We start from the raw sequence: 144,179 nt of genomic DNA, 5'->3' as shown, positions 1-144,179 counted from the left end.
TAAACTGGTTGACATTTGGGGAAAAGAGGCTCAAGAGTATGCCTGAGCTGGAAATAGCTCTGAAATTTACTTTTGGAACACGGTTTAGTTTATGGTTGATAGCCCTACACATTGTTTTGTCTTACTTGTGAGGGCAAGCATAGGCTTTCGACACATACAGACTTTTTAGTTGAACTTACTGACCCAGACTTTCCTTATTTTCCTTAGGTAGGGAAGGCCCACCGTAGCATAGGGCAAGTTAGGTCTTACGCCATCCTGACATTTTCTTTAATAAAACCTTTTGTTACACGTTGAATCTGTAGTTTGTGTCTGCCTCACGGGAGTCAGCTGTTACCATTGACCTACTTGACTCCAGCGTACTCACAACCTATTCGGATGGGTCAGCTGAACACTTGAATAAATTAATGGGCCATATAAAGAAAGAAATTGTGACCTGCGTGTCAATTCAGCTGTGGAGTTGGTAACATCTGAAGTGACTTAATTTACATTTGATGTACTTAGCTTTACCAATCAGGGAAGCTAAAAATATATTTACAACTTTGTGGGAATTATTTGTTTCAATTTGTACTTTATTGAATATTATTGAATTTACAAAATGAAAAGTGTGTGATGATGTATTGAGTTGGCTAGGGAAATCGTTTTGCAACAGGAGTGCATACGAGTTGAGCAGTTGGCAACAACTGGGTTGTGTTTGCTCCCATTTGTTTATGTTTAACATCTGAAGTAGTGCCAGTTCTATCCACCATGACGTCAACAGCACCAGTTTTTGTGCCAGCTTCCCGTCCTATGCACTCAGTTGATAATGCATTTCCTGCCTTCCTCTCTTTAGAGGATAGGCGTATACATTATTTGTCTCAATCTCTCCCGGCTGTTGGCCTCCCCAATTTGGGGGCGACAAGTGCTGTGGTAAGCTATCCAATTTATTTTAGTTGTCTAGATTAGGGAATTTGACTTCTGATACAGCAAATCACAGGTCCAATTGGCTGGGTCTCAGGAAGTGGATAGACTAATATATGTATACGTTGAACGGGCCTTTACTCTTAGAGGTCCATTCCCACTGAATCGGCAATACATATTGGCCCTATTCAGAGACGTTCCTAGTTTAAAACATTTTTCATCAAAGGATTTAGCTCGTGTTGAGTTTATGGATGACGTGGTGAAATTAGGTTTCTGTTCACAGTTGATTCAAAATATGGTCCTGCTAGAAGCGCTTCACCTGAGGAACATGAGCTATGTAATTTCAGATTTTGAAGAGGTCATTAAATCAACTATAACTAGAGAACTATTGCTAAGCAAGCACTTGCCTATTCCACAAGACCCGTTGGTAGTCAAAATAAAAACGGGGTTCTCACAGTGTGTAGATGACATCCCCAGCCAAACTTTGGAAAACTCGGTGTCTTATGACTGGGTTTTCATTTTAAACTCCTTGCACAATTAGGGGAATTCAAGACTCACTCATAATTGAAACCGGGTATAATGGTGGTGCTATGGAATATGCCTGTCTTTCACCATCATACAGCAAACTGCGATGTTTGATGAAAGTCTGACTTGATTTGTTTACAGGAAACACTGATGTTTGAAATCCCTGTATTAGAAGAATTTGCAATTGTTCATGAGCCTGCTATAAGGGGTGTTCGGGCTCAGCCATATGGCGGTTTGCTATGTGCTTGGCACCTGGCTCCTGGAACTTCATTGGAAAATGTGTCTTTTCGTAGAGCTGACCTACTGGGGGTTAGAATAGTTTGGTGGGATTACTCATCTTCTATTTGGAGAACGTGTATCGTATTGAATGTCTATTATAATCCCTCGTCAGCTGATTTTTTGTCTTTTTTTAGAGCAATATCAGATGTACTTGAGTTTTATACACCCACCACTGACACTGGGATAATCCTTTTGGGTGATTTCAACAGTGAATGATTGGATGAGCAATATTAAAATGCCGATGATGGCAGGGAGGTTTCTGTAGCATCTAGAGTTAGAGTAAGATCTGTTAGATCAATGCATGAAGCATGAAGAATGTGTATTCTAAATGGTAACCTATTGGACGATATACCGCCAAAATGTACTTGGTTTAGTGCTGTTGCCCAATCAACTATTGATTACGTATTTGTTTTGTGTGATATTGAGACTCAATGGTTAAGGTTGGAAGTTGCTGACCAAGAGGGTAGCAACCATTGTCAGGCAATCCTGACTCTAGCGTGGCTAATTCAATCAGAGCCCAAGGTTTTAGCTAATCCCTAAATTGAAATTAGCTCTAGAGGCCATGCAGTCTTATGGCATCCCTCAATGGCTATGAGGTTTAACTCCAAAATTGATTATTGTCTTAGAGAAGGCTGGTTTGCGATAGGTACTCCTGATGGTTTTGTGCCACTGCTTCCAAATCTGTTGAAGGGCTTTGTACCGGTCAAATCTTTAAAGATGGGGCTCACAAATCTATTACATCTTCATATGTTTGATAAACAGATGCAGTATAGAAAAAACTATTGAGGGGGGAGATTATAACAGCTCTTAATTTGGGCCGTGCAGGTCACCGAAAAGTTAAAAAAACCGAGACAATCTCATGTTAATTGGGTGAAAGGTCGAAGACATTTAAAGTAGCAAAGAGACGTAGAGGCAATGCTGAAATGTCTTTATTCTAGGGACGCCTCTCTATTTTGGTCACTATTAAAATCAACCACAAAACATAATTACCCGTAAGTGCAGCTGATAACTGGGGCACAATGGGTTCTGTACTTTACTAGTCTCTATGCGGAAGTCAAGGCATATCAAAATATGATTTCTGAAACACTAGATTCCTCTTGCGCAAACGATTCTTGGAACATTCTTGATGTGGATTTAAATGGAATTATTTGAGTGATTTCAAAGACAAAGCTCACAAATGCTCCAGGACCTGATACCTCTCCAATTTTACTTTGAAATCAGCTCCACTTTTGTGGGCAAATATTCTGCTAAGTTATATCAAAATATTTTTCGCTTTCATCAATTTCCACCATTACGGAAGGATGCTACTATAATATAAATGTTTAAGAAAGGTGAGAGGGCAGATCCTATTAATTACCGACCCATTTCACTTTTGGATGCGTCCTATAAAATATTCTCAACTTTTATTTTAAGGTCACTTAGCACTTGGGCTAGGCAATCCACGTCTTTTGTTTAGTACCAATCATGTTTTAGGAGTGGCACTAATACTTCACTGAATTGTTTTATAATACAACTTTTAGCCAAACAAGCGGCAGTGGCTAAAAGGTACCTTTACCTGGCATTCCTGCACATCAGTAAGGCATTCGACTGTGTCATTAGATTAGTAAAATGTGTATCCAGGGATGCCTAGAGGCCCTGCTATCGGTGCTGGAGGTACTTTATAAAGATACTAGGCTGAAAGTGACGTTAGATCAATCTGGTTCATTTTCTTATTGGATTCACAGTAAGCGAGGCCTACGCCAGGGCTGCCTTTTGGCCCTGTTTCTTTTTAACATGTGTATTTCTGAGTGTTGTCATTGTTTTACAGGAATTGGGTCCATCCCCCAGAACTGTGTTCTGTGATAATACATTATCTTCTGTATGGAGACGACTTGGTCTTATTTGATTATATGCAACCAACTTGGGCTGCAGCGATCCCTAAAGACGGTGAATGTTTATTTTCAGAATCTTCATCTGGATCTAAGTATCCCAAACTCAAAAATCTTAATTCTGAATAACTCAAAGGGAAAAGTGCAATTCGTACAATTTGAAAATATCTAATTAAAAATTGGAACTAGTAACCAGTTTTAAATATTTGGGGTTCCAATTTACTCCAAACTCTCGAAACGCGATTTAACTTTCACACTTAAAAGAGACGCCTTGACTGCTGTAGTTCAGATTTGTATGTTTGACAAAAATATGGATGTTTTTCATTAAGTCCGGTCATTAGAAAGTTTAATCAGAAGATTGTGCCCAGAGTTATTCATGGTATGGAGAAAAGGGATGAGGGAATAGAATGGTCTAAGTTTGAGTCCAGAGTATGGAAAAAGGTTCTGACATTACCATTGGGAACTCCATTGCCTGCAATATGGCATGAATTAGGTCTAATTTTCCTAAATGCGCCGATTGAATGGCAGAAGTTGCAGCTATTTTGACCCATTCTAATTCCACCCGAAAGCAAATTTTGTATTCATTTAAATCACTCATGTACAATTTTAAATGAATGAATGGAATCTCGTCTAAATGCTCTCACAGATGGGGACTTATCTGAGATCATTTTAGTACAGTCCCCATTGAGAGTGGAGAAAAAATATTTTTGAATATGACTGGATATATAACACACAAATGCTGACCGAGTATAAGCTCTCTGATAATTTTTTATACAATATTAAACCGCTAATATCCTGCAACCATATCTTAGGAAATGTATCTAGAAAAAGCAGCAAAGTTCTAATTAGGATAAAATCCAGCCTCTTCCCCACAAATGATGTGTTGGGTGCACGATTAAAGATTCCTAAGCAAGATCGTATATGCCGCTTTTGTACAGCACATAACGAGTCATTAAAACATTTATAGAATGCCCTGCCCTTTTAGATCTCTGCTTAGCTATTTTTAGGAATCACATGCTAAAAACAGGTACTCGACCTTGGTATTGGATGTGGTACTGTTTAAAATCAGAACCACCAGGTGATCTGTCTATCGCTGTAATGAAATTTGATTAACTGATTTTTTTATGAAACGTAGACATGGAGTGAGCTTTAGACATGCTGCATTTTACATTTTAAGATTGGCATATGCATTTGTCCTTTCATATGAATATTAACTTGAGTTTTTGACACAATTATTGTATTATACATGGATTGCTGCTAATTTTCCTGGTTTCTCACTGCTTCTCTTGTCCGTATCTTTTATTGTGTTTTCATTATTATTCCAATATTTATACTATAGTATTTTATTGCACATTTCTGTTTATTGTTTCTTATCTTATGCCATTGCCGTGTTTAATTGACTATTTCTAATCTCTAGTAATGTGTGAAAAGTTTCATTTAAGTCTGTTTTCTTTTGTTTGAAACTATAACACAATAAATATATAATTAAGACTGCTAATTTTGATGCATTCATCGATAGTGTTAGGTAATTCATATAGGCAAGTAACATGTCTTTCAATTTTTGCAAAGAATAGTGCGTCCTTGCAGGCGCGTTGCTATTCTCTGCAAAAGACAACACAGGAATGCCGAAAATTAACGACTCGGGGGATCTCAGCCCGTATGCTGCATAGATGACTAAGGAGGTACTTAGTGAATAAGCTGAATAAGGGGGGTGCTAGAACGCAGCCTTGGCAAACTACCCTCTTGATCAGTATAAAAACTGTCATCTTGCCATCTCTGGTGCTTCTTACCTCTAGGAATTCCCAGGGAAGGAAGTGTGGGCCTGAGTTTTGGAGTAGCTTAACGAAGCAAAGACCTCTGCTATATCCAGGAAAGCAACATACAGCTTTTATTTTCTCGCAAACATTGAGTCAGGTGCCACTAAATATAAATTAAGCACTTTCAGATCAGTGCCCACACCGACTAATTGCGTGGGTGAAAGGACATTATTATCTTTAACCCAACACTAAAGCCTATCAAGAACAATGTTCCCAAATATCGTGGAGAAGTTGTCTAACAGGACAATCGGCCTACAGCTGCTTGGGCTATCCTCATCCTCTCTTTTAAACATCACACTGATGGTTGGTTATTTCCAAGTAGCCTGGAAATGTGTCTATTGAATGTAATATTGAAGACTCTCATAAGTAAGGGAGCCCCCGATATCAACGTGTCACGCTTTATAAGGAGCTGAAGAAAGAGAATCGGTGTCATTGTATTTGACTAGTTTAGTGGACAGTAAGCCTCTCGGACCTCCAAAAAAGTAAAGAAAGGGGGACTCTTGATAGAATATATCTTGCTGAGGGAGTGTTTCACTCCCCATATAGAATGTGTTGGATAGGTGGGACCCTATATAGGCCATTTCGAAATGATGGTGCCATGTAGAACCGTGGAGATTAGGTTACACGTTAGGCATATGTTTGTAAAATGACCCAAGTGCCACATTTCCCAAAACACACAGGCATTAGGCTAATTTGCAGGTTGTTCCGTGCTTTGACTTGTAATTCTTTTTGCAGCATTTTATAACATCTTTTTATGCCTTTCTAAGCACAGAAACTGCTTGCAGTCCTTATGGAACCACGAGGGGAGTTTACCTAGCGCTCTGGATGGCTTGGAAGTAGAAAGTATGTTAGATATGTTGTTACACACAAGGCTCTCTCTAGATGCCACCGCCCAAGTAATAAGAATAATTAGCTGCTAGCTGTGAAACAATTAAATTGAAATACACCACATTTCGGTCCAGGCCAGAGAGCGGAAGGCACTCAGGGATGTGAGAGAAACGGCTTTGCGCTTGACGGTCTTTGCTTTAGAAGTGACCTTGATGCCCAGAGGTGACTTGCACCCTAACTTGGTGGCGATTCTACAGCCCTGGCCATTTGGTAGTAGCATTTGGTTGTAACTAGTTGTGCAACCTGAGTAGAGGGTGTATCTGGATGCCGAGAGTACATCACCATATAACTACACTAGATCAGGGGCCGGATTGATAATGCTTCAGTGTGTGCCCACCCACTGCACCCAGGCTGTGGTAGGTGCAAATCTTCTGCTCTGAAACTTATGCGAGTGATGAACCGACGTGCTTCCAGGCTGCGGTAGGAGCAAAACTGTGATCGAGTGGCGATGCCACACTATCACTGACAATAAGGAACGAGCTGAGCTGTTTGTTTAAGGGCATTGGGTCTCCTTTGAAGGGGACCAGGATTCCCCTGCTTCCTCCAAAGTGAGGTCTATTAAACGCTCCTTTAGGCTTTCGAAAGGGCACTCTGGGCGTGTTCTTGTTTGATTATGAACACAAAACACATGCACGGGCAAAAGAGATGTTCTCTTGTTATGAGTTAGTGTGACCAGATTATTTAAAAACAACGGGACGGGCCATGGACATCGAAGTAGGACGAGAGTAAATACACATACAACTTTAGTCCTACTTCTATGTCGCTGGCCCGTTGCGGGGTGCGGGGATGGAGTCTGCTAACAGGCACACTCCTCTCATTGGAGGAGAGCACCGGGGAGGGTAATGGGGAGGAAATGGGGGCGTGAATCACACAGGAAGAGTTGGCTGGACCCGATATTAGGATTTCGAAATCGGGTCCCGGCAAAAAAGGCGACCATAGGCGAAACCCCAGATGGGGTTCATCAAATAAAAAAAACTCCCGGGACCCCGGGACGTCAGGTGATTTCCCCGGACTGTCCCGGGAAAACCAGGACGTCTTGTCACCCTAGTGAAAGTGCACATTGCAATGCATAACTATGAAGTCAGAAGGCATGAAAGAAGGGGCCTCAAGGCAAATTGCAACTCTGGCCTGTCAAATGGCACAACGCGCCATTTGTGCAGGCAACACACGTTTGTCAATCTAGCCTCTGGATGAGAAAAATGGTGTTAGACACATTTATCCTCATTTTATGTAATAATCCCAAGACCATAATAAATGCCTCTATCTTAAGGAACCAAATGGAACCACATTGATGAGGCGCTTAAGGTCTAAACAGGCCTGGGGTTGCTTATGTGCTCATTCCCTGGGGATATGGCCTAGAAGTGTGTCCTAAACTGATGACATTGGTGGCAGGGCCAGGACTAATCTGCATATAGTTGGTTCCCTTCCGTAATGTTGGAGGCGTGTTAAAAAAATAATGATTTGGAAGGTTGCCCAAACCACTGCAGTTACTGACATTGATAATCATCATCCATCACCTTTTGGTTTTAGTTTAACTCCCTAGGGCCCTAATTCAGAGAAGCGTTTTATAATGGCAAAACCCCTTTGGAAAACGTTCGGTGAATCAGGGCCTTAATGTAAAAGGGTGTTCCCAGACGTGGCTCCATTTCTTGGTGTTCCTTAGTGAACTGACCCCTCTCTACGTCGATCTTTGATAAAAGAAGAGGATGCTTCATGTCACTTTTGTAAGGACCCAACAAAATTGGAAACATTGAAACGTTGAAGCATATATTGGTCTTTTGCAAAGCTTTGACTGCACAGCGCACTTTATTTTTTAACACCATTTTGGATGAAGTGTTTTTTATGGATGACGATTTGTTCTGCAAGTACTGCTTGGGTGGCTCCTCTACATCAATATGTATGGCAGTGATTGGTTTTTAAGAAGTTTGAATCTGTGTATAAAATGAAAGATATGTTATGAAATGTAATTCTGTTTTAGAAGTGATAGATGGGAAAATTGTATTGTACTTCAAATAATTTTGAAATGATGAACTAACGTTTTTAGGAATGTTTTGTATCTGAAGATTTTATGAAAGGTATTGAATATGTCGTGCCGATTTGCTTTTCTTCTTTTTTGTAAAGTTTGACGTTTCTTTAACCAAATACAAATAAAAATAAAAAAAAAGACACCTCTGGTGAGGCCCCATACGGCCCAAGCAAGTCTGAGTTTGCTAACTTGAGTTCCCTTGCAGTGAGGAATGGATTGCGCCAATTTGTCGATGGACCACAACCGGTTTGCACTAAAGGGTGCCATGCCGAATGTGACCGAATGGCAAAAAATAGCTTGTGCGAGGCTGTCCAGAGCAACACCACTGGTTAGGATGAATTCTGACCTCCCATACATTGCATTTTGTTTTTTAACTCCTTACTGGTGAAATGGTACTCCATGTTTTGGATCAATTTCTGCTTTGTCTTAGTGAACTAAGTGACACCTCACAGATGAGGCCCCAGAAGGCCAAAACAAGACTGGGTTTGCTTGATCCCTGGCATAGAGAAATGGATTGCCCCAACTGGTGGAAGGACCAAGACCGGTTGGCACTAAAGAATCCCGTTCTAAAAGACACAAAAGGGAAAAATAGCTCCACACGGTTTGTTCGGACCAACACCACTGGTTAGGATGAATTCAAACCTTCTTTCCATCGCTTTTTGGTACATATCTTGCAACATTGTCAGGAGCTTCTTCATAAGACGTCTTCCTCTTGACTGAGAATGTTGAAAAATGTACACAGCGTTTTTTCCCAGAAGTCCCAATTCCTATAGAAGATGCTGGTTGCAGGGAAAGGGACCCATCACCCATCCTACTGGGCCCAGTTTAAGGATCCTTCAAAGATCTTCAGCTTCTGTGAACAGACCAGACTCAATGTGCAGAGAGCTACATGCAGGGCCCACAGCTATCTCATCCATGCTTGTATCGATCTATATGCCAAGCATCATGGACAGAATTTCTGTACAGATTATCCGACATGAGAGAGTAATGGAGGATGGTAGAAAATAACATGTGAGAATGAGGGTGGCGAGTGAGATATTAGAAGGCTTGCGCTTGCTGAGGTGTCATGCTCTCTGTGTTTGGGGCCTAATGGCAGCAGTACCACACTATTACAGACTATTGGTAGTGTAAGACATACTCCAATACAATGACAAATGTTAGAGAACAGATTTTTTGATTTCTTTAACTAATTATAAACTGTTAACGGTTTAAATAGAAGCAATGGTAGCCTTTTCTCTTGACGACACTCTCTTGGAATAAACTCTCTTAAGCCATAGAACAAACTTATCCCAGAGGATCACTCTATTTATGAGTGCAGGGATTTGGACGAGTGAATTACCATTACCTCCCCGCCCATCTTCCTCGACCATGTCCTCACTCAACTGAGGCATTGTCCTGTCCCCAGTGGCAGGTACTCTGCTGCTAATTTCAGAATCCTCCTGAACGTCACTCAATTCAGATCATTTCCCCTCCTTCTCACCTGATTCATCTGAACTGTTCGGAAGATTCTGGCCTCCTTTCTTTCTTTGAGTGTTCCACTTTTTCTTGAAGAGTTATGGCCTCCCTCGAAGAGAAGCCACTATGCCTGCCTTCAGAAGAGAGGTCGGCTAGGGACCCCTTACCGAGGAAGCCAATAAAAGGAAAAAGCCGGTTGGCACAAAAAACCTCTTCCAATGATGTTGTCCTCTTGTAACGTGGAGATGTAAGGTTTAGGTCCAAGGCAAAGAATGCTGGAAGACACTCCAGTGTCATAAGCGAGGACCCCCTCACTAAGAGCAGAAAAGTCCACTGTAAGTAGAGAAAAGTGAGTGGAATGGTTCTTAAGGAACCACCTGGTAGAGATCGGTAGCTTCCAGTGATGCAAGAACCACAGAGTCGGATATCCCAGGACAAGCTCAGGTAGGAATACTGTACAAGACAGGAAGGGCAGGTAGCAGGAGTACCAATATGCTGGCTTAGCCACCCAGGAACCCTAATGATGTCCAGCAGCGAATCCGAGAAGGAATGAGAGGCAGGCCAGAGATGCAAGAACCGTAAGGTCCGAGAGAAAGGAGAGCGAACGGCTCGCGGGAAGACCAGAACCGACAGAAGCAGAGCTCAGAGGAGCCGCTGAAGAAAAGGAGCAGGAGCAGGTGCGGAGAAGCTACCCAGACAAAAGGAAGAGAAAGAGTGGCGAACTGCGAACAGGAATTTCCAGGGGAGAACTCACGGCAGGAATCAGGAGAAAGCAAGCTGCAGGGACAGCCAAGGAAAACAGCGTTGCAGCCCAAAAGAAACTGAGCGGTCTGAAAGTTTTCAACGCACAGGACTCTGGGTCCGGAGTGGGTAAGAGCAGCCTTGCGGCGGCCATGACAGCCAAAGACTAGACCGCTAGTGCCTGTTGCTGCGGAACGTGATGTGCTGATTCAATGGTGCCCGAATTTCCAAGGCTTCCACAAGCACCAGGATGGCAGGCGCGTGACAGTTAACATGTATAAAGAAAGACATAATTACTTGACTGTACTCCCCCCCCCCCCGGGCCACTCCTCTTCTATGAGAGGAGTGTAAATGAGGACCCGTGAATGTGGCTCTACCAGTACACCCTCCACTGGCAATATTCAATCCTCAGAGGGAAGAAGAGGTTGAGGGACTGGGACGAAGAAGAGTACTACTCAGAGTTACTAAGCTTACTGCATAATGGACAAAAGTGACAGGAATGTGTGTGTGTGTCCAGGAATCCGCACTGTTACTCTAAAATATTTAATGTGCATTGGCTGTGTGGCAGTCTGGCTCTGCGTGTCCCACCACCACTGATATAGCCAACTAAAATCTAATATTTGCAGAGTCTATAATGACGCACCAATCTTGCTTTCCAATAATTTAAACAGGAACATTTGTTCTAAGGTTGAAAGACATCCTCAAAAAGCTTGTATTCTTTCATCTGAGAAGCAATTTTGGAAAAGGAAATACTTTCTGTGTACCTGCTTTACGGACTAGCAAACAAATGATAAGGTTTGCATCTTAACTAGTCCCTGGGATGATTGGTCCCATGCTTGCAGGTAGATTAAAGCAAAAATTAGAACACACTGGCCAATACATGTTTTGTGACTATTGGGTTAAATGTAACACCTTAAACATACGCTTTGTAAAAACCGCCTTGTTTTCATCTGTGCTATTTGTATAGATTCTTTCTAGGTCCACAAACTTTGATTTATTCTAGTAGACATATTTTAAGATTTAATAATTTCTTCTCTCTAATATATTTTCCCGAAATTCCCTAAATTTGAAAAACAGTACTTGTCCTCTCAATGGAAATTGTATTGCCTTAATGTTGAGTGTTTTAAATTCTTTTTGTATTGAAGTCAATGGTTATTCATGAGAACCTTATTTTTCGTATGTTAATGAGTACAATAGTTTTATAGAAAAAATATCCAACATTCAATAATTTTTCAAAATTGTTTGAGGTGAAAGAATGACAAAGTCTTTGAGTACTCCTTTCAAACCTTTGATCAAATTGTCCTATTCAAATATGGGAAGCAAGCTTGCCGCATCATAGCAGACTCTGCAAATATTGTATAGCACGGAATACCAGAAAGTTATTTAGGCATTACCTCCTCCTCCACAATCTTCCTCGTCCGAGTCCTTCCTCTGTTGCGGATATAACCAGCAGTACCTGGAGCTCACCAGAAGGACACACTAGAGAGTGGCCAAGCTCTGCAGTGCAACAAGTCAATCAGGCATATCTTGCTACAAAGTGAAAAACACATTAAATCGTTGACATAAGAAAGGGCCAGAGACCCGGAAGTCGGATTAGTACATCTCACATGCACTTTGTAGTCATTAGCGTATCACGAGAGGCACACAACGCTCTTCAAACATTATCCTTTGCTACCCCTTAGGAGGGCACTTTCCCCATTACAGAATCTTTGCACTGGCATTATTAGCAGTGTGGTAAAGAATACGCCAGTGCAAAAGAAATACCTTCAATGCATTATTTGCTCCAGGTCAATGTTGTGCCAGTGCTAACTGCATGGTATTAGCATACAAGCAAATATTGTCATGGCGCAAAAATGCATTGAAAGACAACGTATTTGCAGTAGGGTATTTCTATGCCCTAATGATAATGCACTTTCACTGGTACAGAGGTTCTGTAATGAGGGTCCATGAGTGCTGAGTCAAGAACAATTTATTTTTCTTTGTATATTTCAGCAGCAACGTGCTTGTCTCTGAGGACGGGATGACACATTTCAGTAAGGACTGAGACGAGGAAGAGTTGGACTTTGAGTAATGAGGATGACCAGCAAGTAATCCAGTCATTCTCTACATTTCTCCTACTAAAACCTCCCATAGTCTTGGGTTGACACTGCCAGAAGAGACCTCTCTGAATGGTATGCACAATTGCTGCCAGCATGCTACTTTGGAGGTGGGAGGGGGTACATAGTGGGCTCTTGCCTTTGGGGTATTTCATTTGACCAAGGAACAGGTGTGGAATGGAAAACACAAACTGCAGCATTCAAAGCTCCAAAACTCTGCAGGTGGTTCTACGTTAATACAACAATTATTTGGGGTCCCCCCACTTCCCTCCCTTCCCCCTTCGCTATGATCCCTACCCTCAACGCCTTCCCAACCTGTTTATTCCCCCTAAAACTAAATTACTGCTACAAATTTCGTAAAGTACTTGAAAGTCATTTACTTGGTGAAAACAATGGGATACCCTGCAGTGATTCCGCTGAGATATGATATGTTAATAGGCTTTTCTCCTGTACCAAATCACCACAGCAATAGCTTTAAAATGCCTAGGCTTCTCCATGGAGAGGCATACAGTGTCCCCGCCAGAGGTATTCACACCTTAGTCTGCTAGAGGAAAAAAAATGAGAAACAGGAAGAAAAGAGCATGATAAAGTGGGAAATAGATGCCACAAACAAAGTGATGGGGGGGATACAGCAGGGGAAGAGTATTTTATGATAGCTTGGATGCATGCCTGTCCAGTTAGGTTAACCATAGTTCTTCCAAAGGGATGGACGGATATATCCTAAAGTGTTGTGATAATTGGGTTAAGTTTCGAGGGCAGATATGGAGAACTGCAAGTTAATACTCAAAGTAATGTTGGATGGATGAGGGCTGTGAGAGTGGGCACAGGAAATCCTGGAGGTTTAGTGGCTTATTTGGCCAGGCATTGTAATTTGCTGTATTCATTCTGGGGTTCCGAAGCCTGAACCAAGAAAGGTATAGTCAAAGACAGACCGTGTATAAAGGTGAATGTTGTTGCTAACAGACATGTAGGTAATGGAGTGGTCAAACGAGTACAGTAGAATTTAAAAAATCTGCCACTTTGATGCGAAAAGGTTATCATTAAGACTTTCCTCTGTGTCATGTCATGCTAGACTGTATTGTAGTTCATTGTCAGACTAAGGGGGGTGCTTTGTCTGGAAGCAGGCTTTCAAATTATGGTAATACACAGCCATCTATAGTGAGAAAACCTAACCTCAGTTCACATTGCATGCAGTGTTTTCAATCGCTGTCTTTCTGTATACAGTCTGACACCTTTCTGAGTGAAAACATGTTATGATGTATATATTTGGCTCAGAGGTGTTCAGACATTAAGCCTTTCACAACACCAGAGTATCGTTGTGAGCCTGTGTGTGTTGAAACTATTAACAAGGAAGTGGAGAACAAAATGATCCTCAATGTGTTCCCTAGGCCCCAAACAGCCAGGCTCCATGAGACAGGAAAGCTTGGAGGAGCTGCAGGCACTTTTAACAGACGGTGGGTTTTGACCTGTAGCTCTTCTGTAACAAAACCATAAACCGGACATCCTGTGAGTTCTTACGGCCTTCTAGGAATTTTGGGGGATGGTTTTAGTGAATTGGGAAGCAGGATTTTTCTTGGGCAGAGGCTAAGTACCAGCCTTGTCTACCCTTCTCAGCCTGGGCTGCAGTCATCATATCCTGTTAATAGAGGGCAGCATTGGGATCGCAGGTTCATACAGTGTGGTAAACCTTTGTGCCAGCATACATTTGCAGGTCTACTTTTGGAGTCATGGCCCTTTTCATGAACTGAGCACTGCTTCCATGGATTATTTCTTGATTTTGTGGAGTGCTACCTGCAACCTTATGGCTGCTTCAAAGCACTTGACAATCAACATTGAACTTAATGTGAAGCAACATAACAATACATTACATAATATAACCTGACATAACATGACCGAACCAGCTAGTATAACAAAACTGTCCCAAATAATGGGAAGGAGTATATAAATGAATAAATGCATTTTCCCCTGTGTGAATAATCAGCAAATCTCCCTTAAAAACAAAAAGAAAATCAAATGTGGTCACATGATTGCAATTGAGAAGTGACAATTAAAAAAGCTAAACCACAAGGACGCAGCAGTATTAGGTTTTGAGGCAAAGAGGGAGGAAGTGGAGGTCCAAACAGTGGTGTATAGGGTTGTGAGGAAGGGGACCCAGCTATATGCAAAAGTAAAGTGTACAAAAAATAATAATTTCAAGTTCGCATGCATTTATATTTGGGATCAAAGCACACCGATGCCAAGAAACCAACCTTTAAATGTCCCTGCAGCGTAAAAATGACATGGCATAGCATAGCATATAACACAGCATAGCCTACCAAACCTGAGGCAGAATAGCATTTCAAAGCAGGGCAGAGGACAGAAAAGATGGCATGGGCTACCACAGCACAGCCACAAAGAAGAAACAGGATATATCCTACCAAACAAATAATAATATATCCCAGCATAACAGCCACACGTTGCATGAGGGCCAGAGTGAGATATTTGCGTGGGTTATACACAAGGTTTAGAATTAAAGGCAGGAGGCCCCTGCCCATCACACCTTTCTTCAGCCCTGCAGCAAATTAACCCTTCATTTCACTGAGAGGTGTTATCTCCTGGCCACAGGAAGAAACATTTCTGCACTTTTTGACATCTGAGGCATGTCTCTTCATTTGGAAGAAGCAGCGGATTCCATTAAATGGAATTTTTAACTAGTTTTGACATTTTTTATAGTGCTGCCTTGCTTCCTTATATTTGCTTATAAAGTTGTTTGAGGCACTGTATGTTATTGAAAAGCCTCGGAAAGATAAAGACATTTATCAAAATGAAAACACACAGTTCAGAATTCTGCATCAGACAAAAGAGTCCTTAGTGCACCCCAGGGACTGTGCTCGAGTCGCAGGGCTCCGAGGGAACCCTGAGAAGGGCTGATACCCTTGACCAGCTGTCTGTGGTCCAGATACCCGGTTAGCCACAGGGATCCCTGCATGGAATAGAATGAAATATAATGTCATATTTTTTGTTGTGCATCTTTAATACTGCACCAAATGTTATGTTAGGTTAGAAGGCTATATTTCACCAAATGTAATGTTATGTTAGTAGGCTATCCTAGAAACAAAGGAAGGGAAGAATGTTGCGGGGGAAGAATGTGTTGTGGTCATTAGTTTGTGTTTCCAAGGCAGATTTGGAGAATTGTTAGTACACAATGTAATGTTGGATGCATGAGGGGCTCAAGCATGTGCTCCAGTAATCCTGCATGTTTGGTGCCCTTTTCGCCCGGGCATCTTTATGAGTTGTAGCCCGGATCAAACACCAAAAAGTAATTTGCATTGCGGTTTTTTGTGGACTACAGCATTTCAAACGAAAATAAGCCCACATCACTCTCATGAAACTCAAAGGATTCTGATAAAGGAAAAGTGTGTATTTCTTGCGTTAGGGTGAAGTTCTGATAACTTTGGAAAAGTAAACCCCGTGATCTAATCGCAGTCGTTTGGACCTCCTGTATGGGGGATACACAGGACTGCCTGTGTAGAAGCGAGTTGTGGCATTACAGTAGGCTAATTATGCAATAATGCTGCAATTTAATAGACCTGAGGGAAACGAAGGACTTTCATGAGGGCGAAGGCAAGTTACCACTGGGTAATTGCCGAAAAAAGGGTCATTATTGCTATTAGAACCTCCCATCCGAAGCAAGTAGAATGTTCCATTTAAACAAGGAAGACAATGGAGAAACATTGGACGGTTGAGAGAAGACTTGTATCAGTCATTATGACCGATTGTTTGCAATGCAACCGCCAACATGTCAATGCTGTAATTAAGCATGATAGATCTGTTCCGAGTGCCGTACCAGGCGTTATGGGCCCTGATGACTGATTTAAACACCAATGACCAGAAAGGGTGTTTAACACGTTTTTATACATGTTTTGTACACGTCCATAATACTCAGTAGGCCGGAGGGGGATAGGCGGATCGAGCTCCGATTTCTCCTGATAGATCAAGAATCCTAGAGAAGACAGCAGGTTTCTGACCCAGTTTATTGCTCCTTCAGAATCCATTTGCTCTGGGCCAGTATCAAGATATCGTCTAAGTAAACAATAATTCTGATACCCCTACTCCTGATGGCTTCTGCAACCGGCTTCATCACTTTCGTGAAAGCCCAGGGCGCTGAGGCTAGCCCGAAACGGAGACATGCAAAGAGCCAGCTTTGCTTCTTCCAAAAGAATCTGAGATAATCCCTGAATCCTTGCTCTATGGGGATGGTAAGGTAGGTGTCCTTCAAATCTAGCCTTGCTAACCAGTCTCCCTTGTGAAGTAAATCTCTCAGAAGATGGGTCCCTTCCATCTTGAAATGCCTGTAAACCAGCCACCCATTCAACTCTTCAAGTTTATCACCGGCCTTGACTTCCCTTTCCTGTGAACCAGGAACATATTGCTGTAAAACCTGACAATTTTGTCTGAACATTTCTCTATTGCCCCTTTTTCTGCTAGCGCACACAGCTCTCTCTCTCAAACTCCTCCTCTCTCGACATCCTCATCCTTTGTGGAAGCCTGGTCTGACGCGGTACACTCACAAACTCCAGCCTTAGCCCCACTACGGCTTGCAAAACCCAAGCATCGCCTGATATCGCACGCCACCTGTCTATACATAACGCTGTGCGCCCCCCAACTTTGGGGTAGCCCTCTCTTTGTACTCTTACCTCCGGCAGGACTCTGTTGTCTGAAATTTTCTCTGCCTCTTCTCCCACGAAAACTTCTCCCTCTGGCGGGGAAGAAGGCGTCGTGCTGCCTGCTCTCCCAGTACTGTGACTTGGGCCCTTGGGGTCGACTTGTAAATGAACGACCGGCCGCGCGACCCCTGTAGCGGCCGGTCCCAGCGAAAACTCGCCCCGGAAAGATCTTGCAAATGGAGGATTGCGCTTTCACTATCGCTGTGTATGTACCTACAAAACGGGACAAATCCTTAACAAACACCTCGACTAACAACAGCCCTTTAGCTGCCTGGTCTGCCTCATAATTGGTGAGGTCCCCTAACTTGCTGTCAATCTTCAGCAACAAGCTCCGTCACCTCTCTGCTGAAAGAGCACTGCTGGCGTTTCCTCGGAAACAGACCGCTCTCTATGCCCAGTTGGGAGCGTACCTGGGTCCACCAGCACTCCTGTGTCCCTTGCCCTCTTGACCAGTTCCATGATCTTGGCCAGGGGACCAGCCATATCCAATACCTTGTCATGGCAGGACCTCCAGGTGTGATCGACACCTCGTCTCGCATCCTTCGTCACCTTAGTCACAAAAGTGACCACCTTAGTGTCCAGCTCAGGTGTTTCCATTACCTTATTCGGAAGCTCAGGCCTCGGGCACTCAGCCCTCATGCGGAAGCGTACCTCCCTCTCCAGGGGTTTGCGAATCCTAGCGGCCATATACTGGCCCACCCTGGGGGAAGGGTTGTCTTATACTATCCGGGTTGAACATGTCATCTACATTTCCGCTTCCTCCGTGTCTTGGTACACTCTGCCCTCACTGTCCACCTTGTCCTTTTCTCCGAGACCCTCTTCGGCCTCTTCCTCCTCTTCCTGTGATGATTCTCTGCCTTCTTCGGCAGCCCCGGTATTTAGCACTGCTGAGGTAGGGGGTCCGAGGTTTGGCACGGCCGTCTTCCCCAAAAAGGCTGCTTTCAGCTTGTCAAATGGGTCGGCAACCTCCCGGGGCTTCGACTGAACCCCTGATGTGTGACCCGGGGGGGTAGAAGAGTGGGGGCTCTTGTCCACCCCCTTCTGTGCAGCCGCCCGCTTCTCCGGCGGACCTCGAGATGTGCCCTCTCCAGGGCCGAGCTCTCTCGCTTTTCGTTTAGGGACTGTAGTTGTGAGGAGGGATTCCAGCACCCCTAGATGCTCCTGGGTGGGTCTAATACCTTGAGATACTGCTACTGCCAGCGAATCTCCAAGGACCCTGTTGAAACTGAGGGACAAGTCCTTGTCCGCCTTCCATTCCTACTCACTGTATTCCGGATTAGAACTGGCTTCCTCATCACGGAGACCTGCTCTCTTATCTCACTCCTTTTGCCTTTTCTCTTTGTCTTTTTTTTATATTAGGTCCCTTTATCAAAATAGAACACTATCCTCTCTTTTTATTATTATTATTATAATTTTTATGTTTTTCGTGTGCCAATGCCTTGCAGAGGGCAGTCAGGATGAGAGCTCACTGCACAAACCCCAAAAACAATCCAAAAATCCTATAATTGGAGGCTCCGTGGACAACAGGGTTTACTAAACTCCTCCGGTGCCGAAATCGCTTTGAATAAGTGATCCGCGCATGCGCGATGACGCGCTGATCACGTGACCGCCCCCAAAACACGGGTGCTCTCCTCTAAGGCTTTCTCCGCTCCCGGACACTCAAATCTATGCGGGGGAGCCCCCGTCACCAAAGGCAAGCAAGGTGACTCGCGGCCCCGGTGCTCTCCTGCTTCTACAGATCTCCCTGTCTTCGCGCGGTGTCCCGAGCGGACAAATAAAGCCTAACAAACTAAAAGGTACACAACCCTACCGCCCCTTGGGGACACCAATAAACCGCACTACAATCTCGCTCACACCTTAATAGACACTCAACTTCACGTAACATTAGGGAACTCAAGAAACATGATTTATCTGCTCAGGAAGCAGCAAAGAAAGAGGAAGGAGTTTGGGACAGGAAGTGAGGCATGGACTGTGCCGACCTCGGATTGGTGCTGTGGTGGAGGTCAAGACTGCAAGGGCCTTAAAGGATTGTGGGGACTTGTAGTTCTAAGTGGATCTGGTCATGTGGACTGTTTTCTTTCTATTTTTGGCGTTGTGGTTTGCAAAAAGAGAAGAAGGTTGAATATTTGAAGTTCAGAGTTTCGAAATTTTGGCTGCTGTGGGAAGTGGCAATAAAAGATTTAAGGATAATGCTCGCCTCCGGTCTTGTCATAGAATGGAGAAACATTGGACTCTTGGGAGAAGACTTGTATCAGTCATTATAACTATCTATCTCTACATTGTTTGCAATGCAACCGCCAACATGTCAATGCTGTAATTAAGCTTGATAGATCTGTTCCGAGTGCCGTACCAGGCGTTATGGGCCCTGATGACTGATTTAAAGACCAATGACTAGCAAGGGTGTTTAACACGTTTTTATACACGTTTTGTACACATCCATAATACTCAATAGGCCGGAGTGGGGATGTCTATAAAGCTATTATGACCGCCGTCACTCTTTCACAAGAAAAAAGTCAAAAGGGTATAAATGCTAGATGGAAGCAATTCCTTGATATGCCTGTATAGCAGATAGTTTAGCACTCCTTGCTTCCAGGGGGTAATGTTTGGTATTCATGCTCCTGTTGATAGCGCAGATATCTGCCTGGGCCTTCATGGAGATTTGGCTGTTGAGTACTCCCTACATTGCTGCTATGCTTAGAATGTGGCGTTCTGAAAAATCAATTCATGTAGCCCAAGGATTGTTCAATGAGAATGCTTTATGAATGTCTCAATGGTTATAATTATATTCAATTCCAGTTGATAATCCTACTGTGAGGCCTTGAAGACCCCAGTTTTTCCACCTTAAAAGCTGTGTTGGGGAACAAAAACGATTCACTATATAACAAACAGTGACATAGGGTTTATTCAAAGTGTACTGTGTAATTATAACCCTTGATCGTTGCATAAACACCATTAACCAAATCATCCGGCCATGGAAACACTCGGACACAAGTAGGTTATCAGGCCAGGGATGCCACCAAACAGAGAACACTTTCCGAGCTCTGACCCTCATGTGAATTAAACTCCACCCAACAGCAACTAAAGCAGTCTTAGCATAAAATGAACCCATACTTGCATGGCAGGAGGCCACTGAAGAGCAGCAACAGACACCTTCTTACTCCTCAGCAATCAAATGGCATCAAATGAGATAGCCACAAGCACAAGGTTCTGCTGGGTGGAAACATCCCAGGCAACCCACCTCCCTCTGCCAGGCCTGTTTGATCAGATGCAGAGTTAATTATCAGGGCAAATAACAGTCACCTCCTCTGTACCTGGCTGCCTTGGAAATGGCCTGCCACCAAATGTGCCACTGGACAGACCTTATTCAAGAGGGCAATCAAAGCAGTAGTCACCTGCTCAGTTGCTCCCTGCTGGGCATCCATCTTGTCCCTTACATAAGATGATGGCGTCCAATGTTCTGAACAAAATAAATAGCCTATGGGTCTTAGGTGGGACAGACGGAGCTATGGCATAAAGTGGCCAGCCTGGTCAACCAAACTCATACAGTCACAAATCCAGACGAATGATTGTGAGGAATTCTACCATCTGCACGGTGGGTTTGCTCTCGCCTGGGCTTTTTTGACATTTTGATATGAAATTGAATGATGGTAGATCAACCTCCGGAAAATGTGTGGGGCTAATCCACACACATTTTCCTATGTTCACCGCACGACATACACATCGACCTGTGTACTCTGGGTGGACACAGCCTACAGGCAAAGTCCCTCTTGTCAAATCTAGTGGGGCTATATCAGTAGGTGTACACGATGCATCTCAAGAAGGAGGAGGGCCAAACTTTCCCTCTGCCATGGCCGGCCTGATTAACTAACAAAGACTCCATGGATCCTCCCTGCTCTTTTTTATGCGCCCTGCACCTGGTGGCAGCAATCAACATAATGAACACACTAATAGAGTGTACTTCAAACAGGCCCACATGGTGCCTGCTTCAGAGACTAACAAAGGAATCAGGAAACCCCAACAACTTTTCATATACACAGTGTCCTCTTGAAGCCAGCTCCCACCTATCAGTATCGATTGACAGTGAACTGTCATGTCTGGGACTGCATGTTTACAGTAGTCATAAGGTACAAGTGTGTGGTTTGCTGGAGCCAGAATGTCTGGTCTCACCACAGCTTCAAGGGAGACCTGCTTCTTTAATCAGGAACCACAGAGAGCTCAATTAACCAGAGAGACCCTTTGATCCACAACAGGAAGATGGGTGGGACATAGTATTACATGTTTTCACCCCTTTACCTTTTCTGTTGCAAAGCACTCTGGTTATGAGCTCACACATACAAGAGATTGTTGGTAGGGACACCAGGATTGGTCCATTAAGGTAGGCTTAGCCTACACTAATCACTGTGGTCCATTTGGCTTAAAAAAGGTCCGAGCCCCTCTTTCGGCAGATCATCTGAAGACTTTGCAAGGAGTAGCCAGAAGAACACATCATTGGACCCTGGCTGAAGGTACAGTCTGCTTTAGATCTTCTGAAAGTGAAGGAAAGCCAGAACCTCCAAAGAGGTAAGCAAGATCCCTCCACTAAACATCTCCCAGGGAACAGAGGTAGATCCCAAATCCAGAGGACCCTCCAGCAGCTCCATAACTGGTACCCAGCCTGCACACAGCATACCCTGCTAGGATCAACAGCAGGCTTTCTAGGTCGGAAGTGCCAGAGAGTCTCTGAACCTACAACCAAGGAAAAGGCAGCTGCCTGCAACACACTCCTCAGCTTGGGCCGTCCACCTTAAAGGACGACACAAGCCCATTGCAGAAGATGGGAGAAATGCCCTGACAAGCATCTACCGCCATCTGCCTTACAGGACAATTTTTCAAGCCAATCGAGTTCCTCGAGCTGCAACCAACTGCAATGCTGACCGTTGTCAAGCTGCAGTCGCTTAAAGACATCCAAGACCTCTCAACCAGAGCTTCAGAACCACTGACTAGCACTTAGACAACGATTCCTGACCCCAAGCCACTGTATAGGCCAGCCTGCAGGTGTTCATTGAGGTTTGCTCGCCGAACTGTCTTGCCGCCTGATACCTGCAGCTGACTCCTGTATTTAACACTGTCACAGAAGCCTGCAAAGGCACATTGCTCCCTTTGTGCTGAAGCCAAGTATTCTTGAACTGTTGCAATTATTTACTGTACCGACCACCCTCCTGTCAGTATCCAGAGTGCATCCCTTTTCCTTTGAACCCGTAGGTCCTTTAAGACGAGGTAGCACTATCTGGGATGGATGGGGATGCAGATCTTAATCATACATCAATAATCAAACTGACTCAGGAAGTTGGCAAAACTTGAGCTTTTTTATTAACAATTATCTAAAACAGGGAGTACAACGGACATCAATGGACGTTCCCTCGAGTCTTTCAACACATTAAATAAAAAACAGTTCTTTTATAACAAAAACTCATCATCACTGATGTCATACTATGTTGCAAAATAAGAAAACCTAAGCTAGATTGTGGTAGGCTTAAAGAAACATCTAAGTATACTTTCTTTCTTTCTTTGGGACTGGACTGGGATTGGGTCTCAAAGGTCAGGTGGACAGCTATGCCCACCCTTAGTGCAAACTATAGGGCTCCTCACTATGTGGCCCACTATGATTGGTTGGCACGCTTGTACACTTCTGGAATATTCCACTCGCTAGCAGCACATAAGCTGGTACCCCAGGTGCTGGAGGGTTGGACGTGGTCATGCGTCCCAACCCAATTAGCGCAACATCCATCCTCACTCCTACTGTCTGCCATTCAATTAGTCTTTTGAACTCGGCCTTGCAAGTATTACTGAGCCTGAGAATAGAAGGGAGTGTGAGCATGGCCTTATCTTCTGGTCTCGGTGCAGCTCGCCCCAAACCTATTCTCATCTTGACCATGCATGTGACAGGAAACCATGTTTTGAGATCCTTCTTCATATTTAATACTATTAAATGAATAAAACCTGGCACTTCTAATGTTTTTCCATTACAACTCAACAGAAGCTTGTCTCGCTCCTCACATTCATTGTATCTTCGCAAATAGATAACTAGGGTCTTAGCGGCCCCAACTCTTGACACTGGTCCAGACAACCCTTCTCAAATCTTCATTGGGCATCAGCTGTTTTCTAGTACTGTGCCACACTTTCAGCCCTTCTGTTCATGGGATCCCAATTTGCTAAAATGCGTCATGGAACATCCAGATTCCATACACACATATCAATATTGGCGACACCGCCATTCACTACGTATAGCCAGCCTCATGATTACTTAGTCTACATGCGTTTCAGCATCGGTACAGTTATAAAATGGCTTTGCATTTTCTTCAGTGCTCTCCACACGAGCAGTCTTCATTTTGCTCACAAAGTGTTGCTCAATTCTTCACTTCGCCATCAGATTCTAGGTCCATATACTTTCTTCTTCAGCATCTCCTCTGGGTGTGTCACTTCTGCTTCATGTGACGTCACCAGCCTTCTCTTTCATTCATCTTCAAACTTCTTCCAAGACTTCCCTTAGAAGACTGTCATTTTTCTGTGGGTACAGCATGTAAGTCTTACTTAATGGATACCTTGTTTCGAGGACTCTTCGCGGTATAGGGACCATTACTGGTGTTGTGCATGTTGCAATTTCTGGTTTCCAACATATAGGCAAAATGGGGGCAGGACTTCCCATAGAGGGACTTGGCCCCACCTCTGTACTCCCACCCTCGGTTGATTCATTGACCACTCTCCCATCAGTCTTCACATCTAGACGTCCTCATCTGAAAAGGTGCTTCTTTGGAGTCCATATCTTCATTACTCCTTTCAGAGATCCTGCTGATTTCACATGGTCATCAACACTCCAGGTCACAAGACTACATTATACATTCGGGCTGCAGTATATCCATCTTCCCACATACTTCTTTTGGTTCCCCTGGGTGCTAAGATACTGACCTTTATATAGTCTCTAATTTTTTTTCATCTGTCAGCTGTTTGGGTCCAATCCCTGACTCAATATCGATCATGATCTTCATTCCTACTGCTTTCTTTGTTGTCTTCTTGCACTGTGTGATTATTATTCTGATCACACAGAATCCAAACATGATCATCACCAACAATGCCCCAAGCAACATGAAGATATTTGCCATCCATTGTGGAACCCATGAAAAGATTGATGCAAACCAACTGTCATCTGCAATATCTTCTACTTCGTCTTCCATTTTGACATGTAAGTTCATCAGCATCGTTATGGCCTCTTTGAAGGTCCCATTCTCGTCATTGTGAGAAGGTATGAATGTGCAACATGATTCTCCGATTTTGGCACAAACACCTCCATCCATGGCTGTAATCATGTCCAAGGCATATCTATTCTGAAGAGTCATCAGTCTAATGGCTCTCAGCTCTTCTTTAATAGCGTTGAATCCCTTTATGGTAGTGTTGATTGCCTACAGGAGCTCTCATCTGGTAATCTGCAACCATTTGGCATTTGCCATTGTCTGGATCCCTGGCATGAAGATTGTCGCGAATACTGCTGGATGTAAAATCTGTGTTTATATGGAATAGCATCGAAAGCTTCTATCGATTTAGCTGAAAAGTTGTTCTCTCGCTTTGTTCGATTGAGAAATTCAACTGATCTCCTCTTTCGAAGGGATTGTGTCCTCCGACGTATTCCTTATCTTAGATATAAATCCTTCAGCTTTGCTGGCCTCGGAAAATTTTTTCGCCAGAGGGCGCTGCGCGTCGATGATCGCCGAGTCGATGACCCTCGACGGCCTCCGTGCCGACGTCGACGTCATCCTGCCTATAAAGGCCGCGCGCAGCGTCCGTTGCTCAGTTCCGTTTTTCCGCGCTTCGTTGTGCCTCGGAACACCGTTGCTCAGTTCTCGTCAAGATAACGTATATAATAACTACTATTTACCTCGATATCGATGGCATCCTCCTCCGACCCGACGACCCCTCGGTCCGGTTTCAAAAAGTGCCGAGACTGCGGGAAGAAAATGTCGTTGACGGACCCTCACAGGGTCTGTTTGTGGTGTCTGGGAATCACGCACCAGAGTTCGGAGTGTGAGGAATGCCTTTCCATGACGGCGAAAGCCTTGAAGGAGCGTAGGGGGAAGCTCGAGAGAGGTAGGTCAACTTTAACTTCCTCGAAAGCTTCTTCGGTAGAGTCGAGACGTTCGTCTCCTCACCATAAAAAACACTCTCGATCTAGATCACGAAGTGGCTCCCACCACTCGTCGACATCGAGACACTCGAAGAAGAGACGTAGGAGATCCCCTTCGTCATCTTCGTCGAGTTCTCCTGAGAGAGTTCATTGCCCCACAAAACGCAGCTCGCAAGCTGAGTGGGAGGAATTCAGGAAAAAGATGCTAAGCGTCTTCGAGAAAGCGGCCTCGTCCCCCTCGAAGACAGCTGAGGGTGATACCCCGGGTAAAAAACCCAAAAAATCTAAACGCCGCGAGTCGCAGTACCCGGCGGAAAAGTCAACCCGAAAGCGCCTCGAGCCATCGGGAGATAAAGCATCATCGACGCCATCGTCGAAAACTCCTTCGAAACAGAGGTCGGCGCCATCGACGCCGTTGTCGAAGGATTCATCGGCGCATCAGTCGATCGAGTCGACGCCGACGTCGACGCCGATATCGACGCCGGTGAAGGAAAGAACCACGGCTACTCCACAGCCAACGGTTAGACAAAAGACCTCCGACTCGACGCCGAGAACGTCGACGTCGTTCTCGAGCAAGACTCCGATCCTTTCGAGTTCTTCGAGGCCTAGTACACATTTCTCGACGCTTTTCACGGCGCCTTCGAGTACTTTCACGTCGGTGTCGACGACATCGACGTTTTCAAGGCCTGTGATGATGGCTCCTTCTGCATTGGAAATGGGGTTTATACCATTCCAAAAACCAATGTATCCCCCTTTAACCTCGATTTTTGAGGAAAGGGAGGATTCAGACCAAGATATTGATTTACAGAGGACCACATCACCAGAGCCAGAGACTTTCGCCTCTGAGGAAGGAAGATTAAAAAATCTTCAGGATGCACTTCAGGAAGCTAGTGGCTTGGACACTTCTCCTGAAGCAGAATTTATCAAACCAGACCCAGGAGAACATGCGGAGACTCCATATAGAGCTCTGATGTCTAGAATCATAGAATTTATGGGTTGGTCTGCACCTTCTCCTGCCTTTCAGCAGGATGATCTCACTGACATACTGGACAAGGGCCCACAGGAGGATCCTGTGGTTCCATTTCACTCTGCTCTACAGAGAAGGATTTTGACAAACTGGGAAACGCCAGAAATTATCCCGGCAGTAAATAAAAAACTGTCAACAAAATACAGGGTGGCTAGTTCTGACCCTGAATATTTGTCAAAACACCCTACTCCTGAGAGCTTGGTTGTACAGGCTGCAACCTCATCAGGCAGCACATCTGCATACCCCACTGCTCCGCAGGATAGGGATGACAAAAAATATGATGCCATGGCTAAGAAGGTTTTTTCTGCCTGTAGCATGGCGTTAAAGTCTATTAACGCGACCTGTACGCTCGCTAGGTTCAGCCACACCCTTTGGGAGTGCGCTTCATCAGCGGCTGACTGCCTCCAAGAAGGAGAGGAAAGGGACGCATTTTTAAACATCATCAGGGATGGTAAAGATGCGATGTGCGAGACCCTACAAACTGGCCTAGATTCTGCTGACAGTATCAGCAGGGCCATGGCGGCAAGTACCACAATCCGCAGGCATGCGTGGTTGAGGAAGTCTGGTTTTGCCTCTGACGTGCAGACCAGGCTTTTGAATATGCCCTTTGACGGTTCTACCCTCTTTGGAAAGAAGGCGGATGACAGTTTGGAGAAACTGCAAACGTCCAAGGCAGCAGCCAAGTCATTGGGAGCTGCTATCCGTCAGAATACCTTTCGTCCTTCGGGATCATCGTGGAGAGGACGATCCTTTCGTTACTATTCCTCATATGGAAGGGGCAGGGGACGACCGGCTCAAAGAGGCCAAGGAAGATTTACCCGTGGTGGACGGGGTAGGGGAAAGAAAGCCGCACCCGCAGGAGCAGGAGCCACTTTACCTTCGGCAACTGCATCAGCCGCTTCAAAACCACTCTGAGGTCTCCCCTCACAGAACACCAGTAGGGGGCAGGTTAACTCACCATCTGACGGAATGGCAGGCTATTACGTCAGATGCTTGGGCTCTGGAGACAGTAGCCCAAGGTTACTGCCTGCCCTTCCTACATATCCCTCAGAGTCATCCACCGGGGAACAACCCTTTGAAGCTTCCAGATCCGCTCCTCTTGCAGGAGGTTTTAGACCTGCTAGAGAAAGGTGCCATAGAACTGGTACCTGTAGCGGAAAGGAACAAGGGTTGGTACTCCCCCTACTTCATAATACCGAAGAAGGACGGAGGACTGAGACCCATCTTAGACTTACGGGAATTGAACAAATTCCTCCGAAAGGACAAGTTCAAGATGGTGACTCTCTCTCAGATCCTTCAGGCCCTCCAGCTTCAGGACTGGTTGGTATCTCTAGACCTCCAGGACGCTTATTTCCATGTGCCGATCCATCCCAGGCACAGGAGATACCTGAGGTTCGCAATTGGCAGCTCTCATTATCAATTTCGAGTTCTGCCATTTGGGCTAACCTCCGCCCCGAGGGTCTTTACCAAGCTAATGTCGGTTGTGGCTGCAAGTCTAAGGAGGGAAGGGATTCATGTCTACCCTTACCTAGACGATTGGTTGATCAGAGCTGTATCTTCGGAACAGGCTCAGAGACAACTAGATTATGTTTGCCACTTCCTTCACAAGCTGGGCTTCTCCCTCAATTTAAAGAAGTCACAGATGATACCATCACAGAGACTCCAATTCATTGGAGCAGTCCTGGACACTTCCCTGGGAAAAGCCTTGCCACCAGAGGTGAGGGCTCGAGATATTCTGCAGATGGTCATCAGATTTCAGAATGCCCAATATCTCCCAGCCTACGACTTTCTGAGGTTGCTAGGCCTCATGGCATCCTGCATATTCCTCGTGCCGGAGGCTCGCCTGAGAATGAGATCCCTCCAGTGGGCACTGAGAACTCAGTGGTCACAGTTCTCAGGAAGGATGACAGATCTCCTTCGGATCCCGGTCAAAGTAGCCCGAGACCTTCAGTGGTGGGCCTGTCGGGAGAACATCCTGAAAGGAGAAATGTTTTGGCAACCATGGCCGGAGATAACAGTAGTCACGGATGCCTCACTCACGGGGTGGGGAGCTCACGCCAACGACTTGACCATCAGCGGTCGTTGGTCTCCATCGGAGTCCAGACTACATATCAACCTGTTGGAGCTGAGAGCCATCAGACTAGCGCTGAAGGCTTTTCTGCCGTCTGTACGGGGAAGAAACGTCCTAATAATGACGGACAATACAGTGGCCATGCACTACCTCAACAAAAGAGGAGGCGTAGGCTCACTACCACTGTGCAGAGAGGCGATGCAGCTCTGGTTTTGGGCAATTCAGGAAGGAATCTCTCTATCGGCAATTCACCTAGCCGGAGAGAAGAACTTGACAGCGGACGCTCTGAGCAGGCAGAGCACAGTCTCTCACGAGTGGGAGATAGCTCAGGAAGTCCTTCAAGAGATCTTCGCCCTTTGGGGAACCCCTCAAGTGGATCTGTTCGCCACCAGTATCAACAGGAAGTGCGACAGATTTTGCTCAAGGGAATTTCCCCCGAGAGGAGCTCTAGGAGATGCGTTCGTAGTGGACTGGGAGTTCCCACTTCTGTACGCGTTCCCTCCGGTCCCTGTCATTCCTCAAATGATCAGGAGGTTGAGAAGGTTTCGGAAGACCATGATCCTAATTGCCCCGGATTGGGCCAGGAGAACGTGGTACCCGGACCTTCTAGACATGTCCATCTGCCCTCCAATTCGACTGCCATACAGAGAGGATCTTCTCTCGCAGAAGGAAGGTCAGGTTCTCCATCCAGCCATCAAGACCCTCAACCTTCACGCTTGGTGTCTGAAAGGTTGAGGTACAAGGATTGGGACCTTCCGGATGATGTTATGGAGGTGTTGCTTTCGGCCAGAAGGCCGGCAACTAAAACTCTATACCGCTGCCGTTGGAACAAATTTTGCAGCTGGTGCAGAGAAAAGAATATTGAACCCTTTTCTTGTGGTACACCTATGGTGTTGTCATTCTTACTTTACCTGGCTAATTCAGGCCTACAGGTTGGCACAATTAAGGGCTATCTCGCAGCGCTATCAATCTTTAAGCGCACTGCAGAGGAGCCTTCATACTTCAAAATTCCATTGGTAATACAATACCTAAAAGGATTAACTAATGTTTATCCCCCGAAACCTTTTCAAGTTCCCTTATGGGATTTAAACCTAATTTTAAACTTCCTAAAGGGTGCCCCTTTTGAACCACTACACTCTTGTTCATTGAAGCTTCTCACCCTCAAAACTGTTTTGCTAATAGCATTGACATCTGCTAGAAGGGTTAGCGAGTTGCAAGCCTTATCGTGTAAACCTCCACATACAATCTTTTACAAGGACAAAGTTGTTCTTCAGGTGAAGCCTAACTTCCTCCCGAAGGTAGTCTCGGAGTTTCACATCACTCAGAAGATTATATTACCTTCTTTCTACCCTCCTCCTCATCCGGGGAAGGAGGAAGAGAGACTGCACAGGCTGGACCCTAAGCGAGCCTTGAGCTTCTATATCAGCAGATTGGCTAAGATCAGACAAGCAGACCAACTCTTTGTAGGTTATGCAGGACATAAGTTGGGCCTTCCAATAACAAAACAAACCATCTCCAGATGGATTATTTTAGCCATTCTGGAATGCTACAAATTGGCAGGAAAGGAGCCTCCTCAAAATCTAAGGGCTCATTCTACCAGGGGTATCGCAACATCCTCAGCCCTTCAAAGAGGGGTGCCAATTCGAGATATATGTGCGGCTGCCACATGGTCGTCCGCACATACATTTACCAAATTCTATAGCCTGGATTCCTCCTCTAGTCAAGAAACTAGATTCGGCAAGGCTGTGTTACACTCTGTCCATTCTGGAAGGGTAACATAACTTTTATTACTCCCGCCTCCAGTCACAATACCACTGCTATGGGAGTCTATCTAAGATAAGGAATACGTCGGAGGACACAATCCCTTCGAAGAACTAGTTACTCTTACCTTGTAACGTTCTTTCGATGGGATGTTCCTCCGACGTATTCCTTATCGACCCTCCCATCCATCCCCGCAGTATGACTTCCTGTGGGTTTGCAGCCTATGCTCCTTCAAGGTGATTAGTCTAATCCAAAAACATTACTGGGGACTACAAAACGGAACTGAGCAACGGACGCTGCGCGCGGCCTTTATAGGCAGGATGACGTCGACGTCGGCACGGAGGCCGTCGAGGGTCATCGACTCGGCGATCATCGACGCGCAGCGCCCTCTGGCGAAAAAATTTTCCGAGGCCAGCAAAGCTGAAGGATTTATATCTAAGATAAGGAATACGTCGGAGGAACATCCCATCGAAAGAACGTTACAAGGTAAGAGTAACTAGTTCTTCTCAGGTGTGCATCTGCTTTTGGAAACTCTTCAATGTTCAGGTCACTCTTCGGAATCACCAACGCTGGAACATGTACAATCACTATAGAACACAGCCCTCCGCAGTCCTTGGGCAGATTTATGTAAGCTCTGGATCCACAGGCCCAGTAGTGGTCCATTATTACTACTGTTCCATCCTTCATTCCTGGTACATCGAAAATTCGGCTGCACTGCTGATTCTTTCCAACTCTTCTTGTGCTATTGTTTCTGAAGCATAGCTCTGCGTTGACTAGAGGCACTATCTGGAACGTGCCTCCTTTGTCATCGACCCATGTCTGCAGCTTCGCAAGCTTCAGCCAGAGAGGTTTACATCCCTTCTCCACATGATCTATAACTGGCTCCTAATGTCCTGTTACTGCCACTGCTCGGCATACAACTATGCCTTCCTCCCAACCATCTGGAGAAAAGTACTGTTTCCCTGATTTGCATCTGGCCTCTCTCCTTGCATCTTTGTATTTCTTCATCATTCTTTCCTTGATAATTGAGCTTCTTATTTATTTCCCATCGGATTCCTGTTCCCTTCATTCCAGGCATTTTGTATCTTATCACATTATCTCTGGTGTGTGGTCTCTCTCTTGCCCTTAAATCGTGCACATAATCATCTTCTTCTGGAGCTGTCCATTCAGTCACCCATACCAAGGATGCTTTTCGACCCTGGAACTGACCTCTCGCATGGCAGAGAGCAAGGTGTGTCAGGCAATGAGCTGTCTGGACTGCTATTTCTATAGCTATGAGTATCTTGGAGCTCCCCATAGCATAAGATAGGAGAGCACACACGGAGCAGCTCCCCTTAGAAGTTCTTTTTCCCACCTCTTTTATGTGCTAATACCACATGTTATTCCCCGAATGTGCTGTACTGTCTAGATAATTATTTAACTCATAATTATCTTTCCTTGTGCTTCTCTTGGGTCTCCCTTTTGCCAAGTGAGCTCGTACCTAATGATCGTGTAATATATCAGAAACAGACCATCCTACAAGGGGAATCATAGGAACACTTGTCAAAGAAATGGGTGACCTTACTCGTGTTACTGGTGTTGGGATAATCACATATGGCCTTGGCCTTTCAGTAATAGACAAATCGATGAGGGTCACTGGAGTGGGAAGAATCAAAGGGACTTCTATCTTGCTTGGGCCAATGAAGTAGATAGTATGGATCAGTAAAATCAGAAAAAACAATAATAAATGATGAGCAAGAATATATCATGCACGAATACACGAGACCCCACCATTTTCAATTCGCTATTCCTCGTTGAGTTTGCTCATTTTCCGGGACTGCATCATTCTCCAGCATTGAATCTTTCATGGATTCACATGCTGTGAATATTCCCCGTCGTCAGGCTGGGAACCTCGGTCATTTTTAAAATAGTGCTTTCCCCTGGAACACTTCAACACTTTAGTGCCCTATCAACGTCTTTTTGGGTGCTTTAGCCAGCACCAATAGGACGTAAGGTATAAATAGCCCACCCCTGCGCCTTCCCTTCAGATTTCAACCGTCTCCAAAGTGTTGAGATCATCTCATGTTCGTTCTGATTCTACACGTGTGGTGTGTTCTGGTTGTTTTTTCTCAATGTCTTCGGGAAAAGCTTTGTTTCGGCCCTGCGCAACTTGCGGGCTGAAGAAGGTGTATGAGGGGGACGGGCACATGGACTGCCTATATTGCCTCTACCCTCATCACTCCGTCGAATCCTGCGACATCTGTAAAGGATTCTCTTAGAAAACGCTTAAGGACCGCAATCGGCGGTTGGTGTGTTGGCTGAATGAGGGTACCTACCCTTCATCTGAGGTGGGATCGGTTCGTAGCCTGGCATCTGAGAGACCTGTTCAAACAGTTCCTTGCCGGTCGGTGTCAGCTGAACCACCGGCTAAGAAGTCTCAGCCTTCTGGTACGGAGAAGAGTGGTCGCGACTCTTCGGGCAAACACTTGCCGAAGGGGGCGCCATCGTCTTCCAAGCATGATCGTTCGGGCCAGTCCCGTGGGTCGGAGGGAAGGCCCGATAAAAACATCTTCATTGGTGGAAGACAAGAAGGACTATTCAAAACGCTCCTCTTCAGGAGACCATCGTAGGTCATCCTCCAGTAGAGAGTCATTGAAGCATCGAACAAGTGGGAAAAAACAAGCGGGATCGCCTGAAAAAATGATGGCACAGGTGGCGGTTCCAGCTACGTCATCGTCGACGGGAGTTCCGTCGTCAATGGTTTCGCTGCCAGCTACAGTGCCTGCCTCCACGATTGTGTCTTTGGTTCCGTCGGCTGCTATTGAAAAAGGCCCGAGGTTCTCGTCGTCGACTGACAACTTGTTGCTAACAGATGGGGCGTGGCAGCCTTCTGCTTCTGACGCCCTTCTGCCTGACACTCTTTTACAGCATGAGGCGGCCCTTTCAGTTTCATCGGTGGAGGATAAACGGGAGCCGTGGTGAATCCGACGGGCCTCGGCTTGCAGTGTGTTGGCCCTTCGACGTCGATGGGAGTGGGGTCTGGTCCATCCAGTTACCCTCTGGTGAACCCGTAGGTGATGCTGTCGCTCCAGGTCCTGTCTACACTACAGTCCTTGTTGGGTCAACCAGATTCAAGATTGCCTCTTCTAAGTGTGGCCCCGGTCGCCCCTATCATCGACGCGGCAGGTGTCCCTCTGCTTTCCACGGATGCTGCTGAGTTGCCGACACCTCGGGCCAATGAGCGAAGAATGCCCTTGTTCCTATCCTGAAGAGTGTGAGCTGCCGGACTCTGATTCGGACTGTGTGTCTAGGGACACTATGTCTAATGTCTCTTCGTCGCTACCGAGAGATCCGACATGGGATTCAGATGTGGAAATGGAAACGCCTCGTAGTCCAGCACAACCGTCTCCTCCTGATGATGTGGGGGCATTCCATGCCATGATGGCAAAGGCTTGTATTGAATTTGATATTTGGAAAGTTATTCCTACAGCTGGGTCCCTAGCAATAATTTTATTAGCCCTGTGTTAAAGAACCTCCTACAGTGCCGATATCAGCCCTAGTAGGTGCTGATGTGCCGACTACAAATGGGGTGTGGAGGTCCTGGCCCTTTCCTCTCTCACTACTTTCCTGATTTCTAAAAATAAGTGCACACCTTTTGGGGGTCGGTATATCTGTTCAATGTTGCCACCTCCACTCTGTGTGTCTTATCACAAAGAAATTCAAAGACCATAGGTCAAAGAATGATTAAAAAAAAGCTAGTTCTCTCTTTGCCTCGTAAGGGGATAGAGGTAAGTAGCTATGATAATTCTCTTTTATGCGAGCCCTTTCATCTGTGTATGTAGGGTATCAGAGTCTGGGTTATCAAGCCAGTACTGCTAAATAAATGGTCAACCAGTTTCAGCGGGATTCTTTAGTGGCTGCTTTCTTCAGGGCGAATACTTGTAACTAAGGTATTCTCTATGCGGTCTTCAAATCTTCGCAGGTTATAAGGATATTTTCTGGTATCCAATGGGCTTGTTGATTCAATCTCTAAGACCTAAAAGGTAAGACAAGAAAGACAAGGTGGAACTAACATCAGTCTTATAGTGCTTCCATAGTGGGATGTTTATCCGTAGAGTCTGGAGAAAGATTACAAATTACCTGTGCTCTATACAGGATAGTCTGATTTCTTCCTTTTGGTGAGCGGAACTTGAGTTCAGCTGGAGATCTTTCTTGTTGGGATCTGAAAGTAAGTGGGTAATAGATACTAGTGTCTTGTTCTTTTTTCACCCTCAGTCATTATTCCCCTAAGGGAGTACATGCAGAACAGACTGTCACACAATGAATCCAATACATTGATTCACCTGTTTTATTTGCTCCGTCTCTTTAAGGGGAAATGCAGGATCAAGTTCACTGTCATAAGGGTTATGCTCCTTGGAGTTCGTTCCTGTAATTTAAACAATAGGATCATTTAGATGATTGTGTATGTGTGTCTGCGATTTCAGGTACACATATATATGGAGGGCCACTGTGATCTTTGGCTGTCCATAGTCAGACTGCTTAGATGTATGTGTAGTCATTTAGCCATCCTTATGTGACTTCTTAATTATTGGTCTCTTGATGGCGCTTCCGCCATTTCCGGGAGTTGACTTAATGCCTGGTAGTTGGTAACTAGTTAAAAAATAGTTCAAAGCCTTTGTGCTACACGAGTACCCAGAATAAATAATGCGCCCCACGTCAGCAGAGAGAGCGTTGCATACGCTGGATGTGAAAAGAGCATTGAAATTTTACCTGAGTCGTACTCAGGAGTTCAGACTTTCTGAACAGCTGTTTGTGGCTTATGGATCCTTGGTCAAGGGATGGGCAATATCCAAGCAGGGACTGGCTCGCTGGGTGTCATTGGCTATCTCACTCTGCCGCACTAAGACGGGAAAGCCTCTGGAGAGAAGTCCCAAGGCACACTCGACGAGGTCTACGGCTTCTTCAGCAGCATTATGGTCAGGGATTCCGCTGGTGGACATTTGCCAGGCGGCCTCCTGGTTGGTGCCGCATACCTTTACTCAACATTACTGTCTAGAACAGCAGCAGGGTGCGCATCTACAAGTGACACATGCAGTCCTGCAACGCCTGTTTCAATAAGGTAAGCCCCGCAGCTTCGGGGTATCTATTTGAACGTTATCACTGCTGGTTTTTCTGGTCTCATGTATGTAATTCTGTGATGTATTGGTTTGCATTGCACACCTCCATGCATGATTGATACTGCTATGTAATCTATTCACAGCATGTGAATCCATGAAAGATCCAATGCTGGAGAAGGGATTAGTTTCTTACCTGTAACTCCATTTCTCTAGCGTTGGTATCTTTCATGGATTCACATGCGCCCGCCAGCTGCCCCTACATGCAAACCTGGTTAGGGTTGCCTCTACTTTGGAGGTTAAAATCTGAAGGGAAGCCGCGGGTATGGGGCTATTTATACCTTACGTTCTATTGGTTGTGGCTAAAGCACCCAAAAAGACATTGATAGGACACTAAAGTGTTGAAGTTTTCCACGGGAAAACGCAATTTTAAAAATGACCGAGGTTCCCAGCCTGACGACGGGGAATATTCACAGCATGAATCCATGAAAGATACCAACGCTGGAGAAATGTAGTTACAGGTAAGAAACTACTCCCTTTTCGACAGTCCACATTGTGCCTGTGTACTACTTTAAGGAAGGAAAAAAGCTTTTTAATCAGGCAACCTCGTAAAATGCTCAGGTAGCTGCCGGATCTACTCAATTATCTCCATAAGTAACCTCCTAATTGCAGCGCCATTTTTTAGGATCTAGTAAAAACACACGTTTATTAGTATTATGCCAAATAAGAGCAGGATAGGCTTGGAGTATGTATGTATGATATGATATGAAATAATATTTTATTTATATGGCGCCTATACACAATGTGTTTCAAAGCGCTTCAAGGCAATGGAGGGAACAAGGGAAAATAAAATGACATTCTTACAGGCCTTGAACAATAAGAATGTGAAATTAACTGTCGTCCTCGGCCTGGCGACATTTCAGATAGTGCAAGAGCTAAGACATAAATAAGGAAGCGAGGGGGAGAGTGGGAAGGAAATGGAAACAGACAGCCGACTACCATACTAGGCTTGACGACATTTTTGGGAGAGCCGGAGATTAACAAAAGGTGAGGTGCAGAAAGGGAGGGGAGGAACAAAACAAGCGACTAAGGTACTAGACTTGACGACATTTCAGATAGTGCTGGAGGTTGGGGAGAAAACCTGTAAGGGAGGGGGAGGAGACAAACAAGGTTGCTATCATACTAGGTCAAGGACAATTCTGATAGAGTAAGCGCATAGAAGAAAGTAAGTAAGAGGAGGATATAGGAAAAGGGAGAGCAGGCGAGAACAGCTGTTCCGATAGCACAGCGAGTAGAGCGCTCACTTTGACATCTGTGCAGATCTTGCTGATGCAGGTTCGAATCCCGGCAGGGCCAAACTCAGCCTTTCCTCCTTCCGAGGTCGATAAATGAGCACCACACACTGTGGCTAATAATAAGCAGCGCTCAGTTACCTGAGGGTTCGTAGCGCTATATAAATGCTAAATTATTATTATTATTATTATAACAGAGAGAGAACAGTGAAAAAGTGGAGAAGCAAGAGGGGAGAGTGAATACAATTGCAGAAGTCAGTAGTAACACATAATGTTGTGAGAGAACAGCAAATACAAACCAGGATTCAAGATGAAAATGGAAACAGCATGATTCAGGGCCACCAGGAGTACAAGATGCAGGTGAAGTCCAGCATTAGAGTTGAGAGAGCGTGACACAACGTAAGTCAATGAAGTCCATAAAAGTCAAATCCACGCATTGGCAAAAGGAGTTGATGGTGAACCAGAATGTATCAGGCCAGACTTCTGCAAGATGTAGGGGGCAGGGAGGAGAAGCAGGGTAGAAGAATCAAGAAAAACAGGCAACTCCTCTATGCGAGAAGGGGGGGCACAACGGAATATCGTGGGGATGGCTGGGAGGGACAGAGGGAGTAAACTCATGTTGGTGCATGCTTACCTGCTGTCTGGGCAGGGGTTCAGACCCTGGGTCCTTCTGGTATGAACAGGTCCAAACAGGAATTGCCCATTTCTTCACCTGCGCTTTGCTTCAGAAGCCCAGGCAAGAGGCGCCCTTGATCTAAGAGTTAAGAGCAAAAAGAAGAGGCAGGGCTATGAAGGTGGGGAGGGCTTAGGCCAGGTGACCTAGATCCACTTGCACCTGATCCCCATCTGCAAATGAAAAGAGGCTGGAGGGCTGCTTAAGAAGGGGAAAAAGAGCAGCAGCCAGGAAGGCACCAGGTGGGTAGGGCTAAGGCCAAAATAGCGGCAACCAAGAAGGCATCAGCTGGGTGGGGCTAAGGCCAAAAGAGCAGCAACCAGGAAGGTACCAGGTGGGCGGGGCTAAGGCCAAAATAGAGGCAACCAGGAAGGCATTAGGTGGGCGGGCCTTAGGCCAGGTGACCTAGATCCACTTACACCTGCTCCCCATCTGCAAATGAAAAGAGGCTGGAGGGCTGCTTAAGAAGGGGAAAAAGAGCAGCAGCCAGGAAGGCACCAGGTGGGTAGGGCTAAGGCCAAAAGAGCGGCAACCAAGAAGGCATCTGCTGGGTGGGGCTAAGGCCAAAATAGCAGCAACCAGGAAGGCATCAGATGGGCAGGGCTAAGGCCTTAAAGAGCGGCAACCAGGAAGGCACCAGGTGGGCGTGGCTAAGGCCAAAAGAGAGGCAACCACGAAGGCATCAGGTGGGCAGGGCTTAGGTTAAGTGACCTAGATCCACTTGCACCTGCTCCCCATCTGCAAAGGAAAAGAGGCTGGAGGGCTGCTTAAGTAGGGAAAAAGAGCAGCAACCAGGAAGGCACCAGGTGGGCGGGGCTAAGGCCAAAAGAATGGCAACTAGGAAGTCATCAGGTGGGCGGGGCTATGGCCAAAGGAGCGGCAACCAGGAAGGCACCAGGTGTATACAAAGATAGCAAGAAGTAGTCTATGGGCATTGACATCTGACAGAACCATGGGGCTTATCCAAAGAGAAACTCAGTGAGGAAGGAATCTGGAAACTGTTTGCACTTCCAGTCATCAAACTCAATTCTAGATTTGGCATTTTTAGCACATCAACACTTTTTATGGTCCAATTCAAAGATTCCTGCGGCTCAAGAACTTTTGTTTTTCACTCCTGCTAAAATATCTATAAAGAGTGTCTGGGGTGAGCCACAGTCCAAATGCACAATTGCATTTATTTAATCAGCAATGTTAGCGTCCTTCTTCCTCTTCATCAATCGAGTCTGTATGTGCGGAACTTCTTCTTGTCTTGCTTCTGAATCAATGGTTGGGGTGCATCGGTCTCACCAGCATACGGTTTGACATCGCCCAGGTGTATCCAAGTGTGTCTTTCTTGCATTTTAACTGCTGAGGGAGATAAAGTGTCCACTAAAACGTGGCTCGTGCCACTTCCTTGTGAAGTTGTGCACTAGGATTGGATCTCCAATAAATATTTTAGGTTATTTTCCTCAGTCCATTCTATTTCCTTATTCACTCGTGCTTTGTTCAGAGCCTGCAAAAAGGGTCTTGGTTATGAACTATAATCAAATACCAATGCTTTAACATAGTTGCACAATCCCAGAAACTGCTGCGTTTGTTTTATCGTGTGTGGTTTTGCCAGTGGCAGCTGCTGTGATAGGGCGGCCAGGCGCCGCCCCCCCAGAAAAAAGAGAGAAGCTAAAAGAGATTCAATCAGAGAACTTCTCTGATTGAATCTCTTTTAGCTTCTTCTAGTGCTGCATTTCCTTTGCCATCAGCGCGGGGACGCTATGGCAAGGAAACAATAGTGTGTAGGCCGGCCCGGCTTTCACAGCGGGGCACGTCCTAATGTAGTATATTTTTTCTATATTAGAGTGTCTGGCGCGCATAGCTCCACGCACTCTATGTAGCCCCTTTAATTAGAAACCTGGCAGGGCGCTTCAGGGGTGGCCCCGCCAGTATAGAATGTGTGCAAACAGCGCACTTATTCGGATTCCCTCCCCTCCCCTGCCATGGATACAGTAATGTCATTGGCTGGCAAACAGTCAATGACATTACTGTATCTATGACTGGCAGCGCAGGGTGTGTACGTGCGCCTGCGCCCCCTTCACACGTCTGTGTTTCTCTTTCTTTTTCAGGAGTATGAGTTACGACGTCGAGTGAACGACACGACTCGAGTGCTGCTGCACACCAGCCCAGGCCCCAGCGTTACCGCGGTAAGTAGCACCCTATCCCCATACAAACATGGCCCATGTTAATTGTTTAACTACTTTCTTCTCTGTTTGGGCCCCAGTCCCCGGGCCCAAACTATGTGGTCCACCACGTCCCAGGCCCAGTCAACACTGAACGACGTCGTTCAGTGTTGCTGCCGAGCTGACTACCACCAAGGCTCGCTGGCCTGGGCCTACTTTGTTTTACCCCCGGTCTGTGCCGTGGCCCAAGGACCTTGCCTTGGGCCACGCTGGACCGGTACGCAAGGCCCAGGGCAGGCAGGCGTGCGCTGCTGCTGGCCGCGGCCCGCGACCACTCCCGCATCATGCTAATTGTGCCGTTTTATATTTTCACCATTTTTCCAAAAAAAATTTAAGTTAAGGAGCACAGTCAAATAGGGTGCATCCACTTTGCTAGTTCTTCCCCCACAGTGTCAGACGAGAGGCACCTGTGTTCCTCGGCTCGATGTCACCCAAATGAATACATTTTTCAGGACTGGAGAGCCTAGAGTTAATGTTAAATGGAAGGAGAGCAGGAGTCACTGCCAGGTGCATGACCCATCATTTGAATAGATAGACCTGTCTTTTGGGAGGACAAGGACTCCAGACCCAGAGGTTGAATGAGGTCATCCTCCCCACGATGCTACTTTGAGGTTTGATAGTTCTGGAAAGCTTTCAGGCAGTGATCGAAGTGAGCAGGAACGGTCGGGAGCAGTGTGCTACTTTTATTTTTTTCTGTTTACCATTCCTCTACTTTTTATGACCATATTCACCATTATCTATAGAGGATGAGTCCATTCAGGTCCTTGTGCAAGTGTAAAGTTGTAGTAGGAGCCTTAGTTACTAGTCACTTATAGTATTGCAATGCGCCAGCCGCAATACCTTCTTACATGTTGCACCATGCTTCCGCCTACCCCTCTACCCTGCCAAAACCACAGTGCCACTACCTTTTTCGGTACACTTCTACCACTGCTTTTGGGATGGTTGTAGAGCATTCCAGAGTTGGAGAAACCTTTGAGATCCATGCCCCCAGGGTTAGCACATTTTGTTTGGGTGATGGTGAAGGCTGAAACTGAGATTTCTTATGCTGGTGTATTGGGAGCATTTCCAGATGGCTTTGGGCAAAGACATGGGGCCTGGTTTACAAAAAAAACACTTTTGAATGGGAATCTCCCATTGAAAAGGATTTGTAAAACAGGCCCATAGTGTTTTGAATGTCATCCTCATAGCACAGGGAGTGGAATAATGGGAGGGTTTAGTGCCAGGCGCGTGCACTGGGGCGCATCAAATCACAGCTGCCAAGGGTGCACGGCTTGAATGTGTCAACTCAAAACGACAACAGCCACCAGACCGCAATCTTCACACATGCCATCTGTGCGAGGGGAAGCACCCTAAGGAGTGAATGCTAAAATGACAGCCCCTGGAGGCCTCAGATGATCCTCGGAACTGTCATTGCCCTCTTGCAAAGGACACTTAAAATTACACAGGCGGCACTGTTTATGTAATGCAGCCCCCCATCCCTCGCCCTATATCTGCAGTAGGGTCCAGAGCCCACCGAAGCATCTCGCCGACTAGTGCGACGTTCCTCTGGGTCATCCTGACGAGAAGGGTGCATTTACTCTGTCAGGAACTTCTTATGAGTCAGCCTTGTGGAAGATTCTGGAAGCATAACAAAGATAAGGACAGAACCGAATTTTCAGTGTATCCCCCCCCCCCAAAGCGTTTTTTTCTCCAAAGGGGCTGTCGGTCGATTTGGCAATTTCCGAGTACAGGGGAAAGACACAGGGGTGGGTACAGGTACCTGGTGCAGAATTGTGAATATTAGGCCTTCTGCAGTAGGCCTTGCCTTATATCCGTGGCAACGGAAGATATATGGAGGAGGTGGGAGTCCCTGTGCAGTTGTTGCTCGGAGAAGAAGACCTCGGCTACCAAAGAACGCATAGTATTTCAGGGCGATCGCTTACATTTTTTGTTCCAATTTTCATGTCTAGATAAAATGGCATTTCTTTCTCACTAGAAAAGAAGGTAGAGATGTTGGGAAAGTATTTCACGTATGGACCATCAAGAATAAATTGTTCTTTAAAGTGTCCTCCAATGCCATAAGCTCCGCTGCCAGCTCTAATACTAGCTAGCAGCGCTATGCATACGACTTTCACACTATGCATACAATGCTGACAGGTCACGTACAAACCTGCCGACATGCATACAGCTCCAGTGACACTGCTCCTACAATTCCAAAATGATGCATATGGTTATACACAGAACTCAGACTCTAGGCAAACAATGTCGATATTATGCATGCAATTCTGACATAATACATGCAACAGTGGTACCATGCAGACATCTCTCTGTTTCTATGCATTCAGCTTCGACAACAAACATACAAACCTAAGTGCCAAGAGAGGTGCCCGTGTCCAGTGGCGCAACAGCCATTGAGCAGATTGGGCTTTACCCCCGGCCCCAACCCTCACCAAAAGTATCGGTTTTGCTCACTCGACCTGGCTGAGGCTGACCTACAGTACAGAGCCGTGTCAGGACAGGATAGAAGTAGAACAAGACATTAAACGCTGCTGCGGCTGCGCAGTTAACATAGGCCTGGCAATTACTAATGTTCACTTCATTGTGAGCAACCCCATTAGTCGGGCATACATTTTTGGGCAATTGAAATCATGGTGTGGGGTGTTAGAGCTTGCATGTCAGGGGAGTGATTGGCCCGGTCGGAGGGGGGATGAGACAGCTCATTCTCACAGCAGTCCATACGCGTGTTGTATCAGACTTGAAAGAGAGAGTTAACTCTGCTTCTATATTAAAGCTGCACCACCAGAATAGTTTCATTAGAATATGTAAAGAGATTTGCCCTACCGTATAGTCTCTGAAGTTTGCCCCTACCAATGGTGAAGTGAGCAGAAGCGGTTGGGGGCTGTGGTCCTATACTTTAAAAATCATATACCTTTTTTTAAACGTTTTACGATTTTTTTGTTTTCAAATAAAAGTGTAGGAAGACGTTGAAACTTGCACTTTCAGTGCACTGCACTGAACGTTTCCCTAAACAGCAGGCACATGTGGTTTGGAGTTTGTATTTTGCGCAGGAGGGGGTGGGGTGGCGATGGGGTTTGTGGTGAGCAGGGGCAGGCTAGCTGGGAACATAGTTCCACTAATTCATTTTGTACACTTCGACCACTGGTCCCTACATTTTGTCTAGTTTCATCCCAGTGCATGCATTATGGAGTACATCACTTAATCACAAAATCATTCCCTCCGATGTATACATCTTCATTGGCAGTGCTTTAAATTGGCCTGTCCTACGCCACCCTGATATCTGGAGTGATAGAAGTATCCATCTACTTAACAGGTGCTTGATGCTGTCATTCAAGGGTCATGAAAAACGCTGATTTCCCAACCCTGCGCTTTACTACCCCTTCACCCTACTTAGCTGACTGCCCTTTCTGCTGTTTACCATCTGGTTGATACTTTGCCTCCTGGGCTGTGCAATGTTGCACCTACTTGCATCCATTGATCTGACTTTTGCACCGCTTTCCTTGATTTCCCCCCTTCTCTGCCTTCTGTCCTCCACGTTCTTTGTTACCCCTTTGCCCCTCTTCACTCTGATCTACAACCAGTTCTCTGACTTGCCGTTTCTCCTTCTTGCTTATCTGCACCCCTGGTATTTAACTGTCAGTCTGTGCTTCTTCTTCTTGCTGTTTACCCACCTTCCCCTTTGACCTCGGCTCACTGCCTTGTGTTGTGCTTGATCTGTCTACCTTCACCCCTTCATCCCTTGTTGTGGCCAGGCACAGCTGTAGCACAGCTACACTTGCCAGATACTTGCCAGGCACAGTGCCACTTGCCAGGCACAGCTGTAGCAGAATTAACTACCCGTTCTTGTAGAAGCAGAAACATGGTGCAAGTTCCTGGGCATCAGGATCTAATAGCAGTGCCTGGCAGAAGCTTACACCGTATGCACAAGGCCAAAATGTTGGCTTTGTCAATGCTTGTGTTTGAACAGGATCTCAGTGGCTTTGCCAATGCTGTTTTTAACAGGACTTTAATGCTGTTTTTGACAGGACTCCAGCGAAGGACACACAGAGTGCTTATAAATTGGGTGCCTGAAGGGCTGCAGCAAATTAATTTTGTAATGTGAGCTCCGCAAAGCGTACTTTTAAAGCCCCAGAACGAAAACATTACAAAAATGTATATATTGCAGCGTTATACAGCTGATGACTGGCACATGGTGGTAGTTGCTGGTACTTTCTTTACACATCGTACTAATGATTATTCTGGTGCAGCTTCAATGTTACAAGCAGTTAACTCTCTCTCCTTCATGTGTGAAAACCATTTTAATACTGCTCTGAGCCTATGTTGCCCTTTCTCAGATCAGTCTCTCGCTTTCTCTTTACAGACAATCAGCAACACCTTACATGAACAAATCTAACCAGTTCAGGGCAATTGTGCAACTAAAAACATCGGACTTCAACCTCCACAGTGCACCTTCCGGGATTTGGATTTCCCATACCCTGCGAAGGAGTTCATTGCAGTGACCACAGAACGAGGTGAGCTAGCATGAGTCTTTTGTAGGGTTTGGTGCTCAGGGCACTCTAACTCTGTTTGTGTTCATCTGTAGTAAAGAAGTCACACAGCTATCTTGTGTAAATGTCTTTTGAAAAGAAGCCCATGTTTGTGGGGATCAATGAGGTGGGGGAAAATCTGATGAACAGTACAGACTAAAGAATGGCATCTATGACTAGCTGAGAGGGTGGCATGTGAAAATGGAAAGTCATACATAGAATGCAAAAAGGCCTGCTTATGGTTCAATGGAAGCAAACCTGTCCATTTGGAAACTGTTTTTCGAAGGATAGGATTGGGTGGTGGTTCCCACTTACCTCATGATGTCCTGGTATCTTCCAGTTGAATGGTATACAGTAATTTGTTTTACTGCTGTAAAATCCCACAGTCTTTCAAACATCAGAATACTTTCTTTCTAATCTTCACCATTGCTCCCACAGTGCTTGGGAGGGGTTGGGGTTGTGTCATGCAGTCAGAAAAATCTCCCCACATTCTAAACAATGTTTTTTTAGAACAGTATTAATAGAACAAACTTACCTCATTTCTTCCATAAGTACTCATTTGCCAAACAAGCTGCAATGCGTACTGTTTGGCTGGTGTCACATTTGCTAATGGGCATGTGTGTTAAAGGATGCATAGATAACATCGGCAATTATACTCAACTGTACTGGTCGATGATAAGTACAGCAGAGTTGTGTATAATTGCAGACGCTATCTGTGTCTAGTACTGACTAATTATACTTATGTGTTATTGAAGAGCATACCTTACAATGACTACATGATCCCATCTACATATACATTTACATAATCATTCTACTTATTAACAGGGCTCACTGTTGCCGAAAATGAATTCAGTGGACCAATTACTCTAAAAAACATTTTCCGGACTCGCACAGAGTGAAAAACTGGAGGTGAAAAGACTAGGGCCTCATCAGCCAGATGTAAAAATTGAACAGTCCGCAAAAGATAGGGGAAAGGCTTACACACGCACATTTTCCATGGTGTGGTATGAAAAGAAGACATGGCTCACTGGTAGCATTGCTAAGCGGTCTTTGTTCTGCTTCCCTTGCCTGCTGTTTGGAGGTGAAATGGCCTGGACAAAAATAGGAGTCACTGATTTAAAGCATTTGTCAGAAAAAAGCAAGAGACATGAATCGTGCAAATCTCATATTGAGAATATATTACAGCTGCGCATGTTGGGAAGTGTAAATATTGCAAATTGCAACACAGTTGGATGATGCCTATCGCCGGAGCGTGATGAGGCATAATGAGGATGTGGATAAAAACCGATACATCTTGTCAAAGTTAATAGACTGTGTGCGTTTTTGTGGTGCGTTTGAATTGGCTTTACGTGGCCATGATGAGACTGAATACTCTTTAAATCCTGGTGTATTTAGAGGCCTGGTGGATTTTGTATCCAGCATAGACAGTGCAATGGAACTACACTTAAAAAATGCAACAGTATTCAAGGGCACTTCAAAAACAATTCAGAATGAACTGCTGGACTGCATGCTCACGATCACCAGATAAATCATTGTAGAGCTGTTAAAATGCACAGATTATGTGGCTATTCAGGCAGACGATACAACTGATATTTCCACTAAGACTCAGTCTGTGCTAGTCTATCGCTACATTGATGAACGATACAGAATTGTTGAAAGGTTTTATGGATTCTCTCATCTGAAAGACTCTAGTGCGCAGACCATTGCTACTGCATAAGGGAGAAATTTGACAAAGTATTCCCTGAAGATTGGCACAAAAAAAAGTAATTGCGCAAACATATGATGGTGCGAGTGTAATGAGGGGGGTGTTTGGTGGAGTCCAAAAGAAAGTAGCTGAAGTGTATCCAAATGCACATTATGTACATTGTTATGCACACCAGCTTAACCTCACCGTTGAACAGGCTGTTTCAAAAATCTCAGAAGCTCGAGTTTTCTTTTGTGATATCTTTGGCTTCTGTACATTTTTTTCTCGTTCTCCAAAAAGAACTGCAGTTCTAGATGAGGCATCAGATCAAAGACTTCCAAAACCATCTCACACTCACTGAAGCTACCATATTTGGGTAGTGGAAGCCATATATCAGCACAGGGAAGCACTCCGTACATGCTTTGAGACCATTATTGAAAGACAGACTGATTTTGAGGGGGTTACTGTGCATGAGGCCCAGGGATTCATTCGAACTCTGAAAGAGCAGGAGTTCCTTTTCTTCCTTTTTTGTTCAATGACATAATGCCCCATGTTGACATTCTATATAACCAGCTTCAGAAGCGAGACATTGACTCTGTGTATGTGCAGAAAGCTACTGCAACTTTTATCAAGTGCATTGGCAGAGTATGTGAAAGCACTGACAATCTGGAAGCTAAACTTCCATCAGAGGCAACTTTTTCAGGTCGCAATGTAAATATGAACACTTTGAATCGTTTGGCTAAAGAAGTATGTGATATTATAATTACACAAGCCCAAGAACGCTTTGCATTTACTAACCACTTGGAGGGGGCCAAATTGTTGCAGAGTGACCTATTTCAAACACATGGACAATCTTTTCCCAATGATGCACTGAATGCAACTGTCCAAGCGTACCCCATGTTAAACAAGGAAAGTCTGCGCACTGAGCTTTCAATTGTTTATGAGAGACCAGAATTCTGTAGTTCAAGTGGGGCAATTTCTTTATTAAAAGAGTTTGTTGAAAACAATCTCGAAGAAGCATTTAGTGAGACAATGCAGTTATTAAAAATTCTGATTACTACACCCATGACAACAGCTGAGTGTGAGCGCTGTTTCTCCACCCTGAAGCGAATTAAAACATTCTTGAGAAACACAATGACTGAGGATCGTCTGAATGCTTTGGACATGCTGTCCATGGAAAAATAACTAATTCAAGAGATCCCTGACTTCAATAAACGGACTATTGATAAATTTGCCTCTCTAAAAAATAGACGTGCACAATTTGTGTACAAACTTTCAAAATGATTGACCAGTGAATGTTCTGTTACAAACAAGCTATTTGCAGTTATTTTGTGGGTTACCTTGAATTATTTGTTTCAATGGCCTTATGTATGTTAGGATTTTGTGTAAGGTTGCAGTGATCTATTTGACAGGACAGTGAGAAATGTGAAGTATGTTTTGATGTTATGGTTGTTGGTTGATAATAAAGCACTCAACATAATAAACTTAGTAAACTATTTCTGTTGCGTTTTTCTCCATGTAATATGTATGTGCTATTTCTGAGACCTGTGCATGCCACGTGTTGCAACTTTGAGAAACTGAAGCAATGGGAACTCAGCGAGGCAGACAGCCATTAAAGGTAGGACAAATGTTGCATTAATTAAGTGGTTAAAAACTAACATAATATTTTAACTTAGTTTCCCCCTTTCAGAAAATGCCTAAAATCCCACCTTAGTAAGAGGATGAGTGCATGTGAATGCCAGTAACAGCATGAAAAACATATGTTTCCATCATTACTGACTATATAATGAATTTCTTTATGCATACACTTGAAAAAAAAAAACTTGAGCAGGCTAGCTTCCCAATACAAAAAAGAAATTATTTAGCCAAACAAAAGTCTTATAGTACGCGAATCTCACAAGCTAAATCTAACACTAGAGAGCTTTTCACAATACTCAATGAGATTGAATCCCGGATCCAAGTGCCCGACTCGTGCATCAAAGATAAAAACTGGTGCACAGGCATACAAAATGCCCTAGCGAACAAAATCTCCTCCATTAAGACTAAGATAAGCATCAAAAAAGAATCTCTGCTCTCCTCCACTAAGCCAAGCAACGTCACCCATAAAAAGGTTCACCCGACTCAATCACCCCCCCCAGCGCACAACCCCCCTTTTAATTTCCATAAAGTATCTACCAAAGAGGTAGAAAATACTATTCTCACCCTCAAACCTTCAAACTGTCACGGAGACCTATGCCCTGCGCAACTGATCAAGGATGCAGCCCGTGATCTCGCACCATTTATTACCAAACTAATAAATGCGTCTTTCACATCAGGCACAGTACCTAATAATCTAAAACAGTCCTGGCTCCTCCCTCTGCTTTAAAACCGAACCTAGACCCATCCACTCCAACTAACTATCGCCCCATTACCACAGTTCTGTTCCTTCTTAAAATTCTCGACAAAATAGCATACCAACAGATCCAAAACTGCCCTGAGCACTTCCATCTCCTAGGCGTCAGACAATCGGGCTTCAGGCCACAGCATGGAACCGAAACTGCACTTATAGATCTCAAGGCACAGATAGACGAATTGAGAGACCAGGGTAAGACAGCACTATTCCTACTCCTTGATCTCTCGGCGGCCTTCGATCTGGTCGACCATGAGATCTTGTGCAACCACCTACAAATAGCTGCCCACTTCTCTCAAGAAGCAACCAACTGGATCCAATCCTTCCTTAACAACCGTACAATGAGAGTCTTCTCACTGTCAGCATCAGCCGACCCTACACCTATCACTTGCGGCGTGCCTCAAGGATCTTGCGTCTCCCCTACACTTTATAATATCTTCACGAAGCCCCTTTTCGATGATCTAGATGACCTGGGTATCACCTACACTAACTATGCCGATGATACCCAGATCCTCATCCCGTTGTCGGGGGATTATGACAAGGATTTGGCCTTCGTTAATAGAGTGTACCTCATCATCCAGGCATGGATGGCCTCACACGGTCTATGCCTGAATGATGACAAGACGGAACTCCTTATTCTAGGATCTACACACTACCTCAACAAGCTGGACCACAAATATTCAGCGTTCATAATTGACGATAACAAGATCAAGGTAGCTAAGGAGGTTAAAACCCTCGGGTTTTATCTAGATTCCACCCTTACCTTCAACAAACAAGTGAATGCAATGGCCTCCGCCACCTCTTACACTTGCAAACTCATTAGGGCAGCCAAACCCTTTCTTTCCCCCACCAACTGTACCACCTTGGCCAGGGCGCTGATCCTGTCCAAGTTGGACTATTGCAACGCTCTATATGTAGGCTGTAATAAATAAATCTCAAACAAAATCCAAATCCTCCAAAATAATTCCCTCAGAGCGGCCCTTAGTATCCCGAAGAAAGCCCATATCTCTGATTCCAGAAGATCGGTCAACTGGCTATCCACCAAGGACAAGATATTCCTCAAATCGGTGTCTCTTATTCATAAATGCCTCCACAAGCAGCCCCTCAATACCTCATCTCCAGATTCACTAGACCCACCCTCTCTCGCCCCTCGAGAACGGCCAACTCCAACCTTCTTCTTGTGCCCAGGTTCAAACGTACAATGTCAGGAGGCAACAGCTTTCCAGTAAAAGCAGCGCAATTCTGGAACTCCCTTCCTCCTACCTGCAGGGAGGACCTACCCTACCACCAGTTCAGAGCCAGGACTACCCACTGGCTTAAAACTCTTGACTCATAACGACCTTTCTAATGCCCAAATGCGTCACATGGCTCCTTACCTCATTGCATGTAAATATATATATAGCATTGCCTATAGTGTATATGGTATACCCTTCCTACTCTGCGTGATACGTCCGGCACTGTAACCGCAGCTAGAATTCACCCTACTGTATGTATGTAACTAAGTTTTGCAACCCTCTTGCTGCCTCTGCGCCTGGCTACCCCCGGGTTAGGTGCGCATTATAAATAAAATACAAATACAAAAGATCGAGGGAGACTCACAGTACCCATGGGGCAAACTAATACTCTTCTCTCTTTTCTGATCCAATATGTAATACTCATCTTGAATACTACTTCATCTGATGGATCATCTCTGAACATGTCATCATCTGTGACATCAGTCAGTCTATACCCTTCCCCAATGGCGATCACTTTTCTCCATGGCCTGTCCGCATCATTCATGCCTTCAAGCATGGCCAGTTCCCCTCACACTATGGCTGCCTCTAACTCTAGGGGAATAGTCTGTCCCCCCTCTTCGTCCATGGGTATCTGAGGCCTGAACAAAAACTCAACAGGTATTCTCATAATCTTTCCCACTAAGCCGGGTAGCCATGTCAATAAGATGCATACCCCATAAAGAAAGACTTGTGGCTCTAATGGCATTCCTCACAGAGCTATCTGCCCTGTAAACGCCAATATAAATTTGCCCACATTCCTATAGTGTATCCCTGGAGTAGAACACACTATGACATCATCGGTAAAAGAAATTGGTGCTCATTACGAGGCTCGCGCTCCTGTAATGAAGGGTGCTGGTACGGGACCGGCACCGTTCATTACGGGATGCGCAATTACGAGGTTTCCTCGCAGGACCCGGAACAGACGTCTGGTCAAACCAGATGTCCTTTCCGGGTCCCACAAGGGGACCAAGGAGATAATAACGGGCCCGTTATTCACAGGCCCGTTATTAGCTCCATCCCCATTCCCATTGAGCCCTATGAGGGCTCAAATGGGAATGGGGAATGGTTCTGTGCATGAGGAATTACCGGGTACTCCAGGGTCGGAATGACCCAGTAATTCCTCATTCACAGAACCCGGTATTGAAGCCCGGTATGGAGGCAACCATGGCGCTAATAGCACCATGGCTGCCTCCATACTCGTAATGAGGCCCATTGTCATATTAAGCTGCGTCATTAAATGTCGGCCTAGAATATTAACTGGTGTCTACCATGAATACAATAATGGAACAGACATGTCACATTCTCCTATGGAGACTGGTAATCCATTAATAAAAGGATCTCTTCTTGTAGCTCCAGTGAAAACTTGCGCAATCATGGCTTTTCCCGACATTGGATATTTGCCCTCTCGTATACACGAACGAGTAGCCCCAGTGTCTACTAAAAAAGAAAAAGATTTGCCTCCTATGGTCACATCAACCCTTGGTTCCTCTTGGGGGTCTGGTGTCACCAATAGTACTGAACACATCAAGTCGGCCTGTGAGCTGTCCTATTGTTGATACATACTTATCCTGGTACCTGTGAAAGGACTTCCTCCCACCACAGTGATACCCCCTACTCTAGGTGTCCATAACTGTCTCGTGTTTGCATTCTGCTGTATCTGCATGGGTGCCTGCTGTGACTGCCCTTGCAGCGGATTCAATGGTGCTTGCAGTGGTTGCAATGCCTGTTGCATTTGCGGCACTTGTGCTTGATACACTGTCTGAACTTGGGTGAACCCATCCCTAGCGTGTGAGCTATATTCTGGAGGATGAGCTGTCCCCCCTCTTGAGAATTGCCCATTCTGTACATACCCTTGGCTCCCACATGTTCCCACAATGTGCCCTGTCATTCCAACATACAGTAGGGAATCTTCTGACTAGCCCCCTTTTCATTAAACCCTCCTTGCACATTTTGATTGTCATTCTGCATGTTCTGAAACCCTCCTTGGTTATTTTAAAAACCACCTCTTCCTCTGTAACCCATTTCTCTGCCTCGCAGCTTAAACCGATTCCCTCCTTGGTCCATATGATGGTGATTATTTGCCTGTGATGCACCAACTGCTTGCTGCATTCCCAATCCTTCTTCACTCTTCCGTACCACCCCTTCCATGGTGTACTTCGACATTTTCTTCTGAACTAACTTAGCTTCCTCAAGTTTTCGAGCATCTTTCTTCTGCTTATTTTTCTCTTGTAACGGCCGACAGTGATGCGCTATAATCAACTGTATCTCTCCCCATGGCTTCGCGTCCATTCCCACAAATTTCTTGAGTTGTCTCTGCACTTGCTCCAGTAATCCCTGAAACAAAATGTGGTAAAATCCTGTCACCGATTTTGCCCCACAGCTCCCTCGTTTCCAAAGGTGACCGTTCCTGAATACTTTTAATATAAGCAAGCAGATCTTTGTCATCTTTCATTTTATGTGCCATAATTGCACCCATATCTGTACCCTGTGTGCTCTCCAATTATTAAATGACGCTCCATCATCAGCTGTGTTTTGTGCTGTGACACTTGAGTAACCTGCTCTCGTCCAAATGTCATGAGCTCTTTCCCAAAGAATGGCTGCTCAGAGACCCTATTGTCCCCTATCGCTCGAGTATTTCCTCCTGTCATCTTCTCTAGCTCATAAACACATTTTACCACCCCTGCCGTTAAGCTGGGAAGTTTACATCTTAAATGATCCTTATCTATCTGTGGCCAGGGGATATACTGCGGTCTGGCCCCTCCTTTATCCAATAAAGGCAACTGCGTTAACCCAAATCTGGTGGCAAGTCTCCCTTCTCGCTATGCGATCGTCCTTTGGATCGCTCTGGATATGCCATGGGATCTGACATCATGTCCTTAGGCTGCTCTAGATCAGACCATCTCACTTCCTTGTCTGTCTGCAGACATCCCTGCTCCCCACAAAAGGTTTCCCTGTCTTTAATTGGCATATCTAGTCCCCAACTAGTATGGCTTTCGTCCCCATCACCCTTATTTAAAGTCAGCCTGTCTAAGGACAAAGCTCTATGCTCGAGACTGACCGGGCTTCCCTCTTTGCCTCGTGACTGGGTGATTATAGACCGATCCTCTTTTCCTTTGCTTCCAGATTCACCTCTTGCTCTCATCTCCTGATAAGCTTTATTGATCCTATCTCTGATGCTCCCTATCTCAAAGTGCTCATCTAGGTTTACCCTAGATGGTCTTGATGTTGCTCCCTATAACGGGAGAAACTCCTCTATGTCGCACCATGATATTGCTGGACTTGGTTCCATCAGCTCTTTCTGAATGCGATCGATATCGTGTTCTCTTTGTCTCTTTTTTCGATCGATTTCTTCTTCTAATAACGTTCGCTTTATTTCTCATTTAACTCCTTCCTCTTTCCTTCTTCTCTCTTTTTTCTGGCCTATCATTGTTCTTTGATTGCTCTCTGTCTGTTGTTATAATTCCTTTGCTCCTCTGTCCTTTCTTCCTTTCTCTACTGATCTTCCTGATACATCTGCTCTCGTTTCCCCCTGCTCTTTCTTTTGTGCCCATCTTCTCTCAATCGTTTCTCTCATTCTCTTTCTTTTCTATCCTGTTCGTCTTGATCTTCCCTTTGCCTTACTTACTTGATACATTTCCCATCAAGTTTGAGCAATATCTGTCCACCCATCCATTTGTTTTGTACGAGCGTTACCTCGTCGGCTTTATCCTTTTCTCCTTTCTATCTCTTAATCTCTCATTCTATATCTGCTGATATATTTGGTTGTTCGCTTTTATCCTCCTTGTCTTGTGAGACGTTAAAGATCTCCTCCTTTCCTTTAGTCTTTTCTGGTCTATCCTCACTGCGGAGCAAGGTCATGTGAAACTCACTGCTGAAGGAAGAACGGACAAACTCCTGAATTGGTCTCACCGTGACCATTGGGTACTATACCATTTTTATGGTATAGTACCCAAATTATATGGAACAAATGTTGAATATTTTTAAAACACAATTCTATAGCTTCTACGTCCTCTATGGATTCCTTGGGAAGGAAACTAGAGAACTTAGTCCAGTAGTAGCCTGATAAACAGCATGCATGCGTGAAAAACAATGTAGGGTTGAACAACAACAACACACAGAAAACAAGTCACACGACAGTATTTCAGCCAAAGGGTCAGCTAAATGAGCTTAATTTGGGTACTATACCATGAAAATGTATAAATGTTGAGGTATCTTATGTTGTAGCAAACCAAGTGTATCTGAAACACTTACTGCAAACAAATTAAAATCTTAACTGCAGTGTACAGAATTCTCCTGTCAAAATTTGTCAGGAACTTATATGTATGATACTGTGTCCACCACGTCACGGTGAGACCAATTCAGGAGTTTGTCCGTTCTTCCTTCAGCAGTGAGTTTCACATAACCTTGCTCACTTTTGTTCTATATATAATGCTACCTACCTGGGTAGAGCAAGGCATCAACCAGGTGCCCTTTTGATTATCTATTCTCACTGCTGTAAGCAGGTGGTTCATGTATTTGATTACTATATCCTGTTGCTGCTTTCAATTCCCTTAATGGGTACAATCCTTCATCGTTTGTACTATCGCCATTTACTTCGGGCAAGGTAAGGGGAGCAGAAGGCTCAGCACCTTCCCCCCTACACTCATTAAGCATCCAATCCTCAGGATGCAGATCCTCACGCTTCTCCTAGTACATTTTCCAAAGCTCTAAACTAGCTAACCTCTTTTCCAATTTCTTCCCTGTGTACGCAGCATGCAAGTATGTGGTCATGTGTTGCAAAACCGCCTTTGACACTGATCCCCCTTGTGGCCATGGCATGAACATCTTGTCTGCTGTGCCCTTGACCCACTCCGCACTATACTGTTTGAGCTTGGGTGCGTGTTTTGGCAGTGTCTTGTACAGGTGCATCAGTGGAGTACCCCCCCATTGTGACAAGTCTCTATTGTCTGTCAATACTTACCGTTAGTTACACAAATACGTTTCAGAAATACAACAAATATGAGCGCTCTCCAACACTCGCGGCTCAAAGCCTCTACTTCTCAATTATTTCAATCTACCTGTCCAGTCAGCACCGACAATGTCTAAAAGATAGATAACAACTTTTTTCTCTTCCTTAACCTCACTGTTTTACTCTTGTCACTCGTCAACACCTCTTTTCAATTACAAAATACACAAACAGACAAACTAGTCGACTCTTCACAAAAACACCATGGTGCTCCTTTTCTCCTAGCCCCTAAAATACCCTGATTGGAGTTTGAGTCATTCCCTCTCATACACCTGTTTGTGTGCCGCCTAATTATACCCTTGGGATTTCGACATTACTCCTTCTAGACCTGCCTTGAGGTAGGAAACGGGGCTCTACAGAACGCTCTTCGTTCATACACTAAACCAACCCACCGTTACTTTTCTTCATTACCACAATTCCATCCCCTTTATTTTGCCAGTCCCCTCAATCTAATCACCATTCGTTTTTCAGCTCAAGATTCTCGGTATCAACCCCTCCTCCAATCGGCCACCGTCGCGTTTAGTCCGCTCAGCGCCTGTGGAAACCAGGATGGATTTCGTGAAAGAGGGACCCATCCCACCTGTATCGTTTTTCTTGCAATACTTCTATATTGGCCGCTCTCCACAGGAAACCTTGCGATCCTCCAGCTAAATGGCAGAGGGTGTCAGACTATCCGAAAAACACTAAAGAGCTACTAACCGACGGGCCGGAACCATCCTCTGCTACCAACTGAACCTGCAGGTCCTTTAAGACGAGGTAACGCTATCTGGGATGGATGGGGATGCAGATCTTACTTGTACATCAATAATCAGACCTACTCAGGAGGTTGGCAAAACTTAAGCTGTTTTATTAACAATTATCTAAAAGAGGGAGCACAACGGACATCCAACGGACATTCACTCGAGTCTCTCAACACATTTCATGAAAAACAGTTCTTTTATAACAAAACCTCGTCATCACTGACATCATACTACGTGGCAAAATAAGAAAACCTAAGCTGGATTGTGGTTGGCTTATAGGAACATCTAAGTATACTTTCTATGGGGGACTGGACTGGGATTGGGCCTCTAAGGTCAGGGGGACAGCTATGCCCACCCCTAGTGCAAGTAATCTTCTGCATCATAAAAATACACAACATTTCATTGGCTTTCAAACTATAGGGCTCCTCACTATGGGGCCCTCTATGATTGGTTGGCACGCTGGTACCCTTCTGGAATATTCCACTGGCTAGCAGCATGCAAGCTGGTGCCCCAGGTGCTGGAAGGTTGGACTTGGGCATGAATCTCCACCCAATTAGCCCAACATCATCATCACTCCTTTTGTCTGCCATTCAATTACTCTTTTGAGCTTGGCCTTGCAAGTATTACTGCACCTGAGAATAGAAGGGAGTGTGGCCGGGCAAATTTGGATGCACGCCACAGCGACTGAGAAGAGATTGCCGCTGGCGGAGACAAGCGGAGGACTAGGACCTTTTTCTGCATGGAGCAACAGGCCCCAGCTAGAGTCATAGCAACACAGAGTAACTCCAGCGTATGACAATCCACGCCTCTATTTGAGACGGAGTGATTCACTTCATCTCGAGCCGAGAACAATGCCCAGATCCGATGAACACTCTGCCACCTTCTCCTAGGACCAGATATACATGTCCAGGATTGGGGGACGGAGATGCCACCTTGTCCGCTACCGTGGACTACTGATGTAGGAAAGCCCATCTTTGAAGAAATGTAGGTCCTGCAGAAGATGACCCTAATTACCTCAGTCATCGAAACCGGTCGACTTTTAGATCATGAGTTCTTCTCATGAAAATGATGATGTTTCCTTCATTTAGGTTGAACACGCCAGACCAACTACTACCCCTAGATAGGCAGTAGCCCTCTAGGTTTGCCCTAACTTTGTGGGCTATATGTTTTAACAGTCCAGAACAAGGTTTGATGTGTGATAGGCCACTACCCAGTTGGTGATTAAACATACACAGAAATTCCAGGTAACAGGAGCCTATCGTTACATACAGCAGAGATAGGATTTAATGGTTACTGTCGTATTTATACTTAATTCTGGTCTTTTTATTGAATGTAAGTGATATATGCGTTTATATATGCTATGATGAGGAAGAGTCCTCTCACTATCCCTATCAGATAGGCAGCACACCACACCTAGGGAGAACTTTGCTCTTCCGATTAGGCACTGTCTACATGTGTTTTGTGAACTTGATAGGAGCATTGTCTTGTTTTATATAATTTCTCCTAAGTCTGTTTTGTTGTGCTATAACGTTGTGTCTGTAACGACAGGAAGGTAATAGGAAAGAATACGACTACCAGTCGAGCCCAAGGTTTTTTGCATCATCTGCAAACAGCTGTATCCAGAAACATGTATAGATAAAACAAAGTCAGCTTGCTTTGCTTCAAGCCCATGCTTTTCGAGATGGGAAACACGGTTTTGCTGTCTGCCAATAGTTTCTGCTAATTTCAATTTTGCCCCATTCAGCTGTGATATTCTAATAATACTTCATCAATGTAGCCTGTCCAAGAGACATATTGACTACCCCATTGAAAACTGCTTTGTAAATCAGGCCCTTATACGTTAATAGGCTACTGTCCATGGAAGCCATCTCTGTTGCTCACCACGAATCTGGTCCCATATGCATGACATTTGATTTTATAGGATTATACATTATCTATTTATTTATAATGCGCCGGGGAGCCTGCAAGCATCAGGGTGCACATGCACACAAAGACAATAAAAGATAGACGGCACAGTGTGAGGGCGACAGGGCGATCATGGAGTTCTTGGATTTACTACTTGAAGAGTGTAGTCTTGAGTTTTTTCCTGAAACTCGGCAGGTTGTTCTCTCGTCTCAGTTCGCAGGGAAGGGAATTCCACAGATGGGCGGCCCGGACAGGAAAAGAGTGACCAAGATCCTTTTCTTTTTAAATTATGGGCATTAGACCATAGCCAGGTCGGAGGAGCGGAGGCGTCTTCCGGGAGTGTAAGGGGTCATAGCAGATTTGAGATAAGAAGGCGCCTTCCCAAAGAGGCAGCAGTGTACGATGGTACAGGTATTGAATTTAATGCGATCCTGAATGGCCAGCCAATGTAGGTCTTTCCGATGTTTTCTGATGTGTTCCTTCCATTGATTTTTTTTATCATTCGAACCGCATCATTTTAGATTTGCTGACATCTTTTTAGACTGGTGTTATTAGCCCCACGAAGCTGTGCATTACAGTAGTCCAGCCTAAATAAGTGGCACAACCAATGGTGGCAGCATTCTTTTCAGTCAGAAAAGGTCTCAGATTTCTGAGAAGTCGGAGATGGTAGTTGCTGTTTCTATAAACCAGATTGGTGTGCTCATCAGAGTTGAGTGATGCTTCCAAAGTGATGCCCAGAGTTTTGATTTTATGTTGGGCTGCAATGTTGATGTTATTGATGGTGAAATTGGCATATTTCGCAATAAGCTTACCCCTAGCCTGGGAAGAACCGAAGAAGCAGTTCCATCTTCCCTCTATTAATACACATCCAGGGTAATACATAATCCTCTCTCTGCCAAATCATCCCCTGCATGCCGGGGTGACCCCTAAGTGTGACATCAGGACCACACCACAAGCCTACAGAAATAGTGCCTGTCTGCAATTTCCCAGGTGAGGCACGTTAGATGGGACTGCTTACAGAGTTTTTGTAAGTGAGCTGGTTTATTCAGAAAACCTGAGAGGTGCCACCACATACCTCTTTATGACGCCTCTAAATGAGGGGAGTCGAGATGCCTGCACCCTATTGTATCCATACCTTGGATGTACCATGTGGTTATTATGTAGTTCAAGAAGCAGACCTAGGGTGCCTTGAGCAGTCCCATCCACTTCAGTGTTATCCACAATCTTGCACTGTTGTCATAGTCGAAAGCCGATGGGCACACTAGAACATGTCGGATACAGTGAGAACTTGGAACCAGTTTGCAGAGGTTGATGCCAATGTCTGATGTTGAGAAGTGATCTGTCTAGGACTGGGCTGAGCTGGGATTATGAAGACCATCAGTCAGTTTATTTTCCAAGGTTCCATTCGAGGCCACTCTCCAAAAATCTTGTGATTCGTTAGATAGGGCCGCCATGTGCAAACCCTTCCATATTTGATTGTCCATATCATTTTTCATCTGCTACAGAGTCTTATTATATTCCAATCTAGCACTTCTGATATAGTCTGTGCCGGAAGGAATTTCCATTACAATATTTAAAAGATTATTTTTCTCAAACAACTTTTTAGCTGAGGCCTCTAACCATGATGTTCAACGAAAAAAAAGCATTTACATCCCTATTGAAGTGTAATTACTTTTTGTAGTTGGTTTGTGATGTAACAATGGCTTCTTCTCTAGGCACCATACAGCGTGGACATCAACGGTGTGAGCCGAAATCCAGATGTCATCAAAGCGTATTTGAAGGGATGACTTGCTTTCCAGATTCTTCTCTTCTGAGCTTTTTCTCTCTGACAATTCCTGGTCATTAGATGATAAGGAGACCTTCATGCTAGTATTTGTCTTTAGTGCACTGCAGAGATTATAAACGGAGAGAAGGAATCAGTCTTCATGTCATCGCTTGTTGTAAGCCATACATTGAGCTACAGAATGCATTTGTATCAAACTAGTTATAATATATGTCTGCTACACATTTCAAGCCGCACGCACAGATTCTATATGTGTTCCACATCTACGCAATAGGGCGATCTATCTCATCACAGTGAGGAACAGGCTACGGGTTAAAGCGGATGATGGTGTCAGCATGTATTATAAGAAGTAAAATATCCTCTAACATACACTGAAAAGTGTACTGCAAGTCCCCTCTGAGTCCTGAGACCTTATGGTGGAGCCCAGCTGTCTATCTTATATGATCCACTATTGTGACATCACAACTCGTCTACAATAAATTACATCACTACCTAACTGTAGTAACGTATTGCAGTTGTGCTGTTTTTCAAAATGCTTGCTACCACAGCCAGCACAGTTTCCAACACCTGTGTTGGTGCTCCACTGCCAGAGAAAAGACCCACTGCCAATCCCTAAACAGCCTGATCCATAGAACATCATGTTTGGGCAATGGCCCCACATTGACACCTGTTTCCTGCACTGTGTGGTGGGCTGGGAGGTTCACAGACTAGCTTAGAGGGAAATAGAGTGGGCTTGGGACTTAGGGTAGTGAGGCAACGCTGCCCAAATGTTTGGGGAGACATGACATCTGAAGGAAAGGGGCCCCTGCCAAACGAGGGGGACAAGATGGTGTGTCATGAAGAATGGGGGGACAAACACCCTTGTCCCTCCCCTAAAATTACACTTATGACTAAAAGCCCCAGAAGTCGGAATGCTGGTGTCAGCTGCCACCTTCCATGGTGCCTACAAGACCGAACTACACCCAAGATCATTGCATGAGCTTCAAAATTCGATGAGAAAGCAGCAGCATTCAATTCCCCTCGGTGAGAGGAGCCAGAGTTCCCATGGAGAGATTCATCCAGCCAAATAAGTAGGGGGCATAACGGAGCAATGCAGAGCCCCGTAGCCCAGCAAGCTAAGCTCTAGTTGCATTCTGTGCCATTGTTCTTCCACTGCCGTGTGGTTGCAGTTAGGGCATTTTCTCTACCTATTTCTCCTCTCCTGGCACAAGTTGCCACAATTGTCATGCTGTATTAGAAAAATAAAAAACACCATGCATAACAACTCAAGACTGAACTGTCATTAACTTTCAACAATTAGCAAGAGTACCAAATACTGGACCACCATAACTGCCAGCACCCTCACCAAACAAGGTTTTGTCACCCCACCAAGTACTGCTTAAGGGTGAGGTGCAGTGGAATGGAAATGAGGTGCATAAAGCAGTTGCAGCCTTAGAGGAAAGCTGCACTGGTTGCCCACACGATACATGTATCTGTGTATTTAAGGAATGAGTGTTTGCATAGTGTGAAGATGAGAAACTACAATGCCTCCAGATCTATATGCTGCCTGATACATGGTGTGAACAGAGTGCCTGGGAGTGAGGAAATGAAAGTTGAAGTGCAGTTGCCATTGTTATATGGAAGCAACTAATAGAAGACGCCATACCTTTTCTGTCCTTTTCTGGCTCTATCAATAACAAACCTTCTTTAACTTCCACAGGCCCTCCTTCTACCCACTACATATCCAACAATTAACTCTACCCCTCCTCTAGGCTCCCCTCCCCTCTTTGAGTCATTGCGTTTTGGGGATCATAGTGGACACAGCAGTTCTTGTGCACGTAGACTAAAGCACATGAGACAAGTTTTAGCCACGTTTTTTGCCTTCTTTTGGTGTATTTGTGAGGTGGAGCGGGGGCACGATTAAAACAACAGGCCCTGTAATGACCCATCACTGATGTGGATGCTAGGAGTCTATCCTGTATTTGCGCCTGGGAGCTCATTCCTAGCACTAAAGCATGCACAGGGGCTGGCCAGCACATCATTGTCTCTAGTGACCAGCTCCCCAGAAATATACCAGTTGCCTTTATCATGACTATAGAACACTCACTCGGACTAAGATTGACTTTGGATACACCGTCTAACTCTGTCTACACTGCCAGGAGCTAATGCCACTAGTGCAGCCTTTCTTGCTCCGTTCGGTATGTATTAATGCATATGCTGAGAATGCTGTGGCTCTCTGCCATTGAGTCAATTAATTCATTTCTAACACAACTGTGTGCTGCCAAAGTAATTTCCTGCAATTGATCTATTACGACTTGTGCAGCCTCTGCTGATAGGTATGAAGAGCGGAGTAGCTGAATGCCTCTGTAGGAAGTCCAGTCCCCATTTTGCCTATATGTTGGAAACCGGAAATTGCGACATGTGCAACACCAGTAATGATGCCTATACCACGAAGATCCTTTGCGACGGGGATTTCCATTGAGAAAACCTTATCTGATTTATCGCCGTAGAGATGATAATCTCTTGAAGGAGATCCCCGAAAGAAGTATGAAGATGAATGAAAGAGATGATTGGTGAAGTCTCAAGAAGCAAGTGTGACACACTGAGGAGAGAGATCGAAGAAGGCAATGCATAGACTGTATAGAATCTGATGACGAAGTAAAGAATCGAGAAGACTTTCATATGTGAAACGAATATTCCACGTGTGAAGGGCACTGTAGAAAATGCAAGCCATTTTATAACTGTACAGATGCTGTATTGCAAGTAGACTTAGTAATAATGAAGGCTGGCTATACGTATTGAGTAGACTGCAGGCGGTGCCGCCATTATATAGAATCTGGCTATTCAATGTCACAATTTTAGTAAGCTCAAACCCGTGGAGAAAGGAGGATTTGCCGTGTGGCCGAATTTTTGATGTACCAGCAAGAAGGATGGAACAGTATTTCTAATGAACCACTACTGGGCCTGTGGATCCAGAGCCTACATGAGGCTGCCCAAGGATTTGGGAAGGAAGTGCTCTGTAGTGCTTATTTATGTTCCTGCATTGGTGATTCCAAAAAGTGACCTGAACATTGGAGAGTTTCCAAAAGCCGATGATCATTTGAGAAACAGAAGATCATTGGGATTTATCAACCGAACAAAGAGGGAGAATGAGGAAATAAGGGCTCCAGGCAGCAGTGATGAAGAAACAGTAATTTATTTCATTACAGCGACAGCGGCCTATGAGAGCCTAGTGCCAACATGGCTCTCTCCCTGCAGTCTCTACTGTCTCTCATCCACATTCTTAGAATAACATTCTTAGAACTTAATGAGCTCATAGTGCAGCTCAATGTTTAACTAGGATCTGGTAATACATTTTTATGAACTTGTTTTAACTTAAACTTACATCATAACACATCTCATCCCTTATGTGCATACAGCTGTTTACTCCACATAATAATCCTTAAACCAGCCGGGTTTCTTCTTGACTCTATTTGAATTTGTCTCTGCTGCAGACCTTAAATTGTTGTCATCCTTGGAGCACTTATCTATGACACTAGAGTCTCTGATACTGTTATTAGCAAACTCACCATTGTCATGTTCACCATTGTCATGTTTATCATGTGCATTGTCCTTCATGCATTCTGGACATTTCACAATTCTGGACATTGACCAACACTCCCCCCCTTCTACAATTACTACATTGTTTCTTACCGCAGATATTTTCTTGGGACCAATGTATTTGCTTTCAACATATTTGGGAGTGAATCTAGGGTTCTTTATGAGAATACAGTCTCCCACTTTCCAGGTATTACTTTTGACACTCTTGTCCTCATCAAATCTTTCTTTGTACACATCCTGTGCTTCTTTGATGAGAGTCATAATTCTCTCGCGATCAATGTTGGAACTCTTTGCTAAGTCCATCCACCCTGGACATAGCTTTGTTCCAAGTTGTCTCCCTTTCAATGACATGAACGGAGATACATTTGTAACTGAGTGTGGTGTGGTACAGTAGTTCCATATCATTTCTCTTACTACACCAAACCATCTTAGATTAGAAGCCATGGCCAATTGCAAACCACCCTTTATGAACCTATTGGCTCTCTCAACGAGGCCGTTGGCCCTTGGATGATATAAAGCAGTTCTAGTGTGGTTGATGCAAAATTTCTTCAAGAAAGTTAACATCCTTTCAGAACAGAATTGTACTCCGTTATCAGTGATTAATTCTGCCGGGAAACCCTCCCTGTAAAACACTTCCTCGAAGAATAACACCATCTCTGCAGTGGTTGCCTCACGCAAAGCCTTCCATTCAATCCATTTGGAATGGTAGTCTACTAACACAACAATGTATTTATACCCATTGTCATGGTTTTGTAATGGTCCCATCAAATCAACTGCAACTTTTTGCCATGGTGCACTCGGTACTTTGACAGGATTTATTGGTACTTCTCTAACCATCTTGGTCTTGTCACTCTTACCACACTCTCTACAACCCCTAACACACTTCTCTGCATCGCTGTCAATCCCGGGCCACCAGAAATATTGCCGCAAATATCTCTTTGTTCCTCCCATGCCCAGGTGACCTTGATGTGCTATATTCACTAAATGAGATCTGACTCCACTGGGGGGTATTATCCTATTTCCTTTTCTAAGTTTACATCCGCCCTCAGACATACTTAACTCGTCCTTCGCACCAAAATATCTGTCAAACTCTTTTCCCACAATATTCTTGTGAGGCCATCCTTCTCTGGTCCAAATCATAACTTGATTCAATATTAAATCCTCCTCACCAGCTCTTATCCACATCTCTTTATCAATGGCATCATGCTTAATTTCTGCAATGCTCACATCTTGAAATTCAGGTGCTCCCTCCAATTCACCATCACACACAGGTAATCTGGATAAACAATCTGGTACCACATTCTCCCTCCAGGGAATGTAACAGACCTTGAAATTATAACCCAAGAGTTCTACCATCCACCTCGAAACTCTTGGAGACCCTTTGGCCCACTCAGAACCGTTCATCAATTGAACCAAAGGCTTGTGATCTGATCTGACAATAAAAGGTCGACCCCATAGAAAGAACTTGAAGTGCGTGACTGCCCAAAATACTGCTAGTGCCTCTCTTTCAATGACCGAGTAATTTTTTTCTGCTCCTCTAAGTGGCCTGGATGCAAATGCAATTGTGTATTCAGTTTTACCTGAGTCAAACTGAGTCAAAACTGCTCCTAAGCCAAGGGTACTAGCATCAACTGAAAGCAACGTTTTCCTGCCAAACATGAATCCACTTAAGGATGGGGCCTTGACTATATAATCTTTGATTTGCAAGAATGCTTCCTGGCACTCTTTGGACCATGTGTACTTCACATTCTTTTTTAGTAACTCCCTCAATGGAGATGAGATGGATGCAAAGCCATTCACAAATGTATGGTAATATTCCGCTGGTCCCATGAAAGAACGTAGTTGGTCCTTGTCTTGGGGCTGAGGAGTATTACTAATGCTTTCTATGAGTGACTTTTTGGGAGAAATACCTTCTTTCGAAACTTTGTGTCCCAGATACTCCACTTCCTCAACACTTATTTTACATTTGCTTCTTTGGACCGTTAACCCAGCCTCTTTCAGTCTGAATAGTACTGCCCTAAGTACTCTGTCATGCTCATTACTTGCAAAAATCAGAATATCATCTTGAAACACCTTAACATTTTCCAACCCTTTTAACACTTCCTCCATCACCTTTTGCAACACAGATGCGGCCGAGGCCAACCCAAATGGCATGCGATTGTATTTATAAGTGCCTTCAGGTGTGATAAAGGCAGTGAGATGTTGCGATTCTCGGGAAAGGGGAACTTGGTGATAGGCAGCAGAGAGATCAATGACAGAGAACAATTTGGGTTCGCCAAGAGTGGAGAGTGTCTCGGAAATGTTGGGTAGGAGATGTCTCTCCACCAGAATATTGTGATTAAGACTGCGCAAATCTACACACACTCTTAATTTACCATTATTTTGGCCACTAAAACAATGGGGGACAATCACTCTGTGGCCTCAACAGGTTCAATGACACCCTTATCTACTAAGTTATTGAGTTCACTGCGTAGTTGCGCTCTCATGTTTAACGGCACATGTCTCACTTTATGAACAATAGGCTGAGATTCTTTCTTTAGTCTAATATGGTGTTCGAAGTTCTTGAGTCTGCCCAGACCTTCGGTGAAGACCTCTGGGAACTCTCTTGACCACATATCATCAATCTCGGCAATGGTGACAGGCTTAGTGGCGCTAGCTTGCACCCTGACTCTCAACTTCCTTTGTTCCTCCCAACCTAAAAGGGAGGCTCCCTTTCTTGCAACCAAAATGTCAGCTATGCATTCTCCACCTCTGTATTGCACACTTGCAGTAAACTGTCCCAGCATCTCAATAGGGGATTCCGCATAGCCGCAGGGCCGAATTCTTGGTGGATCCAGCATTGATTCATCTTTTTTTAGAACATCTTTAAATGTCTCTTTAGAAATGATGGTCCATGGGGAACATGTGTCAACTTTCATGAGTATTTCTTGACCATCAATTACAAAAACATCTGTTGGACCTTTGCTGTCTCCTCCTCCAATGGTCGAAATCTCGAAGACATGTCTGGGGTTGTCTTGCGAGGAGTACACCTCCTGTATGTTGTAAGCTGAGTGAGCACCTTCTTCTTGGTTGTCTCTGGTTTCTAAGAGATTTATTGATGACCTCTTGCATACATTAGCGAAATGTCCTCTGGTCCTACACTTGAAACATTCAGCATTCCTTGCTGGGCACGAAGGGTAATTCGGACCATGCTTGACACTGCCACATCTGGTACACTTCGCACCCCATGTTCCTTTCCTGCTTGTATTGACATTAAGTCTCTTCCTGTGATCAACTGCGCACACATCTTGGGTACTCTGTTTGTCAGAATTCAGTTCTTTGACATATTGTGAGGTTTGTTCTATGCTTCTGGCTAGGTCCACTGCTTCATCCAACTTCATGTCTTTTGCCAACAATTTCTCCTGTATCCTAATATTATTTGTGCACCTCACTAACTGATCTCTAATTAACGAGTCAGATAGATGTTCGAATTCACAGGAGTGGCTTAATGTTCTCAATGAGGCTATATACGATTCCACGGATTCTGAGGACTCCTGCGTACGCTGAAAGAACTTGTGCCTCTCGAATGTAACATTTTTCTTAGGCTCAAAATGATCCTTGAGTTGTTTAATCACAAGGGCATATTCATCTGTGTCCTCCGCTTCACCAGCTTGTGCACTGCCTAACCCATCAAACACTGCACGGCCTTCCACACCAAGATTGTGAAGTAATAATGCCTTTTTGCGAGTTGAGCTGAATCTCTCTCCTCCAATTGCCACCAGGTAGTTTTCAAACATGTCTTTCCATCTGTCCCACCTAACTTGGGGGCGTCCAGGTTCATTCAAAAAAGACATTGGCGGAGGTATTGAAGCTGCCATGTCTTAAGCGTTAAAAAGGTGGTAAAGAGTGGGCTTGCAGGATGCAACCAATAGACTCTGGATCAGTTCAAGTATGCCCAGTGGATGCACAGACTGAGCAGTGACAGTGCTGTGTTATGCAGACAAAGGGATCAGTCTTGTATGAGTACAATCCCTTGTGTATGATGTCACAATCCTCCTTACATCAGTCTGAATTGGAACATGATGGCTGCTCATCCACAGAATGGATACATGTCATAATGGCTGGCTCCTGAAACTTGCCAGAACTGCATGGGCAGGTTGCTCAGCAATGATAATGTCAATGCTAGGGATCCTTGAAAGTAAACACTGTTGCTTTGAGACAGAGTCAATACATTAATGGGGAAGGCAAGATTACCCCCCAGGGGACGCGCCTGCTGACCTGTTGTTCCGCTCCTCCTGACCTTCCTGCAGCGTCCGCTGTCGCACGAGAGTGTGGAATAATGCAGGCCGCGCTATGACGAGACTTCAAAGGAGTAGGGAGACACTGCTGAGAGCCATCCTCATCGCCAATGAGGAAATAAGGGCTACAGGCAGCAGTGATGAAGAAACAGTAATTTATTTCATTACAGCGACAGCGGCCTATGAGAGCCGAGTGCCAACATGGCTCTCTCCCTGCAGTCTCTACTGTCTGTCATCCACATTCTTAGAATAACCTTCTTAGAACTTAATGAGCTCAGAGTGCAGCTCAATGTTTAACTAGGATCTGGTAATACATTTTTATGAACTTGTTTTAACTTACACTTACATCATAACAGAGAATTACTTTTCAGCTAAGTCAATAGAAGCCTTTGATTCTATTCTGAATGAGCACAGATTGTTCAATCAGATTTCAGCAATATTCACGTCTATCTTTATGCCAGGAATTCAGACAATGGCGAACGCAAAGTGGTTGCCAATCACTTGCAGGGAGCTCCTTCAGATGATCACCACTACTATAAAGGGATTCAATGTGATCAAGGAAGAATTAAGGACCATAAGACTGATGACCCTCCAGGATAGATATGTCCTGGACACGATCACAGCAATGGATGGAGGTATTTGTGCCAAAATCGGAGAATCATGTTGCACGTTCATACCTTCTCACAATGACGAGAATGGGACCTTGACAGAGGCCATAACGTTGCTGATGAACTTACACAAAAAGATGGAAGATGAGACAGAGGACATTACAGTTGACATGTTAATCCACTGTATATTTAAATGTAATATAAGCGGTTGTAGTGCTAATTTAGGTAAGAATTCACCAACAGCTCACCTTGGCAATCGATGACTCCAACTGGGAGAATCAAAGCAGCAGTGAAGATTTCCCAGTGACAGCCCTGGCCACTCAGCCCAGGGTAATGTGGCCCAGGAGAGCGGGCAGGACTCCCAGGGAAACCCTCAATGGGAAGAAAACCCTGGACGAAATCCCAGCTCGTGCAGATCAGGCTAATGGTGGAAGGTTGGACGTCTCTGACAGGAACCCCTGGGAATCACACAAGACACCTTGTCTGCAGGAATGAGAAGGGAAGAAATAGGGAGCAGGTTAGAGGAGAGCCCAAAGAAGGGAAAGGAAAGGAGAGAACAATGGAAATCCTCTCACCCGAAAAGGACTGAGGGAAGGGGACGAGAGTTCGGATCTGGAACCTGGCTGAGTAGAAAAGCTTTGGGAGAGTCTGGAAGGATAACAGGAGATGAGGACCAGGTAGAAATACCCAAGGGAATCCTAGAGGAAGGGAACTTACTCAGATGGGGAACTGGCCGGAGACAAATAAGATTGATCCGCAGAGCTGACTGAGAACGAAACCAGTGAAAGCTGAGGGAAGGATCTGAAGAGAGAAAGTAACACAGGGTAAGTCGGGACCACAAACACAGAGGGAAATGAGAGCATGGAGAGAGAGGATTCAGAAGCGAACTCACGGAGTGTCAAAGGCAGAAGTGACGCGAAGCACTGGCCGCTTAGTTTCCGGATAAAGGATCACGTGATCGGTCGTCCGCACGTCAAGGGAGCGTGCAACTACTAGACCGCTGCCAGCCGGTCAGGGAGAATCACCAGCTTCCAAATCAAAGCGCCGCACAAGCGGGTCCGTGCCCATAAAGACCACTTGCGGCGATGTGTAACATGACAGCTGGTTCGCGTCTATCTTCTCATGGGTTCCACAATGGATGGTGAACATCTTTAAGTTCCTAGCAGCAGTACTGGTGATGGTGATGTTTGGATTCTGTGTGATCAGGATAATAATCACACAGTGTAAGAGGACAGCAAAAAGGGCAGTAGGAATGAAGATCATGATCAATGACGAATCAGGGTTTGGAACCAAGGAGCTGACGAATGAAGAAAACAGAAAATATATAGAGGCCAGCATTTTGGCACCTGAGGGAATGAAGTTCTTGCATCCAAGAAATCACAGGAAGTACGTGGGACGATGGATTTATTGTAATCTGAATGGACAATGCAGCCACATTACCTGGAGTGTTGATGAACATGTAAAATCAGCGGGATCCCTGAAGAGAGTAGTGAAGATTTGGACCCCGAAGAGACACTTCTTCAAAGGAAGATATCAACATGTGAAGACTGGTGAAGGAGTGGTCAATGAATCAACCAGAGGGGGGAGTGTAGAGGAGCAGCTGAATGCCTCTGCAAGAAGTCCCACCCCCATGATGCCTATACCTTGAAGAACCTTTGACACGAGGTATCCATTGAGAAAACCTTATCTGATGTATCACAGTAGATATGACAATCTCTTAAAGGAGATCCCTGAAGAAGTATGAAGATGAATGAAAGACAAGATTAGTGACATCGAAAGAAGCAGGCGTGACGCACTGAGGAGAGAGATCGAAGAAGAGAATGCATAGACAGTATAGAATCTGATGACGAAATAAAGAATCGAGAAGACTTTCATATGCAAAATGAAGATTGCTTGTGTGAAGATCACTGCAGAAAATGCAAGCCGTTTTATAACTGCACAGATGATGTAACGCAAGTAGACTATGTAATCATGAAGGCTGGCTATCCGTAGTGAGTAAACTGCAGGCCGTGCCGCCATTATATAGAATCTGGATATTTGATGTCACAATTTTAGTAAGCTCAAACCAGTGGAGAAAGGAGGAAATGATAACTATGCATGTGTCGTAGCAAAGAAGTAAGCTGAAGCCCGAAGGTAGCCCTAGAGAGGCTGTCTAGCCTGTTGTCAAAGGATGAAGCAGCAAAAACTGGTTATAAGTCCTTGAAGAACAGTGAATGTGAGATGTCGAGATGTTAAGTTGCAAAGCGAGAACGCCATGAATGCCAAATTTCTTTATTCAGACAATTTAATGCTATAACATGGCCCAATTCACAGTCTCCTGTCACGTGAGTCCAGGATGGAAATAGAAGTGGGCATGCAGACCAGAACTTTGATAAGCATACGGTCACACTCCCATATATTCCCAGAGAAGAGAAGCTACTACAAGGCCAAGTTCAAAGACAAATTGAATGGCAGACGGCGTGAGCGATGAGAGATGTTGGGCTAATTGGGTAGAGAGGCACAGTCAAGTCCACCCAATGGCACCTGGTGTACCAACTCACTTGCTGCTAGTGAGATGAATATTCCAGAAGGGTACAAGCATGCCAACCAATTGTAGAGGGCCATATAGCGAAGGGTCTTATAATTTGAGAGCCAATGAGATGCTGTGTACTTTATTACTGATGAAGATGACTTGCACTAGGTTAGGGCATATGTTGTCCACCTCATTATAGAGACCCAATCACAATCCAATCCCTTATAGAAAGTATACTTAGATGTTCCCATTGAACCTACCACAATCCCATGTAGGTTTTCTTAGTTTGTCACGTAGTATGATGTCACATATGACAAATGTTTGCTATAAAAGTATGATTTTTAATGAAATGCTTCGTGGCTATGCTGTGTGAAGTAAGACCCATTGACCTGTTGACTCTAGAGTTTGGGACGATTGAGCACCTTCCACCATTTAGCTGGAAGACCGCAGGTTTCCTGTGGAAAGAGGCCGAAGTGAAAACTTGAAAATTGAGACGGTGGGCAGGGTCCCTCTTTGACAAAATCCCTACCTGGTTTCCACGGGCACTTTGCGGACTGAAGGCGAAACTGGTCGATTGGAGGGGGAGCCGATACCGAAGGCCTCGAGCTGAACAAGCGAATGATGAGTAGACTAAGGGGAATGGCAAACTGAGGGGATGGGATTGTGGTAATCTAGAAAGTAACAGGAAAGTAATGAGAAAGTAATCAAAGTAACGAGAGATTCTTTTTTGTTACGAGAGAGAGAGAGAGAGAGAGATAGAAGAAAATCCAGAAACTCTTAACCCAAAGGGGTTCTAGAAGAGATTATCTCATACTCTGATCAGAGTAAAATAGGCTACGTACAGGACAGGTCTGTATAAGGAGATAATCTACACTCTGTAATCAGGGTATTATTAGGGGCAGGATAATGAGGGTGATCACCGTGATTTAATGTGAAGAGTCGACTAGTCTGTCTGTTTGTGTATTTATGTCAAACTAAGGTGTCGAAGAGCGACATATGTAAAGGAATTGAAAGAGAAAGTTGAGGAGTCATATTGTCTACCTATTGAAACTATCGGTACCGACTCAGAAGTAGATTGAGATTGTTGAAAGATCGAGGTTTTGAGCAGCAAGTGTTGGAGCTTGCTCATATTTGTTGTTTTCATAAAAGTATTGTTTGTAAATGCTGCTAAGTATTAACAGTCATTTGAGACTCATCAAAATGGGAGATATTACCCCTCTGATGCATTTATGTAAGAAATTACCAAAGCAAATGCCCAAGCTCAAACAGTACAGTTCAGAATGGGTAAAGGGCATGGCAGATAAAATGTTCATGCCAAGGCCACAAGGGGGATTGCTGTCAAAAGCGGTATTGCAACCCATGACCACATACTTGCATGCTGCGTACACAGGGAAAAATTGGAGAAAAAGCTAGCTATTTTAGAGCTTTGGAAAATGTACCAGGAAGAGAGCGAGGATCCGCCATCTGAGGAGTGGATGCTTAACCAGTGCAGGGAGGAAGGTGTTCAGCCTTCTGCTCCCCTTGCCTCGCCTGAAGTAAACGGCGATAATACAGAAGACGTAGGATTGTATCCATTAAAGGAACTGAAAGCAGCAACGGGGTATAGTAATCCGATATACGAACAGCCTGCATATAGCAGTGACGATAGTCCAGAGGCGACCAAGAGAAAGGAGGAGATCTTTAAGATCTTGCAAAACAAGAAGGAGAGAAGTGAGTGATCGAATACATTGACAGACACAGAGCAAGAGATTAAAAGATGGAAAGGAGAGAAGGATAAAGCTGACGAGGTAACGCTCGTACAGAACAAATGGATAGGAGGGCAGATATTACTCAAGCTAGATGGGAAAAGCATTGATGAAGTCAGGCAAGGGAAGATCAAGACGAACAGGATAGAAAAGGCAGGTAATGAGAAAAGAGATTGATAGAGGATTAGCACAAAAGAAAGAGTGGGCAGAACAGATGTATCAGGAGGAGCACCAAAAGACGGAAGAAAGGGCAGAGGAGCAAAGAAATTATGATAATAGGCAGAGAGCAATTGAAGAACGGGATAGGCAAGAAAGGAAAAGAGAAGAGGAGGAAGCGCAGAAATTAAGGGACAAAAGAATACAGAGACGAAAAGAAGAAGAAAGAGCATGGGCAAGGAGAGAGGAGATAAGACAAGAAGAGGAAAGGGTTAGATGGGAAGCGTAAAATCCAAGAGAGTTAGACAAAGAGATAGAAAAAAAAAGGAGACAACAGTCGTGTGACATTGACTGCATTCAAAAGGAGTTAATGGAACCAAGTCAGTAATACAATGGGGCAGTATAGAAGAGTTTGTCCCAGTACAGGGAGCAACATCAGGGCCGTCTAGAGTAACCTTAGAAGAAGACTTTGATATAGGAAGCATCGGAGATAGGATCGATAAAGCCTACCAAGACTTAAGAGAAGGTAGCAAATTGGGAAGCAGAGGGAAGGGCGATCAAACATTGGTCTCCCAATCACAAAGCAAAGAAAGTAATCCATTCAGCCTCGAGCTTTATCATTAAGCAGACTGGCCTTAGATATGGATTAAGGGGACGGGAGTCACACTAGTTGGGGACTAGATATGTCAGACGAAGGGTCAGAATCCTTCCTTCGACAAGAGGGAGGAGGTGCATGCGCCCCCGAGGGAAGCCTGTTGGCAGACAAGGAAGTAAGATGGTCTGATCTAGAGCAACCTAAGGATAGGACACCAGATCCTATAGCATATCCAGAGCATTCCAAAGGACGATCGCATAGAGAGAATGGAGAATCACCGCCGTATGTGAACAGGTTAAGATCATTGCCAGGAAGAAGGCAATCGGGAACCATTGTCCCCACTATGGACAGGCAGGCAATCGGAGCTGATTGCGGGTTAGGATTTACACAGTTTCCCTTATTGGCAATAGGAGGAGTAAGACCACAGTATAGTGCATGGCCGCAGATGGATAAGGATAATTTAGGGTGCAAACTCCCCAGTTTAATGGTGGGTGCACGAAAATGGATTTATGAATTAGACAAAATTACAGGACGATAAACCTTGTCAATAAGGGACATTAAGGGACTGCTAGCAGCCATTCTTGGGGAAAGAGCTGATGACATTTGGAAGAGAGCAGGCTATTCAAGTGTCATGGCACAGAACACGGAGCATGATGGAGTGTCGTTTAATAATTGTAGAGCAGATGTCTCTAGAGCTCAGGGTGCAGTATCCTGACACATCAGACATGGGTACAATCATGACACATAAGATGAAAGAAGACGAGGATCCGCTTGCTTACATTCAGGGCATTCAGGAATGGTGGATCCTTGAAACTCGCGAACCATGGGGATAAACGGTGGCAGTATTTTACCACATTTTATGTCAGGGATTGCCTGAGCAGGTTCAGAGCAACTTAAGAAGCAAGTGGGAATGGAAGTGAAGCCATGGGCCGAAATACAATTGACTATAGTGCACCACTGTCGGCTGTTACAGGAGAAAAATAAGAAGAAAGACGATGCTAGGAAACTTGAAGGAGCTAAGTTAGTTCAGACGAAATTGTCAAAATATTCCATAGAAGGGGCGGTATTGATGAACAGAGAAGGATTGGGAGTGCAGCAAGCAGTGGGTACATCGCAGGTGAATAATTAGCGCCTAATGGACCAAGGAAGAAATGGGTTTGTACCACGAGGTAGAGGCATGGGCTACAGAGGAAGGAGTGGATTCCAAAATAACCAAGGTGGGTTTCAGAACGCACAAATTGGAAATCAGAATATGCAAAGGGGTTTAACCAAGGTAGACTAGTCAGAAGGGCTCCTCCTATATGTTGGACATGTGGGATGACAGGGCACATTGCATGCATATGCGGAAGCCAAGGATGTGTACAGAATGGCCAATTCTCAAGAGGGGGGACAGCTTATCCTCCAGCATATAGCTCAAAAGCTAGGAAGGTTTCGCCCAAGATCAGGCGGTGTATCAGGCACAACTGCCGCAAATGCAGTAGGCACTCTAGCCACAGCAAGCGCCATTGAATCCACTGCAAGGACAGTCACAGCATGCACCCATGCAGATACCGCAGAATGCAAACACAGGACAATTATTGACACCCAGGATACTCGGTGTCTAGGTGTCACTGTGGTGGAGGGAATCCTTTCACAGGTACAGGGGTATGCATGTATCCACAATAGGACAGCTCACAGGGCAACTTGATGTGTTCAGTACTATCAGTGACACCAGACCCCCAGAAACCAAGGGTTGATATGACGATAGAAGGAAAATCTTTTTCGTTTTTAGTAGGTACTGGTGCGACTCGTTCATGTATACGATAGGGGAAATATCCACCGTCGGGAATTACCATAAATGTTCAGGGATTCTCTGGAGCTACAAGCCAATTTCCTTTTATTGATGAATTGCCAGTCTCTATAGGAGAGTGTGACATGTCTGTTCCGTTGTTGAATTCAGGGCTATCACCAGTTAATATTTTGGGAAGAGATTTAATGACAAAGCTTAACATTACGATTTCTTTTACTGACAAAGGTATAGTGTGTTCCACTCCTGATATGATATGATATGATATGGCATTTATAACGCGCCTTTACACAAGTGTTTCAAGGCACGATTCATCTAATGTATCCTGAGATACATTATATGAATGTGGACTAATTGATATTGGCATTTACAGGGCAAATGGTTCTGCGAGGTGTGCCAATGAAACCAGAAGTTTTTCTTTATGGGGTGAGCATTTTTTTTAATATGGCTACCTGGCTTAGTGGGAAGGACTGTGAGAATACCTGATGAATTTTTATTTAGACCACAGATACCTTTGGACGAAGAGGCGGCACAGACTATTCACCTAGAATCAGATGCAGCTTTAGTAAGAGGGTAAATAGCAATGCTCGAAGGAACAGATGACGAGGGTAGACCGTGGAGAACAGTGATTGCTATTGGGGAAGGGTGCAGATTGACTGACACCACTGACAATGACATGTTTAGAGATGACCCATCAGAGGATAAAGTAGTGTTCTTTATGAGCATTACATATTGGAATAGAATAGAGAAAAGCAGATCCCACTGCGAATGGCGATAATGCGGCAGCGTCCAGCATTTTTTGATGAAGACTTGGAAAAAGTATCAAGCGCTTTATTGACTACAGGCCCTTATGACGTAGGCCTATTGAAGGAGGTACACGAGGTTAAGATAAAACTGAAGCCAGAACCGATTTTACCTCGAGCAAGACAGTACCCAATGTCTCGAGAGGCAGATGAGGGTATTTTTAAGACTATTTCAGCACTGATGGAACAAGGTATCCGTCAGGATCATTGTGCAACACTTCGGTGTAACATGTGAAAAAAATCAAAGAGAGGGTCAAGGAGATTCATACAGGACATGAGACTGATTAACCTGATTGTAGAGACAGAGTTTCCTTTATTTCCTAATCCTGTGACAATACTATGCAGTATCCCACTAGAAGCACGATATTTCAGGGTGATCGATTTGAAAAAAAAAAAATTCTCAATCCCATTGCACAAGGACTCACAAGACTTGACTTCATTTACGTTCTGCCAAATCCGACTGAAACACACTTGTTTGCCTCAAGGGTACTATGAGTCTGCATCGATCTTTAACAGAGTCCTACAGATGGACCTAGGCAATATTGATTTGAAGAGCGTTGTGATACAGTACGTAGATGATATTTTGATTTGTAGCATGACAGAAGATGAGTGCAGGCAAGAATTGATTCAGTTAATGACTATCCTAGTAGACAAAGAGAAGTTACAGTACTGCCAAGAAGAGGTGTTGTACATAGGCCAGTTGATCTCACATGAGGGAAAAAGGGTAACGCCTGAGAGAGCTGAGGCGATCATGAAAACTGCAAAACCGCACACGATAAAGCAGATGCAACCGTTTTTGGGACTATGTAATTATGTTAGAGCAAGACCCCTTTTGCAGGCTCTAAAGAAAGCACAGGTGGACAAAGGGAAAATAGAATGGACTGAGGAAATGGAGGGAGGATTTTAAGAGTTATGAAAGGACACTTCCCTTGCGAACAGTCATTGGCAGCAGTCGCGTTCGCAATTGAGAAATCTACAAGTATTATAATGAGTTGTTCTATGACCTTTTTGTGGAGCATGTTTTGTTTGCCATTTTAGAGAAATTCAAAGGTACATTGACATCTCAGAGAGCTTCTGTATATGAAGTGATAATATCAAATCCAGCGATCAAAATTGTCAGGTGTGAAATAGTGAACCTTGCCACATTTGTAGCTGAGCATGTGGCAGTGGGTGAGCATGTGCATGACTGTGCAGATTACACAGAGTTTTATGATGACATACCGTGTGTAAAGGAAAAAAAACTGTCTGGGTGGGAGATTCTCTTTATTAATGGTTCTTCGAAAATTGATCAAAGAAGTGGAGAAAGGCATTCTGGTGCAGCTGTAGTGAGGCATAGAGCAAATGGTGAATTTGAGATTGTACCAAGTGCAAGACTACTGTCTCACTTTTCGGCACAAGCAGTAGAATTGGCAGCACTTATTGTCGTGCTCAGAAATCATGCAGGGCAGGAAGTGATGGTGTATAGTGACTCCGCCTACGTGACGTCAACCGTACACGCAGGGCTAGCACATTGGAAACAGAGGGGCTACCTCCGAGCGGACGGCACTCCAGTGCAGCACGCATTTTTGTTGGACAGACTTTTTAAGGCACTACAACTCCCAAGAGCCATAGCGATAGTTAAATGCGCAGCGCATACTAAGCGAACTGCCTTTATCTCTTGTGGAAATCAAGCCGCAGACGCAGAAGCCAAAAGGTTTGCGTATTCATCAGGTACTTTAAATTTTGACAATCCAGTTGTTAAGGAGAATGTAGTCAGGATTATGGTAGTGAACGAAGGATTTAATCATTTACTGAGAACACAATTAATGGAGAGTCAAGGCAGTGCACCACAGGAAGAGCTGGAAGTATGGAAGTGAAGGAGGTGTTCTTTATCTCCCACAGAGGCATTATGGAAACAGTACAGCACTGGAAAGCCGGTGATGCCAGTAGCATTGTTAAAGGCGGCGCTTGAACAGCTGCACTACCCAGCGCATGTAACTTGGGAAAGTCTTGCTACAACAATTGCAGAAGACTGGTTTGTGCCAAATTCTTTAGAACACATTGCAGTTTATGTAGTAAACTGCATTGTATGTCAAATGTTTACCACTGGGCATACACTGCAAATGATTGGATGAGTAATTCCTCGACCGAATGGTCAATTTTATCATTTACATATTGATTATGTTGATATGCTGCAAGTATGTAATGGCTACAGGTATCTGATAATGGTGGTGTGTCCCTTCTCCAGGTGGATTGAAGCAGGTCCTTGAACACACTGCCACTTGCGCAGCAAGGTATTTAGTATGAGAAGTCTTTCCAAGATGGGGAGTGTGTGAGGTGCTGAGATCTGATAATGGGCCACATTTTGTTAATGAAGTATTTGAACAAATAGGATTATTGTTGAGCATTAAGCACAAGTTTTCTTCTACTTATCACCTGCAACTGTGAGAGACTCAATGACTTTTTAAAGCGAGGATCGCCAGGCTTAAGTTAACACTGAAGAAAGGATGGCTATGTTGCCTACCCTTAGCTTTATATGCCCTTAGGAATCAGCCTGGTTCGGACCACCACCTCACACCCCATGAGCTAGTGACATGGAGGCGAATGAGAATGCCTTTAACTCCTCCATTGAGGAGTAGAAGTGATGCCCAGAAAACTGCAGAATTGTTAGGAAATTAGCTACATTCATATTTGACATGTATGACAGCTAGTATCTCTGTCATTTCAGATCAACTCACGCGCTAGGGGAGTCGGTCTCAGAACACAGATGAAAACCATTCAGCAGCCAGATCTTCAGAACTATTATCAGCACCGAAACTGTTTGCTGGTGACACTGTACTGATTAGAAACTTCACTGGGAAGTGGAATGAGCCGAGATTCATTGGACCATATGTGGTGGAGGGTGTTACTCCCTCAGCAGTGAAGGTTCAACGCAGACAGCGTGGATTCGCCTCAACAACGTAAAGCTGGTGAGATGAGACTGTTACACCCCCAACAATTGATCCAGAAGCAAGACAAGAAGAAGAATTCCAGCATGTGAAGACTCTATCGATGAGAAGGAAGAAGGACGATAAGGCAAAGGCGTGATAAATGCAAGTTTGCATTTGGACTGTGGCTCTCCCTGGACACTCCTTATAGATATTAAAGCAGGCATGCAAACTAGTTACTTGTGCCACAGGAATCTTTGAAAATGAACTTTAGAAAGTTGTTAATACATTACTAATATGCCTCAACTGGATTTTGAGTTTGGATTCGATTATTGGTAACGCAAGCATTACCCCAATTCCTTTTTTACTGAATACTTGTTCAATTGAGTTTATGGTTCTCCCCGAAAGTGAAGTGCATTGTGTAGTACTTGCTGTCTTTGCATTTATTCTTCGAGCTTATCCTGCTCTTGTTAGAAGGGATGTGGACATCCACACATTTCTACAAGATCCTAAGAATGGCCCTGTAATAAGGAGGTTGCTTATAGCAATAGTAGAGGAGTTACTGCAAGTACCAAATATACTACAATTGCCGGAGTAGTGTTTTTCCTTCCTTAAATTGAAGTATAGTACAAGAGGAATGTTGAAAATGGTATGGTTTCAGAAAATGAGTGAGCGCGAGATACACTAGAATGGCACAAGTGGTGGGGATTAATATGTTGGTTTGCCATATACATATGCACTATTATGCTTTGTGCCTTTTGTTCCTTCTGATTTATTATTTTATTGATACAAAGAAGGCAGAAGTCCCTTTGATTCTCCCCACTCCAGTATCCTGTGGAGATTTGCCTATTACTGTGAAGCCAATACCTTTTGTGTTGTCCCCCCAACAGCAGAGCTGCTTTAGAGTGATTTCCATGAGTTGCTGACAAATTGAGAGGGAGATACAGGATAAGTACAGAGGAAGACGATAATGCGATAAACACATATTTAGACAGCACAGCACATTTCGGTAATAACATGTGTTATCAGCACATGAAAAAGGTTGGAGAGAGAACTTCCAAGGAAAGTTGCTATATTTGTTCTCTCATACCTTATGCGATGGGAACCTCTACGATATTCATAGCTACAGACGTAGCAGTGCAAAAAAGCTCATTGCCTGACACATCTCGCACTCTGCCAAACGAGAGGACAGTTGCAGGGTCGAACAGCATCCTTGGTATCAGTGACTGAAAAGACCTCTCCAAGAGAAGATTTGAAGACAAGAGAGAAGGCAGAAACACTGAATCTAGTGATAAGATATGAACAGCCTGGAATAAGCAAAACAGGAATCAGAAGAGAAGAAAACAAGATGCCGAATTGTCAAGGTAAGAATCAAGAAGGGATACAGAGATGTAAGGAAAGAGGCCAACTGCAAATTAAAGGAACAGTGCTGACTACAGAAGGATGGGCTGAAGGCCTGATTGTCTGCAAGGCACCAGCACTAACTGGGCAACCGGAATCAATTGTGTGGCATGCAGAGAATGAATGCAAGCATCATTGGCGGAAAATTGCAAAGTTTCTGACATGGGTCGATGATAAAGGAGGTCTGTTGCATATAGCACCTCCAGCAAATGCATAACTTTGTTTTAGAAACAATGGCACTAGGAAAGTTGGAGTAAATCATCAGTGTGGCTGAATTTTTGATGTACCAGCAAGAAGGATGGAACAGTAGTTCTAATGAACCACTACTGGGCCTGTGGATCCAGAGCCTACATGAGGCTGCCCAAGGATTTGGGAAGGATGTGCTCTGTAGTGCTTATTTATGTTCCTGCATTGGTGATTCCAAAAAGTGACCTGAACATTGGAGAGTTTCCAAAAGCCGATGATCATTTGAGAAACAGAAGATCATTGGGATTTATCAACCGAACAAAGAGGGAGAATTACTTTTCAGCTAAGTCAATAGAAGCCTTTGATTCTATTCTGAATGAGCACAGATTGTTCAATCAGATTTCAACAATATTCACGACTATCTTTATGCCTGGAATTCAGACAATGGCGAACGCAAAGTGGTTGCCAATCACTTGCTGGGAGCTCCTTCAGATGATCACCACTACTATAAAGGGATTCAATGTGATCAAGGAAGAATTAAGGACCATAAGACTGATGACCCTCCACGATAGATATGTCCTGGACACGATCACAGCAATGGATGGAGGTGTTTGTGCCAAAATCGGAGAATCATGTTGCACGTTCATACCTTCTCACAATGACGAGAATGGGACCTTGAAAGAGGCCATAACGTTGCTGATGACCTTACACAAAAAGATGGAAGATGAGACAGAGGACATTACAGATGACATGTTAATCCACTGTATATTTAAATGTAATATAAGCGGTTGTAGTGCTAATTTAGGTAAGAATTCACCAACAGCTCACCTTGGCAATCGATGACTCCAACTGGGAGAATCAAAGCAGCAGTGAAGATTTCCCAGTGACAGCCCTGGCCACTCAGCCCAGGGTAATGTGACCCAGGAGAGCGGGCAGGACTCCCAGGGAAACCCTCAATGGGAAGAAAACCCTGGACGAAATCCCAGCTCGTGCAGATCAGGCTAATGCTGGAAGGTTGGACGTCTCTGACAGGAACCCCCGGGAATCACACAAGACACCTTGTCTGCAGGAATGAGAAGGGAAGAAATAGGGAGCAGGTTAGAGGAGAGCCCAAACAAGGGAAAGGAAAGGAGAGAACAATGGAAATCCTCTCACCCGAAAAGGACTGAGGGAAGGGGACGAGAGTTCGGATCTGGAACCTGGCTGAGTAGAAAAGCTTTGGGAGAGTCTGGAAGGATAACAGGAGATGAGGACCAGGTAGAAATACCCAAGGGAATCCTAGAGGAAGGGAACTTACTCAGATGGGGAACTGGCCGGAACGGGAGACAAATAAGATTGATCCGCGAAGCTGACTGAGAACGAAACCAGTGAAAGCTGAGGGAAGGATCTGAAGAGAGAAAGTAACACAGGGTAAGTCGGGACCACAAACACAGAGGGAAATGAGAGCATGGAGAGAGAGGATTCAGAAGTGAACTCACGGAGCGTCAAAGGCAGAAGCGACGAAAAGCACTGACCGCTTCGTTTCCGGATAAAGGATCACGTGATCGGTCGTCCGCACATCAAGGGAGCGTGCAACTACTAGTCCGCTGCCAGCCGGTCGGGGAGAATCACCAGCTTCCAACTTGGAGATGTTAGGAATCAAAGCGCCGCACAAGCGGGTCCGTGCCCATAAAGACCACTTGCGGCAATGTGTAACAGTATGCCCCCTCCTCCGGGAGGGCTCCCCTGGTTTACCCGGATGAAGCAGGAAAAAACGCCGCACAAGACAGGGTGCGTGAACCCCAGAAGCTGGCTCCCAAGTTCTTTCAGCAGGAGATTAACCCTTCGAGTCAATCAGAAACTGCAATCGACCACGATGGAATCGTGAGTCACAGATAGCAGCTACCTCAAATTCAGGACCACTGTCAGTGAGAATCAGAGGCGGTAGAGAATCTCCATCGCGATGAAAACGATCCCGCACCACTGGCTTAATCTGAGACAGGTGGAAAACCGGGTGAATCCGAGACCAGGAAGCAGGTAAGGCAAGTCGGACAGTGGCAGTCCCAATCTTGGAGAGTACTAGAAGGGGACCAAAGTACCTGGGAGATAGCTTAGACGAGACCAAATGACGAGGAAGAAATCTGGAAGCCAACCAGACCGAATCCCCGATGGTCAGTTCCTTAAAGTCTCGACGACGAAGATCAGCGTACTTCTTCGCTCCATCCTGAGCTTTCTGTAACGACTGCTTAGCCAGTCTCTGTCCCTCATGGATATCTGCAATCAGAGAATCCACACCCGGACAGCCAGAATCGGAGGGAGACACATTCAGAGCAAAGGAAGGGTGATAACCATAGGTACAAAAGAAGGGAGTGGGCTGAAGAGCAGAATGCAAAGAATTGTTGTACGCAAATTCTGCAAATGGGAGCAGTTCCACCCAATTGTCTTGAGCCGCAGAAATAAAGCACCGTAAGTATCCCTCGAGGGTTTGGTTCAATCGCTCAGTTTGACCGTTCGTCTGGGGATGGTATCCAGAAGAGAGGGCATGTTTAATACCCAGAATGCGACAAACCTGTTGCCAAAAGAGAGCGGTGTACTGGGGACCTCTGTCCCGCACAATAGTGTCTGGTAGACCATGGCGAGAAAACACCTCAGAGAGAAAAATTTTGGACATGGAAGGAGCATTGGGTAATCTTCGCAAAGGAGTAAAGTGTGCTAACTTGGTGAAATAATCGATTGTTACCATGATAGTAGTCATATTCGCTGATGGCGGTAGATCAGATACGAAATCAGTGGAAATGATCTGCCAAGGACGGTCTGGTATGGGCATTCTTGCTAATAACCCTAACGGTGGTGAGCGAGGAGACTTGGCAAGAGCGCAGATCTTACAGGCGGCAACATAGTCCCGGACGTCAGATCTCATGGAAGGCCACCAGAAATGGTGTTGGATGAGTTCCAATGTGGGAAGTACACCCCTATGTCCTGCAGCTCGTGAGTCATGACAGATTTTTAACACCTCCAGTTGTAAAGAAGGAACGGGAATCAAAATTTAAGTATCATGAAAGTAGTATTCTGTTTCCTTGGAGAGATGATAAGTAGATGCCAGGTCTTCACAGAAAGTTTTATTAAGAGTGGTGGCTGTTCGTACCTCTTGCAGGAAATCAGTAAGTACTGCAATGAACCGGGCATTGGGAAACATCTTTTCTGGGCAAAAAGAAGAAGTTGGAGAATCCTTACGGGATAAAGCATCTGCTCTTAAATTATGTCTGCCAGGCCAGTAAATAAATTCTATCCGAAAAGGTAAGAAGAAGTAAGCCCAACGTGCTTGTCTGCTATTTGTGATGTAAGCATTTTGAAGAACCTTGAGATTTTGGTGATCTGTACGCACAAAGACAGGAAAGGGGGAACCCAAAAGCAAATGTCTCCATTCCTCGAAGGCGCGTTTGATAGCCATCAGTTTCTTCTCGAGTACAGAATAATTTATCTCAGCCGAAGTAAATGTCTTGGATAAGTATGCCACCGGTCTTTCTTCACCTTGTTCTGATGACTGTAACAACACAGCTCCTAAAGCATTCTGAGAAGGGTCTGTCTCGACAATGAATTGTTTGGATTGGTCAGGGTTGATCAAAATGGTTGAGGAAGTAAACATTTCCTTCAAAATATCGAATGCCTTCTGAGCTGATTCATTCCAAACAAATGAGACCCCTTTCTTGAGAACTCGAGTCAAGGGAAGTATGATTTCTGAGAAGGAAGGAATAAATTTACGATAAAAATTTGCGAACCCCAAAAACCTCTGTATGTCCTTTATCCCTGATGGAATAGGCCAATCCACAACTGTGGATATCTTTTTGGGGTCCATGGAAATACCCTGGGAAGATAGGACAAAGCCTAGATAGGTAACTTGTTTCTGATGGAATTCACACTTGGATGCTTTACAGTAGAGATGGTTGGATTGCAGGCGTTCTAGCACGGTGTTAACATGATGAATATGCTCTTCTTGGTTGTTGGAGTAAACAAGGATATCGTCGAGATAGATGATTACGAACCGGAACAATATGTCAGCAAATAGATGGTCCATGAATCTCTGAAATATTGCAGGAGCATTCACTAAGCCAAATGGCATTATGTGATATTCATAATGTCCAAAGGGAGTCCGGAATACAGTCTTCCATTCGTCTCCAGGTCCAATACGAATAAGATGGTATGCACCACAAAGATCCAACTTGGTATACCAAGAAGCCCCTTGAACAGCTTCAACAATGTCCGTGATGAGAGGCATGGGATATTTGTCAGTGATGGTTATTTTGTTGAGACCACGATAATCAATACAGGGACGGAGCTCACCTGAGTCCTTTTTGGGGATAAAGAGGAGCGTGCAACTACTAGACCGCTGCCAGCCGGTCGGGGAGAATCACCAGCTTCCAACTTGGAGATGTTAGGAATCAAAGCGCTGCACAAGTAGGTCCGTGCCCATAAAGACCACTTGTGGCGATGTGTAACATGACAGCTGGTTCGCGTCTATCTTCTCATGGATTCCACAATGGATGGTGAACATCTTTAAGTTCCTAGCAGCAGTACTGGTGATGGTGATGTTTGGATTCTGTGTGATCAGGATAATAATCACACAGTGTAAGAAGACAGCAAAAATGGCAGTAGGAATGAAGATCATGATCAATGACGAATCAGGGTTTGGGACCAAGGAGCTGACGAATGAAGAAAACAGAAAATATATAGAGGCCAGCATTTTAGCACCTGAGGGAATGAAGTTCTTGCATCCAAGAAATCACAGGAAGTACGTGGGACGATGGATTTATTGTAATCTGAATGGACAATGCAGCCACATTACCTGGAGTGTTGATGAACATGTAAAATCAGCAGGATCCCTGAAGAGAGTAGTGAAGATTTGGACCCCGAAGAGACACTTCTTCAAAGGAAGATATCAACATGTGAAGACTGGTGAAGGAGTGGTCAATGAATCAACCAGAGGGGGGAGTGTAGAGGATCAGCTGAATGCCTCTGCAAGAAGTCCCACCCCCATGATGCCTATACCTTGAAGAACCTTTGACACGAGGTATCCATTGAGAAAACCTTATCTGATGTATCACCGTAAAGATGACAATCTCTTAAAGGAGATCCCTGAAGAAGTATGAAGATGAATGAAAGAGAAGATTAGTGACAACGAAAGAAGCAAGCGTGACGCACTGAGGAGAGAGATCGAAGAAGAGAATGCATAGACAGTATAGAATCTGATGACGAAGTAAAGAATCGAGAAGACTTTCATATGCAAAATGAAGATTGCTTGTGTGAAGATCACTGCAGAAAATGCAAGCCGTTTTATAACTGCACAGATGATGTAACGCAAGTAGACTATGTAATCATGAAGGCTGGCTATCCGTAGTGGGTAAACTGCAGGCCGTGCCGCCATTATATAGATTCTGGATATTTGATGTCACAATTTTAGTAAGCTCAAACCTGTGGAGAAAGGAGGAAATGATAACTATGCATGTGTCGTAGCAAAGAACTAAGCTGAAGACGGAAGGTAGACCTAGAGAGGCTGTCTAGCCTGTTGTCAAAGGATGAAGCAGCAAAAACTGGTTTTCAGTCCTTGAAGAACAGTGAATGTGAGATGTCGAGATGTTAAGTTGCAAAGCGAGAACGCCATGAATGCCAAGTTTCTTTATTCAGACAATTTAATGCTATAACATGGCCCAATTCACAATCGCCTGTCACGTGAGTCCAGGATGGAAATAGAAGTGGGCATGCAGACCAGAACTTTGATAAGCATATGGTCACACTCCCATATTTTCCCAGAGAAGAGAAGCTACTACAAGGCCAAGTTCAAAGACAAATTGAATGGCAGACGGCGTGAGCGATGAGAGATGTTGGGCTAATTGGGTAGGGAGGCACAGTCAAGTTCACCCAATGGCACCTGGTGTACCAACTTACTTGCTGCTAGTGAGATGAATATTCCAGAAGGGTACAAGCATGCCAACCAATTGTAGAGGGCCATATAGCGAAGGGCCTTATAATTTGAGAGCCAATGAGATGCTGTGTACTTTATTACTGATGAAGATGACTTGCACTAGGTTAGGGCATATGTTGTCCACCTCATTATAGAGACCCAATCACAATCCAATCCCTTTTAGAAAGTATACAATTCCATATAGGTTTTCTTAGTTTGCCATGTAGTATGATGTCACATATGGCGAATGTTTGCTATTAAAATATGATTTTTTTATTAAATCCTTTGAGAATATGCTTTGTGACATCCGTTGATGTCCGTTGTAACTAACTTGAAATTAAAACAGTATTTCTAGACACTTCGACAACTTCCTGTGTCAGTCTTATCATTTGGTGTAAGAGTTATTCTGCATCTCCTTCCATTGTACGATGTGTTACCTCAATTAAAAGGGCCATAAGGGTTCAGGTGTTTTCCTGCAACCTACCTACTATGACCAACTCAGCCTTCTGCTGCAAATGTAATATCCTGCATCTTACCTATTATGACTCACTCGGTCTTGTGCATATCCTGCATCTTACCTATGACTAACTCAGCCTTGTGCTATGAATGTAATATCCTGCATCCTACCTATTTCGACCAACTCAGCCTTGTGCTCTGAATGGAATATGTTCTGTTATGTTATGTTATGTTACTTTGCATTTATATAGCGCCTTATGTACAATTGGTATGATCTCAAGGCGCTGGTAGGTTGAACACCCTCGGGAACCGTAGTTCAAGTCAGTAGAGAGAGAGAGAGAGTCATAAGGTGCGTGTGAGCACCGGATATGTGTGCAGCTGGTGTGGCAATCGTATGATAGCTGCTTCTTAGCGATAAGTGTGGGGGTTGAGAGATCAGGAGTATGTGTTCGTTCTGGCAGGGTGATAATACGAGACTGATTCTGGCCGCGTTAGGCCTGTGGAGAACGCCTGGGCTGGCGCATGTGCAGCCAGTTGTGTTTATTTAGGATGGTGGGAAGTATGTGGCAGGTGTTGGAATGAGAAAAGCTATACCAAATGTGTCCTAGTATTGCTGTGTTCTAGTTGAGTGGTAGTGTATAGAAGAGAGTAAGCGTGGTGATGTGATATGGTGGTTTTCAGTAGGTGCTTGAGATCGAGCGCACATCTGAACCATTTATTCTATCCGTTTTATTCACCCAGTCTGTTCAATCGGCTTTGTCTGTTCACACATTTCGCCTGGTACTTTATTTGGTTTATTAGTCATTCCATTCATTCTATCATTCGATCGTTCATCTACATAAACTGTTCAGCCATCTCCATCCGGTTCTGCCCACTCTATCCATTCTGCCCATTCTATCTATTCTTTCCACTCCATCCGTTCCGCCATCTCGATTTGATCGTTCCATTCCATTTACTCATCTGTACATACATTCCATCGATTCCATCCATTCCATCTGCTCCATCCACTCCATCTGTCCCATCCACTCCATCCGTTCCATCCACTCCATCCGTTCCATAAACTCGATTAGTTCCATGCACTGCATATGTCCCATGCATTCCATCCGCCCCATGCTCTTAATCCCTCACCTACACTCCATCGGTTCTATGAACTCATCATTTCCATGTACTTTATACGTTTCATGCATTCCATCCATTCCATGATCTCCCTCCATTTTATGCACTCCATCAGTTCTATCTGTAACATCTATTCCATCCGTTCAATCCACTCCATCTGTTCTATCCACTCCATTTGTTCCTATCATTCCATGCGCACTATCCATTCTATGCACTCTATCTGTTCCATGCACTCTATCCGTTCCATGCACTCTATCCGTTCCATGCACTTTATTGGTAGCATGCATTTTATCCGTTCCATGCACTCGATCTGTTCCATGCACTCGATCTTTTCCATGCACTAGATCCTTTCCATGGACTCCATCCGTTCCATGGACTCCATCCGGACTCATCTCTTCCATGCACTCTATCAGTTTCATGTACTCCATCTGATGGAGTTCCACCCATTTCATCCACTCCACACACTTCATCCGCTCCACACACGTCATCCGCTCCAGACATGTCATCCGCTCCACACACGTCATCTGCTCCACACACATCATCCGCTCCACACACATCAGTTCCACACACGTCATCTGTTCCACACACTTCATGCGCTCCACACCCTACATCCGCTCCACACACTTCATCCGCTCCATACTCATCATTCGCTCCACACTCTTCATCCGTTCCACACTCTTCGTCCGCTCCACACTCATCTTCCGCTCCACACTCATCATCTGCTCCACACTCATCATCCTGAAACACACCTACTATGAATCAGGCAGCCTGTGTTGCGAATTTAATTTCTTGCTTATGTCTATCTGCATGCGTGAAGCAGCCCCCCGCACCATGAGGTGAGGCTGTGCCAGAATATATATGCTTACCTATTGTGATTTTACATTTAATGCACTTTCTGTAATTAGCGCCTAGATGCCTCAGGGCTTTGTGCGCTGAAATTAATGCAAAATAAATAAAAAATAAATAAAAGGTGGCCTGCTAATTTCCCAAAATCGTGTCTCTCTGTGCTTTAGTAGTAAGCACATGCTGTCACACTCCTTTAGAGTAGAACCTACATGCCTTCAGAAGGTAACCAGTGATATAGTCAACCAAAAAAACAGAGATTAAAAAATCAACGAGTAAAAAACATCAATTTTGGTTAATAAAGAGGGTACAAAATATTTAACAGAGGAATGAAGGTCGAAATGAAGGTCTGAGCGTTGAATTACAGGTGGACGTTTTGGTTGTAAAAAAAAAGTATAATTAGATTTTAATTAAAAATAGTATAAATGGGAGGAGAAAATAGAGGGTTCATGGGTAGAAGAGGTCCCGGAGGTACAGGGTTATCCCTCCGTAAAATGTATTGATAAGGCAAGTGCAGGTACACATTCATTTAGGTGCTGCTGAGCAGCTGATTTCTAAATGACCCTCGCACTGCTAAGTGGTGGGACGTTGCAGGGAAGCTGAAGTGACAGGACAGCCGTGTTCAGCAGCTATAACCTTTCCAATCTCCACTGAACAAATGCAAAGATGTATGCCTGGATTTTGAAATTGTGTGCAAGAAACACGCTGAGCTTAGTTTTCCAGTGCGATTATTAAGAGTGCAAAGTGATGGTGATAGTCTGTGTCCTTCGAATTCATTTCATTCATATCCGCTGAGAAAAGGAAAGGGAGCGGCACAATATTCAGCAGCGTTTTGTGTGCTCTATTCATGTGGCTTACAGAAGGGGAAGCCAGAGAACCAGAAGGTAGAGCATATTCAAGCCAAGCCAGGCATCACGGCGGTACTGACACAATGTCTGCATCTATACAGTCTCTATGTGTCCGAGGGGTGGGCACTCAAAGCACGTAGATTGAGCAGGGGCACAACATCACAACATTGATGGTGATTTTGACCCAAAACCTTCTACGTAGTTGTCCTCCAGTTAGCCAAGTTGCTTTCTGCATTGCACGTTGTCCTGCAGTTAGTCAGGCTGCGTTCTGCATTGTCCTCCAGTTAGTCAGGTTGCTTTCTGCATTGCACGTTGTCCTGCAGTTAGTCCGGTTGCTTTCTGCATTGTCCTCCAGTTAGTCAGGTTGCTTTCTGCATTGCACGTTGTCCTGCAGTTAGTCCGGTTGCTTTCTGCATTGTCCTCCAGTTAGTCAGGTTGCTTTCTGCATTGCACGTTGTCCTGCAGTTAGTCCGGTTGCTTTCTGCATTGTCCTCCAGTTAACCAAGTTGCTTTCTGCATTGCACGTTGTCCTGCAGTTAGTCAGGCTGCGTTCTGCATTGTCCTCCAGTTAGTCAGGTTGCTTTCTGCATTGCACGTTGTCCTGCAGTTAGTCCGGTTGCTTTCTGCATTGTCCTCCAGTTAGTCAGGTTGCTTTCTGCATTGCACATTGTCCTGCAGTTAGTCAGGTTGCTTTCTGCATTGCACTTCTGGGATCCCGGTTGCTTCAGGCAGTGCTTTAAATTGAAAAAAAGAGTCTTCTGGGTCGAGAGCTTTAAGGCTGACAGCTTTTCAAACATCAAGTGGGACATAGTTATTTGCTGTTTGTCCTGGCAACATGTGTTAGCGATATAAAATGCAGCGTTTGCATGTATTTGACAATAGATGCGTATGGTATGTACATGGTTTCATTTTTTAATAAGTATTGCATGAACATGGTTTAATTTTTTGTAAATATTAATTTAGCATTTATATCACGCTACAAACCCTCAGATATCTGAGCGCTGCTTATTATTACCCACGGTTTGTGGTGCTCATTTATCAATCTCAGAAGGATGAGTTTTGCTCTGCCAGGATTCGAACCTGCATCAGCAGGCTCTACAAGGATGTCAAAGCAAGTGCTCTACTCGCTGTGCTATGGGACTAGCTAATTACTATGTACATTACTTAAAGTCAACATATGTGGGTGCCAAACGACTTACTTTGCTGAGCCAAAACATGCCAGGGCCTATTAGTCCCTGCGCCCTTTCAGCTGTGTCCAGCTGGGCATGCCAGCATGGGCCTGAACCCAAACAGTGGCGCCGAAACATCTAGCGCCAGAACAGTCATGGCAAAATGTCCTGCTTCAAGATATTAGGCTCGATGAAAAATGTAACTCGTTACTTTTTGAAACGTTATTTCAATTTCGTTATATATCTTTTCGATGTTATTCCATTTTTTTATGAACACACCATAATATTGATGATACTAGATTATCCTGTGTTTCATTCTACAAAAGCTTGTAATCTAAACGTGGTCGTGAGCACTTTGATGGCTTGCTGTAAAATGGACCTTTGGAAATGAGTGCACAAGTTCAGGGTACATGAGGATGAATGATGTCACCTTTGGATGTGTTTGAGGCTGTCAGTAAATGAAAGGGAGTGTGTTCCCCTTATGTGTTGTGTTAATGCATGTTCAAGTTCCCATGCCAGAAGCTCGGCCACTAAACCACATGATGCACTGTTCGTAGAAGGTTGTAATGCCTCTTATTCTGATTCTGCCCGGCAGGAAATATTACCATGCAGATCACTGGGTTTAAAATATGCCTGTCTTTTATTTTTTATTCTTTGCCAGCAAAGTTCTATAAAAGCATCTTCCCTACAGTTATTTTGAGTGTTGATTACTCGTTTTCTGATGGGCAAGTACTCACTTACCCGGGACAAGCACTCACTGTGATTATGGAAGGCAAGCTGAATGAACTTTTGCTATTTCCCTTTAAGATATGTTTACTTTCGGTGATGTCACTTCCCATTTCGTGTTAATGCCCCCCCCAATTGTTTGTATGATTTTTGCCCTAGTGGCAGTGTAATTAATCACATCCCCAAGCTGAAATGTTCCCCAAACGTTGATAGGGGGGTCTCAAGATTGGTACTAGAGACAGCGACAGCAGATCTCCATGTCATGGAGAAAAAGCAGGAGAGCCCATTAAGCTTGACTCTCCTGCGACCAGGCCATCCTCTGACACCACTTGAGTGGAGCGAGGGCAAAGGGAAGGCTTTGCACCTTGAGTGGGAATGCTACCAGATAACCCTGGGGTGTCTTGGAATCGCCGCCGCAAATCAAGGTTAATAGAGGGGCTGCTACCTACCTTACAAAAAAGAGCTGCACCATCCACTAGTGCCCTACCCTGCAACATCAATAGTTGCATAGTGGGCGTGCTGGTCCTCACACCTGTTTATCTTCCCTTTCAAGCCAATGCCCACTTAATGAAGCTCTCTAATTCTGTGTAAATGCGTGATTGCTCTTGCCTGCTTTCATCTGCACTCAAAGGCAATACCTTGTTTCTCTGACCTTCCTGATTATCGCTGAGTACGGTTTGGAACCAAAATAACCCTTTTTTTATTACTATCCTATGATTGAAAAAGTGACGGTGTTGTGATCTTTACAGAGGCACACTCGGGTGAGTAACCTGCTCTGTCGTAGCCTAGCTCTGGAACTCACCACTAGGACCTTCCAAGGTGTGCCTTCACTGGATATGAGGAAGGAGTGTCCACCAGACCAAGGGCCCCTGTTACTGGAGAGGGAATCCCAGAATTTAGCAAGACGATGCCTGGAGTGAGGCTTCTGATGGCACAGGTGCAACGCGGCGAGTGAAGACTGGCTCATCCGTGCCGGTTTCTGGCTGTAACTCTTAATCCTCCCCAAAGCCTTGATCCTCCAAAGATGGTGTAGGAGGCTCGTCATCTTCCTCCACACCGTCTGCTGCTTTAGGCTACACCTTAGCGGCATATCCTCGCTTATCAGTGGGAAGGGAAAATTCCATCATGCCTGATGTCCCCAGCACTTCTACCTAATATATACATTGGTTAAGAGCAATGTGGAAAGTGTTGCAAACAATGGAATATAGGGCGTGTTACAGAAGAATACCGCTCAGCATTCCTCCATCTGGCACATCATTTTCCAGCTGACAGAAATAAATGGGCCACGGTTGTGAACCTTGTGGCATCTCCACGCTATGGCAGTTGCCACAGTCTGAGGGAGACGCCAGAAACGCCTACTAAATAAGGAGCTGTTCCAGGCAGGTGTTAACTTTGAAGTACTCTCTTCCAGCTCTTTTGGAATTATAATGCTAGTTTCCGTAACAGAACTGCTGAGCAGAGTGCCATGGGGGTTTTGAGCTGAGCAACCTCTTGCAAATGCCCCAGCCCCACTGGATGGCGACAGAGAAAGTCTCTGCCAGTTTGGATTTCCCAGCAGTAAAGACTGGGTAGCCTTTGCCAACCATCACGTAATGGGAGGTGGTAAACATGGCTACTGGCTGGTATAACTCCATCAGGCGGTAATCCTGATTATCTTCTGTAAGATAATATGGGTCAATGGCCCCTGGGCTCCTTTGCAGAGAAACACGTTTTCAACCCTTGCAATATCTTCTCCGAATTAACCTCTGTGGTAACATGCTGTAAATGGTGAAAGTGTCACCGCTCTGTCCCTCTTTAAGCTCAGTTTTGCAGGTGGCATCTAGAGATTGTCAACTAATTTTATGATGAAGAAACCACCTGTCTCTCTTATCCCAAACCACTGAAGCAACCGTCCCATTCCTTTGGAGGGGTAAAGTCCCTCCTCGTCCCACCCACCTCTACTCTGCTTATTTTACAACCCACCATCCTCAAAGTACAGAGCAGGAAGGTAGCTGACACAACGCACACATTCTTGGTGGTCTTCTATTTGCAATGCCTTAATGATCTTTTAAACATTTTGTATAATTTGCCTTCAAACCTCCCATCTTTCTTTCTGCAGGAACGTTTAAGTCTTGCCACGGCACTACAGCACACAGATCTTAATAAGCGAAATAAGACAACATGGAAAAGCAACATCCATTGTAGTTGATAGCGGGAAGTATATACTGCCACTGACCATCTAGCACAGAATGGTCCCCCCAGAGCCAGCCCCCTGGAAGAATGTGTGCATTGGTCTGATCTTTTGCTTTGGCCCATTGAAGCTGAACATAGCTTGTCCGGCTTTACAGCCGATATAACAGACAGTCTGCTTACTGATTGAGCCTGAGGTCCATTCTGGGATGACAGTGCTGCTTGGCTTTGCACCTAGGAGACTTGGTTCTACGAAGGTTTGATGCAATTCTGTCAAATTTTGTTTCTGCCCAGTTTGCCAATTTTGTTTACCACAAACAGTGGGCGGAGGAGGGGGTTCATACCCCCTCTTACTCCACCCCATTATATACCTTACCCCAACATACCGCATATCTGTTTGTGGTTAAAAAAGAATGCAGCAAAACCGAATTCGGCAAAGTTGCCATTTGGCAAAACAGAGCTAGACCAGAGTCGTAGATGGGTGTACAAGATGGTTATTTTCTGATCTAAAGTCTCCTTGTATGAAAACTGTCAAGAGAGAGGAAGACGCCTTGCATTTCTCACAAGACTTAGATCCAGGTGGCTCTTTGTACTCCCTAATACTTATGTGACAGACTCAACCATGATCCCAGAGGTAAGGGTGCGTTGTTGAACCACAGCCTGAAATGGCTGCACAAGGGAGTCAGTTTGCCCTGTTGGAATACATTCACATTTCCGCTTACACCTAGAATTTAGAACGAGTACAAATTTATTTATCCTGCAAACTCTAGCTATTCAATTCAGAATTATGTCTAAATAAATTAAGATTCTATGGCATAGAACTTCACAATTTGATCAGCATTTTCAGTCATGTGGCAATATGCTAATTTCTCAGAATATTCTGGCAAAGGGTTTGACATTTCTGTCAAAGAATAGACCACTGAAAAGTAAGGCTGGATATTCATACACATAGCAATGGGGAATATTCCCATGGCAACTTGAATTTTCAATCAAAATGTGTACTTTTGTTCAGAGTGGCGCCAGGGGCTACTCATTGGCTCCGTCTACGAAGGCAAACAGTGGACTTGTCACTATTATACTGGTGAAAGTCACAGAATAGCTACTTAATGCTCTAGATTAAAGCGGAACATGTGTGCTATTTATACTGGACAGACATTGTAAATGCCATACACCACAAACTGCTGCTCAGCCACCTCAAGACGTTTGTGGGCAACTGAGAGACAGTCATAACATAGTTTGCATCTTTTTTTTTTTTACATAGCCCCAGATCCCAAATCAATCTGGGGTCCACAATTTCCAGAACCACCTGTTGGATACCCCAGGGGTCAGCTCTTTCTCTGACCATCTTCTGTATGAAAATGGCTCCTCTGCCAGGCCTGCTTGAAATCTGCAACAGTATTGAGAGCATGTGCAGCAGTCGCACCCACTTTCATTATCAGACTTAGTGATCATCGAGGCAGTGAGCCGGGTATCACATTATCTTCTCTGCAACTGTAAATTCAGTGGAGTACAATCTTGTATCAAATATTATTGGCTCATTTTTGGAAGGCCCTGAAGAAGCTCTCGCCGGGGAAAGCTTTTATTTTGCGCCAAGTGCGAAACACGTGTTGGCTATGTGGAGAGAATCTAAACATTTGGGTTACAATGAGAGAACGTAAACCATTGAGTGTAAATCAAAACTATGTTTGTTTATGGAAAGACGTCCTGAGTAATTAGGTATGAGCTATCGGCTTCCGTAAACCATAATTTTTATGCAGATACATTCAGTACATTATGATTTATTTATTTATTTATTATATTTATTAAGCACACAAAATCCAAGGGCATTGTGGCGCTGACAGCACGGATTAGTGCTTATTTATTTATTTATTTTATTTTTTTTACATTTGTTTCCCCATCTATTTATTTTTGATTGGCACACTAATTTCATTTGTATGTGTTGTTTATTTTGGTGCTGCTAATACCGAAAATTACTTCACACATCAAGTGTAATGAGGAAGAAATATTGATATTAATTATTTTGTATTTATGGTTTCTTTATTCCTTTGTGTTTTTTCAGGTAAAACAGTTACTTATCAGTGCATTGGTTTGCCTAAGAGCGGAATTATTTACACTGTTGAGTATTAGAACAGGTGCAATGCAATTAGCACCCCAATAGCTGCATAGACAGTTCTTGTAATTTAGAATCACAAGTGCGGGTTATTTTGGAGCACCTGTCTTTTTTTTTTAGTGATCATCACTCAGTGGAAAATAATTGCCTGAAACATAACCAGCACTGAATGCAGCTGATTAAGTCCAGCTATAACAGCCCGGAAACTAAGATCCTGCTCACGTGCCCATTGCTACCTCTGCACCATCACCATTCATCTGATCTGGCTCCCGGGGTTCACCCACAGTTCCAGAAACAGAGTTTGCCACTTGGGCCGGGCTATTTGACTAATCCCTCCCATACACTTCCCCAGTGAAGGCAAACCCCAAGTACGGTTTTACCACCTACGTCTTTCCACAGGTGCTCCCCCGCTCCTGCAGCTTCCTCATACACTGATTCGGTCTTTGCAGTGGTGACATCCCACCTGCCAGCATCTTTAGAAGGATCCTAATTATGTCTCAGCTAAAACAACAACTATTATATATACTTGACACACATTACAGCAAGAGAAGTAGGACACGTCTTCCTCCTGAGATACCTCATGACTTATCCAAGACGTGGGACCCTCTTCCTTGAGTTTCAGAAAGGTCTGGGGACTTGGCTGCGTTGCCCAAAGCCCCTGCTATGCCCTTCCTACAAATCTAGCCCTTTATGCTGACACTGCTCATGTCTCAAATGTAACTCCGCCACCCTCCACAAAGCGGCACATGCTAAGACTTCATGCATTCGTCCACAAGAAGGCTTTGCTAACAAGGCGATTGACATGAAGATGAGGCTTCAAGCCCTGGGGTAATTACACCTGGCCAATGAGCACCTCTGCTAATCTGCTCTCGCAGTCTCCTTTGCGTATCACTCTCTGTAATCGCTCTGAGGCACTCAAGAGGTGCCATGCAGTGCAATACCAAAATCAAAAACTTAAATACAAATATTCTCTTCTTCCCCGGGGGATGCAACAAACTGTTGCAATGATCTCTTAGTTGGTTTGGTTTCAGTATGATGTGTGACTGAACGGAGAAGGAAATTTGACTGGTCCAAATGCTACTTTTCAAGGGAAAATCATAATTACACAGTAGCATTCTCGACACCACAAGCAATACATGGAATATAAATATATCATATTGAAAGAAATGACAAAAAATGCCCATTGTTTAAAATCAATTAGCAGCCCTTTGTTCCCTATTCATTTTAATTGTGTGGCCACCTTTGACGTAGTGATCAGTTTCTCTACTGCAAGGGTGCGCAGCAGAATAGTTCCGGAGGGAAGGCCCAAGGAGTATATTGAGTACTTCTTTAAAGATCACACTTCACAGGCCAGGGTAAGCATTTTTATGTGACAAAATATGTTGACTTTGGAGGCCCACACAGGTCTGCTTGCTCTCCCCTTCCATGATGAACATACACTTCTAGCGAGGATTATTAGGACACTTCTGCTGGGCGTCCCATCTAGACAGTGGATCCGCAGCTGGCGGAATAAGAGTTAGCAGAACTCCATCTTGTATTTTTTAAACACACTCTTGCTTTGATTCTGCAAAGCAAATTGACCCTCAGTGGGACACACCGGTAGTCGTGCAAATTAAAACCCTTGCTCCTTAAAACATGCTTTTTAACTGGCTATACAACATTGACTCAGCCCTTTCCATGACCTCAGGAGGCAAACATATGCAAGTGAGTTTTTATGAAGACTTACCATTTAGGGAACTGATCTCCCAAGTTGGAGAAACCTGTGCAATGTGCAATGACCTGTGAAATGATTACCCGCAGAACAGCAAGAACATTACAAAAATGATCATGAACAAAGGCCATCATCCTATTGATGTTTGATTGTGCGACCTCCCTGTGCGTTGACTTCTCTGGCTATCCATCGTGCAGAGGTGAACAACCTCTACTGTCTCAGAGACGATTTTAAGGTGTTTTTAATCCGGCACATACTGCCTATTGGGGAAAGGCCAAGCCTAGGATAATGGCGTCTGCCCCATACCGAAGACAACCCCCTACTCAGATGACACAAGCCCAGTCTGATCAGTGCCGTCAAAGTCAAAAGCGACACAAAAGGAGGCTGAATACTGATGACTTTGATTGCCCAGTTCTGGAATAAACTACCGGCGGCCTTCTGGAAAATGGTGAACCTTTAACCGTTGGAAAACCCCTCAACCCCATGCTGTTTATCAGGCCCCATGTACAAAGCTGCAATTTACGTAAGCAATAAGCCTGCTATGGAACTCCTTCACTCCACGTTTGCGCCATCTTCAAGCCTGGGCATGGGCTCTGAAACACCCTCTGGGGTACATGTACCAAGAGTTATAACATAACATGCCATAACATACTTCTGAACTGGATGCACAGAAAGCTTCATAAGGTGTATTATCACTTTATGTAGGAAACAGGTAACCAGAAGAATGTTCATCCCCGCCCCAAATAGTTCCCTCCCAAGCCCAGGTGAAAGGAAGCAAAAAACAAATTCCAGGTTTCAGCCATTTTTTTTATTCAAATTGTTCATATAAAAAATGAGGCCTACCTACATTCTAACAATAAATACCTACATTTCAAATTATAACATTTATAAATAAAATAATTTACACTGAGGGTGGAGAAAAAACGCTCTTATAAATACCAACAGTCAGGAATCAATATTGGCATGGCTGGAAAGCACCAATCCTTAATCCGTCGAAGATTCGACAGCAAAAATCGCTTCATTTTTGTACTGGGTGAGCAAAGTTGTTGCTATGAACACAGTGCATTTTCAGTCCAGGGACAGAAGAGAAGTCAACACAGTCCTGTTTCTGCACACATTCTGCGATTTGTGTATCCCTCTACTGCGAGGAGTTTTCGTGATAGTCTCTTAAATTGCATTAGGACACGGCCCTGTTCGAGAGAGAATTTAGAAAAAAAACATTCACTTGTTGAATATACTTTGGTCGCTCTCTGACAAGCACTGGCCATTGGTGTTTTCATTTGGGGGATGAGGGTCAATTGAAGAAGCATCACATTTCTGGTAAAATGTATACATGTCTCCTCTCAAGTCAGAAGAATTGCAGTGCCCAGGGAGTCATCTAGAAATCCATGAGAAGCATCTTCCGCCGCCATCTTGAACAGACTCGAGTTGAAGCCAGGCGATTGGGGTGCAGCTGGTGGCGTGCAGGGCTCGGTGAGAAAAAAATCGATTCTGGATTACAGTCATTGTTTGGACGATACCTGCGAACAATCGCTCCACCCATGAACTCAAATGCGAAGAGCGGGAACATCAACATATCCTTAATAAGGGGGTGCAAGGGAGCGATAAAGTGAAGGTGCGCAGTTCCCACAAACACCAGTCTCCAATTTGGAAACCGAAGGAAGAAATGTGGTGGAGATAAATGACTGCACCTCTTAAGAACACTCCCCACAACCAACCCACACAAAAAAAACATTATTTTATACATTTCAATAAATTATTATAAATAACAATATAAAAAATATCATGAAACATCACACAGCCAGGCAGCCATCTTGGGGAGTTTCTCTTGTAACAGTCATGTTCGGCTTCAGGGGCAGACACCCCGATGCTGCTGGCGTGTTTTTCTCCCTTTAGTGCCGAGATTCCGGGTGCAAAGGCCAGGGGGCTGGGATCGGTGAGGGGAATTCGGGGAGGAGGGCGGGCAAGAGGAAAACATGCTAAATGAAGGCACTTGACAGGAGAGGTGCAGGGTACAGCTAGTGGAGGCAGACTGAGAGCTTGACGAGGGGATGTAGGGGGGGGGGCCGAGGTAGACAGAGAAAGATATTAGCAAAGAAGAGAGAAATCGTGAGCCAGCGAGTTGACAGGCAGGTCGGCATGTAGATTGGCCGTCAGGTAGAGACACAGGCACCGCCACATACAAATGGCTAGCAGCTAACAGTTTTGAAGACAGACACCTATGTTGAGAGCGACAGCTGGTTGTTGTAGAAAGTCCGCTTCACACTAGGTTGAGAATTAGTGAGAATAATGAGGTGAGAATCCTCAAAGGGAATCAACTCTTTAGTTCAGTCGACTATAAGATATGTGGTTGACATTTTTACCAAATCACTGATTTTGTATAATTGTTGAGGATTTTTATGAAAAATATACTTATTTTAAACATTTTACATTGGTCATAGTATAATGAAGTAACGTCCTGTACAGCTTTTTTACTTTTTGGTTTTTATTTGGATTTCTACCTGTGTATGGTTTGATAATTAAGGCAAATCACACAAAAATAGTGAGATGAGGGGAAGCGTATTGGGAATCCCTGACATAATTACCGGGAAAATAAAGTCCCTGCAACAGCCCAGAACAATCTGAGACTTGGCCAGCAAGTCAGAGAATTCTCAGGTTCAACCGCACTCGCCTTATAAAAGCAACAAGATAGGGGACTTGCCAAACAGGAACTCTACTAGTCTTTACACGTGTCAATAGTTCCACAAATTACCGCTAGAGGGAGATGTTACCTTTGTAAAGTCTTCACAGAGTCCTATTACAGGGAGGAGAGCAGCGAAAGGCAAAGAACTCGAAAGCATGAGAGGGAGCAGAGGGTCAGAGTGACAGAGATAGGGACGGTAGAATATGAGTAGAAAAATATGTGGTAATGGAAGTATGAGGAAGACAAAGAGATCAGAAAAAAGATAAAGATGTGGATTTACTTTATACTGTCCAGGCTGTCCTCCTGTTTAAGCAGTCAGACATTTTGTTTTGGCACTTTATATCACTCCAGGTCTCTCCCCAGAACAAAAAAAATGGAAGATAACACAATTCCTATTAATCCCCGTTCCTCAAACTAACAGAGGAACTCTTTGCACACCAGAACACTCAGCACCATGGGGTTCAACTTCATAGGAAATAATTAAAAAAAACAATAAATAAATAAATATTAACAGAATGTATAGAATCGCTACATTTCTCTCGCGCACTAATTATATATCTATACAAAAAAATGGAGTGTTGGATCCCCCGCATCGTCTCCCCTAAGTCAACCCTAATAAGGGTTATGTGCGAGGGACGGAAGGGGGGGAACCGATGGAAGACACTTGGCTTTGCTGAAGGGTCGCACAGGTTTCCCAGAGGTCAAGAGGAGTGGTGGCGAAGGTCTAGTTCTCACATCCTGGCCTGTACCACCACCAAAACGCGAGACGCCCAGTCCAAGAAGAGGTGGAAATTGTGAAAGAGGGCGTGGCCGGTCTGGACCACCGACCATTGAGTGACAGAAGTTGGCATCTGTGGCAGCGCCGGGTCACTGGGCCGCTGCAAGTTCAGCTTTGTCATCTGAAAGCGACAGACAAAAAGGCACCCGGGTTAGAAGCGTACGTGGTAGGGCCCAGATTGTGAAAACTGAAATAACAACAAACGTTTTGAATACATGGGCATGCTCTTCGCATGCGCATTGCAAATTCTCCCAATTCCTTCCGATGTGCTTAATATTGAAATACAAGAAGAAGTCAGAGTTCATATACTGTAAAATAACTGGGCAAAATCTGCCATTTTGTTAATGCACTACGTGTTTCATGGTGAGGGGTTGAGTCACACCACTGCTCACTATGCTACACCCGCCAGAAGGTGTACCTCCTGTGGGCATTCACCCCCTGACAGCGATGCCAATCGACACTGCTGGTCAGATAGCTCAGGGGGTTGAGCGCTCCCTACTGCGATCTATGTGTGATCTGCTGGTCGCAGGTTCGAATCCCGGCAAGTCCAACTCAGCCTTTCATCCTTCTGAGGTCAAGAAATAAGTCCTAACTTCGGTTGGGATGATACGTGAGTGTAAATATGTTATCTGTAAAGTGCTTTCACTTAATGCGCTATATAAGTAACATATTATATATACTTATGTATTGCTCTCCTAAGGTTGCCCATAAGTCTGATTGTTATATTTCTTTTGGGATATTGATATTATTTCAACATTTTTATTTTTTTTATTTTGTGACATTTTACATGATCCCTCTGGTTGAAACTTCCTTTATATCACAAAGAGCTTGATTAGCCTACCTGCCAAGTTTTCCAGTTTCATGCATGACACCTCATGCCAGTCCTGTTTTTTTGCTTCCAATTGCATGCTGGAACTTGTAGTTTAGTTTTCCCTATTGCAAGGGTGTGCCTACAAGTCCCATCATACAGAGCAGCAAAAACGCAGGTCTGGAACTAAGATTCTGCATGGGACCGGGAAACCTGGCAGCTATGGGTTAGTGAGTGGTACATGTTATACCTCCCACCGTTTCTGAATTGAATCTCTTTTCTCAAGCACAGATCAGGTCCCACAAAGCTTTGGAGCAAAAGCACAAACAAGGAACAGAGCAAAAACAACTGCCACTTGGTTAGTGGATGCCATGGGTCAAAAGCAGCTTTTTTAGGAAACTGTCCCCTTGACTTTTTGTTGACACTCTGATGGATGAAGCAGGAAGATTGGAGGCCCAGTAAGAGATCCCATTGGCACATTTCCAGTGCTCTCTCACCATAACAGATAGGTGTAGTGAGAAACTGGCCAAAAGGCATAATTTCCTCACTTTTTATACGCGTAAAATGAACTAGGAGGTTCACCAAAAACTCATTGAGAAATTCACAAAAAATTGAGTGGGAAATTCACTAAAATGGACTGGGAAATGCACCAAAAATTGACTAGGAATTTCACTAAAAATGGATTGGCAAAATAAGTAAACTGTACGTGTATCACAATTTTTTTTTCAGCACATAAATATTCGGTATCCTCCTGCCAAAGCAGAGGCCCATGGGATGCACAAGAATGTGAAGGGATCACGGTGGACAAGCGAGCCGCGGCACAAAGCACGGATCATCAGTGCAACTCAACTAGACAGCCACTCACAAAGTGCTCCAGCCTAGACAGCCACTCACCAAGTGCTCCACCCTAGACAGCCACTCGCCAGGTGCTCCACCCTAGACAACCACTCGCCAAGTACTCCATCCTAGACAGCCACTCGCCAAGTGCTCCACCCTAGACAGCCACTCGCCAGGTGCTCCACTCTAGACAGCCACTCGCCAGGTGCTCCACCCTAGACAGCCACTCGCCAGGTGCTCCATCCTAGACAGCCACTCACCAAGTGCTCCATCCTAGACAGCCACTCGCCAGATGCTCCATCCTAGACAGCCATTCACTAAGTGCTCCACCCTAGACAGCCACTCACCAGGTGCTCCACCCTAGACAGCCACTCGCCAGGGGCTCCACCCTAGACAGCCACTCACAAGTGCTCCAACCTAGACAGCCACTCACCAGGTGCTCCATTCTAGACAGCCACTCACCAGGTGCTCAACCCCAGACAGCCACTCACCAAGTGCTCCATCCTTTTGTTGAGCTTCTCAATGCCGTTGTGAATGGTGCCAAACTCGTGGTCCAGGGGCCGCACAATGTGGGCCGCCTTGCGAAGCCAGTCAAAGTGCCTCTGGTAGATGTGCAGGTCCACGCTGAGCTTGGCAAGTCCACTGGCCACCTGCGAGACAAGAAAAGAAAGAAGAAGAATGAAATGGGGTGCAGGGGAACATATTCCAACATTCTTCAGTGTGCCATAGTTGCATCAAACAGGGCCATCATTTGAGTCAGCAGGAAAACGTTGGCTCCGCCAGTATCCCTCTACACAATGGGAATGGGTTGTACTTTCTACATGTTTGCTGATGGCACCCGGCACCTCTCCCATTTATATAGAGAGTGGGGGGCAACTTCTTCTCAGCTTCATTCGTGAATGTCCGCCCTCTCTTTCTGAATGAGCTGGAAACCTTTAATGATTAGCTCCGGTAAGTCAGAGGTTACTGTTGTTCCCTCCCTGGATCCCCCTTTTCTGGGTCGTCTGCCTCAGCTCCAACCTTTTAGCTGTTCTTTTGGTCAAAAACCTCAGCTTTACATTTGATGTCGCCCTCTCCTTTCTCCCTCGGATCCCACAAACCTCCTTGACATGCTGGTAAGACCTACAGCTTATGCATCAGATTCCCCTCGTCCTATCTGCGTGTGCCCCATCACTCTGGGGCATTCTCCCTGAGGACTGCGGCCTAGTGGCGCAATATAAGAACTAAATAGATAGATAGATGGATAGACAGATAGATGGATGGATAGATAGATAGATAGATAGATAGATAGATAGATAGATAGATAGATAGATAGATAGATAGATAGATAGATGCAGCTGTCCTTCCTACCACACTTTTAGGCACCAAAGTTATAGGCATCTGACAAAGAATTCTTATTATGGCGAATCCAATTCAACAAATATAGATTCATCTACAAATATATACTATCATTATATATGCATATATTACATATATGTCAATACAATTGTTATATTCATCTACCTGTACACATATTTACATGCATGAATCCATGTTGCAAAACACAAGAATCATAAGTGTTATAAGGTAGCCAGTGAGACAACTGAACATCAACTAAGGCGCCTGTGATGCTGACTGGGCAATACTGAGCCGGCAGCCATCAACGATGTAATGCTCCTTGAATGGGACCCCAGCTAGGAATCGTCTCAGCTTCCGCTTGTGATGTCATGTGCCCTGTATGTGACCTAGAGTCCCCTGTGTCATGTTTCTTGAACTGAATGTGACCCGAGTTCCCTTTCTGACGTCACATACAACTAACAGAAGTGTCATCCATCCCTAAATTCCCACTGTGGGGGGCACCTGGCTAGAGCGTCATGTTCTGTCCTGTGTCCGTTCTTCTGACCCTGGCTTCCGCCGGTGACCCCGAAGATGTGACTGTGGCTCAGGCTGCCCGAGGGACTTTGACACTGCTGTTTCCCGTGAAATGTTAGCACTACTGAGCGCTTCCTAAGGGAACTCAAACTGCGGGGTGGCCCAGCCTGTACCTTGTCAGAAGCAGGTGTAAGCTAATGTTTAACCACTATCTGTAAGACCTGTATTCCCGACCCCACGTTTGCAATACGTGTGCCGCCGGTAGAGATGCCGGATCTATAGCACTGCGAATGTACGATCAGGACTGACCCCAAGCTGGCAGTATGGGTTGCTCACCCAGTACTGAATATCTTGGTTTGGTGGTGGAAAGTAGAGGCGGCTGAGGGTGCTGATTGCAGACTACTTCCAAACAGCATGCGCCTAAACTACGAAAAAGAACAATATTGGTGCACGTTCCCCTCTGCTGGTACGCGCCACCAAAAAGGAACGACCCATGCATTGGGAGAAGCCATGCTGATAAGATTTGATGAAGAGCAAATCTCAGTAAAGGCAGAGCAGAGGGAAAGAAGCCTAATTTTAGTATTATTCACTTGAGCCTGTTTTCCACTCGGAGCCTTGAATTCTACGTTCCCTCACCGCAGTCAACTGTACGAGTCCTTCTTTGCCTATAAGCTCTGCTGCTCACTCCAAGAAGAGGGGCGACGGGTTGCCTTGGAGTACAATGGTAGAGTTGGCCAGGATTTGGGGACCTTACTAGACGCCCCACTACCCGCTTCCTCCAGAGCATAAGAGGAGATCATGAGCAGGGCATAGGAGGTTACATTTACCCGGTGATGTTGTGGGTTGTTACTATTCCCTCAATACATTGAGAACTTTGTTTACATACAAACAGTCACAATCTCACGGAGAAAACTGGTTCCCCCGCTCCTTACCTGTATGTTTGCTAGGTCCACAGCATTCATGGACAGAGTGGGCAGAGTTTCGAGTTTGTGCTCTCCTTCGGCGGGGTATTTGGCTTTCTGAAAGAGAGTGAGCAAACTTGGTTATCAACCGCTGCTAACTTCATCTTCTGTAAGCAATGCTTTAGTCGTAGCCTGGCGCCATTTTGTGGACTGAAAGCACTTTTTTCTTTTCACAGCCAACCCAGCCTCTACTTTTTCCAGTAAGGCGTCCCCCAATGCCAGCCACTATAGGAAAACATTCTCTACCAACCCACCCCTATCTAACCATGCTTGAAATATCCCTGCCATTCCAGTTCTGGCATCCCATTCTCAGCTACTCAGCGACACAAGCAAACAATTAATGAAAATTATACTAAAACAATTTCTCGATTGATACATTGCAATCGCTGACCAAATGTATTATCATTGGCAGCCTTGTCTATTCATAAATTGAAAGAAGCCCTGAAAGGCCGTTGCTTCCAAAAAGTATAGTAGGGCTGATGTGGCAACAGTCACGTGTCAGATTGGGTCCAGCTTTTGGAAATGTTCCTGATTTACTCATAGAGCTGTGCCTCCGTTTATTGACAATGTACTATCTGGGTGCACAGTTCCCAATGTATGTACTTGCCTCTGACATGGGTCAGACTGCTCTTGGCAAGTTCCAATGCAGTGGCTGGGTCATCTCAGCACTTCATTTTTCTGAGGTCACTATTGAGAACTATTAAAGTGTGTGATCATAACACCTGCCGTTAGATTGCTCAGAAGTGGGTGGAACCTGGCATGAAGCACTATAGGATAACAAAAAGTATTGTCATTGTTGCAGAGCCTTTCTAAGTCCCATGACCACATACGCTCTCTATATGTAATATAGAATGCAACAACGCAAAGAGGACCAGCAGACTCCAGGATTCTGCTCAGGTCCCTGCCTGACCCAAGACCACAGGTCCAGGTGTCGATGACGTAATGAACCCAACTTCCCACCTCTCCCGGTGCGCACTGCCGAACACTTACAAAGTGGTGGTAGAGCTTCTTGGTGTCAACCAACAGCAGATTGGTCATCTTCCGAATACTGTCCAACTCGGCACGAGGTTCCACAGGTTTTGGTTTCAAGAGGGGGGCTGCCTGCAGTCCTTCCCAAAGACTCAGCAGTGCCAAGATCAGCTGACACCCAATGTCTAGAGAAAAGGAGGTGACAGATGTGTCAGTAAGGAGGAGGCAAGATGCTCTTTAGGTAACAAGAATAAACGTAATACTTTGGCCGACTGACATCACGCTTGGGCCACCCATGCATTTGCACACCCACTTCCATGGCTGACATTATTCCCACTAAGCTAAGCACTTCGCCTTTTTATTTTTGGACAGAGGAAATAAATCCCACAAAAAAGAAAATTAACTTTTTTAAAAAAAAACACTTTATTTTATTTTTGGTGTTTGTTGAGCATGAACATAGCAGTGGGAAAAAAACAGAGCCCTGTCCATCGATAAGGGCCACAGGGCTACTTTTAAAGCCTGCAGAACACAGGATTATTGCTATTAGCATCCCCGAGACAAACCCTTGAGGTGCTAATAATAGCAATATATAATAAATATCCAGCCGCGGCTGGGGGGAGTCAGGTCGCCATGGAAATGGAAGACAGGGCTCCAGTCGGACCCCTCTTCCATTTCATTGCCCGACCAGGAAGCCAAGCTGATGGAGCGGACCGAGTGACTGGGCAGAGGAGCCCATTAAAGGGAAGTTGGTGGAGTGAAGGGGGGTGCTGAGCGGCTGGATTTTGGGGTGGAGGCAGGGGAGGAGGGAAAACAGTAGTGCCGTTGGAGGGCAGGTGCGCAGAGCAATCGGGTCGCTCCGAACCCAGGCATGCATCGGTAGATTCTGCCAGGGTTCGGAGAAACCTGGCCGGCTCCCGTCGCTGAAGGTGCTAATAGATGTTTATTTTATTTTTTATTTTAAAGTGTTTTTATTGGCATTTCTTAAAATGACATTGAATCTTTAGTGCCTTTTATCGCCTCGTCTATTCTTACAATTTAGTTTGAAACAAAACAAAAACAAAGTGCAAACAACAAATCAAACAACAAATCAGTTACAGTGGTCTCCTTGCACCTTTTGACTCGTCAGGTAGCATCATAACAGATGTTAGGGTTGGGGTAGTTGTAACAACTAGCGGTTCCTTGCATCAGGGCGCCTAGGCTGACATGTTTCTCTTATTCAACATTCTCGGGTAGAGGGTGCTAATGTTACAGGAAGAAAAATGTCTTACAACATAGCATTTATTATCGGCATACAAAATAGTGTACACAGGGTATCAGGAGGCATACTGGGCCTGGTGAATTTGACGGGGGTTTATACCTTACGGAATGTAAACAAGGTGCTCCTGGAAGTGGGGGAGGGAAGGTCTTGGTGTCTTTTCTGAAATGCTTGAGTTTGGGAGCGATTAAGTCGTCGACCGTAGATCCAGAATTCGTGTTCACTAGTTCCTTCTTTTTTTGCATTTCTGCAGCTAAGCATAGTGCTAGCTCTAATCCAGCCGTTTCACAGGGTGCTAACCTCTTAGCGTTGCTACAGTGCTTCATTTACCAGCCACAAAGGAACAAAAGTTGGAGTCCTCTCCTTGTGATTTCAGTAGGAGATGTGGCCATTGTAGTGCCTAGTCGTCGTTCTTAAGAGAGCAGTGGTATAAATCAGAGACGGCGATGAAGAGGGTAAAGCAGATGTAACTGCATTTTAAGCAGGTGGTGGTAGATAAGAAGGGGGTTATTTCACTTTTCTAGGAATTATAGAATGTTTGCACCTGGGGAGTCCTCTGAGAAGCAAAGCAGATGCTTCTGTAAATGAAATCGTTTCTGGAACTATAATTATATCTTGTTATTTATATAGCGCCTGCATTAAAAACACTTTACATGGAACAATGTTATATAAAATGTGTTCTACCCAGTCGAAATTTGTATTAATTTTATCGACCTCGGAAGGATGAAAGGCTGAGTCAACTTTGCGTGGCTTTGGACCTGCGACTTGCAGATCACACACAGACCTCAGCAGCGAGCAATCAACCCGTTGAGTTATTTTACCAGCGAATTGTTAGAGAGTATTTTGTCTGCCCTCAGCCCATCCCATTTCATGGGCTCTGGTGCTGCAGTGAATACTTTTCAGGAGGAGCGGAATGCACAAAGTACACCTTCCTGTTGAATAGTCACATCCCAGCTTTACAGACGCCATCTCCATGCCATTTGCAGAGTTCTGCTAAACAGAATGGGTGCATGGTTTTAAAATACTGTGATAGTGAGCCATTTCCACTTTTTCCATAAGCATGACATCTGCATGGTGGCCAGCTGCTGTCTGGAAGACACTAAAGTAATCGCTTTATGACGGGATAAGAAGAACTGGACAACTTTCTGAACTTTTGGAAATGTTATGTGAAGTCAGTTGGGCAACTGACATATGGGTAATGCTTCCTGTTAGAAAACAGTGGCTGACGGAACTTTGTAGTAGTCCGAGTTCAGCGTATACACACTCTGCAAATAACCTAGAAGATGCAATGGCCTACATTTGAATTCCTAGCCCTATCATTGACAGCTGGACCAGAGATGGAATAGTGCTTTGGCAGCTCGTTCTATTTCCCCCAAAGGGTGAGAGGGCTGTGAGGCTGGCAAGCACGCTCGGACTGGCCCATAGTGCAATTGGGCCATGTTTGAAGTGCCAGCCCATGCTTTTATTATGGGCTCGATTTTGGGGGGAAGAATGAACCACTTTTTTGGCCAAAGAGGTCCTTTTTCAGAAGTTACTGCAGTTTAATCAATGTAACTAAGCAAATATGTTTTCAGATGTATTATTTGCAACATATTTTACAAAAACACCTCCTGAAGCAGTCTGTTCCGGATAGCAATGAATTGCAATGCGATTGTGGGCCACTTTTTCATTGGTGCCTGGACAGATATTATGCTCCAGTACGTCCCTCTGGTAAGTCAGATGTAGATTCAGTCAAGCGTCTGGTTTATCTGAGACTTGACTGATTCTCCCCAGTCCTACTGGCTTAGAGGTATGGACATCATTTAGGGTTCGCCTGGGGTCACAACTGCGACCCCTGTCGTCTCCTTTGCTACCCCTAAACATAAAAAATAAATAAAAATGATTTCTTTTTTTTTAGATTGAGGCTCATGGGCTTTGGCCAGCAGCGTGATACTCTGTTTCTGGAGTGGCTGGTTTTCTGATAGCTACAGCCGGTAAAATAGCTCAGTGGGTAGCGTGCTGGCTGCTGCAATGTGTGTGTGATCTGCAGGTGGCAGGCTCGACTCCCAGCAAGGTCAACTCAGCCTTTCATCCTGCTGAGTTTGATAAATGAGTACCAATACAGGTTGGGTGACATTATATGTATATTTGTTCTATATGAAGCGCTTAAGCATAAGTGCTATATAATAACACACCACTATCGTTTGGCCTTGGACGTCTGCTTGCATTCAAAGTGATTTGGTAATATGGGCCTACACGCACTGATATTAACGATACATATGGTGATCCATTCCTGTATGAAATGTATATCACTTTACAGTGATATCGTAACCATATTTTTCGTACTGTACTTTGAAACAATGCTATGTGATGCCACTTCCTGTTTTGTCGAGGGGTAAAAGGTTGTGTTCCATCGCTTCCTGTGATGTCACTTTGGGGTGGGTACAAATGACATCACTTCCTGTGATGTCAGAGGTCAAGGGTCATTTGGTGTCACTTCCGCTACCCCTGGCCTTTTGGTGAAATGACATCCCTGCTTAAAGGTACCATCCTCCCACTAAGTCAGACAATACTCTTCGTCCCCAAAAGAGGTATTTGAATGCAAAGAAATCTGACATTGCCCCAGCCCAACCTGCGTTTCAAAGACGTCAGTCAGCCTGTTCACCTCTGAACCGAATACAGGCTTTCCTTAACGGTGCAGGACCACAGTTTTTTATGTCTGCCCCCCCGCCCACAGAAAATAGCAAGAGATGACACTAAGATGTGCTCCAAAATTCCCAGTCTCCCTTATTACCTTCGCAAAAAGAAGTGTTTGGGCAGCTCTTAATGTGAAAGAATGTTGTCAAGGAATGAAACGAGACTACTGTTTTCTCCTGCGCAGGTCCGCGCGTAGTCCCCGTTTTCTGCAGCCACTGGATCATTGTCGGATAAGTTCAGCTCAGGTTCATGTTCATGTCTGAGTCTCACAGCCCCTCCCCCATTCCTAGCCGGAGCCGAGCTGGTCCCTGCCAGGACATGGCGGGGTTCCCACAAGCGTGCTCGCGGAACGGAAATCACACGGTCCAGCCTGTGCAAGGCCCGCGCTTTTTGCACAGTAACTAGCACACTGCGAGTGGGGAGGGCTTACTTCACTTTGTCCGCGTGGCTCCATTCTTCCCCTCTGCCCTCCCCCACCCCACCCTCCTCTGACACTTCTTCCAGGCAGCAAAACGCAACAAGGCTTGGCAGGGAGACAGAAAAGGGCAGCAGTATTTTTGTTTTTTTCGCAGGGAAATGAGCCAGGAATAAAACCGATTATTGCCACAAAACGATTAAACATAGCTTCTCGGGAATCCCGCCACGTACCTAGAACTTTGTCAGTGGCCCAAGAATTCTACTGCAGGCCATGGTTCAGGGTCCTCTTTATTGTTATTTTGTGAAAGGCTCAGAATTGGCAAGTGGGACTGGTACTACATTGCCCAGTTGGATGTGTCTTGTCCGTTGCCACACGTGACCCATTCCTCCAGCCCTCTCTTTTTAGTCTACACCACGTGGCGATCTGAGACCTGTAGTTTTGCTTTCCCAGTAAAGTATGTGACACCGAATCACCATCTTGCCAATGCTACTTTACAGTAAGGCTGGCCTGTGTGAGTGTCGCATGAGGCCACTAGGTAGATGGGTAACCCGAGGGTTATAGCTTCAGAATGTGGCAGGGCCGGTTCAAACTGCACATCCTCAGGAAAGCGATCAAATGAGTAACATAGAGAAACACACCTAATTTAATTGTTAAGAGACACATAGTGTCTGTTTCTATGAAATGGTCAATGTAATAGACCATGTCTAATACTACAGCCTCTTAGATCCAGGAAGTGGTCATTATCGAAGGATAATGACCCGCCACCAAGTTATAGGCGAGGTGAAGCCGAGGGTCCTAAATCGGGAAAGGGCCATTATCCTAAGCGATAATGATAACTCCCGCGGTCCATAAGGCTATTAGCCGTTGTAGTAGCAATCCATGTTTTGGAGTTTTGATGGTGAAATTAAAAATTACTTACAGTAATTAAGAGTGAGTAAAGTCAATAGAAAGAGTTAGTAAATGAATTGTGGTTTTATTTTGTGGTATTTAAATAACATGGTTGTCTTCATAATTGAAACATTTTAATTGCAACTTGGATAACCTGGAACAGGTTTAAAATTAGCATGAATCAGATGTCATGTACGAGGTTTCTCTATAAGGAAGGAAAGCATTTTCCAATGTTTTAGCTTTCTCTTTTGTGTGCTAAATAGCATGTTGCAGCAACAAAAGGTCCTCCCATGGAGGGATAGATTTTTTGAAAAAAATCTTGCCTGGAAATTGTATTATTGTTTCCCTGTCTGCTTCTGAAGACCGAATGTTCAGAATGCAGTCAATACCAATAGTTATTGACTGCACTCCAAACATTCTGATTGGCTGAGAGATCAATAACCATCCATGTACTAATAATGTGTCCCAGTTTAGTCTGCAAGGCAAGCTGGACAAAATGGTGAGGTAAATAAACGACATCGCTAGGCCTCACATTTCTACAGAGTTGGAAGCAACTCAACCACCCAGAGATCTCACCCTGCAACACACACATCAGCACCCCTGTATTAATGATTACTCCAACTTTGCTCTCTTCCTTCTACGGCACAAACCCCTGCATCCCACTTTCTGAGGCCCCAAAGTGACAAGAGTCCATGCCAACACCGACAGGCTCGCCATCTAGGCCCCCAAAATATAATGTCTTGGTGAATCGCAACGGTGCTCTTCGTCACGTGGAACACGTTGTAAAAAGTTGCATTTTCTGAGGTTTGCAGTTGGTCGTGTGCTCCAGCAGCACCTGAGATACGGGAAGTGCTGGGTGAGCTGTCACACTCACAGAAACAAAAATACACATTGTATCACAGAGCAGGCGGCTTCCTGCAAAGCCTTGGAACCGGTTGTCCCTTTGGTGACCATCAGATGTTGCCATTTTGCAGTAAAGCATGCCTCGCAGAATGAGTTAGGGATTCTGGGTGGGGATTTTTGTGGGCGCACCGTCAATTCCTAACGCGTGTTCTTCTGACAGAAAGTTTTTAAATGGGGGGCATACTAGATGGCCGAAAATGTAGAGAGATGACATATTGCTCTGTGGGATAAGTGAAGTGGTTGGAGGTGACAATGAGGGGAGTCGAGTGGCGAACGGTATAGAAGTAACATATGCCTTCTGCACAAGATATTCTAATTGCAGTGAGTGTGCTTTTTAGACTAAGACTTGTGGGAGGAAAAGTCTGTTGTGGAAATTTTCTGGTAGTCAGTGTGCACTGCAGGAGCAAGTCGTGTGGGGTGCAATGTGCACTTAATAGAGCAGAGGTCAGCAATCTTTGGCTCTCACGATGTTTCGAACTACAACTCTCACCAGCCCTCGCCAGTAAAGTCAATGGTGTGGGATCATGGGAGTCATAGTCCAAAACTTTAGAAAATCACAGGTTGTGGACACTGTCCAGAGGGCAGTTTGTTGAAAAAAGTATAGTGGAAGTCGTGTGGGATGCAGTGTGCACAGCACTTAAGAGAGTGCACTTTGTCTGTGGAAGTCTTATGGGAGTCAATGTGCCCTGCAGGTGGAAGCCGTTATGCAGTGTGCACTTAATAGATTGGGGTTTGTTGGAGGAATTCTTGTGGGAATCAGTGTGCTCTCTAGGAGGAAGTTATGTGAGATGTTGTGTCAACGTAATAGTTTAGAATGTGAAGGAAGTCAGTAGGAGTGAGTGTAGTTTGTTGAAGGAACCCTTGTGGAGCTTCAGGGTGCTCTGCAGGTTAAAGTCGTGTGGCGTGCAGTGTGCACTTATTAAGTAAGGGTATGCAACAGTTGGCTCTCCAAATATTTTCACTACGACTTTCAGCAGCCTTCGCCGGTCTAATCAATGGAGATGGATCATGGGCGTCGGAGTCCAAAATAACTGGAAAATTGTTAGGTTGTAGACCCCTAGATAGATTGTAGTTTTTTTAAGGAAGTCTTGTGGGAGTAAGTGTGCTCTGAAGGTGAAAGTTGTGGTTTTTGCAGTGTGCACTTAGTAGAGTGTAGTTTTTTCGAGAAAGACTTGTCTGAGTCAGTGTGCTCTGCGGGAGGGGGCTATGTGGGATGCTCTGCACACTTAATAGAGTGTGGAGGAATTCTTGTGTGAGCTAGTATGCTCTGCAGCAGGAAGTCTTGTGTGCACTTAATAGATTGTAGATTGTTAGAGGAAGTTTAGTGGGAGTCACGGTGCTTTGCAGGTGGAAGTTGATGGAGCGCAGTGTGCACTTAATAGAGTGTGGTTAGTTGGAGGAACTCTTGTGGGAGTCCGTGTGCTCTGCAGGAGGAGGTCGTGTGAGATGCTGTGTGCACTTTACATAGTGTAGTTTGTCGGAGGAAGTCTTGTGGGAGTCAGTATATTCTGCAGGAGGAAGTCTTGTGGGATGCTGTGTGCACTTTACAGAGTGTAGTTTGTCGGAGGAAGTATTGTGGGAGTCAGTATATTCTGCAGGAGGAAGTCTTGTGGGATGCTGTGTGCACTTTACAGAGTGTAGTTTGTCGGAGGAAGTCTTGTGGGAGTCAGTATATTCTGCAGAAGGAAGTCTTGTGGGATGCTGTGTGCACTTTGGGGGAAGCCTTAAGAGACTGTGCGCAGTAGCTCGTGCTGTCTGCTAGGGGACGTTTTATGAAGGGTACTGTTGTGAGACGAACTGTGCGTGGAAGGGTGTTTTGAAGGAAGAAGTGTACTTGTTGTGCAGGAGGCTTGCGAGATTATTCTCCTCTGTGATTAAATGCTCTCCTTTTTTTAAAGTCTTTTTATGCTGAATAAATGTGCCATGGTGTTTTAAAGTAATCAGGCCTTGAACTGGGTAGTAATCTTGACTTCAGTGTTGTAAACACATAACAGCATATATACAGTAACTTCACAGTGACAGTTTACTCCACTGTCTCAGCTGTCCAAGTCTCCTGGGTTTATATAGTCTCTGGGTGCTGGACGGGGTGTGGGGGGGTGGCCAGTGCCTAAAGCAGGATGAGCGCCGGCAGCTGCTTCTGCTCTGTTGCTCTCTGGCCCGTATTGTCGCAGCTACCACTTCCGGCGCCTTCCGTGCTTCTCACGAGATCTCACGAGAGCTCGGCGTTGCCGAGTCTCGCAAGTCATTTTGCACAGGGCACAGACAGCCAGTCTTTTTTTCTGAGTAATTGTGCTTTTGTGCATGTAGTGTCTACTGTGTTTTTGTACGAAGAATTGCGGCCTTGTGTAAGGATGTGTGCTACCTTGCTGGTGATCGCTCACTCTTGGGTCTAAAGGTGCTGTTGGAGCAAATGCCTCCTTGTGACAGGAAGTGTGTGGGAAGAACCGTGTACTCATGGGAAGATGTGGGCTCTTGTGGAAGGTCTCGGGCTCCAATTAAAAGAGGGTTGGCCAGGTTGGCAGAGGTAAGATATTGTTTCATTGTAGGTGACGTGGGGTTGCATAAGAGGATGTCGGTACTTATCGTGAAAGCTAATCTCAAAGCAGAACACTCTCTCCGAGACAGCCCAGGGTGTGCAGCAGGACTCATTCAGACCAGTCACAACACCTCTAATCCAGGTACTAAAGTGTGGCCATTTCATCATTTGTTTAATTTTATTGATAATTTGTTATGGGCCGTTTAAAAAAAAAATCTTTTTCTTTCATGTGCGCTTCAGGACAGACGCATATGCATTAAAGCTACTTTGTAACAGGCTCAAACAACCAGTTCACAGGTGTTTTCCTTTTGAATTGCAAGTAGCTAGAATGTTCCAATGGGAAGTGATGCAGAGTTGCCAATGGGAAGGCGGGCTCCTCAAAAGCACTGCTGGAAATTGATTTTTTCCCCTGGGGATCACACCAGGCACCAGCGGCAGTAGAGAGGGGGGCATAGGGAGGGGGATTTTTTCCTCTCAGCCCCTCCAAAGATTGATCGTGAACACCTGGAAAATTGCCCCGTTTCTTATGATATTGCCAGCAAAGTAGAAAATGTGCACACCCTTTAAACCTAAAAAGAGGCACTTCAATATGTCCGGTACAGTGCACCTTCAAGTGGTGTCTTGGGGCAGTGTCTGGCCCCTGCTCCTAGCGACCACGGATCACATCCGGCCCCCGGTCACATATTAAACCCGAGCGTACAGCAGGATAGCTTAAAGCAATCCAAGCATTCTAAAATAAATCTAGAGTGCAAATTGAATTCCCTGGATTGGAGAGCTGGATCCAGGAAGATCTGGACCAATGCCAGCACCGGTCATAAGGGTAGCCATTGCTACCCCGTGTCTCCTTAAGTAACACCCACGGATTGAAGCCAGGCTAGAAAAGCCTTGTTTGGCACCGATATTCTGGACTGTTTTTCCCCGGTGATCTCTTTCCCGAGCCCACTGTTGGCTACCATGTAGCAGTGAGAATGCTTGCATAGGTGAAGAACCATAGCTGTAGGGTTGCCCCAGGGGTCTGCTCACCCTTCGGTCATTTGTGGCATTGATGGTAGACTAGGCCGCCATTCACCAGCCGTGGATGTCGCCCAAACACATCCTAATGCCAACAAGAAGCTAGGTCACACATTTATTTATTTAGCCATTTATATAGCGCTCCAAGCCCGACGGCATCTAGGCGCCTCCGTACGTGGCTTACCAGACACAGGGATACCAACTGCCTCTCACCGGAGCTAGCGCTCGATCTTCAATGAGCTCACAGCTTGTTGTGATGTCTCGAATCACATTTGCTCACTGCAACCCCCTAAAAGCGCTTAAACCAGGGAGCGCTGTCCTCATTCCGAAGGCAGTTTGTGTTCTTTGCAGTCGCTCTTTCTTGCTTTGCTACAGTTTCGTTTTTCAGAGTAACTTTTCACACTCAATTTCCCTTCAAAACCCTGCACCCCTCTCAGTCAAGACACACAAATCTCTACCCTTCTCATGTTTAGGTTTGCGGGATCCGGGCTTCCAACAGTAGACATTTTGCACTGGTGAAAGTACCAATAGGGCACTAGGGCAATGTTTGTCTTAGTCGTAGCCCTTTGCACTGGTGCAAACGTGCATTGAAAGAATAGGTTTTTGGGACCAGAGCCATTTTTGCATTTGTGCTATTTGCTCTAGTACCGGTGTAAAGTTTCTGTAACACGAGTGCTGATTTGTGGGGGTATTGTGGAAGCCACGAGGCAGGCGCGAGGATGCAAAAAGTCTGCCAGGGGACGGGGGTCACATTGTAGGAGGGTTGAAGCCACTGCCGAGTAAAGACGCAGGTGACACTGAGGACATTCCTCGGCCACGTCTGAACCCGGATAAGCCTGTGCCGCAGGGTGCGGGGCTGCGTGCCCGCTCTTGATGTGTCATTGCGTGACGTGCATGAGATGCTTTTTCGATTCTTTCGTCTAGAAAAAGCGTAACAACTGTAAACAAAAAACTTGTTTGAGCGAAGCTGTGACTGCCCTGCACTTCTGTCAGTCACAGCTGCCTGCCTTGATGACAGCTGGCTCATCTCCCATCGAGGCTGTAGCCGTGGCGGAACAATGACCCGCCGTCAATTGGTGGGACCGGAGGGCTCCGGCAGGGCCCCGGCTCAGCCTCACTTTTTGGAGACTGCCGGGGCCGAGGCCCCGGCCCACTTAAAGCACTGCTGTAGGTAATAGGTGAAAGTGTGTCTGGGCCAACTCAGCCTTATATCAATGAAATGAAGTTTATCTTTCACAATGATTTGTTGTTTATATAGGGCTTTCGCCAAAGTGCTGTACATGGAACATATTTATATGCAATTATCCCCAACTGGAGCTGGTACTCATTTATGGACCTCGGAATGATGAAAGGCTGATTTGCCCTTGCCAGGATTCGAACCTGCAAATCACATACAGATCTCAGCAGTGAGCTCTCAACTCACCGAGCTATCTTACCAATTGCCACTATGAAACTCTAGCACTTCATGTAATTACATTATTATTACGAATACTATATACAGCGCTCGGAAGCTTCCCAGCTAGGTTCACACACTATAAATCCTGCACACAAGAGAGAGCAAAAAAAGCATGCAGTACCAGGAGTAACCGAGAAAAAGCTTCAATAACAGACGTAGATAAGAGATAAGGGCACCTGCATATCACAATCAAGGTTCAGCACTAAACACAAGCAGTTTCCGTATAGTGCTTCACCATGAAAAGCCACTGGACATGGTTGTGATGTGTTTAACAGCCCGCTGAACAAAGAATGCAGGTAGCTGGAACCTTGTGAGGATGATAAAATGAGGACCACTGAGTTTGGCTTTACTTTGGGAGCTGTCTGGTGTCTGCTGAGAGGCATGGGGGCTGATAGGGCTGGGGTGCATGCGATTGCGTGTGAAGAAGAGGGAAACGGCGAGGATCGGGCGCAGCAGGCTCTACCTGACTTGTGATTGGCTTCGCCCCAGGCCCTTCCGGCCATTCTCAGCGTGTCAGGACATCTCCCGGGTCCCACATGGCCCAACCAGCCAGCCCTCCTCCTTAGACCGCTTCCGGCCTGCGGGGCATTGCGAGCAACGCATGCAATGCCCTTGCCAGTGTGGGAATGCCCACGAGGGAGTCATCGGGCAGGGTGGGTAGCCTAGCAGTAGTGGGAGACAGCACAAGATGGCCATAGTCGTGGGATAACATTCAAGCGACCTCAGCGACAGTCCCAGGCTGCAGGCACAAAGGATGCCCTCGCTGGGAGCGCCCAGAAACGAGAGAGGGAGGCGGACCCAGCGAAGCCGCTGCGAGAGGGTTCTTGGGGGCGGACAGAAAGAGAGAGCGTCGTAGAGAGAGGGCGAGAGAGCGAGGGATAGTGCCGAGGATAAGGAAGCAGGAGAAGGACACAGCGTCAGAGGGGAGAAACAGAGTGCAGAGGGGACAGAGTGCAGCAGGAAAAGATGGGGAAGTGGAAAGGCTGGAGAGGTAATGTGAGAAGATGGGGGCGGCGAGAGGGAGAAAGGGAAAGAACAAACCCAGGGAAAAGGAGGGAAAGGTGAAGGTGTGCACATGGCATAGCCGAGAATAACATTACGCACCTTGTCATAACATATAACGGTATAACATGGCATACTATAGCAAAGCTTAACCTTGCTAGGTATTGCATAACATAGAATTACATTGCATAGCATATCATGGCCTAGCACGGTATATCATAGTGTAGCAAAGCAAAGCAGTGCCGGCCATGGCATAACATAGAATTGAACCACACACCATGTTGTGGCATAACACGGTATAACATAGTGTAAGATAGCATAACATAGAATTACACCACAAAGCATGTCATGGCATAACACGGTATAGCATAGTGCAGCAAAGCATAGCAGTGCCAGCCATGGCATAACATAGAATTACACCACACAGCATGTCATGGCCTAGCACGGTATATCATAGTGTAGCAAAGCAAAGCAGTGCCAGCCATGGCATAACATAGAATTACACCACACATCATCTCATGGCCTAGCACGGTATATCATAGTGTAGCAAAGCAAAGCAGTGCCAGCCATGGCATAACATAGAATTACACCACACATCATGTCATGGCCTAGCACGGTATAGCATAGTGCAGCAAAGTATAGCAGGGCTAGCCATGGCATAACATAGAATTGGCATAACACGGTATAACATAGTGCAGCAAAGCATAGCAGTGCCAGCCATGGCATGACATAGAATTACACCATACAGCATGTCATGGCACAGCACAGTATAACATAGCATATTGTAGCAAAGCATAATATGCAATATGTGCCATTGAAGAGCATACCCTGGCACAGCATAACATAGCAACATGCCAGTAAAGGAGGACAGGAGTATTTGATGAGAGTGGACGCACAGAGGTGGGTAGAGATGAATAGCCGGTGGAAGTGGTGCAGAATGAGAGGGCGTCACGGATGAATGAAAGGGGTGAATTGCAGAGGAGGTGAGAGAGGGAAAATGAAATTCGGAAAGACTGGTGCTCATGCTTTCCAGGGAGGCGAGTCTGGATGAAGTCAAACGGTTTATGGAAAGAGCCGGAGCAGGAGAAAGGCTGAGACAGCCCAGGCTCAATGCACCATTCTTCCAGCCTGCACATGCTGCCACTGGACCGGCGGCCAGATACTGCTTGCACAGGAGGATTTCATTCATTTATTTATTTAATTCATTTTTTTTATAGCGCGCCTAATACCATACTGGAGTTTGGTTTCTAAGCACGGATCCAGGTCTCGAACCGCTATTGCTCTGCATGGTCTTGCTTCCAAGACCAGCACGTTACCCCATAAACCCGCACCCCCACTAAACGCAGAAGTTTGCTGCACGGGTGCGGAGCTAAGGACCTCATTCAATCGCCCAGATGTGAGCAGTACCAGAACTACGTACAGCACACCAGTCAGATCATTCCGAGGGTGCTGCTGTGGCCCCCTGTATACTCTGAAGGGTGCTGTACTGGTGCATATGGTGGACTGAACTGCACCACGTAGATGTGAGGAGCAAGGTCGGACTGGGGCATACCATTGCCTCGGGCACCAATGAAAAAGAAGCTGGCGGTCGCAAATGGCAAATAAGTCCTTCTGTGACAGACTGTTTGAGTGGCAACCAAGGCAGAGTTTTTTCGTAAAATGTGTTGCAAATTGTGTATTTTAATTTTAAAGACTATATTTGTTCAATAATGCTAGTCAAAAATACTAGTTGCACAATGTAGTAACTTATCAAACTGGCCCACTTTGTAAAAAAAGTGCCCAGTTTAACCAACAATACTGGCCCGCACTAGCATGTTGGGCCTGCACTTCGGTCATTGCCCTATTGCCCTATAGGCCAGTCCGAGCCTGGTGAAAAGGTACAGAACTATTTTGCACAATCCGGAGCATTCCGGGCACTGATGCAGGCAGTGCTCGAGATAAGAAAAAGCAGAAGTATTTTATTCTCTAATTTTGAAAGTTGGGAGTAAAATGATTTTTTTGGGGAGTAAAAATGTAAGTCCATTTCCCAATGGGAGTATTTTATAAGCGAGTAAAAATGTTTTAACAGAGAGCATTTTTCTGTAATCATTATTCCTTTGTACCTAGGTATGCATGTACATTAAAATATGCATGTTTACGTCTTCCGAACAGGCAGCAATAATAGTAATGGCATTTTATTTCTATCGCGCTCGTACACAAGTGTTTCAGAGCCTTGTACTGCATGTACAACTGGTCCAAACACGTCCATGGAGCTGTTTGGGTAAAAGCAGTGGCACAAGGTCCTACACATCTATCCCCTGTTTTTTGTTGGGAGTATTTTTACTCCCTATTTTTATTTTATGGGAGTATTTACCTATGTTTAGGGAGTAGAAGTGGCCGATACACCCTTTATCTGTAGGGCTGGATGCAGGGGCGGGGAGAAGCAGAACCTCTCTGTTCCAGCCTTGCACTTCTAATAAGGGGTGCAAGCGTGGGCAGTTGTGTAGCCCCTGTCTCAGAAAAGAAGTTGTGTGTGTGCGTGCATGTGCATGGGGGTATTCTCGCAGAGTAGACTTGGTTTTCCCGCCATAGGGCAAAGCCCCGGAAAGAACTGGTGTGGGCCTGTTGTCTAAGCCAATGTGGCCCACTTTGATTTCTACGCAGTGGGTCATTTTACACAATAATGGACCTTTGTGTACCACTCATACTGACACAAAACGTCACAAATTGCAGTTGCTGAATGTGGGATGCTTTATTTAGATGTGCAGGACTATGTTTTTGTCCCGAGCCGACCCCGCCGCAGAAGTGCACTGTACCGGGGAAAGCATAGAAGAGTGCAGCATGAGTGTGCAGGGGACACTGGGTGTGCACAGAGCTCAGAGAGGCAAAAGCTTCACCCAATTGCAGGCCTAGTAATGGGCGCTATTCTTCTTCCATGTAGTAAACCATCTACTCCTTAGAAAACACACCTGTGCTGGTTTTAAGCCTTGCTGCAAATACACTGTGCATGGTTATCAGTTGAACTCAATGCCTATAAGATCACTAGAGTGCAGTTCTGAGGGTTCAATAAAAAAATGAGTGCATCTTGGAGTTGTAATGTTGTTTCACTTAAATTGGGGAAATTTGCCACCAAGAGTCAGATATCACTGATCCATGAAAGCCAATACAGGCACATGTGTACAGGCGCCTTATAAATGACTTATCATATCATAATGATTCTGGGACTATAGGCCTGGTTCGCCCCTATGCAGTTGCCAAAAAGGCCGCCATTAATGAACTCTCAAAAACCTGAACGTCTGCTGCACTCGATGCATCGGTCTGGTGGATTAGCGCTTGCTATAGACAGTGGTGTGGCAGCTATTAGGTTATCTGAACATGTCCTTTCTATGACATGGGCCCTCATTACGAGTCTGCCCGTACCCTGCTGGTGTTACCGGCGGGTTACCAGCAGACTCGTCTTACCATTTCTTATGACTGATATCCCAAAGCCACCTGGATATCACAGACGGTGAAGGAACAGTAAGTTCCCATTCCCGTCTACATGGGAATGGGAACCCTGAAGCACTGTGCCAGTGTTTCAGTAAGCAATCTGCCGGTAGGGGCTGGAACAACGGCAGGTCCAGCCTACCAGTAGTTCACAGCCACTACCGGCAGACTCGAAGTGAGCCGATACGGAAAAGGTGCTGGTTACGTTATAATGAGGGCCATGGTGTTGGGGGCCAGGATGCCATCCACCAAAGGTTAAGATGGACGGGGTTGAATGTCTTTTAGTATAAAATAGTGTCCTTACTTACCACTAAATCAGGAGGGAGTTTGGGGAGAACTATGTGACCAAGTGAATCTCTTGGTGGTCGGCCTTCAGCCCCTAGCAATTCAGACGTTGTAGTGACACGTTTCTCATTCTAGTCTATGCGAGGAGGCAGTGGCCAGGATCCTGGAGACTTGAGATGGAGGCTGAGCGACCACTTGTTCTAAACAGCGTTGACCTGAGATGCCACTGGCTCAGTAGCAAGGTTGGATCTGGCCAAGGCGCATGCGTGAACGCGTTCCCCAACTTGGAGACAGCAACCTAAGCAGAGAGACTCAATAAAACATGCCTCCAACTGAAATCCAAAAAACGAGGCTCTATGTGTCTCCAGTTACGAGCCTGCTCTATGGGAGTCGGCCATTCTGGTGCCTGGGCTCGGCCTCATATAAAGCCTCCGGCTGTTTATCCTGCAGCAGTAGACACTGTTAAAGTGAGTGACGAGAGGCCTTCACTCATAAAGAATCCCGGCCATAAAAACAAACGGGGGCAGGCAGGCAGGAAAATAATATCTTCTAAGCTCGGTAATGGCTGCAACAACCTTGTTAAATCAGATAACGACCCTGGCCCGGAGGGTCCTGATGAAGGGAAGGGGAAGAGTTTGCGCCTACTTGGTCATGTTTGACAGGCTTGCAGGGAAACAAGGACATGACCTACAATGTCGAAGGGGGGCTCTGCGTGGCCCACCAGCCTTTTGCCCACGATACACTGAGCTGACGGGCAATCTGACTACTTGCCGAGACGTGTGCCCGTCCCTTTATTAAGGTGTTATGAAACATTGAACACTAGACGCTCTAGGGGTTCACCCTGGAATAGTAGGTTAGCCGTGATGGAGCGCACCTTAGAATTGAGAGATAATGTGTAGAAGGCGGAAAGAGTGGCAGCATTGTGTTATTAGTCCTCATAGTGAGGTAATGTCATTTCATAGTAAGAGTCATTATGGGAGTAAATACAGCACTGTGAAAAGCCCCCTAACTGTGACCCTGGGAAGATGGAGAGGCAGGGAATGGTCTCAGAAGGGCTGCATCAGTGGGGGTCGTGGGGCCACCCTGCAGTAGTGGCACATGGCCGGATCTGTGGGGTGAATCTGTGTGAATGAAAGTCTAAAGTATTGAGGCGAGGCCTCCTTCTGGACACTGAGCTATGATTCAGCTATAGCATAGTACACCCTGGAAGGGGAGAGACACTCAACACAGAGAAACTCTGGACAAAAGGGTGCTTTGAAATCCTGAAGCTATTGCCACGTTATGTTGCGTTAATGTGACTTACAGCGCAACCACTGCCATTTTCATGTTCTCCAGGCGCTCTGGAAGGTCTGAAAGAAGGGGAGCAGTTGGTTTATTAGTAGGTGTCGAGGGAGAGCACAAGATCGCTGTTGCTGTTCTATTGGTCGTTTTAGCTAAGAAAACCGGTGGCTGGGTGTTGGGGTTGTCTCCAGGTGGTATGAGTTGGAGGGCGTTTGGGTGTGAGTGAGTGTGTATTGGTTGTTTTGTGTGCCGGTGGTGTAGGGTTGGAATTGATGCTGTGCATGAGTTCTTGGAGGTGTTGTGCGTTTTGCTGTATGGTTTTAGGGTTGGTTTTGTGATAGTCATGCATGGGGGTTGCACCTGGAAGGTGTGTGGTGTGTTTGCACGAATATGGAGAGTTTCAGTCGGGTTAATGATCGGGAAGGGGGATCCTTATGCTGATGTTGCGTAGATTGTTTGGTGTTTAGGCTGAAATGCCTTGTGCGGTGGGAAGCGACAGTACGTTTCCTTTGGCAGGGCCTACCCAGTTTGGTTGACTTGACCCAAGAGTCCCCAAAGCGACATTGTATTAATGAGGGGACATTGTAATATTTGACTCTGTAACAGTGAGGCAACTTTGGAATAGGGAACTCTGTAACAGTGGGGGGAGTTTAGAATAGTGAACTCTGTAACAGTGGGGGGAGTTTGGAATAGGGAACTCTGTAACAGTGGGGGGAGTTTGGAATCGGGAACTTTGTAACAGTGTTGGAGTTTGGAATAGTGAACTCTGTAACAGTGGGGGGGAATTTGGAATAGTGAACTCTGTAACAGTGGGGGGAGTTTGGAATAGTGAACCGTGTACGAGTGGGGGAAGTTTGTAATGTTGGACTCTGGATCAGTGTGAGGGCACTTTGTAATAGTGAACTCTAAAGTATTAACCTAGTGGCCAAATAGTGAAACTCACAATCAGTGTATCATGGGGTAGTAAGGGTCCTGGTAATCGTAGAAGTGTAACAGCAAGGGGACCTTATAATAGTGAAACCTTGAATAGTAAGGGCGGGTGCAATAGTGAACCCAGGAGTTAGGAAGAGCGGTGAAGGAATCCTGCTATAGTGAGATCTGTAATCCAGAGGACGGTGTTGAAGGTGAGCACTGCCAATAACAGGAGATCCTTAAAATAGTGCAACCGAAATAGTGAAGCAACACTGCAATAATGAGCAGCCCCCCGCCCCAACAGAGGGATGCCAGAATAATTACTACGTGTATTTAAGAGTTTAAGAAACCATGTCATAGACATACATTAAAAATAGCCGTTAAGCTTAGTGCAACGAGGGCTCTTGTTACAGTGAACTTTGCACTAGTGACGGAACAGTGTAATAGTTCAAGAAGAATAGCGAGGGGAATGTACATCACTAATACAGAGAAATTGCATGGGAGCCTTGCCAGACTGAGCACCGGAACAAGGGGCGTCATGGTATGGTGAATACAGAAACATCAAGTGAGCCCTGAAACAACAAGCACCAGAATAAGGGGGAACCTTGTAATAGTGAATCCAGGAAAAGCATGGTACTACTGTAGATAGATGCAAGACCAGGAATAATAGGGTTCCTTATACCCCTGTACCCAAACAGCATGCAAATCCTGCACCAGTGCGCACACGAACAAGGAGGGGGAACCTTTTAACAACATGCACATCCTGCAAAAGTATGCACCAAATTAAGTAGGTCCATCCTTGTAACAGTGAACCCAGGAACAGCATGCAAAACCTGCAACAGTGCGCACCAGAATAAGGAGGGAAACTTGTAACAATGAACCCAGGAAATGCATGCAAATCATGCAGCATTGTGCACTAGAATAAAGAAGGAACCTTGTAACAGTGAACCTAGTAAGACTATGCAAATCTAGCAACAGTGTGCACCAGAATAAGTGGGTGAAACCTTGTAACAATGAACCCAGGAACTAAATGTAAATCCTGCACCGGTGTGCACCAGTATACAGAGGGAACCTTGTAACAGTGATTCCAGGAACAACATGAAAATCCTGCACCAGTGTGCACCAGAATAAGGCTGGAACCTTGCAACAGTGAACCCAGGAGCAGAATGGGGGACCTGCAACAATGTGCAATGGAATAAAAAAAGAAGTATATAATACTGAGCACAGGTAGAGCGTGGGAGACCTGCAACCGTGAGCATTGGAATTTTGGGGAGTGGGTTGTATTGGTGAACCCAGGAACAGCATGGGAGACCTAAAACAGATAAGTGTGGGGGGGTGGGGGTGGGAGGGAGGAGGTGTTGTAACAGTGAATCCTGGATAGGCATGTGTGATCTGCATCAGTAAGCCCTGGAATAAGGTGGGAGGGGGGGGCGCTTGTAATTGCAAATCCAGGAACAGTTTGGGGGGCCTGAAACAGTGGCCAGCGGAATAAGGGGCGAGGACATTATAACAGCGAGGCTGGGAACATTATGAGAGCCGTCTAGCAGTGGCCACCTGAATAAGAGTTTATAACTTGTAACAGCGAACCCAGTAATCGTGACTGGAGCGTGAACTAGAACCTGCCTAATATCTACTAAAGTCGAAGCTGACCAAAGAGGCAGCCTGATCCCTGTACACAAAAACACTGCAAACAAGCGCTTTGAAAATGGCACCAAGTTGCAACCATTGCAGAATACTGGAACCTCGGCCTCAGGACAAGCACATCTGGGATTTTTACATCTGGCTGTAAAAACAGTACAAGAAAAAAGCTACTATGCGCATGCCACGGCCGTAACTCTACTGCCAGTTTTAACACTCCTATAAAACTCAGCTTACAATTCTTGACAGCAATCACATCACGAATCCTACTGTTTTGAGGCGATGGATGGCCTCCTCCGGGGAGTACACGGGATGGAGGTGGGCTGTCCTCCCAATGGAGAGCACAGGGTAGGCCAATGTCTACGAAGTGTTGGGAGGGCTGGGGAAGAGGCCGCACAAACTGCAGCTTGTTTACTGGAGCTTTGTGATTTGAAAGCCCTGTTTCTTTCCCATCGCTCTCCCAGCCCGTAACTCCTGTCATTAGCTGGACACCGTGCATTCATGCTGGTACTCTTGAGTCCGTTTCTCAAAGACTGGTTGTTTAACCATGTGTGATTCGGGTCGCCCTTTGCTGGACTCGCAGAGATCGTCTTTGTATGGCTGCCATATTCCATGCAGTGTTCACCAAACCACCTAAATAAATAAATATAGTAATTGGCCTAAATACATCTGTGGCCTCCAGAAGTGACACGGTAATCCAAGTGTCACACCTGTTACTGCAAACAATAACCAGGGTAATGCCTCCTGAAGTTGACACAATACTCCAGAGGTGGCCTTCGGGAATGGGCACAATACTCCAGAAGTGCACACAGAACTCCAAATAAGGCCTCCAGTACATTACACAGGCTCTAATGTGGATCCAAAAATGTGCCACCGTACTCAAGATCAGCTTCTAGAAGCGAATACAAACCTGCACATTTAGCATCCAGAAATGGTCACAGGGCTCCAGCTGTGGCAGAATTACACAAAATACTCCAGGTTATAATTCCAGGAGTTGACAAAGTACTCCGGGTGTGCCCACAGAACTGACCCAATACTTGTGGTGTGGCACTCATAACTTCACACAAGACTCCAGAAACACTTCCAAGAATTGATAACATATGTCAGATGTAGCGTCCAGAAATGGGCACCGTACCCCTGAGAAGTCCTCCAGAACTGGACACAGTCCTCCAGCTGTGCCCACCAAGACTAAGCACAAAGCTCCAGAAAAGGCCTCCAGAAGTTGACACAATACTAGAGACGTAACCCCCCAGCTCTGTGCTAAATACTCCAGAAATGACTACCAGAAATTGAAGCAAGACTCTAGAACTACACTCAATTCCCCAGATGATGCCTCCTCCTCGGAGATATGCACCTCTTTGTACCCCAGCATCCGCTGTGCTCCCCAGGCGTTTCCTTGGTCCAAAGCTCTTGCCTACATGAGGTGTAAAAACTCAGTAGAACTGGCAAACAAGCGAACCACTGGCGGCGGGAGGCAGGCTACACACAGTGGCTGAAAATGGAACCCAACCTACCCATTCTACCCACAGCTAGTAAATAGTGTCTGGCACTGCATATACTTAGTATTTACTTGACCCCATGTGATCACGCACACTACTATAATAGGTAGATGGTGTCATTGGAGGTACGAACTTGCCCCTTACACAGTGTAATCAAGGAGAGACGCTGCCCCGCACACACTGAACCCATGGAGTGACTTTTCATCTCCACTATAACCGGGGTGAGACGCCCTCACCTCATACACTGTAGCCAGGGAGCCACCCGTCGCCTCCTACACCCCCTCTTCTCATAGACTCTACCCAGGGGGAGACCACTCACACTCAGCACTATAACAAGGGAGAGACCCCCCTCTCTTTTCCTACATTCTGACACACCTCTGAAGCTGCCGGTTCTCCGGGAGTTGGGGGGCGGGGGGGCAGGCAGGGGGTGAAGTCAGATGTTGTCGACTGTCATTGGGAATGCATACATTTGTTTGGCTGCAAAGTTTTTCAAGTTTGCCAGCCCCCTAAACCTACAAAGTTCTGGAGCAAGAAGCGATGGGGGAAATTGGTGTAAGGAGATCATTCTAGTAGATGCGACAGAGAAAGAGAGAGAGAGAGGGAGGGAGAGAGAGAGAGAGAGGGGGGAGGTAGAGAGAGAGAGAAAGAAAGAGGGAGAGAGAGAGAGAGAGAGAGAGAGAGAGAGAGAGGGAGGTGGAGAGAGAGAGAGAGAGAGAGAGAGAGAGAGAGAGAGAGAGAGGGGGGGGGGGCTTTAGAGGCGAGTAAGGTCCGAGGCCCGGACCGAGGGTGAGTTGATTTGGTAGACTGAGGGTCGGGACGGGCCGGAGGCGAGAGTTGGTGATTGAGAGTAACAGGAAGAAAGAGAAGAGTGCACAGGAGAAATGGGGAATGAAGGAAGATAAAGGTGTGTTTAAAAATAAACGCTCTTTTTTCAGTGGGTCTGAGAGAAGGAGACAGCGATGGAGAGAGGAAAGCGGAAAAGCGAAAGAGGCGGGGTGGTGAGAGAGACAGAGAGAGAGCTGGAGAGAGAGAGCGAGAGAGAGCGACAGAGGAGGGAGCGACGGGTTGGAGAGAAGCAAACAATCCGAGGTGGTTCCCTTTTCTCCACAACAGCCAAATTCCATCACCACCATCATAACAGAAATAAAGGCCTTACAGTATGGGAACTTTTACCCTTGAGAAACCACAATGACAATGTTGCAGTCTCCTAGGACAACCACGGGAGAAATGACCGCACTCACCGCCCACTGGGCCCCGCCAGGGCTGGGAGACGTCGGGCGGGCGCAGGCAGCTCACACGCGGATACACTGAAGGCTCCGGGCGGGACGTCAGTACACGGCAGAAAGTGGCCGGCCACGCGAAGCAGAGAGTCTGGGAGCTGTGCAGGCACCCCTGAAGAGGCATGCCCAGGCGTGAGGCAGCAACGCAGAGGGGGCGAGATGCCGCGGTGCTGCCAAGGGAGCGAGATGACTCCGTGATAGCGAAGCACACCGAGTGCCCGCAGCAGAGGCCTGCGTGTAGCTTGCAGGTGAAAGGTGTGATTCACGGCTTAACCCACCCTCGGCTGCAGGGATATTTGACGTGAGGTCCACGGGCTTCAGTCCCAACACCTCTGCACAAGAGTGTGCCCCGCGTGCAAGTCACTATCATTGGAGTGCCTATAGCACATGTCTGTGTTGCACAAATTTCTGATTACAAGTTTCGATTTCAGTAATATATTCAGTGCGTTGAGTGCACACGGCAGTGGTGTGTATCCAATCAGTAGGTCACAGTTTTCAAGCCCGGCATGAATGATTGGTCAATGTGTTCAGGCCTTCATGCAAAGAGCTGCATGCACCCCGCTGCAGCTCACACGTTCCATCCAAGTCAAGCAAGGCTTCTTAGGGCTCCGAGGACCCGTTACACTGATGTGCGTCCGTGCGTGCGTGTGTGTGATTGGCAGGTCACAAATGAAAACTCCAGCAAGTCAAACTCAACAGTTACTCCTGCGATTTCCGCAGACTAAAGCCCATTGACTTTATCTTGTTTTCTTTTTTTCTTCTGTAACCAGCAAATATCTTTGTAAGATTGCCACGATGTCTCAGGGCTGCTGCACGCTTTATAAATGTTAATAACTAAATATCTCTAACGTGCTCGCATTGCTCATGAAGGCCACATCAATTCGCTAACACATGCATATTAAAGTCCCATTCGTCTCCGGGGTGGCATGCTGGAGCAAACGTGTAGGGCGCCATGCCTCAAAGTTAGTTGCCTAGTGCCTGAAGCCATCGAATGACTGCGACGTCAAGGCTCAATGCGTCACCTGACGTCGCCCTCAGAGGAACAGTCTCCAGTGTTCTGACACTCTCCACCCTAATTCAAACTGACGTTATGGCGGGATTACCCTTATTAACACCATACGCAATAAAACATGGCCCACACAATGGCGGCTCCTGTAGGGGCAAGGTGACCTCGTGCGAACTCCTCTCATAAGAACATTCCCTTTCTAAGCCCTACTGTCGGGAGAACAATCCCCTGTGAAAGCCTGCCATTAAAACCTCACCCTTATTACAAATCTCTCTCACACACTAGGCCCCTCGTTAAGGGCATCTGTTTTCAGGGTACCCCGCTTATAATGAACTCTTGTTCGGCAACCTTTTCACAGCGAGCAAAAAGAAAACCACGCACATAAACCAGCGGCCGAAGAAGAAGGCTAGGCCTGGCTCCAAGCACGTGGCCCTCGACCACAGACCCCAATTGGTCTCCAGCTTTTCCTCTGCGCCGTGCTTCGCCTCGACCAATAATGTTTTCCTGAACTGCTTTCTTTTCTTGCACTCTGTGCACGGGTTTGCCAGCCTAGCCGCAAAGAAAAGCTGCTTTAATACCTGAATTTAGAAACCCTCGCCACTTTTGGGTGTTGAAATTTACAGAGGCAACACTCTTCGAAAAAGGCTTCTGTTGTGAGTGCGTCCTTTTCCGAAAGTTCTACGAGAACAGTCGACTTTTATGCCTTGCTCGATTATGAAAGTACCTTTGCAGGAGCTGTTGCTGGAGAAACATCATCTTCTGTAAACATGTATTTTAAGAACAGCTCTGTGATGAGAATATTTTCCTTCTAAACTGCCTTTCTATAAGCACAGTCCCAGCCTATGAACTGGCGTCAGCGGAATCTTCTTGTATAACCCCTCGGAAGAAAATACCACTACCAAGCGCTCAAATCCCAAGAGCAGGTCTCTTGCAAGAGTTCTCACCCTGAGAACATTCTGCCCGGGAGCACTCTTGCCAACAGAACATTTTGGCACTGTGGACCTGTGGTAGCCCATTCCACTTCTAGGGTCTCTTGCAAGAACAACATTCACAGGGTTGCCGTTGGACATTCTTTTTGCGATGTTTTGCTACAGAAAGATCGCCCTCGTGTAAACTCTCATTCAATAAAGCACCTCTTTTAAGAGGCCCTGTTAGGATATTCCCAATCCACAGATTCCTATTATCTGACCATTGCCTGCCCATGTGTTCACAGTATCTGATCATTCCAAATCCACAGATTCTTATTATCTGACCATTGCCTGTCCATGTGTTCACAGTATCTGATCATTCCAATCCACAGATTCTTATTATCTGACCATTGCCTGTCCACGTGTTCACAGTATCTGATCATTCCAATCCACATATTCTTATTATCTGACCATTGCCTGCCCATGTGTTCACAGTATCTGATCATTCCCAATCCACAGATTCTTATTATCTGACCATTGCCTGTCCACGTGTTCACAGTATCTGATCATTCCAATCCACATATTCTTATTATCTGACCATTGCCTGTCCATGTGTTCACAGTATCTGATCATTCCAATCCACATATTCTTATTATCTGACCATTGCCTGCCCATGTGTTCACAGTATCTGATCATTCCCAATCCACAGATTCTTATTATCTGACCATTGCCTGCCCATGTGTTCACAGTATCTGATCATTCCCAATCCACAGATTCTTATTATCTGACCATTGCCTGCCCATGTGTTCACAGTATCTGATCATTCCCAATCCACTGATTCTTATTATCTGACCATTGCCTGCCCATGTGTTCACAGTATCTGATCATTCCCAATACACTGATTCTTATTATCTGACCATTGCCTGTCCATGTGTTCACAGTATCTGATCATTCCCAATCTACTGATTCTTATTATCTGACCATTGCCTGTCCACGTGTTCACAGTATCTGATCATTCCCAATCCACTGATTCTTATTATCTGACCATTGCCTGTCCATGTGTTCACAGTATCTGATCATTCCCAATCCACAGATTCTTATTATCTGACCATTGCCTGTCCACGTGTTCACAGTATCTGATCATTCCCAATCCACTGATTCTTATTATCTGACCATTGCCTGTCCACGTGTTCACAGTATCTGATCATTCCCAATCCACAGATTCTTATTATCTGAACATTGCCTGTCCATGTTTTCACAGTATCTGATCATTCCCAATCCACTGATTCTTATTATCTGACCATTGCCTGTCCATGTGTTCACAGTATCTGATCATTCCCAATCCACTGATTCTTATTATCTGACCATTGCCTGTCCATGTGTTCACAGTATCTGATCATTCCCAATCCACTGATTCTTATTATCTGACCATCGCCTGTCCACGTGTTCACAGTATCTGATCATTCCCAATCCACTGATTCTTATTATCTGACCATTGCCTGTCCACGTTTTCACAGTATCTGATCATTCCCAATCCACTGATTCTTATTATCTGACCATTGCCTGTCCATGTGTTCACAGTATCTGATCATTCCCAATCCACTGATTCTTATTATCTGACCATTGCCTGTCCATGTGTTCACAGTATCTGATCATTCCCAATCCACAGATTCTTATTATCTGACCATTGCCTGTCCATGTGTTCACAGTATCTGATCATTCCCAATCCACTGATTCTTATTATCTGACCATTGCCTGTCCATGTGTTCACAGTATCTGATCATTCCCAATCCACTGATTCTTATTATCTGACCATCGCCTGTCCATGTGTTCACAGTATCTGATCATTCCCAATCCAGTGATTCTTATTATCTGACCATCGCCTGTCCATGTTTTCACAGTATCTGATTAGTCCCAATCCAGGGTTTCTTATTATCTGTCATCCCCCATTCAGAGGTTCTCATTACTGGAACATTCCCAATATATGGGTTCTTATTATCGGACCATTATCAGAAGTTATCGGACTGTACCCTTCCTAAAATTCTTACAATCATGCCATTGCCTAATCCATTAGTTCTTATTGGCAGATAATTCCCCGCTCTCTGAGTTCATATTATTGAACCATGTGTCTTCCAAGAGCTTTTATTATATACCATTCCTAAATCTATGAGTTCATATGATCAAGGTATTCCCCTCCTTCCAAGAGTTTGTATCATTAGGCATTTCCCTAATGTATGCCTGCTTCTCAGATCATTCCCCTTCCACGAGTCCTTAATATAAAAAAGTCCCTTTTAACAGTTCTAGCTAACAGACTATTCCCCAATCCAGGAGATCTTCTTATCAGACCACCTTTCATGAGGTTTTATTATCAAACCGTTCCTCCTTTCAGGGTCTTAGGATCAGACCATTGCTTTGCATAAGAATAGTCACCTCCCACGAACCAACCGCTGCCCCAAGACCCTTCCCTTCCCATTAGCCTCTACTTGAACACTCCCCTGCTACATTCTTTCGGGAACAGGCGATTCTTTGTGATTCCCTTGGAATGCCCCCCTTAAGTGGGAACGAAATAAAGACTATTTTAATTCTGGAAAATATTCTTAAAGAACAGACGACGTTTCAGTTGTGCAAAATTTAGTTACAATCCCTTTTTTTTCTTCTTGACCAAACTGTGTGATCCTGGGCCGGCGCCTCGCTCCACGTGCCTCGCTCCCTTATCTGCCAAAATATAGAGCTCGTAGCAACAGCGTGTGCTCAGAGACGAAGGGAAACACAGACAGAAGCTGCAATTTGCCTTCGACGCGTTCCAAGGACAATAACATCCCCCTTCCCTGGCACCCTACTGGGCGAGGAACAGGCACTGTTTACGAGATGCAGTTAAGAGAGCTGGTTTTATGAGAGCCCCCCTCGCCCTCCTGAAGACATCTACTGCCACTGTATCACATTTAAGGGAATCGAAGTACCACACGGAGTCATGGGAAACCAGCGTGGGTCCCACACGAGTACAGTAAAAAAAAAAAAACTTTGAAAAAACGCTGCTCGTGATAACATGCAGGGCTAGAAAACACATTCCCCCTAGAAAGCCTGCTCGGTGATATGGGTTGATGATGGGAGGCAGGGGCGGGGGGGGGGAGGGGTGGATGGGGGTTTTATTGATTCACTCGTTATCTCCCTTTGTGGAAAATATTATTTATTTTGATTTCTTAGAACGCCAGGGGGTGCTGTATCTCCCCCACGTGCTTATCTCTGGCAGCAGCACGCCTTGGAGGGAGAAGTGCGACTGTCACCTCACACTTTGCTCGTTGGGCGCGAGACTCGCGCCTTGGGGCGCGCTTTCCCCTGTCACCCATCCCACCGCCCAAAGGGCTTTAGTGGAGTTTACCACCGAGGCGGGACTTTTGGAAAAAATCCCGTCGAGTGTCACTGATGTTACCACTTGAACCTGAGAGGGGGCGGGGAGAGGGGCGCATGGATATCTACCGTGGGCCTTAGAATCCGAGCTTTCGGGGTTCATACCCCATTCTATAAGATGTAGGCATCGACCAAACGGTAAAAGGTGTATCGCCCTCAATTTGGGATGCGTGCACCCCTCTACCATGGCCCACCTCCCCCTAGAGGGCTCAGCCAACCCCAATGCTATACACACCCCTAAGGGTGGCCACATGTCTTGAAATGAAAGCAAATCACCTAAGACACGAACATGTGAATGAGCAAGTGTTTACACGAAAGGGATACATTTCTTGAAAAAAAGAAAAAAGTTTAACTTACTTTTCATATTTTCCTGTAATGCCTTGGATATAAAAATGTGATGCTTCTCTGAGGTTCCTTCTTGTTTGGTTTTCTCTCCCTCTGCTCGCCTGCACACCTCCTTGGATTTCGTGGTCACCCCCAAGGTAGCCGCGAGTGGTCGGTCGATAGATGGGTAGGTGGGCACGAGGTAGTTGCTCTTTTCGATGGCTCTTGGTTCAACTTTCCCGCCTGTTCAGGTTGGCTTCACCTGTGGTCCTTCCTAAGTAGGTTTGGGTTCTGAGGTAGAATGAATGCACCCCCCAAAAAAAACAGGCAGCCACCCCTGGCACCAGTGCCAAACCAATGTGTTCTCGCCAGGGAGTGTGTGTGCATGTGAACTCACACCACCACATATTGGGGGTTTATATACAAGTGCCAGAAGAAAGCAAGTCCTCTGTGTGTGTATGTGTGTGTTTTTTTAAAAGATGACACATCTTGAGTCACATCTTTTCCATTGAGAAAAAAAAAAAAACTCTCCTTGCCCAAAGAGCTCTCCTTCCTTAAACTTACATTTGCCTGAAAGTGGGCGGCACGGCATTAAACACTGTGACACATTCTCTTGCAATTCCTTTGCCTGTCAGTGTCTCTCTGCTCTCCCTTTAAACTCTGGGCGGGGGGGTCGTGGGGCCGCGAGAGCAGCGGATGAGGTCAGAGAGGACACGGTCCTATCTCGTCCCTGTCACGCTTAGCCCCTCCACCCCCCTCGCCACTTCTCGGGGCGATGCTGCCGGCTCTTTACTGCCTTCGTGCTCTTTTCTTCAGTTATCCCGCTCATATTTTGACTGCCCTGTTTCTTTTCAAGCGTACACTTATATTTTATTACCGGTGGGGGAAGAGTCGAGAGAGAGAGAGAGCAGGTAAACATGTGCATGGTCTGGGAAGAGGGTAACAGGGGCGCGCTGGCCTTGCCCGTGGAATATCAACTCGTTTTCCAACAGACGTGTGCCTCTGGGACTCAGGACATAGGGCTGGGGCCGAGTCAGTCAAACGCAGATCAGGTTTTCACCCTTGCAGGGGTTTCAGAGCCATATCTGCTCTAAACGGAGTTTCCTTTCCACAGCAGTTTTCATCCCTGAGGCGTGACACGCACGCGAAGCATCTCGCGAGATAAGGGCATCATGCAGGCCCAGGTGTGGAGTACATGCTAAATCACACGGGCCTGGGGACTAACCACGGCCTCTACACCGATGCGCAAACAAGTGTGGCAAGCTACTTGCCGAGATATTCCACAACAGTGGGGATTCCACGGCACGTGTAGGCCTCAAGAGCACGTCAGTGCTCGTGATGGGTGAAATAATGCCGCGCAGTTAAAGAGGACCCTCCGTTAACTTCCACGAAAGGAAAGTGGCACTGCTCTTTGTCAGAGTAGCAATACTTTCAGTGGGACTGCAGCAGCGGGGCTACAGTACTCTAATGTGACAGTAACTGCACTTCTCAGCAGGGCTGCAATCCATTTACTTGGACAGTAGCATCACTTTGGAGTAGGGCTGCAGCAAATAGAATGGTGCAGCAGCAACATGTCCTAGGAGTGCAGTGCACGGAACTTCACAGAATCGCTGCACTGCTTTTAATGGGAGGGTACCATCTCTTCCCAGTAGGGCTGTGACACTTAGAATGTGAACGTACATTAACGTCTGGGTTGAGCTGCAATATGAGGGCGCACCAGACTTTCTCAGTGGGGCTGCAGTGTGTTTAATGGGGCAGACCTGCACATTTGCTGCAATGCATTTAATGGTACAGACATAGATTTTAACAGGGCTGCCATACTGGTGTTTTTGCAGTGCAACATTGTCTGGGTGGGGCTGCAGGAAATATAATGGGGCTGCACCGGCATTTCTTAGCAGAGCTACACAGCATTAAAAGGGGGAGTTTGGGCACTTCTCGGCATAGCATAGCTGCCATAGCATAGCAGCATTACCTTTAATGGGAGAGTATGGACACTTCTCAGCAGAGCTCCCATACATGTGCTGAGATACTGCTGTCAAGCCTGGGTAGGCCTGCAATGTATCCAGAGTGCAGCACCAGCATTTATCATCAGAGCTGCACCACATTTAACGAGGCAGTTTGGCCACTTCTCAACATGGCTGCAATACTGTAATGTACAGTAATGGGATTTCTCAGCAGGGCTGTTATACTTGCAATGCTACAGGGTAGTCTTGTCTGGGTGGGGCCGGTGGATTTATGATGGGGATGCATCAGTATTTCTCAGCAGTGTAGCAGTGCATCTAATGAGGCAGTTTGGGCACTTCTCAGCATAGCAGCATTACATTTAATGGGAGACTATGGGCACTTCTCAGCAGAGCTCCAATAGATGTGATGAGATACTGCTGGCAAGCGTAGGTAGGTCTGCAATGTATCCAGAGGGCAGCACCAGCATTTATCATCAGAGCTGCAGCACATTTAATGAGTCAGTTTGGGCACTTCTCATCATGGCTGCAATACTTTAATGGTACATTAATGGGATTTCTCAGCAGGGCTGTTATACTGGCAATGCTACAGGGTAGTCTTGACTGAGTGGGGCTGTTGGATTTATGATGGGGATGCATCAGTATTTCTCAGCAGTGCAGCAGTGCATCTAATGAAGCAGTTTGGGCACTTCTCAGCATAGCAGCATTACCTTTAACAGGGCAGTTTGGGCACGTCATAGCATAGCATAGCTGCAATACTTTTAATGGTACAGTAATGGGATTTCTCAGCAGGGCTGTCATACCTGTGATGGTACAGTGCAGTCTTGTCTGGGTGGGGCTGCTGGATTTAAAATGGGGCTGCATCAGTATTTCTCAGCAGGGCAGCAGTGCATCTAATGAAGCAGTTTGGGCACTTCTCAGCACAGCAGCATTACCTTTAATGGGAGACTATGGGCACTTCTCGGCAGAGCTCCAATAGATGTGCTGAGATACTGCTGTCAAGCCTGGGCAGGTCTTCAATGTATCTGAAGGTGCAGCACCAGCATTTCTCGTGAGCGCTGCAGTGCATTTGAGGAGGCAGTTGAGCACTTTTCAGCATTGCTGCAATACCTGTAATGGATTACTCAGCAGGGCTGCCATACTTGCGATGGCACAGTGCAGTCTTGCCTGGGTGGGGATGAAACGTGCATAATTCGCAATAAAAGTGTTGCAGCATTGCCGAAAAGTGCTAAGACCGTCAGCTGTCTAATTACATGTACTGCAGCTCTCCTAAGAAAGGATGGTGCTTGCCATTGTTTAGTGCCAGGTGGGGGGAAGCGCTCACCATGCGCAACTGGTCAATACCGTGTCACTATTTGGGGGCACCAGGGGCGACTAATCAGGATCTAAAAGGGACCACTGACTGCCCCCACATCTCCCCACTTGGGTCCTGCGCTGCATCACAGTAGGGCTACAATGTTTCAAGGGTTAATGCCGGCCAATCTCAGGAGGCCTGTGATAAGTGTTGTGGGACAGGGTGGCCACCCTGGAACATGTTTGCACCGTTTGTGCCAGCACGTCACTTCCGGACAATATTGATCGCCTTCAAAGGGATAACACAGCGGTGTACAGCTTAGTTTAAATGCAATGCAAAGACTTTTTAAGGCAAACGGTTGTTACGTTCAAAAAGACTGTGTTGTGATGACTGCAGTTGTCCGAAGGGCACAGAGTTCCCCTCGGCTCTGTGTATTCTCCAGTGGGTGAGCTGCAGGCATAGTGTGCAGAAATAACTGCACGCGCTGTATTTCCACACCACTTGTTGCACTCAGTTCCGCACCCAGTCTTGAGACATTTTTTAACTTGAGCCATTGACACCAATCGCGAGATCTGAAAATGCACTGACATGTCTGTGAAGGGATGAGAGGGCTGGGGCAAAGTCAGTCACGCGTTGGACCCACCATGAAAACTAACGCAAACGTAGCCACTTTATTAGCACATTATTTCATGCTGCCAGCAGGGCACCACCGCCGAAGATCACCCTGGCTGTGAGTGGAGCTGCAGGCACCCAAGAGCCACAACTCCCCGATTCAGAATGGAGGAGCATTGGCAGTAGATCGGTCCTCTGCTGTGACCAAGAAGAAAAGAGACGGAATTCCAAAAACCGCGAACAACATGAGCGCAGAAGGATGAGAAGGGAGAAAACGAGAGAAATGAGGGGAGACAGAGGCAGTGAGGAAGGAGTACAGAAAGCACGGGAAGGAACAGGAAGGATGCAAAGGCAGGGAGAGAGCCGAAGTTAAGGAGGAAGTAAGGACGGCGCAAAGGATGGGAAGGGGGAAGGAAGAGAGGATGGATAAAAGGAAGGGGAAAAGGGAGAAAAAAAGGAAGATAGGGAGGATTAAGAAAGGAAGCAAGGAAGGGCAGGGTGGGTCAGAGGTTGGGAGGAAGGAAGGAATGAAGGAAGGGAGGTTTGGGTGGTCGGAAGTAAGGAATGGAGGAAAGAAAAATGTAAGGAAGGATGTAAAGGAAGGGAGAAATAAAATAAGGGCAGAAGGAAGTACGGGCTGATGGGGGTCTGGGGGGGAGAATAAAAGAAGAAATGTATAAAGTGAGGAGGAAAGGAAGGTACGGCAGGCTAGAATGAGTGGAGGAGGCAGGGAGGGAGGAAAGAAGAAAGGAAGAAGGAAGCAAGGACGGGAGGGAGGAATGAAGGAAGGAAGGATGTAAAGGAAGGGAGAAATACAATCAGGGCAGAAGGAAACGCAGACCGATGGATGAGATGGAAGGAAAGAAGAAAGGAAAACATGTATGATGGGAGGGGAAAGGGAATGAACGGTAGGCTAGAAGGAGAGGTGAAGGGACGGAGGATGAAAGGAAGGAAGGAAGGAAAAGGGGAGGGCTAAACGGAAGGAAGGGAAATTAAAAAGTATAAGGTACATGCATTTAAAAAGGTGGAAGACCAGCAGGAAGCAGCTGTACAGAAAGATGGAGCAGGCACTGAATGAGATAACAGGATAAGGCTGCATCAGATCCGGCGGTCTAGGCTGCAGGTCTGAGCCAGTACAGGCAGGGGGCAGCAGAGGCTCTCGCTCAGGCCCTTGTGCTGCCTGCCGCACGGGCGATGGAATAAATAATCACTAATAAGTCAGTTATGTTTCCCAAACTGCCCTGTTCAGTCAGACCAATTTGTCACTGCTGTCGGGTGCAGACCTCCCAGAACACCTCTCCCTGTTATCTCCGGGGTGGTGGGGTGGGAGGGGGGTCTCTGTGAGGCACAGGCAAGCCGAGTCCAGTGACAGCGCCCAGCGCAGCCGGCGAGGGGCGAAGCGAGTGCCGCGAGCGCGGTAGCTGCCCTTCTGACGTGCCGTGCGCCATGCAGCAGCGCAGTGATGATGGAGCCGGCGTGCTTTGGCTTGGGGAACCAAATGCAGCGAGGGGGGATGCTAGTGTACCGTGCACCGGTGGAGTATCTCCTTCTGATTGACGTGCCAGGGCTCAGGCCTCTGGGCAGGGGCACAACCAAATCTACATTTCGGGGTGGGGGTGCTAACATTTCAAATGTTGGGAGTGGTGACAACTTCAGAGAAATTGGGGGAGGGTTATTATTTTGTTTTGGGGCATGTAACTTATTCAAGCATTCTAGTAAGATTATGCGAGTGCAGCATCATTGTTTTAAGCAGTTTACTCTCTACTTCAAGCCTGAAAGCACCCACTTCTGGACTGCTGTGAGAATGAGCTGTCTCCTGTCCCACAGGGGCAGAGCCAGTCTCAACATGTTGGGGAAGAGGGGGGCTTCATGGCAGTTTTCAAAACTGTTAGTGAGACAGGACATTAAACCTATCATGCTATAATCCCCCGCCCCCCTGTTCTACCGCCCCCTCTCCAAGCCCTGCAGGCTGAGTAGATATTACGCTGTCCTTTGGTGGCTGTTAGATGCATCTTTTCAGTCCAACTCACCTGAGGCCCGGCCATGATTGTACAAGAGGGGAGGGGCCTGGAGCTGATGTAGTAGGGCCCACATTAAGAAGAGCCCGCAGAAGGAAGGGCACGTGTTCTGCTCCCAGCCAAATGCACAGGAGTGACAGAGAGTAGTGAGGGAGGGTGAACCAATCATTTTGTCCCCTTGAGAAAAGTTTTTAACCAATGGGTTAAAATAGTGCATTTTACAGTGCACTTTCTGTGATAAATTAGGTAAAAAGCCAATCGGTTTTGTGGGGTTAGACATAAAAGGTATGTTAGATGCCACGCCACCAACAATGCACAGGAGCATTTTTAAACACATTTTCATAATGCCTTTGCCCACTATATGCCAGTACTGTGCAAGTGTGAAAAGCATTTTCATATTGATTGTGCACACACATGTCTATTCTGTTGCACCTATATATGCCACTTATCTCACATCGGAAAATACTTTATCCAGAATGCCAGTAATGATCCATCTATTGGGGGTCCTGCCCCACCTTTTGTGGTGGCCCTCTCCCCCCCTACCCCAAATGGCTGGGGGGGACACCGCATGCAGCCCTCCCTGAGCCTCCTAGGAAGGACTGCATGATGTGCCCCCTCCCTCCGTTCGGTGTGGGTGAGGAGAGGGCCACCACAAAAGGTGGGGAAGGACCCCCAATAGATGGGGCAGTAGGGTTTGGGCACCCTGGGGGCAGATTGGCACACCAATGTGACCATCTGCGCCAAGCGAACTTGGTTAAAAAAAAAAAAATCCAAAATCGTAGGCTGCATTTTAGGGGGGGCTGAGGGGTACCCTAAATTAGCAGCGAATGCTGTACTGCAACGGGGGGTGGCACTCACCCCCCCACCCCAAATGGAGGGCCCCACATCATGAAACCCTCCCTGGTGGCAGATATCTGGTTCTAGGAAGGGGCATCTGACCCCTGGGAGGTATGCATGAGGTGCGGCCTTCCCCATCTGACGCCAGGGAGGGATGCATGAGGTGGGGACCTCCATTTGGGGTGGTGGGGGAGAGTGCCACCCCCTGTTGCAGTACAACATTCACTGCCAATTTAGGATGCCCCTCAGACCCCCTAAAAAGCAGCCTACGATTTTGTATTATTTTCTTTGTTTACCCACCTTCGCTTGGCGCAGATGGCCACATTAGTGTGCCAATCTGGCCCCAGGTTGCCCAAACCCTACTGCCCCATCTATTGGGGGTCCTGCCCCACTTTTTGTGGTGGCCCTCTCCCCCCCACCCCAAATGTCTGGAGGGGGACACCTCATGCAGCCCTCCCTGAGCCTCCTAGGAAGAACTGCATGATGTGCCCCCCCTCCGTTCAATGTGGGTGAGGAGAGGGCCACCAAAAAAGGTGGGGCAGGACCCCCAATAGATGGGGCAGTAGGGTTTGGGCACCCTGGGGGCAGATTGGCACACTAATGTGGCCATCTGCCCCAAGCGAACTTGGGTAAACAAAAAAAGTAATATGATATGATATGATATGATATGATATGGTATTTGTAACGCGCCTATACACAAGTGTTTCAAGGCGCGATACAAAATCGTAGGCTGCATTTTAGGGGGGGCTGAGGGGCACCCTAAATTGGCAGCGAATAATGTACTGCAATGGGGTTGGCCCTCACCCCCCACCCCAAATGGAGGGCCCCACCTCATGCAACCCTCCCTGGGGGCAGATATCTGGTTCTAGGAAGGGGCATCTGACCCCTGGGAGGGATGCATGAGGTGGGGCCTCCCCTACCTGACGCCAGGGAGGGTTGCATGAGGTGGGGCCCTCCATTTGGGGAGGGGTTGGGGTGAGGGCCACCCCCCATTGCAGTACATCATTCGCTGCCATTTTAGGGTGCCTCTCAGCCCACCCTAAAATGCAGCCTACAATTTTGTATTATTTTTTTTGTTTACCCAAGTTCGCTTGGCGCAGATGGCCACATTAGTGTGCCAATCTGCCCCCAGGGTGCCCAAACCCTACTGCCCCATCTATTGGGGGTCCTGCCCCCCCTTTTTGGTGGCCCTCTCCCCCCCACCCCAAATTGCTCGGGGGGACACCTCATGCAGCCCTCCCTGAGCCTCCTAGGAAGGGCTGCATGATGTGCTCCCCCCTCCGTTCAGTGTGGGTGAGGAGAGGGCCACCGCAAAAGGTGGGGCAGGACCCCAATAGATGGGGCAGTAGGGTTTGGGCACCCTGGGGGCATACTGGCACACTAATGTGGCCATCTGCGCCAAGCGAAGTTGGGTAAACAAAGAAAAGAATACAAAATTGTAGGCTGCTTTTTAAGGGGGCTGAGGGGCACCCTACATTGCCGGCAAATGTTCTACTGTAACGGGGGATGGCCCTCTCCCCTCCCACCCCAAATGGTTGGCCCCACCTGATGCATCCCTCCCTGGGGTCAGATGCCCCTTCCTAGGAACAGATATCTGCCCCCAGGGAGGGTTGAATGAGGTGGGGCCCTCCATTTGGGGTGGGAGGGTGAGTGTCACCCCCCGTTGCAGTATAACATTCGCTGCTAATTTAGGGTGGCCCTCAGCCCCCCCCTAAAAAGCAGCCTACGATTTTGTATTATTTTCTTTGTTTTCCCAACTTTGCTTGGCGCAGATGGGCACATTAGTCTGCCAATCTGCCCCCAGGGTGCCCAAACCCTACTGCTCCATGCATTGGGGGGCCTGGCCCACCATTTTTGGGGGCTCTCTCCCCCTGACCCCAAATGGAAGGTGGGTGTACCTCACACAGCTGTTTGTAGGAGGTCCAGGGAGGCCTGCATGAGGTGCCCCTGCCACCCATTTGGGGTGAGGGCGGAGACAGCCCCCAAAAATGGTGGGACAGGCCTCCCAGTGGGTGGGGCAGTAAGGTTTGGGCACCCGGGGCCAGATTGGCACACCAATGTGCCCCTCTGCACCAAGGCAAGTTTCATAAACAAAGATAAAAATGGAAAATGGTGGAACGTGTTTTAGGGGGGGCTGTGGGGCACCCCAAAGAGTCTGGGAAGTTTCTAATGGGATGGGTCATTGACCCCCTCCCCCACCAGCCGCAATGGAGTGGGTGCCATGTCATGCAGCCCTCCCTGGGAACAGATATCTGCTCCTAGGAACGGACGCCTGAGCCCAGGGAGGAGTGCAGGACAGCCCCCCCCCATTATCTGCCCCTGGGTAGGGCTACATGAGATGGGCCGCCCCTCCATTTTGGCCATGTGTGGGTTCCCACGGGTGTCCTCTTTTGGAAAATGTGTGGGGTTCCCTGTTTTCCTTGCTGGCTTCGACTCCCTTGGCCCAAATCTGTAGGTTGCCCACATGAACAAAATGGGCAGTGGCGAAAGTCTTGGGGTTACCAGTGGGTTACCCTTTTCCTTTTGCGCCCCCGGTAGGTGCACCCACACATGTGAGGTACCGTTTTCATCGGGACACGTGTGGGGATGCGGGAAGGTAGGCCATGTGTTGTTGGCGGTGTGTTTCGGTGGGTGGCCAGAGCGAAATGTCTGAGAATTGTCTGCATTTCCAGCCAATTTCAGAGACATTTCTCTGTGTCCACTCACCAAAACACGTCGCCAACAACAGATATCATACATTCTCGCATTCCCACAGGTGTCCCAATGAAAAAGGTACCTCACATGTGTGGGTGCATATACCGGGGGCGCAAAAAGAAAAGGGTAACCCGTTGGTAACCCCAAGCCTTTCGCCACAGCACAATTTGTTAATGTGGGCAACCTACAGATTTAGCCCTAGGATGTCGAAGCCAGCAAGGAAAACAGGGAACCCCATGCATTTCCCAAAAGAGGACACCCGTGGGAATGCGCAGAGGTCTGACTTGCGCAAAGCGACCCAGAATTTATTACCCAGAACCCCAGACAAAATGAACATTGTGTTTTTTCCCCACCAAATATCACAATTTTGTCGGGGATTGTGGCTAATAAAAACTGGGGCAATTTGCGCAAGGCAGACCTCTGTGGATTCCCACGGGTGTCCTCTTTTGGAAAATGCATGGGGTTCCGTGTTATCCTTGCTGGCTACGACACCCTAGGCCCAAATCTGTATTTTGCCCACATAAGCAAAATGGGCAGTGGCGAAAGGCTTGGGGTTACAAGTGGGTTACCCTTTTCCTTTTGCGCCCCCGGTAGGTGCACCCACACATGTGAGGTACCGTTTTCATCGGGACACCTGTGGGAAGGCGGGAAGGTAGGCCATGTGTTGTTGGCGGTGTGTTTCGGTGAGCGGCCAGAGAGAAATGTCTGAGAATTGTCTTCATTTCCAGCCAATTTCAGAGACATTTCCCTGTGTCCACTCACCGAAACACGTCGCTAACAACAGATGTCATACCTTCTTGCGTTCCCACAGGTGCCCCGATGAAAAAGGTAACTCACATGTGTGGGTGCACCTACCGGGGGTGCAAAATGAAAAGGGTAACCCGCTGGTAACTCCAAGCCTTTCGCCACAGCACAATTTGTTCATGTGGGCAACCTACAGATTTGGGCCTAGGGTGTCGAAGCCAGCAAGGAAAACAGGGAACCCCATGCATTTCCCAAAAGAGGACACCCGTGGGAATGCGCAGAGGTCTGACTTGCACAAAGCGGCCCAGAATTTGTTACCCAGAACCCCAGACAAAATGAAGATTTTTTTTTTCACCACCAAATATCACATTTTGTCGGGGATTGTGGCTAATAAAAACTGGGGCAATTTGCACAAGGCAGACCTCTGTGGATTCCCACGGGTGTCCGCTTTTGGAAA

General features: G+C 45.7%; 1 protein-coding gene across 2 annotated transcripts; it reads right to left on the bottom strand.

Moving 5' to 3' along the window:
- Positions 1-97,309: 97,309 nt before the first annotated feature.
- Positions 97,310-133,973, bottom strand: IL11 (interleukin 11). Of its 2 annotated transcripts, none has more exons than XM_069607021.1 (5): positions 133,596-133,973; positions 105,433-105,596; positions 104,413-104,499; positions 102,121-102,279; positions 97,310-100,105 (listed from the first exon to the last, which is right to left on the bottom strand). In XM_069607021.1, the coding sequence occupies exons 1-5, from the start codon at positions 133,600-133,602 to the stop codon at positions 99,938-99,940; spliced, it is 585 nt and encodes a 194-aa protein (XP_069463122.1). In that variant the 5' UTR covers positions 133,603-133,973; the 3' UTR covers positions 97,310-99,937. The 2 variants fall into 2 exon arrangements, with proteins under 2 accessions (XP_069463122.1, XP_069463121.1); XM_069607020.1 differs by lacking the exon at positions 133,596-133,973 and adding an exon at positions 127,878-128,302.
- Between the last annotated feature and the right edge of the window lie 10,206 nt (positions 133,974-144,179).

This window comes from Ambystoma mexicanum, chromosome 1p (assembly GCF_040938575.1).
Source record: "Ambystoma mexicanum isolate Mex_15411 chromosome 1p, UKY_AmexF1_1, whole genome shotgun sequence".
Taxonomy (NCBI): Eukaryota; Metazoa; Chordata; class Amphibia; order Caudata; family Ambystomatidae; genus Ambystoma; species Ambystoma mexicanum.
This window is presented reverse-complemented; position numbering and strand designations above follow the sequence as displayed.

What these genes read in the sequence shown, in the direction of transcription:
- IL11 (XM_069607020.1), bottom strand. Translation starts at nt 128,040, where the DNA reads ATGCCTCTTCAGGGGTGCCTGCACAGCTCCCAGACTCTCTGCTTCGCG. An exon ending in CTGGCGGGGCCCAGTGGGCG is followed by an intron (nt 105,597 to 127,877) that starts GTGAGTGCGGTC and finishes CCTTTTCTCTAG; the next exon opens with ACATTGGGTGTCAGCTGATC. An exon ending in TGGACCTAGCAAACATACAG is followed by an intron (nt 102,280 to 104,412) that starts GTAAGGAGCGGG and finishes CTTGTCTCGCAG; the next exon opens with GTGGCCAGTGGACTTGCCAA.